Here is a 144,179-nt window from a genome sequence, read left to right as displayed (position 1 = left end):
CTCGAGGAAGCGGGAACCTCTCCAAGGCGCAGCGCGCCATCGGTGGAGGGAAAAGAGCCGCGCAGCAGCAGCAGCAAAGTTGGGAGGAGGAGGAGGAGGAGGAGGTGGAGGCGCCGCCTGCCGCAGGATCCGATCCGAGCCTGCTAATCGCTTGCTGGGAATTAAGCGGCTCAAAGAGGCAAAGGAAGAGGTGGAGCCGCTGGCCCGGCCGGGAGGAAGCTGGAGAGAGCAGCGTGCCTGGGCACAGCGAGGTTGGGTAGGTGCGCCCTGGCTGGCTACCCACCTCCCGGGCTCAGTGCCTCCATGACCCCTCCAGCGGCGATGGGAGAGATGGGGGGGGGGTCTGGAGCAGCCCCGGCTGGCCTGCTCCTGCTTCTCCCCCGCCTCCTTCCCATTGCCGGCGTCTTGATCTCATCCGGATCAGGGACGAAACACGCCCATCCTTTGCTACTCCTTGTCGGGTCACTGCTTCATTTCTCCAGGGAGAGAGAGAGGAGAGGAGAGGTGCCGGGGATTGCCAAGTGCGCGTGACGCAAAGGGCCTGCCCACACGCAGGCTGAGCTCCGCGTGGCGGGGGCGGAGGGAGGCGCTCTGCACATGCTTAGGAGGCGCTCGCCAGGGGCGTAGCGTGGGGGTGCAGGGGGGCCGGCTGCACCGGGTGCAACATCTGGGGGGTTAGGGTTAGGGGGCGCAAATCCACGGGTTAGGGGGCGCAAATTACTTGCCTTGCCCCGGGTGCTGACAACCCACGCTATGCCACTGGGTTTACTTCAATGTCATGTCTCCAGTATAACCAGGCTCTACTTAGCCACTACGCAGCACCAGCTTTCCAGCTATCCATCCCTCTGATCCACACTGGCTCTCAGCTTTCACATCCCCCCCCCCAAGCTGGGCAAGGGGGCTGCTCTACCCGGGTATGAGCACACTTTTAGATTCCACTCTCCCCTCCCTTCTGAACCATATAAACCAGAGGAACATACAGGAAAATGGGGTTTGGACCAGCATGCGACACCTTGAAGTTGCAAGGAATGATGGGAATCAGGGCCCGCATGCTGCCTTCCCATTCTCAAACTTCCTTGTAGGCTTGGTGTGTATTGTCAAAACTTCAGAGGCTGATGGGCAAATAGGTTGTGTGGGTTGTCTCCCTCTCTCACCCATCAAATCTCTCTCCCTAAATCTACAGCAGAAAAAAGAAAGAGTGCCTTAAACATATTTTTAAAAGAAAGGTAAAATGAATTTTAAGCAAGCCTATGTTGAAGAACCAGGATAGTATATTCATTTTATTTTGTATATCTAGACATTGATTTTAATGTTATGTAAATTCAGCTAGCAATTCCTAATCTATCCTGAAATGCAAGTGTCAGCGCTCTTGTGTAGTACAGGTTACTGATGATAAAAACAAGCTGTGTTTTGCCCAGGGAAGGAGCATGATTACCAGCTTTAGAAATTCAGGGCTTTCCCCCCTTCATTACAAATTTTAAATAGGACAAGCTAATGCAATGGAATCTGAGGAAGCACCGGCAGCTGAAAAAGCCAGTATTTTTTAAAAAAGAGTCAAGTTTGACAAGAATTGTTTTTCCTTTTTCCTTGAATCTGGACCAGACATTGTTAGATGGAGCTAAGCACTTATTAATTGTCCAGGCTGAGCATTGGCATTCACTTTCTCTTTTTAAAGGAAAGCTCAAAGGATGTTTCCAAACATATTGGCTTAGTTTCGCATGGGTAACTTGAGGCAATCATGATGAGTAAGTAATTCCTGTCCATTGGCTCAGTGGCAACGGAGCTGAACAAAGCAAAGGCAGCCTGTCCAATCTCCTGTGATTGAACTCATCAAATGCTGCTCAATCCCTGGCGCAGCCATTTAACAGTGGGAATCTGCCAGAGCGTTCGGAGGATCACCACGGAAATTTCGCCTCGAGGAATAAGGAGGCAAACGGGAAAGTGAAGTCCCCCCCCCCTCAGGTGAAACATGTAAAGAAATCTGAGGGGAAACATCTGTAACGAGACTAGCAAAATTTCCCAGGGAGGGTTCCACATCCCCCAAGGTGGTTGCCAGATTTCAAAATTTGGAGCAAATGGGAGACGAAGAATACTGGGGAAACACAAGGCACTTGATAAAATTGGTGAAATTTTTCAGAGGGTGCAGTGGAGAAGATACAAAACTAATTTATACAATCCAAGTCAGACTATTGTTCAGTCTAACCCAGACTGACAGTGTTTTTTTCAGACCGACTGTGACATAGATCTTTCCTAGCCCTGAAACTGGAGATGTTTTAACTCGAGTTGCTTGAGATTTAGCATCAGGTGTTTTGCATGCAAATAATGAAGACTGGTACAATGCCTACCAGGTTGTATTTGTATTAAAAGCTCCAATTCATCTTGCTTGTTTCCCATACTCTGTGTGTCTTCTGTAGAGACAATTGGAACCATGAGTTGTTCCCTCTAGTTGCTTCCTTCTTTTAGTTTCTTGCCCTTTAGCAAGTTTCTGGAGTACCACCTCAATTTCCTGTGCATCAGTGAAGCTATTATCCCCAGTACCGTGTATTCTTCTGTTGTCTGTAATGCTGTCTCCCTCCCCCTCAATATCTAGTTTAAAGCTCGCCTGACCAGGTTCACAAGACTCTTAACAAACACATTCTTGCCAACTGCTTGAGAGTGGTGCAGCCCATCTCTTGCCACAAGTCCTTCCTCAGGGAAGCAGAGACCATGACCCAAGAGACCAAACCCTTCCTGTTGTCACCATCTCTGCAGTCAATGGTTTACCTCCAACATTTTCCTCTCACTTCCTGGGCCACAACCTTCAACAGGAAGGAGTGATGAAAAAACCACCTGTGCCCCAAGGCTCTTCAGCTTCCTGCACAGAGTCTCATAGACAGCACACCTCCTGGGACACCCAGTTTCCTCCGCACACTACTACCTCTGCACACACACACCCCCGGTAGGGAGTCACCTATCAGCACTACACATCACTTCATCCTCTGGGGAGGGGCAGGAATTGTTCTGTACATTGTGCCTTCAAAGCCTCCTTGGAGTATTCTGAGGTCTGCAACGGCTGTTCTTGAGTCTTCCCCTGTTCTCCTCTGGAGCATATTTGGATATTGTTGGGATAGATTACAAAGGCAGGAAACCAATGGCTTGAGTACTTCTTACTCCTTCCTCTCAGCTTGCCTTCATGCTGGTGGGGATCAGGTGGTCTGTCACCACCACATGGCCTGTCATGGTGGTGTCAGCAGTGGATGCACGAGTTGGTTTGGGGTGCTGTGGCGAGTGAGGTGGGTCCAGATGAGGTGGTTACTTCTCACAATGCAGCAGCTGTTGGGAAGCAACTGGTGGGCTTGTGCCATCATCCATGGCGGGCGCAGAGGGGGATGACTGGGACTTGAACTGCATGGAGCCAGGACATGCTGGGGACAATGATGCTGAAGGAGGGCGTGGCGAGAAGGCAGCACCCAGCAGGATTGAATCGTCCTGCTCTCTGCAGGGCCATTGTGGGTGGGGTGCAGGATCTCCCCCCCCCCGCTTGTATAGCATTTAAAAACCTTAATTATACATTGTGGTGGTGGCTATTTCGGGGACAGGTCTGGGTCGGTGGGAGGGTGACTGGTGCTCCCAGCCCTAGAAACTAACAAATTATTTTATCCAGTTATAAATCTCAGTATTTATTTTGTTTCATGCCATTCCTGAGCAATACTGCACACTTTACAGCTAGCAAGCTATGTTCTGCATGCAGAAGATGTAAGTGTTCAGCTGAATTGTGGAGTTTGCACACCCTGGTACAAAATGTTTTAAATAATTCACAGCATCTCAAGCAAGTCTAGTGGTACAGGGATAGCTGTGTGCTGGGACATGACACTTTACAGGAATGAATTAATTTTTGCTTCCAAGGAAGGTCAGAGGTTACTTCAAAACAGCAACATGTTCCACAGCACAGGCACATCTGCCTTGGCTACTGTTGTCAATGAAGTTAAAACAGATGCAAGCATTCATCTAAGTAATTGCAGGAGGGGAAAACATTAAGAATATGGCACATGTTAAAAATGAACCCTAATTAAAACTGTTACTTAATAAACAGGCCCATTTTATTAATCATGAATTAAAAAAACAAGTAAGTGGCTGTAAAGCAAGCAATTATAAGGCTTATAGAACTCTATATTGTGATTAGGAGGGAAAGTCATTTCACAATCGTCCAGTGATCCATTTTTCTACCCCACAGCTGTCAAAGTAAGCAAGCAATTGGCACTCCTTTCATCTAGAGATGCACCGTCGCTATTTTGATTACAGTGGTGCCTCGCAAGGCGAAATTAATTCGTTCCGCGAGTTTTTTCGTCTAGCGAATTTTTCGTCTTGCGAAGCACGGTGTCGGAAAAGTTTTGGAAAAGCTTCAAAAACCTCAAAAAAGGCTACCACACCGCGTTCTATGACTTGCTCCTCGAAGTCAAGTCGCAACTGTATTAACGGTGTTAAGAAAAAGGAAACAAACTTGCAAAAAACGCAAGACGTTTTCGTCTTGCGAAGCAAGCCCATAGGGAAATTCGTCTTGCGAAGCAGCTCAAAAACTGCAAAACCCTTTCATTTAGCAAGTTTTTCGTCTTGTGAGGCATTCGTCTTGCGGGGCACCACTGTACATACTGTTGCTCTTAGAAACAGTAAGAGCAGCACTCTCAGACTGGTCCATGCTGTAACTGATTACAAGCTTGCTGACATAACTGTTTATATTTTCATGTATGTATTTATAAAAGTATTTTTATACCAAGTTATAGTGTACAAGGCGGTGTACATTATAAAACAGAAAGCATCAATTAATTTTCTCCCAATGTCTCCCAAGACAGATGAATACAAACAAGATAAACTAATGAAGAATAATTTATTTTTACAAAATCATTTAGAAGCTATGCATTTATGTATTTATAAACATTTATTTGAAAACTGCTGCAACTTCTTCCATTCTTAACTACAAGAACCAGCCAGAGTCATTTTGCTGTACCACATCATTACTACTAATCACATTTGTATACCCTTCCTCCAAGGAGCTAAAGACAGAGGTTGTCCTGTTTTATTGTCCCAATACCAAGCACCGCTAAGCAGAAAAGTATTGGCCGGCTGAAGGTCACACCGAGTCTCAGGTCTCCCTGATCCATATTCCGCATGCTCCCCATTACGCCAGGCTGGCTTTTCCATCCAGCAAGTCGAGAAGAGTTCCCAAGCACCCTCTGTAGCATTGCTGCAGTTCTTGGGGTGTACCTTATCAGATCATAACATTGCCTAACTGAGTCTTGCCGACACAAAGCCTTGCCAACAGTAATTCACACCAACCCTCATTTGCCCAGGTATTTTATAATCCAAATCAGTTGTAGATCTTCTGTGTGACTGCTGTCCTCCATTCTGGCAGAGGCAGATATAGGGGAGCAACACCAGTTCAGTTGCACTGAGGGCGAAGCCTTGGGGACACAGCACCACTATTATTTAGAATGGAAGGGGGCGGGGAGACGGACAACCAAATTTTGGTGTTGTATAGGGCACCGCTGAAATTCAAGACCCCAAGGTCTGCCTCTGATTCTGATTTAACTGAATGTTTTGTCAGTGGCGTAGCGTGGGTTGTCAGCACCCGGGGCAAGGCAAGTAATTTGCGCCCCCTAACCCGTGGATTTGCGCCCCCTAACCCTAACCCCCAGATGTTGCGGCCGGCCCCCCCTGCACCCCCCACGCTACGCCACTGTGTTTTGTATGCAGCATTTTTTAAATTCTTCTAGAAAAATAGGTGCCGATGCGCACCATGAAGTTGTTACAGTAATTGCCACACTTTTTAACAACAACAAAAGAGGTGCTGGTACTGCATACCTCTGAGTACCCCCTGAAAAAAGCACTGATTGTACGAATGCTGCCCACAAGCTTGTCTTGTGTACAAATCATGGCAGCAATCCATGGCCACCTCTCTCACCATTCTATAGAAAGTGTGCACAACGTTGTGCTTCTCTGCTTCTTGCCTTTTCAAATTCGTGTGATGAAAGAGGAGCCAGTTTTCTGAAAGGTGGGGAGTCTTGAGTGAGACTACATATCCTGTCCTTGCCAGCATTCTAGAGCAGTGTTTCCCAACCTTTTTTGGGCAAAGGCACACTTGTTTGATGAAAAAAATCTCGAGGCACACCACCATTACAGCCCCGTGACGTCAGCGCGCAGCGTCACGCCGGGAGGGACGCACGAAAGTGTAAGTTTCAATTTTTTTCCCTCCCCCTTGCCAGGGAACCTCCAAGCTTTGGGGGTGGGGGGGGGAGGAGGCAGCAAAGCGAGGCAGGAAGGAGAGCGCGGCTTGGCTGGGTGAGCTTTGGCAGGGAATGAGAGCCGTGAGGCGGGCACTGCGGACGGAGGCGCTGCCCGCCGAGCTCGCAGGCAGCCAGGCAGGCAGACGGCGAGAGCCCCGCGCTGGGCGGCCTCTCCTTGCCACCGCCGCCCCGCCTCTCGCCGCCCGACTCGCCCGCCTCCCTCCAGGCAACATCTTGCGGCACACCAGGCAACATCTCGCGGCACACTAGTGTGCCGCGGAACAGTGGTTGGGAAACACTGTTCTAGAGAGACTCAAAGTGCCATTGAGCCTCTCTTGTTTGCGTCTACACGCAATCAGATAGAATAAATAGAAATGGCAGATAGAAAGTTGGATAATTTAATTTCAAATTAAATGTACATTCTAGCTAATACAGTATAGTTGCTGGATATATAAAAAGAAAAAGAAAAAAGTTAATAATGATGATGATGATAATTAGCAATGATACAGTCATTTCTATACTGTGAATTCAGTGTGTGCATATGTACACAACAGTTTAAAGTGGACTGAGTGCCAACTCCATGTACATGTCTCTTCACATGACATTAGTCACCTCCAAGTGGCACTTCCTCCTAATTCAGATTTTCCAAAACTGGGGGGCGGGGGGGCGCGCAAATCCTCTTTTTTGTTTTGTTATTTTCTTATTTCTTGGAAAATAAAAAGAATAGCAGTAGAATCGTGGGGGTTTTTAAGCTTTGGAAGATGAGAAATGTCAGGGATCTATGGAATACAGACCTTGCAAAGGCATGGAAACTCAAGGATAAGAAGAAGAGGGAAAATATCAGAGATAAAAGTGGGTCTGAAACAGAGAAAGAAACATAATGAAGATTAGAGACAACACATCAGAAATGGAAACCCTGAATAGAAACCGTTGTTATTTAATTCAGCACCTTTTAGCTAGTTGTACTGAATACTTTATTTAGTTGAATAAAAATGATAGATTTACACAGGAGTTTGTGCTAGATTTACGGATGAAAAGGAAGAAACAGAAGTCAAATAGTAGATCAAGACAGAAAAGCAAGAAAGGAAAGATGGGTATTCAAATACTGGGTGTTCAAATATTTCATCCACTGATATATTTCCCACATTGGCCAAGCAAATCTGATCTTATAAAAAGTTAATTTCAGTAGAGTAGGAAGATATATCATGTCAGCCCAAGCTCACAAGCAGAGCATCGTTTTGCAGATGCTGTGCTTTAGCAGAGGGGACAGTGGGCGCAGAATTCTGCTTTCTGGAAATCATAGATTCCTAGAATTGTAGAGTTGGAAGGGATCATGAGGGTCCACCCCCTGCTGTGCAAGACTATGTTGCCCAATGTGGGGCTCAAACCCACAAGCCTGAGATGCAGAGCCTCATGGTCTACTGACTGAATCATCCCTGACAATTGGCCTCACTAACTTGGACCAAATCTCAGCTTTCCTTTACAAAAAAAGTAAGTGTCTCCCCCGCACAGATAGGAAGATCTGTGGAGAGAGCGGTGAATTCTCAGAAGCCAAAATAATGGTAGGGATAAGATTTCTGGTAGTTGTGGTGGTTGAGTGGGGAAGGATGGGGGGTGAGGCCCTTGATGAAAAGTGCTCCTGTTTGCAAAGAGGAGAAGAATCAAACAAAGGAAGATGAAAGAAATCCTTGCTCATGATTAGGAAGGCAATAAACATGTTCTGTAAAATGCAAATAACTAACCTTGGCTAACACTCCAGAGGACAGGATCACACTTCAAAACGACCTTGACAGATTAGAGAACTGGGCAAAAACAAACAAGATGAATTTTAACAGGGAGAAATGTAAAGTATTGCGCTTGGGCAAAAAAAATGAGAGGCACAAATACAAGATGGGGGATACCTGGCTTGAGAGCAGTACATGTGAAAAGGATCTAGGAGTCTTGGTTGACCACAAACTTGACATGAGCCAACAGTGTGATGCGGCAGCTAAAAAAGCCAATGCAATTCTGGGCTGCATTAATAGGAGCATAGCATCTAGATCAAGGGAAGTAATAGTGCCACTGTATTCTGCTCTGGTCAGACCTCACCTGGAGTACTGTGTCCAGTTCTGGGCACCACAGTTCAAGAAGGACACAGACAAACTGGAACGTGTCCAGAGGAGGGCAACCAAAATGGTCAAAGGCCTGGAAACGATGCCTTATGAGGAACGGCTAAGGGAGCTGGGCATGTTTAGCCTGGAGAAGAGGAGGTTAAGGGGTGATATGATAGCCATGTTCAAATATATAAAAGGATGACACATAGAGGAGGGAGAAAGGTTGTTTTCTGCTGCTCCAGAGAAGCGGACACGGAGCAATGGATTCAAACTACAAGAAAGAAGATTCCACCTAAACATTAGGAAGAACTTCCTGACAGTAAGAGCTGTTCGGCAGTGGAATTTGCTGCCAAGGAGTGTGGTGGAGTCTCCTACTTTGGAGGTCTTTAAGCAGAGGCTTGACAACCATATGTCAGGAGTGCTCTGATGGTGTTTCCTGCTTGGCAGGGGGTTGGACTCGATGGCCCTTGTGGTTTCTTCCAACTCTATGATTCTATGATTCTATGATTCTATTCTATGAAGCATAGCCCAGCATTTTGCATGCTGTAGCTGGTTCTTGTTTTAATGTAGTAACATTAGTGAAAATTAAGTGCTCCGGTGGGTGCACAAGTACAAATGCAAAGAATGTACAAGTGCAAAGCATTGGGAGAATGTGCATCTTCTGAAGAAAGATGTGCATTCTGGACTTCAGATGTGACAGTATGGTGAGAGAAAGCACATGTATTTCATGCTCTCATGCTGCAAAATGTCTGGAGCCCCTTGTGTTTAGGAGGCCCTTTCAATGGGCGATCGTTCACAAGGCTGGGAGCTGCTGCAACCGATACATGGCTTTTGCAGCGGTTGAAGGGCTGCTAAGTGGGCATGCCTTAAACATTCTTCTTCCAAAGAGCTTTAGAGATGCCGATAACTTTATTTTTCAGAAAAACTATGCTCATCCAACTGCAAACTGATCCCTATCAGAAGAATCAGAAAACTGAAGAGCTGGAGGAGGAAGGAAGATGATAAGTATCTGTGGGCACACTCTCAAGATCACTTGAAGGTGTCTGTTGACCTTTTGCTGCAGCTCTGTGTGTAAAGCTTGGCAAAGGGGTGTGAAGTTGTTTTCTTCCTTCCTTCCTCTATCTGCTTCTTAGCATGGAACATTTGCATTTTTGATTCTGAGAATATTCCTGCTAAATAAAAATTAACGGACTGCTTTCATAAACATGCATTGGGTGGGCACGCTGGCGGAGGAAGGGGGGGTGCGTCCGCCCTGGGTGTCATTCCTGAGGGGGTGACATCGCCCCCCTGGCAGGGTCACTGCCTCCCCCCCCATGGGTGGCTCACCCTGCCCCCTGGCAGGCTCAGCCATGTGTGCCGCTCCGGGTGCCAGAGCAGCTAGCTCCGCCTCTGGGTGGGCAGAAGCCACACCTTCTTTTTAATGTATTTTTGCTAGCATATTTTTGTGGAAAGGATGGTAATTCAAGCATAATAACATAATAACAATCTTGAAAATGCAGTGTAGAAAATGATCAGACCTGCACAATTTGCAACGCACTAAGCTGAGTTACCATGGCACCTCCTGCAAGCTTCTGCCTTTGTTGCCTAGTTGGGACTACCAAATGGAAAAGAAAAATGGGTAGGTTATAAGAACCTGCCAGGCTGCACAACGCTGAGTTGAGTTTGGTGCGTCACAAGCCCCAGTGTAGACTGTCATTTTAATTCAGGTTTATGAAAACAGTGCGGATGGTGAAATTGAATTTGGGGTCTTCCATGCACACTAAATATTAATGAGGCAAGACTTTGCTGCAAAATAAATGCACAATCACTAGAGTGCCTGAAAGTTAGAGTCCGGCAAACCTTGGCTTCAGTTGGATCGAAGAGATTTTAATCTGAATGGTCTGTTTTAAGGTTATGAGTGTCAAACTGTTCGTTCTGCAGAAATCAGCAAGTGAAGTTTTCCATTGCATGAAGACAAGCAGGATTGTGCAGGGGTAGCGGTTTTTTAAGGGTTAGGCAATCCTAACACAAATCCTAAAGCAATGAGATTGTGCTAGTCAGTTTACCAACACACACCCTTCAGAAGCCATTGCAGGATAGACTATTTCAGCGTAAAGGAATGCTGTGTACAACAAGGAATAAATTTTACAAATTCAGATCCATATTTGCACCTGTGAAATGTTGAAGGCATGCCTGCAGAAAGCAGCCCAAACATGCTTTCCCTGTTAATGTTCAATATATATTTTGCCTCTGCAGTTACTCTTTTTTTAAAAAAGGATTTGACTTGCAAACCTTCTCTGAGCTCCCAAATCCCCTGATTTCCCCGCTGAGAATACAACATTATCGACCACCTGAACATTTAGTGCACTGTGCAGCCACACTGAGCATGATATTTATAGTACATCTTCTGTAACCAAAACCATGTCAGTTAAACCACTAGAGACCAATAAAGGTCTTGGTGCCATTTGACAACAGGATATAGTGTCATGTGAGAGGAACACCTACGCTTCTGTCTGTTTCTCTCTTTTGCAGAGAGGAGCAGCCTACAGACCCGTCTTTGAGGCGACCAGTAAACATAGCAAGCAAGCTTACTAGGATTTTCCCAGCCCCCAAATGGTCTCCTGGGCAGGGCTGGTTCCAGGTTTTGAGGGACCCTCAGCAAAATGCCCTCTGGCGCTCTCCTTCCCAGGGGGCCTCCAGTGGTGGGCTTGCTCAGCGATGGTGGCAGCAGGGAGCTTTGCGTGACTACAGTGGGTGCTTGGGTTGCAAACGTGATCCGTGTGGGAGGCACGTTCACAACCCGCAGTGTGGGCAACCCACATCTGCGCATGTGCAGGTTGCAATTTGGCGCTTCTGTGCATGTGCAAAGTGCGATTTAGCACTTCTGCGCATGCGTGACCACCAAAACCCGGAAGTAACCTGTTCCAGTATTTCCGGGTTTCGGTGGTCTGCAACCTGAAGCGTCTGTAACCCGAGGTATGACTGTATTTTAAATTGCAAGCTGAATGGTGGCACGGGGTCCACAGCAAATCCTAGAACAGGCCTCCGTGCTGGGCCCCCAGCAGCTGCCTGAGAGTGATAATGGCCAAAGTGCAAAGCTGTGTCCTGGCTCACAGCAGAGCGCCCAAGTCCGTTGCCATTGTGCTGGGAAAAGGAAACTCAATTAAAGAGTCCACTTGGGTGGAGGCTGCCTGCAGTGTCTCTGCATGCTTTACAACTCAGCCCTTGCCGCCTTTCAGTCTACGTCTCCTGGAAGAGGGAGGATCGCAAGTGGCCGTTCTCTTTGCATCACATGCAATCAACTACTTCAGTCACACCTGATGCAGAGACACACCACGGAGATATATTTCTCTCTGTGTGTGTATTTTAATTCTATTAATGTTTGATTGTTTTTAATGAGTCCCTCATTTGTTTTTAGCTGCCTTCCCTGTCAGGGAAAAAGGTGGGTTATATACAAACAAGCAAGGAAGCAAGGAAGCAAACAAGCAAAGAGTGCAATCCTATGCACATCGACATGGGAGTAAAATCCACGGACTTCAGTGGAAACCCCTTCTGAGTAAACACACCTGGGATGCCCCTCCTGTGCCCTTCTCTCAGTGGGGGCTATTAGACTCCCTATTAGAGCTACAAGGAAGCAGGGAAGCATTGGCCAGTTCCACTTTGGGCATCCGGCTGGCCCCAAGGCTGTTCTCCTGTGCGGAGCAGGGAAGCTTCAATGGCTGAAGAGGAATATAGTTTGTATATATAGCTTTACCCAAATAACAGTTGGCTTTTAAGTGAAAGGAGGACAACAAATTAAAGTAGCATACTTTTTATTTTCTATTTATTAAATTTGTATGCTGCCTTTCATCTGCAGATCTTAGGGAGGTTCACAACATAAAAATACAAGATTAAAACACAAAATGCACAACAAAAACAAGAAGAAAATGAAAATAAAAGCACAAACCATTAACCCTACACCCCCCAACCCCACAAACACATTTTAAAAGGGCATTGGATGTCAATCAGCCAAAGGCCTAGTTAAAGAGGAACCTTTTTGCCTAATGAAGGCACCAGGCACACCTCCCTGAGGAGAGCATTCCACACATGGGGAGCCACTGCAGAAAAGGCCCATTCTTGTGTTGTCACCCTCCAGACCTCTCATGGAGGAGGAACACAAAGGAGGACCTCCGGTGGTGATCTTAGAGTCCGGGTAGGTTCATAGAATCATAGAATCATAGAATCATAGAATCATAGAATCATAGAGTTGGAAGAGACCACAAGGGCCATCGAGTCCAACCCCCTGCCAAGCAGGAAACACCATCAGAGCACTCCTGACATATGGTTGTCAAGCCTCTGCTTAAAGACCTCCAAAGTAGGAGACTCCACCACACTCCTTGGCAGCAAATTCCACTGTCGAACAGCTCTTACTGTCAGGAAGTTCTTCCTAATGTTTAGGTGGAATCTTCTTTCTTGTAGTTTGGATCCATTGCTCCGTGTCCGCTTCTCTGGAGCAGCAGAAAACAACCTTTCTCCCTCCTCTATGTGACATCCTTTTATACATTTGAACATGGCTATCATATCACCCCTTAACCTCCTCTTCTCCAGGCTAAACATGCCCAACTCCCTTAGCCGTTCCTCATAAGGCATCGTTTCCAGGCCTTTGACCATTTTGGTTGCCCTCCTCTGGACACGTTCCAGTTTGTCAGTGTCCTTCTTGAATTGTGGTGCCCAGAACTGGACACAGTACTCCAGGTGTGGTCTGACCAGAGCAGAATACAGTGGCACTATTACTTCCCTTGATCTAGATGCTATACTCCTATTGATGCAGCCCAGAATTGCATTGGCTTTTTTAGCTGCCGCGTCACACTGTTGGCTCATGTCAAGTTTGTGGTCAACCAAGACTCCTAGATCCTTTTCACATGTACTGCTTTCAAGCCAGGTGTCACCCATCTTGTATTTGTGCCTCTCATTTTTTTTGCCCAAGTGCAATACTTTACATTTCTCCCTGTTAAAATTCATCTTGTTTGTTTTTGCCCAGTTCTCTAATCTGTCAAGGTCGTTTTGAAGTGTGATTCTGTCCTCTGGGGTGTTAGCCACCCCTCCCAGTTTGGTGTCATCTGCAAATTTGATCAGGATGCCCTTGAGTCCATCATCCAAGTCGTTGATAAAGATGTTGAATAAGACCGGGCCCAAGACAGAACCCTGTGGCACCCCACTAGTCACTCTTCTCCAGGATGAAGAGGAACCATTGATGAGAACCCTTTGGGTTCGGTCAGTCAGCCAGTTACAAATCCACTGAGTGGTAGCATAGTCAAGACCGCATTTTACCAGCTTCTTTACAAGAATATCATGGGGCACCTTGTCAAATGCCTTGCTGAAATCAAGGTAGGCTACATCCACTGCGTTCCCTTCATCTACCAGGCTTGTAATTCTGTCAAAAAATGAGATCAGGTTAGTCTGACATGACTTATTTTTCAGAAATCCATGCTGACTATTGGTGATCACAGCATTCCTTTCTAGGTGCTCACAGACTGTTTGCTTAATGATCTGCTCCAGAATCTTCCCTGCTATTGATGTCAGACTGACTGGGCGGTAATTATTTGGGTCCTCTCTTTCCCCCTTTTTGAAAATAGGGACAACATTTGCCCTCCTCCAGTCTGCCGGGACTTCGCCTGTTCTCCAGGAATTCTCAAAGATGACTGCCAGTGGTTCTGAGATCACATCTGCCAGTTCTTTTAATACTCTTGGATGCAGTTCATCTGGCCCTGGAGACTTGAATACATCTAAACTAGCCAAATATTCTTGTACTATCTCCTTAGTTATTCTGGGCTGTGTTTCCTTTGCTGAATCATTTGCTCCAAATTCTTCAGGTCGGGCATTGTTTTCTTTATCGGAGAAGACTGAGGCAAAGAAGGAATTGAGGAGTTCAGCCCTTTCTGTGTCCCCTGTTTGCATTTCACCATCTTCTCCTCTGAGTGACCCCACTGTTTCTTTGTTCTTCCTTTTGCTACGAACATACCCATAAAAGCCTTTTTTGTTGCTTTTAACCTCTCTAGCAAGCCTGAGTTCATTCTGTGCTTTAGCTTTTCTGACTTTGTGTCTACACGTGCTGGCTATTTGTTTGAATTCCTCTTTGGTGGTTTCCCCCCTTTTCCATTTTTTGTACACATCCTTTTTTAATCTTAATTCAGTTAAAAGTTCTTTTGATAGCCACCCTGGCTTCTTTAGGCACCTTCCATGTTTCCGTCTCATTGGTATTGCCTGACGTTGTGCTTTTACTATCTCCCTCTTAACAAACTCCCAGCCATCATGAACTCCCTTTCCTTTTAGTATTGCTGTCCATGGGATCTCACCCAGCACTTCCCTAAGTTTTATGAAGTCGGCTTTCTTAAAGTCAAGAAATTGAGTCCTAGTATGCTTGGCTGCTTCTTTCCGCTGTATAGTAAACTTCAGAAGAGCATGATCACTCGCGCCTAATGATCCTTCCACTTCTACCCCATTAACCAGGTCATCAACATTGGTTAGGACCAGATCTAAAATGGCTGTTCCTCTTGTTGCTTCTCCCACTTTCTGGACAATGAAGTTGTCTGCAAGGCCAGTGAGGAATCTGTTTGACCTTATGCTCTTGGCTGAGTTTGATGTCCAACAAATATCTGGGTAATTGAAGTCCCCCATTACTACTATCTCCCTTCCTTTTGCATGCTTGGCCATCTGTTCCAGGAAGGCATCATCTATGTCCTCCGTTTGGCTTGGGGATCTATAGTAAATTCCCACAATGAGGTCTCTGTTATTCTTCTCTCCCTTAATTTTGACCCAAATGCTCTCACTTTGGCTTTGAGGTTCTAAATCTTGGATCTCTTCACAGGTATACACATCCCTGACATATAACGCCACTCCTCCTCCTTTCTTGTCTGGTCTGTTTCTCTGAGGTATAGAGGTCTGGTTCCTTGAGGTATAGAGTTTCTGAGCCATTTAAGGCTTTATAGGCCAAGAGCAGCAGTTTGAATGGAGCCCCAAAATGAATTGGCAGCCAGTGCAATTGAGCCAGGATTGGTGCAATGTGCTCAAACCTTCTTGCCCTGGGGAGCTGCCTGATTCTGCACTAGCTGAAGTTTCCAAACCGTCTTCAGAAGCAGCCCTACTTATAACGCATTGCTGTAATCTAACTTTGAGGTTACCAGAACATAGACAACAGTAGTTAGGCTGTCCCTGTCCAGATAGGGGCGTAGCTGGGCCACCAGCCGAAGCCGAAGGAAGGTACTCTGGGCCACTGAGGCCACCTGGGCCTTGAGCAACAGCAAAGGATCCAGAAGGACCCTGAAGTGATGTACCTGCTCCTATGGTTGGAGTGGAACCTTCAGCATTGTGCCTGTGTAGCTGGAGGGTGGTATCCTTGGTATGAAAATAGGATTGTCATGTGCTCCTATTTTCACCTACGGAATACTGGAGAGTATGCTCATATGAGCTGAGTGCGTGCTCTTGAAAATCCTTGGAACACAATTCTCTGTAACAAGCGGACTCCGTAGGGGGCTTTCAAGGATTCTCCAGCAGAGAAGCTGATGTGGAAAGTGTTCTCTGGAGGGAGAATGTTTCTAAAACATTGCATAATACAAGATTCTCTGGAACTGATGTTGAGCCAATGGTGTTAGGTACTTGAAGCCATCCCTGGCAGATGTTTATCCTACCCCTTCATGAACCAACAAAGATTCTGCAACTTCTTTGGCAACTTGCTGTATTGCCCAACTTCTCTTACTACTAGGAAATTTTTCCTAATATTTGTCTCGAATCTCTGCAGATAGAACCACTTCCTCTTGTCCTAAAACAACAGGCAAAAGGAGAACAAAGCTGTGGGCTACCTTCTCTGTAACAAGCACTTGGGGTTGGTTGGTTTTTTGGTGTTTGGCTTTTATTCTGTCCCCCCTCCCCCCCCCTCCCAAGTTGTTTCTTCTTTTGGTTACTCAGCAGCGAAGGCTGGCGGCAGATCGGCTTGAAGGTGTTCTTGGGTGGAGCCTGGGAAGCGACTCCTTGAGAAATCCCCCCCCCCTTCCCATGCAAATAAACAGTGTGCCCTTAAGCAGTGCAGTTATACAAATGCTTAGTGCTGAAAAGCGTCTGCCTTGGTTCAGAGGGATCCCTGCTGTCCCACTTGCTTCTCTGCAATCACATTTCTGGAACTCCAGTTAGAGGGAAAGCACTTGAGGAAATCTAAGTACCACCTCTCCTCTCACTGGTTCCCTTTGGAACCCCCCCCCCCCTTCACAACTTCACCACTCTAAGTCAGAGATGCAAAATTCTTCCAAATGTGTGGTTCTGGTCTCAAATCTTCAGTCTTACACCACTTTGTAAGCCATATCCGCCATGGAGTCTATATATTGTATATACAGTAAGCAACACTACTTAGCATGACCACTAATGTTTCAGAAAAATACTGATTTGGCCAGAAAGCAAGCAGCACATTGGGCTATGGTACGTGTGCAGGTGGTTTTGAGTGTTTTTTTTGGTTTTTTTTAATCCTTTGTCAAGTTTACTTGGAAGCAGCTTCTACTAAGATCATTGGAGCTTACTCCCAAGTTAGTGGGTGTGGGATTGCTACCTTTCTTGTGAAGGTTGGAGAGATGTGACCTACAATGCTCCATATCAGCTCTATTCAGAAGTAAGTCTTATTGACTTCAATAAGACTTACAACTCCCAGGAAGGAGGGTTAGAACTGGAGTTAGCATGTAACTGTAACCCAGTTACCTGGGAGCAGTGCTTTCATTAGACTTCACCTCTGAGCAGAAGTATGATTGGGGTTATGCAGGTAGTCCTTCTATGCTCTCCCACAAAGCCTGCAACATAATTAAAAGGGAATCCTCCGAGATGACAGGGCATTAACTTGCTTAACCGCCTGGTTCCCAAATTGTGCAAAACACATTTCCTAACAGAGTGGAGAGTGGAGGTTCAGTCCTCTGTCCATTCCCTGGGAGACCAGTCATGTGAAGGTTGCACTTAATGGGCACCTCTGTCCTGGCATAAGTTTATATGGGCTGGAGTTCCCTACAGTAACTGCATATTGTATTCTGTTGCCCCCACAGCCCTCTCAAGCAACATAAGAAAGAACGCACCCCCAGCCAGTTCCCTTTGCCATCCAAGCCTCTGCCCATTATTATTTGCCTTGTCTCACCCTTGGAAAAGGACCAAACGCCCCTCTGCTGTAGAGAAGGCAACATCCCTCTGCCCCACCCCACACAACCTGCTGCATGAGGGGCCCCCATTCTCCCACCTCCACCGGGCGGGGGGGGACAGGGGTTCTGCCTCCTTGTTTCCTCTGCTGGGGATGGGTCTGGAGCTGACCCCTCAGTTTCTCACAAAATCAGTGTTTCAAAAGCAAGACCCAAACACTCCCACACAGGGTGGCAGCATGGTGGGCTGCCAGGGCAAGAGCCCAGGGCACATTTTTTAAGGGGGCTCTGCACATTTGGCTCCTCCGGCCACCCTGCCAGCCCAAGCTGCTTTGCGATGCTGGGATCTGATCTGAATAATAATAATAATAATAATAATAATAATAATAATAATAATATTGGTGGTTTCTTCTGTTTTGTATTTTTTATTTTGTCTGCTTCTCAGAAATCAGCAAAACCTAGCAAAACCAAAAAGACACTAGATTCCTTACACTTCAACAGCTTGTAACGTAAATGTAATATAAAAAAAATCAGTTTGTAATTATTGTCTGAATAAACTATACTTTCAATAAGTAAATGTGGTCATTTTGGGGCAAAGCAAGTTACAATTACAATTTAGGATCCTAAAGGAACATAGTTGCTTTTATTCTGCAAAGGGCACTAAAAAAATTGCAAATTGTTCAACCTCCCTAGCCATTTTATTCTTTCTTTTTCCTTATTAAATTCATATACTACCCTTTATCCAAAGATCACAGGGTGTTTTACAGGTTTAAGGTTTCCATTTGTGGGGGAGGGGATTTTTCCTCCATGGATTCAAAATTTATGGAAATTTTACATCTCTAATTATGTGTAGAACAACATAGCTGTCAATTGTCCCTTATTTGAAGGGACAGTCCCTTATTCCAGCGCTATGTCCCACTGCTGTGCCTTATTGATGGATGTCCCTTAAATGATGTCCCTTAAATTTCAAAGGAAGCAGCTCCTCTCCCTCCCTCCCTGCCAGCCAGGGAGGAGGGAGGCTCCAACTGTGTTGCTTGCCTGTGTTGCTCACCTTATAAGAAGTCTAAGAACGACTGGGGGCGTGGCGCTTGCATGCCTTGTGTGTGGCTAGTTAATGCAAGCTGAGGGGATTTTTGAATGCTGGACGCCATTTTGTTGCACGTGCTGCTGCAAACTTTGCAGTGCAAAGCCAGGCCGGGGAGCCATCTTAAGTTGAGGCTGCATAGGCCTTGTGGTGCATGTGATTCAGATTCTATTCAGTTGAACCTCTGGTTACAAAGTTGGTTGGACAGTGTTCTCAAAGCTACCAGCATGAGTTTGACCAGACTGCAGGAGGACAGGAAGACTGGAGTGCCTGGAACAGGTGAGGCTGCAGGTCCCTTATTTTGGATGCTGGTCCCTTATTTTCAAGGCTGCTGGTCCCTTATTTTCAAATCTGTAAGTTGACAGCTACGGTAGAACAACTTATGTCTGTACTGAATCTCCTGCCAATTAGATTCATTGGAGGAACCCAAGATGGAGCCACTCTGCCCACGTCAGCTAGACTTCTGAGGACAGGCGCAGCTTTGAAGCAGCTCACATCTTAAAACATTTAAGGGTGCTTCTCCCTTCCCCAGCTACTGCACTTGAACTTGGAACAGATAAGTGGTGAAGATCTATTAAAACATGAGTGCAGAAAAGCTTTATCAATCACAAAATACACAATCTCTGCTGAATCCCTGGGTTTTTCTAAGCTGCTGTGCAAAGTCCGTAATGGAAAGGTGGGAAGAAAATACAGCATCTCTATTTTAGACTTCATGGATCTTTAACAATTATTTAATGAAAGCTTTGGGATTCTAGGGCAAAATAACTGAGCCAGTAATGACATCAAACAGTTAAGAAAAAACGAGTTAATGGTGTTCAACACAAGTAATCATGTTAAATAGTAAAATTATATTTCTTAAAAACTTAAATCCTCATATCTTCTGGAATGCATTGTATTGCAAGATGTTGGAGTAAATTAAATTCTCCCTTCACTCTAAAGCATCAATTTCCTTATGGTAATTATCTGCTAGATTGGATCTGTCAGTAGCAGGGAAGCATGCCTGACATTATACCCTCTTCACAAAAATGATTACAAAAAATTAAGACGAATGAGTAAAATTAAGGCTGGGGCTGGTAAGCCTATATAAAGCTCTCATAGATCACTTTACATAAGGTACCATTGTACTGGGGGCTTCAGCTTTTAATGACTAGCCATATAATGAGGTGAAGTCCATTAAAGTGCCGCAAAGGTAACCGATCACAAAGATAAGGGCTCAAAAAAGGATTTTTCAGCCAACTAGAAGCAATTTATTATATACAGCTCTAAGTGAAATGCCTGGATGGATGCAAAAGTTTTTGCAGATTGACAGATTTTCTTCCTGGGAAAGTTTTTGCAAATATGATGGGATTGCATTTTGTCTCATTTGATTCCGTGCGCCCCCTTCCTTTTGGTCATTCATTTCTCTAAAAAACACTTTTTAAAATGACTGAGTGAAAGCACCCAGCTGCATTAAATCACATAAAATAAATTAGAAGTTGGCATGAGGGACAAGACAGCATTTCTTACATACAGAGTCTGCACTGAGAAACAAACTAATTTTCAGCCTACCTCTGTAAAATTGTTCCTGGTACCCACAGTTGCCAGGGGGAGGAGGAATCTAGAGCAGCATAGTGAGAAACTTCTAAAGGGAATTCTGAAGTTGTATGCAGGAAATGAATGATTTCTAAGAAGAGAGGTGCAGCTTGGAAGTCTGATTCCTTGACTGGCAGCTCTGTCCCCAAACTCAGATATTTGGACGGTGGTCTTGTTTGAAAGGAGGAAGCATTATTCGTACACTCAGATTGGCCTCCAGTTGCTGTTATTTCAGCACCACAATGCTAATATTACTAACAGGTTGACCATGCAGGTCCCAGCTCAGTTTAATTTCTGGCCATATGCAGCACAGTCCCATTAAATTCAGTTATGCAATCTGAGCAGCCACTTTCCATATCAGCTGAAACTTCTCTGGTCTCTGTCAGTTTTGTGCCCTTTTTTAAAAAAGGATTTACCAATGTTTTCTTTCTTGTTTTTGCAGCCTGAACTGCTGGAACCTAATTTTTGTTTTAAAATTAATGCAGAGACTAATCTGATTCTCAGTTCAGTTTAGATAGAAAAAGCACAAACTTGTGATCCTTTTCTGACAACTAGTTCTGAGTTTAAATGGGGCACGTGTTAAATTCTGCATATACTTAATATTTAACAGCTTTGTTTTCTTTCGGAGGAAATACCTCTTGAAAGCAATGCTGGTTATTAAAAAGACTTTGTGTTGTTTATATTGTATTGGCCTGAATATAAGCTGCACTTTTTTTCCAAATTCCGATTGTGAAAAGTTAAAGTGCGGCTTAATTTCGCGACCTCACAAAAACTGGCTTTTACGATATCACTGCTAAAACAGAACAGGTGTGAGTGCCTGCGGAATTTTAAGGGAGCGACTTATATTGTTATTGTCTTCTTTTCTTTTTTCCCCTTGAATTTTAAAGGTGTGGGTTATATTTGGGTGTGGCTTATATTTGGGCCAATACTATTGTTTAGTACCTGGCTGCAGAAACAGCAGCAGCATTAGCATCCCAGAATCCCCACAGATGCTTTTGCAGGACAGAAAGCCTTTTTAGTCAGCGCCCAACCTCAAAGAGATTTCCTTTTCGATTCTCTCAGCCCACACAATTTCCCCCTTCAGACGTGTCCCCCTTCCACTCTGCAGCTGGGTGCGAGCGCCCCAAAAACTGCGATGAAATGATCTGCTGCATTACTTGCCCATTTACGGGCATTAATTGTTGGGGGTCAAGCCAGGGCAAAGCTGAAGCAACACTTTGAAGAAAAGAATATTGTGACATCATCAATGCTCACAGAGTAGAGTAAGGTGAAACTAAAACTGTGGCCTATGTACATTATGAGAGTAGGGGGGGGTTGATTTTATTTGCATTTAAAGGTGATTTTTACCAAATTTGCCATTTCTGAAATAAAATGAGAACTGAAACACAGCCATCCTTCAAAATCCACACTTATCCAGATTTTTCAATGCAGTTCTCCAAGTTACAAAAATGTATACATTAGGGGAAAGCGTGCATAAAAATGAATTTCTTATCGAAAATAACATACAAAAATAAAGGGAAATTGCCTGCAGAAATTTGTGCACTAGTCAAAATAGTATATAAAAATGTTTCTTTTAGGATAAATTCATAACAAAATGCTGATGATGAATTTGCACAGCAAAGTGCCACAGAAATGTGGAGAGCTGAATTTAAGATTGAAAACATGAGAGAAAGAGAGAACTGCCACTGGCAGATCCTTCCATCCCTACCTGAGAGTAAATCCAGATGGAACTCAATGGGACTTTCTTCTGGGGAGATTTTTTTTATATTCCGCTGTAAAATTGTTTAGCAGTCATTCCTTCTCTCTCCTGAGGAAGCTGTAGTTACGTGAGGAGCACCAGGGAGGAGTGTCTGGCTGAATTAACTTTTTCGTTGGGGACAGGTCCTGTACTTCCATTTCTTCTAATCGTCTTCAGTTTTGCATTGAAAACCCTTCAAGGCCTCAGCGGTTAGGATGTGCAGCCTGCGCAGAGCATTGGCACTTCAGCCGTGTAAATACCAGCTTATTTACTGTGTTAAGCTGTTTGTAGCTAATATAATTATATGCTTTCTCACTGATATCTGATCTGTTAATTAGCTGGAAAAAAACACTTTGATTGGGGTGACTGCTTAGTTAAATTGTTTAATAGTCCCACAAGCAAGGCTGTCAGCGAAAAATATGAAAATGACCGCAAAGCAGACACAAGCTTTTGTTGCCGTTTTTAAATCACATTAATTGAGCTCCAGGTTATATGCTAGATGAACATGACTAGAAAACGTGGCAAAGAAGCAAATGGGAGACAATTTTTTTTATTTTTGCAACTGAATTTGGTATTTGACACTTGAGATATGTATATTTTAAGGCTATTATTTTAAACTGTTTTTAATACTGTATTTTAAATTGTCGTGACCCTGGCACCTTCTGGCAAAGGCTAGGTAATAAGTTAAAGTAATAAATTTAATAAGAAGGATAAAAACCAAGAGCTCCCAGGCTGTTCTTCTTAAACCCATGAATCTCAGTAAACTTCATTACTTTGTCAGAGTGTGGAGTAAATTTCCTGTTGCTTTTCAAAAGATTCCTGCCTGGTTGCAGCTGGAGTGTGCGCCTCGTTGTTGAGATACTCCATTTAAATGAAGCCTTTCTAGCAAGCAGGTCTTGAACTGCTAATGCTGGAACAGTTCCGAGGTGGACAGTTCTCTGCAAACCCTTTTACCTCTTTCACCATGTTTTTGTTTCAGATCATTTCTTTTTTCAGGAAGAAAAAGTATTCTAGACTCAAAAGAAATAGACTGAAACTTATTGATTAATATATGCTTTCCTATCCTCTTTAAACATATTATTTTCTCCAAATTCATTTTCATGATGTCAGGACCAGCCACCAGCTCCTCCTCATGCCATCTCATTTTCCACCATTCATTTGTTTCTGTGTATTGTTTATCCAAGAGACATTTCTCTTTCACTTGGTATATTCATTATGAAATAATTCTCTGAGAAGATACAGGCCACTGATTTTTTGCAATTTGCATCAGCACATTCTTAAGTTATGTTGAAAGCTAAGCTTTTTGGTCCTCTTGCTTCAGAAGTACATTAATATTTCTGTGACCTTTACCGGGTGGCAGACGAGAAGCATTAGGAATAAAATAACAAACAAACCCAGAGAGGTGTACTTGAAATTACATATTTGTGAGCCTGTGCTAAAAATGAGCATGAGGGGAAAGAACCTGCTCGTTACGAAGATGTCACATAAACTAAAATTTAAAATAACCCTGCTACCCTGGGCTAATTATTTATTACATTTATCTCTCTCCGTTCTTCCGCCATGGAATTCAAGGGTAAGTGGATGAGATCCCCAAGGATATGAGGTTCACAGCTCATCTCCAGCCCAAGTCTGCTAGGCTTCCACAGGGCTGTTGCCTCACGGCCTTCAGACCGTACCCCAGCTTTTAAAAAACCAAACAGAACTAAGGCTGTACTTCTAAGCACATTTAAACGTCACTGACCTCATAGGACTTTCTTCTGATTAAACATATGTAGCCTCACACTGCAAAAGCTCTAAGGAACATCTCCTGCTAACATCTCGTTCAACATGTCCCATGTCACTGTACTGTCTTTCCTCACCTTCCCACTACGCACCATTCCTTATGGATGGGGTGGGGAAAACCACAGGGGAATCACGGTCCGGAGACAGTGGACAGAATCCTAGCATTATAGAGTTGGAAGGGACCCCAAGGGTCATCTAGTCCAGTGTTCCCCAACCAGGGGCCATATGGCCCCCTGGGCCCCCCAGAATATTCCATGGGGGCCACAGATGAAAAATGTGTAAATGGGGGGCCACAGTGGAAAGTGAGAAATGAAGAAGAAAAAAAATATTTTTAAAAAATCCTGATTGGCTGGCTAACTACTTACCAATCACAAGCAGGTAAGGGGGCAGGGGCTCACTGGGTTATTTATGGGTTATAATGCTCCTTTTTGCCACATGCATTTCTTGAAGCAGTCCTGGTTTTTTCCAGTAGCAGAGGGTGATCACTGAGCCTCCCGTTTTGACCAGTAGAGCCCGCAATCCAGAGCCTCCAGGTCAGGTTAAGTGCAGTGGTGGGGTGGCAATGGGTAGGGCTGGGTGAGCCAGAACTGCTTGTTGCTGCCGCCAGTGCTGGGCCCGGTGGCAGCCTGCGCCTGGCTCTGCAAGGTGCAGGATGCAATCCACCCCAGCAGCGCCTAGTGGATCAGGGCCCGTCAGCAGTGCCAGCCCGGCTCTGCAAGGCATGGGGTGAAATCTACCCCAGCACTTAGCCAAACAGGGTCGTCTGGTGTCACCGACTTGCATCTAGTAAATAACTGTCTACTCAGAAGAAAGTTCAGTGGGCCTTACTACCAGGTAAGGGGGGGGGCTATAATGTTTTATCTAGGCAGCCAGGACTCCTTCGGATGACAAGATCTTTTTGCATCAGGTCAGTGAGGACCACTTGCTTTTAAAAATTCTCCCATATATACAGAACACCCTGTGCACCTTTTGGACTGTATCTGTAGCTGTCCCAGTTTGTGTCAAATAACTGGGGTCACATGAGTGCTGTTTACTTTTTATAGATCTTGCTTGCGAGGTTCTGGACTCTCCTTCTTTGGAGGTTTCTAAGCAGAGCTTGGATGGCCATCTGTCAGGGATGCTTTAGCCGAGTTTCCTGCATTGCAGGGGGGTGCACTAGGAAGATGACTCTGGGGGTCCCTTCCAGCTCCAGGATTCTGTGTTTTGATGCTTCAACAATATTGAAGATCCTTTTTCACACAGACTACTCGAAAGCCAGGTCTCCCCCAGGTGTTCCTTGGTTGTTCTCTCCCTGCTTGAGAAACTTGAGGATGAGTCTTGTGCAGTTTGCTCTGCTTGAGGGTCCTGCTTGGAGCGCCCGTTAAATCTAGGTGCGCTGCGAAGAGCTACTCGCTGGGCGACACGGGGTGGGTTTGTGTCTGGCTGTGAACTAGGGAGGGCATTTGGAGCCTGAAATCAGCCCCTGCTTGCTGCTATGCTTCGCTTGTTTGTTCATTTATTTCATAAAATTATCAGTAAAAAAATTACAACCACTAAAGGGGCCAGGAGACAGCTTATAGTGAGGGATGTACAGCATTCCAGTCACACTACCTCTGCTGCTGTTCTTTAGTTAGAGATACGACATCCCTCCTCCCACCCTAGTAATCCTCCAAATGTCTGTTGCAACAAAAGGACCAGGGCTGCTGTTCTGTTGGGCAGCTTATGGTGAGGGGGACACATTTTTCACTGCTTCCAGCCACTGCTTTGCCTCGACCTCGATTGTGCTTGCCTGGCTGGAATGAGTCCTCCTTGGACGTGGATTCCTGCTTGCCTGGATGGGAAGAGAGAGGAGTTGGGACAACATAGGTAGAAACCGTACAAAGATAAAATTCACATTGGTTGCTCTGCCCACCTTTGCTCTCACCCACCTTCAAGCTATTATTTTGTGCTATGCATTTAAGTATTGAAGCTAAGTATTGTGTAAGTATCGCACACAAATTGATACTGAATCATTCCAGGCTCATTCACTTTCAAAGTATTCGAGTTAGTTCATAAAGCTATTGTTGCAAGCAACAAGTTGTATAGCTTTTTCCTTTGTGTGAACAAAATAATCAGCTTCAGATGATGGCTTGAAGAAGTGTAACTTCTCCTTCTGTGGAGTGCTGGTTTGTTCAGTGTTTTAACTTCACACAGGAAGTCAACTCATTTCCTGTTCACTTAAGTAATGTTAATGTTAACTAAGGTCTCTGGCATAGATGCATCATTATCAATCTCTGAACTCTGTTTAGGAGATCAGGGGCAGGCAGCAGGCTTTTTCATTCCTGTCCTCTTCCCCATCTAATGAACACCTTTCTCTTTGAACAGAAGAAGAGCCGGCTGCATCAGAGCAATGGTCCATCTAATCTCGCATTCTGATCCCATAGAGGCTAACCAGATGCCTGTGGGAAACCAGGGGGCAGAACATGAGCAGTTTCCAGCAAGGGGTGGTCAGAAGTATTGCTGCCTCCAGCTGTAGAGCATAACCATTATGGCTAGGAGCCACTGAGAGCTGTCTCCTTCTCCTCTGTCTGATCATCTTTAAAAGCCATCTAAGTTGGTGGCTATCCCTGCCTCCTGGGGAGTCTGCAGGTGGACTATGTGCTGCACAAAGAAATCTTTTCTTTGACCTGTCCTGAAGCTTCCAACATTCAGCTTCAATGGACACCAGGGGGTTCTAGTGTTAGGAGAGAGGGTCCATTTTCAGCTTCAATGGACACCAGGGGGTTCTAGTGTTAGGAGAGAGGTTCTAGTGTCCATTTTCTCCATGCCATAAACCTCTATCATGTCCCCTCTTACTCACCTTTTCCCTAGACAAAAAAGCCCTAACCCCGGCAAGCTTCCTTTACAGGGGACTTGCTCCAGTCCTGTGATCATTTCGGTTGCCTTCTTCTGAACCTTCTCCAAATCTTCAATACCCTTTTTGAGGTCAGGTGACCAGAACTGTACACAGTGCTCCAAATGTAGCCGCACCATAGATTTGTATAGCAGCGTTATGATATTGGCAGTTTTATTTTCAATTCCTTTCCTACTGATCTCTAGAAAGGAATTTGCCTTTTTCACAGCTGCCACACACTTGGCCAACATCTTCCTCCAGTTACCTGCTATAACCCCAAGGTCCTGCTCCTGCTGTGTCACCACCACTGAAATACAGGCACAGGGTTGCACGTCAGTAATCTATAACATACAAAGCCTGCTGGGCCAGAGATAATAATGAGAGAAAGAAAATGAAAGCGCATATGTAGAACAACAATGGCTTAAAATGCTGGAGTGGGGGGAGCTTCTGTGGTGAATGTGCAAATTCAGCTTAATTCTTTTGACGTGTTGGAGGGGGGAAGATTGTAATAACAAGGAACAAGGTGGAGAATGGGTAAGCATTCATAAATTCAACATACATATGGAAAAGATGACAGTAATAGGGGGCTGTAAAACTAGGATTAGGGACCTTCTGAGAAGCATTTCAAAAAACGTGGCTCCTCCAGCAATATTTCCGCTCCTCCTTCTCTCTCCTCTGGTTCTGAAAATATCTCTTCTACGGACTAGAGAGACTGCTGCACAAGTTCTTACCTGTCGGCTCCAATGCTTCCACCTGCATGCACTGTGGCCAGCCTCCTCCATGGAGGCTGAAGAAACAGGCTCTTGCAGGGCTGGCAGGCTAAATTCAGGCACAATTAGCTAAGCAGACATAGTAAAGGCAAAAATGCTCCACATTAGGCTACATTCATAAGAATATCTCTTTATTTAAGTCAATCAAAACATTCCACAGGACCCAAAGTAATGATTGCAGTATAAGATCAGTTTAACATTATTTGAGGGCACGCACAGGAGTCCCACCGGGCAGCAGATGGGTGGCATATCAGGCAGGCCTGTTGATCCCCCAGCAGTTGAAGCAATGCCAGCAGCCTCACAACTGGTGTGGGCTGAACAGCATGAAGCACCTCAGACATGCGTGGCCGCTGCAGCTGGGCATGAGGAAATGTTAATGAATACGAAGAGAGAAAGTACATTAAAAAAGAAATGCATTAATCGGTGTGCGCTTGAAATGGTCATTTGGAATATACAGAAGGCATGCCCTTATGAAGTTTTGTTTCTTGAACATTCTTGAAGAAGACAGTCATTCCACAGCCTTGCTTGTTTCCCATTATCTCTTAAAGCTTGGAGTTGTGCCGTCAGAGACAGATATTCTTTCAAAGTTCAATTCTTTTTTTCTCCTTCTTATTGAAAGGATTTTGAGGTTCAGTGGGTACAAGGGTCTGTGACAAAGGCCCCAGATGCGGAAATTCAGATGGTTGCCCATGCTTAGCCAGGTAACTGCAATCACAAGAGGAGACAAGCATCTTTCTCACCTGAATGTGAATTTCAAGGTCACAATCACTACTGACACCAAGAAACAGTGGGTAGAACTTGCTGGTATTCCAAACAACTGTAGACTGTAAGGGGTTGTTGTTTTTCTTTGTTATTATGTCATATAGTTACAGTGGTACCTCTGGTTGCAAACTTAATTCATTCCGGAACTCCGTTCTTAAGCTGAAACCGTTCTTATCCTGAGGCGCGCTTTCACTAATGGGGCCTCCCGCTGCGCAAGCGCCTCCGGTGCACGATTTGCTTTCATATTGTGGGGCAAAGTTCGCAACCAGGAGCAGCTACTTCTGGGTTAGCGGAGTTTGTAATCCGAAGCGTTCGTAACCAGAGGTACCACTGTATACGGTAAACCTCCCTGTGATCTTTGGACAAAGGGCCGTATAGAAATTTAATGAGCAATAACAGTAATTCCCTCTGACCCCTTCTCCCTCACACTCCTGCAGAGGCATAAGAGCTGCTTCCTCCTGGGGTGATCTTGCACTGCTGTGTCGTGCGTGCAAATAAACAGAGGCACCCCGTGTTTGGGGTCAATGGCGTGACTCTTTCTGCCCCAGTTGTTGCCTAGCTTGAAGGGAAGGCAGTCAGGTGAAAAAGACACACACAACTGACCCAAGCCAGGCGGGTGCACACTAGGCTTGGGTGTTGCACCGATACATTGCCCAGGACTGGTATGAGGGCCAGAGGGGGGTGGCTGCTTCACCAGTGGAATAGCGCAGGTGAAGCCGCCACTGCCACTCCCAAGTCCCTCTGCCACCACTCTGGGGTAAACTTCTGATGCCTAAAAGTTTAAGGATCACGATATGGAGGGAAGAGTTAACACCCATCCCAAGTGCCATGTTCACAAGCCTGATAGCAGCCATCGATAAATTTACACTTTAAAACACACACAAATGGCATTAAACTATATGACACATAGGGTACTTCCAGAGTATAAATTATTATTAATTATTATTATTATTATTATTATTATTATTACTACCCCACCCATCTGGCTGGGTTTCGCCACTCACTCTGGGCAGCTCCAAACATAATATTAAAAACACGATAAAACATGAAACATTAAAAGCTTCCCTGAACTGGGCTGCCTTCAGATGTCTTCTAAAAGTCAGATAGTTGTTTATTTCCTTGACATCTGATGGGAGGGCGTTCCACGGGGCAGGCGCCACTACCGAGAAGGCCCTCTGCCTGGTTCCCTGTAACCTCACTTCTCGCAGTGAGGGACCCACCAGAAGGCCCTCGGAGCTGGACGTCAGTGTCTGGGCTGAACGATGGGGGTGGAGATGCTCTTTCAGGCAGACTGGCAGTATATTGTGGGAGGACTTCATGTACATACCAGAATTTTAGTTTTTGGCAATTAAAGTGAATTAAAGGGCTTTGTTGCTTCAGCCCAACTAATCCATTTTAAAAACACGTAACTTATTGTGGTTAGAAGGTATAGGAAAATGCATTGAAAAGTGTGGTATGAAGGAATAATTCCTAGGAAGACAGATAAACAGCCTGCAAGCAAATGAAGGTGACTGCTCGTTGTTGTATAACCCCCACTGCTCACAAACACATCAGAATGAATGCTCAGCTGAGCTCTGTGAAAACTCTGAGCTAGCAAGGCAGGATGATGGCTCAATAAATAGGTCATCTGGAGAAGCCCAGTTTTGCCCTCCATGCTTTAGAATTCTTTCCCCCTCTCTCTCTGTTTTCAAAGGAAAAGAATACAAATTTCAAAGGAAATACAAAGGAATCTGAAAACTACAGCAGATGTCAAATAATCTTGAAAGCTTTTCTTATGGGTTTTGACTCCAAATTTTTCAAAAGCAAAGAAATGTTGTGCTTAATATTTAATTGTTCTTTAATGAAATAACCATAATTAGAATTCTAATGTATCTGAGCAAATTAAGTAATGTGCCTCACACTTACCAATACATTCGTGAAATTATTGATGGTGATGTTGGTGGAAGATTAGAATTTGCTGGTTGGGTGGCTGACCAATGAACCTTGCCAGTGTATCCAGAGGTGTTTGGAGAGCTAAGGGTAAAAGTTAAAGGGAGAAAAGGAATTGATTAAATGGGCACAGGCTTGAAATAATGACTTCTTGATAGCTCTAATTAAGGCAAAAGCTTTTGTTGTTGCACCTGAGGTGGGTGGGGAGAGAAAAGATGATGCAGCAGGAAAATACCGGGCTGCTTCCTAAATGAAAATTGTTATTCCACTCATCTTTATAAAACTCAATCACTTTAGATGAGGACCTTGTTGACATTTAATATACTTTTATACCACTTTTCAGTCTAACCTCACAAAGTAATTTACATTAAAATATAAAAACAATTAACTATCAGTTAAACAAAAACAGTCAAGGAAAGCTACAAGGGTGGGGAGTGAAGGGTTTTTTGAAAGCCAGATCTCTCCTCTATGCAGGGCAAAATGGTCAAGTAGCCGCTGGTGGCAGATGGAAGAGGGAACAGGCCACCTCAGCTGGGAGCTAGATGGCAGGCCCTATCCTGCACAGATACAGAATGATGCAAAATTCCACATATTTGTATTTTACACCCCAATATCAGATTTCTCACTTTTTTCCATTGGCAACATTTTGCACTAATGGAATACCATCTGATTCTAGAAGAACTGATGTTAGATACTGCCACATACTCTTGGCAGCTGTATTTTCATGGATATGGAATTTTTCCCTAAAACCAAATTTCACACATAGAGCTCTAAAGCATAAAATGACAGCACAAGGCCCATTTGCAAAATAAAGAAGCAAAGAATCTTATGTACCAATGTACAAATTAGATTCAAGCAACAGAACTACATACATGTAGAATGAATTTGTGCATACAAATTGTCTAGTCTGTGGGCAAAAAAAAAATTCCAGGTTCAGTTTATTTGGCCATGAACATAAAATACAGTGGAGAATTATCAAAACAACAACAGGTGGGGAGAAAGATAATATATAAATACATAATGAGAAATAGATAAAAATACAATTAATAATTGTTTCGATGGCATCGAAAGCATTGGAAACTGCCACTAAAATTGAAACATCAAATTCATCTCTGTCTCCCAAACTGACGGGCAAATACCTAGCAAGTTGATAATCACTACTAGATTGTTGTTCAAGTTACAGTGGTGAGCGAGCCCCGTTGCCAGAGCTAATGAATTTTGCAAATTAAGACCCAGAGCTCTGTCTAGTATAAACAGTTGCCAGCAACCAAAGACTACACTGGATCCAGGCTGGGGAGGCGTCACTCACCTGCAACGCTGCCACACCAGGAAGGCTAAGTGGACTTGTGTATCTCTCCCCCCTTTCCATATCTAGGATTTCTCAATGTATGATATAATAAATTCCTGCTTGCTGTTGTGATACATTGCTTGATAATCAGCATCCAGTCACATGAGAGAGAGGCTGGGAAACTTGTTGTGTATCCCCAGCATGGAAATATAAAACAGGGAGCTGTTTTTGGTAGCAATCCTGTATTTCTAAGAACATTTACTTTCAGGTTCAGCTGGTCCTCAAGTGTACTGTGATGCAATGCATGCTCACCCATGAGGCAAGGTGAGGCAACTGCCTCCAGTGGCAGGATCCACTGGGGCAGCAAATCCCAATAGAGATATTTATTTTGTCCTTGTTCCTGATGTACATCTTCACTCACTCCTTCTGCCTTGACAGAGAGGGGGCGCCATTTTGTGGTTTGCCTTGGGTGTCAAAATGTCTTGGGCCAGCCCTGCCACGGTGCAACATAGATAAATTTAATGATATGCATGCATGCACCAGGCCTAGAGAGCACTTGAGATTTGCTAGCACCGAGCATTGTCACACAAAGCAATGATGTGTTAGCAGCACTAGTAATGAAAAGGAATTTGTAGTTGTTGATATGACATTTGGCTAAGAATTGCACGGCCCTCCATCTTCCTTCCCATGAATGTTCCACAGGAAAACCCCACCTTTAGTGGCGTTTCTCCCCCATTGGCTTAGAACAGTGTTTCCCAACCTTTTTTGGGCAAAGGCACACTTGTTTGATGAAAAAATCTTGAGGCACACCACCATTACAGCCCCGTGACGTCAGCGCGCAGCATCACGCCGGGAGGGACGCACGAAAGTGAAAGTTTCAATTTTTTCCCCTCCCCCTTGTCGGGGAACCTCCAAGCTTTGGGGGGGGGGAGGAGGCAGCAAAGCGAGGCAGGAAGGAAAGCTCGGCTTGGCTGGGTGAGCTTTGGCAGGGGCAGGGAATGAGAGCCGCGAGGCGGGCGCTGCGGAAGGAGGCGCTGCCCGCCGAGCTCGCAGGCAGCCAGGCAGGCAGACGGCGTGAGCCCCGCGCTGGGCGGCCTCTCCTCGCCACCGCCGCCCCGCCTCTCGCTGCCCGACTCGCCCGCCTCCCTCCAGGCAACATCTCGCGGCACACCAGGCAACATCTCGCGGCACACTAGTGTGCCGCGGAACAGTGGTTGGGAAACACTGGCTTAGAACACCTGCAGAACAAAGTTTCTTGAGTGCTGTAACCTCAGCACAGCATTGTGGGGAGGGGGAGCAGAAAAAAGGATAAGATGCAGCTAAATGAAGCTGAGAAATGTGCTAAATATCAAGTCTGTGCAATTATGTTTATGTGTGTGAATCATATGTTGTTTGCCAATGAAAGATTAATAGTATGTTTTTTTCTGTTTACTGTATAAGGAACAGAGGGGTTCAGATTACCAGACACAACTTCCTGTACAATAGAGTTTTCTGCTTACTGTGTGGCCTTGCAGATGTTTCTGAACTCCAATGCCCATCAGCCTCAGCCCAGCTTCATCACTGATCATTGATGATTGGAACATAGTCCAGCAACTCCTCTACAAAATCCATTTATTGGGAGAGTATCTAGGGCAGGCATAGGCAAACTTGGCCCTCCATCTGTTTTGGGACTACAACTCCCATCATCCCTGACCACTGGTCCTGTTAGCTAGGGATGATAGAGTTGTTGTCCCAAAACATCTGGAGGGCCATGTTTGTCTATGCCTGATCTAGGGTATCTAGGTAGCAGCACACAGGTGCAGAAGACGACAGGGTTCCCATGCCTTAAATTGTTGTGTAAAAAGAGAATTTTGCAGATGCAGCTTCTCATCACGCTCATGACAAGTTGCACCAATCAAGCTAAAAAAAGAGACCCTGCTAGTTTGAAAACTAGGCATGAGATTGAGAGCAGCAGTTGTTTAAAGTTAGAGGAAAAGTTGGGTATTATGGTAGACCCAGTGAAAAGCACTGGATTTGAATAAATTAAGATCATTGGATTCAGTAGCTTCAGGTATGCTTAGTACTGGAAGAATATAACTATATAACTAAGGAATAAAACTAAGGAAAAATATAAATAGAAAATAAATTGGGGGGAAACAAGAAACTCTACTAGGGTAAATGTAGATAGCAGCACCTATGTTTTGAACTTTTACTACAAGAAACCAATACTATTTTGAGATATACAGCATAAGCAGATATAAGCATTATATCCACATAAAACGTCAAACCGCAGCATAGGTGGGAAGAAGGGTTTCTACCGCTATTTATATTTTGGGGTTTCTCTGACATTTAGGTCATCATGAGGACTAGTCTTAAAGGCAGCATCTCCCAACTGCTGTTACAAGCCATTAAGGGCACATGAAAAGCATTGTATCCCAGCCCCTGCACTTCCATAGCAAGGCCACAGCCTTGACAGGAGCACTGGCCATGTCAACAAGGAAATCTCCCTGAGCATTCAGGAATGCATCAGATTCCATTCATCCATAACAATCCATGCCGGGGGACACTGCCAGTCCGCCAAAATCTCACCGGGGAATGATCTGTCCATAACATTGGCCTCCCCGAGCCCTCCTAACACCGGATCTGTGCCAGCCAACTCTGCAGACCAAACACCTGCCCTGCCACATCTATGTATCAGTCCGGCCTGTGACATAGTGAGATAGCTCCATGGTTGTCATAGAGACCATGAAATCGTGAGCTAGCCCATGACAAGGCCACCACAGCACAAATGTTAGGCATGAAATCGCCTCTAAGCTGTGGAGCTGAGGGCGCTGCGGTGCATTTGGGTGGACTACACACCAACATCATCTTGGACCCAACACCGGGAACAACCCCTTGAAATCAGTCAGAGCAAACTGGCCTCCTGGTGAGAGCAATGGAAATGTTATGGATGACAGTGACTTGCACCCTGCCCCACTGGGCTGGGTTGGTGTTGCACCAAGTACCTGGGGGGACAGTGCTGAGTCAGCACAGCCCCCTCACACCAAGTCAGCCCACTCACCCATGATCAGATCATGAATGACAGATGACTTGTTTTGGACCACCCTGGAGGTTAGTGGCATCACCAGAAGGGGATTGGTTGGCACGCTCTACCAAATCATGACAAGTGCAGAAGGAATGATTGATTAAAAGCTCTCTCACTCCTTTATCTGTACCCCACTGTCATACCAACCCCATGCTTGTCACTACAAAAATGGAATCCCTCTGCCCCGGACCCCCGGACCTAGCCCAGGCACACAGCGCCATCTCCTCTCAATCAAGCAACAGTCAACAAATGCAGTAATGAACAACCCTGTGTAAAACTGCCTAAATGCCAAGCAGCAATGGAGTGCAGATATAGCAGAAATAAAAGTATCTAATAACAGAAAAGAAGGACCATGCTCCAAGTGCAAGAGACCTCACCTTTAGGGATAGGCAATATCTGTTTTTCAACATTGTGATATATCACCAGCTAACCATGGTGATATAGTGATATATCACGATGCCTGAAATAATGCTGAAAAAGCAGCTGGGCTGGGGAGGGAGGGAGAAGCGACCAGGAGGAAGAGAAGGAGGCTGTTGCTGACTCAGGTGAAGGAGCTCCTGCCTGATCCCTCCCTCCGCAGCCCAGCCTCAGCCAAGGGAGCCTAAGAAGGTGCTCTCCCATCTGCTTGCCTGCCTGCCTGCCTGCACGCTTGCCTCTTTCCTCTCCGTTGGTCGCAGGAGTGACAGACCAAGACTGCCTTTGTCCAGTGACACACACACCCCTCTCTAACTTCAAACTAAAGGAACAGTCAGAGTTCAAGGCACATCCAAGCTATGCAGAAACAACTGGTGCCAAGCAGGGCTAATGAGCTAATGGGCTAACCCTGGGGAGAATTTTGAGGGTCCGACAGAGAGGCCTGCAGGGCTGTATTTGGCTCCTGGGCCAGAGGTTCCCCACCCAACTTAAACTGTGATGCTGCAAAACAAAACCACCCTGCAGCACCATCAGCTTTAATGGTCATTAAGGGGCAACGATTTTCTGCAATCGTTGGAAGGCCAGTGCTCGGTATAGCAGTCCCCTCCTCCAGTGGCCTCCCATCTCTCACCCAGGAAATATACCACCACACCAAAGCTAATCCTGTCCAGGCTCTCACCTCAGGAGTCACAGACATCTGGTGCCCAGAGACCCAGCCAACTCCAATCGCTGTGCCAAACCAACGTGTGTGCGTGTGTATGCCTCCCCTTATTGCAGGGGGTTGGACTAGGTTACTCTTGGTGTCCCTTCCAACTCTACAATTCTGTGATCTCCCCTTTGGTGTTGCTTTGACTGACAGTGTTCTGTTATCTATGGCAAGACTTGCTCCTTTCAACAGCTGGGCCCTGGGACTGGCCCCGTGGTGTCCCTGGCACCTCCCACTGCTCTTGCAACCAGCAGTGGGTGTAGTTGGCCTCCCCCTGCAACCCCTGTCCTTGCCACCTTCCACTCTGCTGCAGATGGCAAGCTGTCATAGAGGGAAGCTTGCAAGCCATAACTGATCTCCTCATTCAGGAATCCCTAAGAGGCTTCCAAGGAACAGCAGAATTCCCCACACGGTTTAAAAATGATTATTTGGCAGGAGCACAATATTCCTCTTCTGGTTTCTTGTTCCTTTTGGCATGCTCCACTACTAAGATTCTCTAGTTCATATAAGACTATCTTTCAGAAATGGCATGCGGCAGAAGCACGATTAGCAGCTGTGTGAAAAGTTAAAGGAACCAACATTTTTACAGCAGTAAACCGTTAGCATCTTCAGGTGACCTCTAGTGGCCAAATGTCCTCTCCACACCTAAAGTACATGGAGGTACTTTGCTTGGGCAGAGAGTATATTTCAAATAACCCCATGTTTTCTTCTTGTGTTCTTAATGGTGAAGAATCATAGAACTGTTGGAAGGGACCCAAAGGGTATTCTGTCTAGCCCAGCCCCCGGAAATACAGGGTTGTGTTTCTCTGGAAAATTCTTAGTTTTGAAAGTGTACCTGACAATTTTATAATTGAAATGAATATATATTTAGTTACATTTCAGTACACACATATAACTTGCCTTTCAAATGAGACAGTAAATTGGGATTTCCCGTTGTGCACCATGCATAGTAAACAATTAAAGTCTCCTGTGAGCCCAAAGTCATTGGGAGTGGAATTCCTCACACCAGCTTTGGGGTGGCTGTAAATTTCCACAGTCTGCCTGGCAGTGGCTGGGAAATGAAGGGGTGTAGGCTTGGCAAATGTGTGTATTCTGCCAGCATTCTTCCATGGGTACATATGTCATGCTGGTGGCATCTTCCAAGACCCACAGATGTGGCTGAGCTCCCCACTCTGTCACCTTCCTAAAGCTATCAGATATCCGAGCATTACACCTTAAAAGTTTTTTTTTAAAAAAAGACTTTAAGCATGAAGGCTGTGTACACACTCTGGTTTACTCTGTATCCAGGGGATTCCCATGGATAGTTTGTGAAGCTGTGTGCTCATGATATTAGACTCAACGCTTATCCATCCTGTAGTTTGAGAAATACTGCATTTTCAAACCAGTTTTAAACTGATTTGAAAACAGAACCCTTTGGAAGACCTCCATGCCCCCTCTCCACCCACTGGTGTGGACAGGCAGTGTGCAACTGAAAACGCATCCATCCATACTGATGTGTACAATGACATGCAACAGGCAGTGTGCAACTGAAAACGCATCCATCCATACTGATGTGTACAATGACATGCAACATGCAATTAGAGGGTAAAGGACCTCTGGATGGTTAAGTCCAGTCAAAATCGACTATGGGGTGTGGCACTCATCTCCGCTTTCAGGCCAAGGGAGCTGGCATTTGTCTGCAGACAATTTTTCCGGGTCATGTGGCCAGCATAACTAAACCACTTCTGGTGCAACGGGACACTGTGACAGAAGCCAAAGCACAAGGAAATGCTGTTTACCTTCCCGCTACAGTGGTACCTATTTATCTACTCATGCTAGGTTGGCAGAAGCTGGGACAGAGCAACGGGAGTTCACCCCGTCACACAGATTCGAACTGCCAACCTTGCAATCAGCAAGCCCAAGAGGCTCGGTGGTTTAGACCATAGCGCCACCTGTATCCCATATATTCAATTAGAAGTGCGAGGTGGGGGGTGGGGAAACAATGACCTTGCTGAGTTTTAAGTAGGTAGTGAGTACACTGCTGAAGAGTGCCTCTGTTTTCAATCTTTAAAAAAGCAGGCCTCAGGGAGCTTGGGAAAGATCCATTGAAACACTGAAATAAAGAGAAATTCCTCCATACTTATTATTAAATTTATACCCTGCCTTTTTCCCCCCTGGCAGGGACTCAAGGCAGCTTACAGACAGAAATAACTGCTAAAAACATGGGGGGAATAATTAAACAATTAAACATAGATTGAATTAAAACCACTGCAATTTTTCAAGAAAAAGAGGTGCCTGAACTCAGCATGAACACCTCCCTTGTTTTAATATAATGGCAACGGCCTGAGAGGTGTCAGAACTGAGTTTCGGCTTAAAAAACACCCTGATTATATGTGTGTATCTATCAATCTATTATCAATTAAAACAAACAAATAATTACAACAGAAACAGCATAGCACCAGCTGTCCTTAAAAGCAGTCAGTCTCCCAAAGTCTTCACCTGCTGGCAGTAAGACAAGGAGGGAGCCTGTCTAGCTTCTCCATGGAGGGAGTTCCAAAGGTGTCTGGGAGCAGCCACTGAGACAACCAAGATGGAATTGCTCCCTATTAGTGTGTCAGACTATATGAACTATTCATATACTGCGTTTAGTATCCAAAAGGCATTTGGATGTCCCTATTCTCTTTACCCTGAGGTCCAGCGGCGAGGGCCTTCTGGCGGTTCCCTCATTGCGAGAAGCAAAGTTACAGGGAACCAGGCAGAGGGCCTTCTTGGTAATGGCACCTGCCCTGTGGAACACCCTCCCTTCAGATGTGAAGGAAATAAGCAGCTATCTTATCTTTAAAAGGTATCTGAAGGCAACCCTGTTTAGGGAAGTTTTTAATATTTAATGCTGTATTGGTTTTAACACTTGATTGGAAGCCACCCAGAGTGGCTGGGGAAACTCATCCAGATGGGCGGGGTATAAATAATATATTATTATTATTATTATTATTATTATTATTATTATTATTATTATTATTATCATCATCATCATCATCATCATCATCATCATCATTATTTACCCATGCAGTAATTCTGAGATATGTCACTATCTCTCCTTTTAAGAGCTGATGCTTAATGAGTAAGTTAAAATAGCTGCACCCAAAGGCTAGCTGCAGCTAAAAACTGAGCTATACAACCATATTGAGCACACAAATAATATCTTACATATTCTTGACAGACAGTATCATTACAGATTGCAGATGTGTGTCAAAGCCTTCCCTGTCTGACTGCTCTTACCTATGAAAATGCTTCCTGTACATAGAAAACTAGCATATGATTGCAGGTGATTTTATCCCAGGCCTCCTGCTATGAGGCTTGTCTATATGCTTATGAGAGAGCATGCCAGCCAGTGATCCCTGACAACAGTGTGAAGAGGTACTTCAGCAGTAACTGGACAAAGTTGACTCTGTTTGTGTAGCTTGGCTCTTAGTCCCACTGAAATCCATGGAATTAAAAAGCACAATACAACGCCATCTTGGCTGTGAGTCCTGGAAGTCCTGCTCCCTGTCTTGCAGGTCTTTTCCACCTGCCTTATATCATATGATTGATGTGGAAATAGTTCAATTTGGTTGTGTAGCTTTTGATGTCATATTTATTGTTTATGAGTCATAAGCATAATTACTTTTAGTTATGTTTGTAATATATATTTTTTCATGTTGTAAGCCACGTTGAGCATGGTTTAACAATGGAAAGGTAGCATACAAATAAAATGATGTGTGGGTGTATGTAATACATAAATTCCATTGCAATCACACAGTGCATGAACTGATTTGCCATAATATCCCAGAAGGGATGCGGGCGGCGCTGTGGCCTAAACCACTGAGCCTAGGGCTTGCCAATCAGAAGGTCGGCAGTTCAAATCCCCGCGACGGGGTGAGCTCCCATTGTTCGGTCCCTGCTCCTGCCAACCTAGCAGTTCAAAAGCACGTCAAAGTGCAAGTAGATAAACAGGTACCGCTGCAGTGGGAAGGCCATTTCTGCCTTAAGGAGGGGGTGGTATTGCAAGCTCTCATGACCCCTCCACGTGCGCAGGGGGTGGGTGGCCAGGGGGTGGGGGGGTTTCCCGGCTGTGTCACTGGCCGGGCCGGCCAATCCAGTCGGTCTGGGGGTGTGGCCTGCCCGTTAAGGGCAGGATGCAGCCGGGAGATCTCTCTCTTTTGGCTTCCAGTGCTCCAGTTTACCCACCCTCCCGCCCTTTAAGGTTTTTGTCCCTTTTGACCTTGCTATGGACTTTGGTTGGTTGCCATTGAGGGGCCTGGTAGGAATTTTTCCACTTGGCAAATTGGCAACAGCCACTTGATTTTTGCCTACCTCGTAGCAAATTGTCACAACTTTTATGGTATGGGGGTTAGGCATTGGAATAACTCTGGAGAAGAGATGAGGGGAGGTAGCGCCATCACCTGCCCCACATATTGAAGGGTATTCCATTAAAGGATTCTGGAGTGTGTGGCCCTGTCCGAAGCCTAGGGAGGTGAGGGCCCAAGGCACGACCCCTATTGATGACCCCCCGGGGACCTCCTAGTTGATGTGCATCAGCAGGACTCCCCCTACTGGAGGTTAACCCTTTCTGGGCTCCCAGCAGATGGGCTGGAATCAGATATAGTTGGTTAGATCCAATGCCTAAGCTGATACCGCTCATCATCTGTAACCAATAAAGTTGTGGCCTTTTTTAGCCCATTAACCTTAATTATTTGAGTCTTGTGTCTTTATCCAACAAAAGGGGGGTGGGGTTGAGACCTAGCCACGCAAGGTAAACAGCGTTTCTGTGCGCTGCTCTGGTTCGCCAGAAGCGGCTAAGTCATGCTGGCCACATGACCCGGAAGCTGTCTGTGGACAAATGCCGGCTCCCTTGGCCTATAGAGCGAGATGAGCATGCAACCCCAGAGTCGTTCACGGCTGGACCTAATGGTCAGGGGTACCTTTACTATCCCAGAAGTCTGTAGTTGAGTCACCCGCATCCAGTCCCATATGCTCTGGTTCCAAATAAACTTAAATCCTGCTTGGCAGCATGATATGGAGTCTCTCAGGTTCTCAATCAGTAATTACTATACAAGAAAGGAAACTTGAGGTTTACATACTAGGAAGATTTCACATATTGTGGTTCTGCATTTCGAACTCTGCTGTGAACAATTACATCTACATAGGGATTGTCCAGGTCCTCAGGATTCTCTGCACCAACACAGCCTCTGTTTGGATGAAAAGGGGGAATGAATCAAAAGGCAAATATGTATTATTTATAACACAGCTGGCTGAGGCCACTGAAGCTCCAAGTTTTTCGTTATTTATTTAAAAGGTGCACAAAAACATACACAGAGATTTGTGCAGTCACGTACCAAAATACACATAAAACTAGGCAGTGTGCTTGTAGGAAAAAATGGATGACAACGTTTTACCACGTAGGTGGAATAAGCTAATTTGGGGAAACTGTAAATAATGTGAGAAAGAAATGGAGTCATCACTGCTTCCACTGCCTTTTGTATTCAGCCCCAAGAAACTGGTATAGCTCATATTTTTGTAACAGTTTCATTAGTTTCTTCCATATTTCTATATCCAGTACACAAAAAACCAACCATAATAATAGTACCAGGAAATAGCAGAGCAATGTCTCAGAAGCCATGATTTCTGACTCACAATGCTGAATGTAGCCCATTACTCTCATGTTGTGATATGCTACATGCTTGATAATCCCCCCTCATGCTTTTGCCATTCCAAGCAAGTGGCAAAAAAGAGGTTTCTCAAGCCACTGGGCAAGGCAGTGGGTGTGGCTGGTGGGCTGTGCTTGGCTTGCTGGATCACAGGTTGTGCAGGCCTGGGGCAAATAAATATGCAGGGGCCACAAATTTCAGTTGGCCTCAGTAACCAGACATGGATGGTGTTTCTTGTTGGAGCCCTAATACACGCTTGCATCCTAACATGGACAGCAGGTGTAGAGGAGGAGCACAGTATCATCTCTGACCTTCTGCTGCATTTTGGAGACAAAATGCCTTGGTATATCCAGAATGGTCCACAAAAGGTGCTTATCACCATTTCTGTAGTGCCTTGTTCCTGTCCCTTTTGACAAGCACCTCTTCTCTCATGTCTGACTCGACACTATGCTTTGGAGACACGATTTCTTAAACACAAGGACCCTGCCCAGGGATGTAGGAGCTAATAAGACCCTCTTAAATCCTCCAGTGGGGCTTCCTTATTGCACATTTCAAACCTATTCAGTGCTGGTATTTAGAACTGCCTGGCCTCACCTCCAAGTGAAACACCCCCCCCCCAAAAAAAAACACCTCCTGTTTTTTGCCTCTTGCTTAGAATGGCAAAACTCATGTGGCAAGTGCCAACAGGACTGGAGCCAAAAAGGGACACTGAGAAACGGGAGTGGATATACTAAAAACCACTGGTAGATGTGGGGACCTCTCCTGCATAGCCCAATGAGAACTGAGTACGCTCAGTAGCCATAGCCAGTTGAGTGTTACTTGGAAAAGAACGATGAAAAGCAGAAAGGAGAGAAGGGTGGGGTGGTCTGCTGGAGCCCCTTATGCCTTCTACCTTATAATATGGTGCTTCGGGGTGAGGATTCACTGCAATATTTTGTCATAGGTCTGACTTGTCCCAGCTGGCTGTTCAACTGTCCACAAGGACCACAATTGCTAGAGCAACTTCTCAAGTCAGTTTCCAAGCTCTTCATAGATGATTTATGAAATCACACAGCCATAGGATAGGTTTTGCAGCAGGTAATAGCCTGAATTGCATGCCTATTCTATTTATCAGCCCTCTTAATATGAAGTCAAGCATGAGAATGAGTTCATTTCAACTGACAATCTTCTAAAATCAATTCTATACATTGGGATAATCACAATGTGGGGAAAATATGTATATTAAAATGGTGGAGGGGTGGTACAAAGTTGCTTTTTCTGCCGTGAACTGCCATAAACTGAAGCATATAAGAGTATAAGAAACTATAAATTTTGACCAAACCCTATTAATTTTGACCAAACATCCAGTGAGACTAGAAGTGACCAGTTAGATAGGAAGCTCATATGAAGTCAACATTGTTTATCTCCAGCATACATAAGCACACTGCCTTTGAAAGGGAAAGTTCTGTTTAGCTGTCATGGCTGATATTTAGTAAAAAAAAATTCTCTATAATCTGTCCAGTCCTTTAAATATCAGGCCACACCATACTGTATATTTTGTGGCAATGAATTTAATATGCTAATTATGTACTGTGTTTCCTCATGGACTCTACTGGAAGATCAGCAACATTTGGCTTATCTCTTCCTTTAAATCTTTCCATTTCAGCTGGTCATTACATTCTGTAACTTAAGAAATGGTGCTAAAGGGCTCATCCAGACTTCCTTTTGTGCCGCATTCTAGGCACAGGTCCAGGCTTTAACTCTGTGTCTGAGTGGTTTCCTTTTCTCCCTGGCACTTTCCCCAGGAAAACCCGCATTTTACTACTGAATCAGAGCAAATGCCAAGGGGGTTTTCTGCAGATTGCTGGTTGCTCTGATTCAATTGTAAAATGCAGGTTTTCCCAGGGAAAGTGCCACGACAAAAACAAAACACAGTAACTGCTCGGACATGGAGTTTTAAAGCATGGACCTGTGCCCCGGAAGCGCAGCGCAAAAGAAAGTTTTGATGAGTCTTGGTTTTGCTTTTTCCTCCTCCTTCCCAATCCCTTTTCTTTCTGTCATATATTTTGAGACAGGAAGCCTAAAGACAAGGATTTTCTTATCAATGACATTTGTAAGCTATTCTGAAAATATTTTTATGGCTAGGGTGACTAGATGCAAAAGATGCACGCTTGTGTAGAAGAAATTTCAGTAGCTATACATGTAATAACAAGCTATGCCTGCTGAAATTTTCTCCCCTAAACCGCCATTAAAAGTGCAAGAGTCCTGCATTCTTTTGTGTCTGACCACCTTATTTCTGGGTGTAGAGTGGGTTAAAAATGCTTTAAATAAATACACGTATTTTTCTTCTGTCCTCCTGCCAATTAATTTATCTGGTGATTCTGAATTCTAATATTATGAACTCACACAACATCCATTTTCTCATTATAGAAGACTGCAGTCCTACACTTACCTGGGAGTAGACCCATCAAGCTCAACTGGGCTTACTTCTGGTGCAGAGTCCTGCTAGCTCCTCAGCTCTGATTCATGACATTACTCCTCCTGTTGAATCTCCACCTCACTTTGGGAATCTCTTTCTGTGATCCGTTGCCTACTGCTCTTGGCTCAGTGGCTCAGGCTTAAGTGCTCCTTGGTCCTCTGGATGCCATTGTAAATCAGAAGACAGGAGTCAAGGGCATCCAGAGGACCAAGGAGCACTTATGCAAACAGACTGCGTCTCTTTTTGTCTCTTTTTGAATGAACAAATCCCCTGCTTAAGAGAAAAGATATATATTCACATAACAACTTTTACTTACGTGTATAAAGGGAGATGTTGAGTTCGAGAGCAAGGACTAACACTGTTAAAGATGAAAGGCACATTAAATTGGTTAACTTACTTCCTACTAATGTACAATCAATATTTGGTATGTTATCAGATGTGACAACTTTCAGACAATTTACAATGGCATGTGTATTTTTAAGAGCACATAGTGGGCACAGGGTCCTAGTTCAGCCTTGGTAGGTAGTAAAAACTTTAATTCTGGGTTTCCAACACTTAGGATGTTACCATTGCCTGACCGGCTAGGCCTTGCAGATTCTAGCCTTGCCACCTGGTGCCTTTTGCACCACCAGCTTGCCCTGGATCACCAGACTTCATTTAAAGTGTGCATGCGCGCGCGCACACACACACACACACACACACACACACAGCAAGTCTTTTTACTCCTTGAAGAGCTTCCATTGTGATGCTTGCTCCTTAGAATGCAGCTCTGCAAAGGGTCAGGCAATGAGGTAATGAGGAAAGAGGGAGAGTCAGTTAAGGAAGGGCAGTTGGTAAAGGAGAGAAGCAGACTGAAGAAACTGGAGACAGAGATCTGAGGAAGAAAGGAGAGAACAAGGAGGAAAGCAAACTCTGGTGGCCTGAAAGACCTGGGACAGAAGGACCAGGGCCACAGACTGTCACATGACTATAGCAGCAGCCAACTGCCACTATTCATCTGCTCAACAAACTTGCTGTTGCCAAGTTCCATGTGGGCAGGGCCAGCTCACCCATGAGGCAGACTGAGGCAGCTCCTCACGCGGCAGAATTGCACACTTTGGGAGAAGCAGTGGCAGTGGCTGGGAGTGAAATCTTGCAATGAATTACAGAACTCTTGTGAGATCTTGCCAGAAGCCTGGTAGGTGAAGCTTCGGGGGCAGTGAAGGAGGCAGCAATTTGCCATTTCGCCTCAGATGGTGAAACAGGACAGGCTGCCCCTGCCTGCAGGGTTTGGGATTGGTTAGGGTGGGCATTGCGATTGCTAATCGCTCTTACGTTTATGTGCTAAAGAAACATGGTTACACCTATTTGACTCCCATGTGTTTGTTTATTTGTTTGTTTGTTTGTTTGTTTTTTTGTCAGTCTGTCCCTCCTCCTCATCACAGAACTCTGAGAAGAAATACCATTCTTCTTAGTCAATGAGAAGAGCCATAGCTTTGGCTGACATTTAAGGAACTCATGCTGCCCGGGGAGAACTTAAGCTGCCTAGAGTAGGGACAGAGGATTTAATTCAGCTTGCGCATCAAGGGAATCAACCTGATTTGCACCTTCAGTGCAAACAGTGGGGTCACTCAGAGGAGAAGATGGTGAAATGCAAACAGGGGACACAGAAAGGGCTGAACTCCTCAATGCCTTCTTTGCCTCAGTCTTCTCCGATAAAGAAAACAATGCCCGACCTGAAGAATTTGGAGCAAATGATTCAGCAGAGGAAACACAGCCCAGAATAACTAAGGAGATAGTACAAGAATACTTTGCTAGTTTAGATGTATTCAAGTCTCCAGGGCCAGATGAACTGCATCCAAGAGTATTAAAAGAACTGGCAGATGTGATCTCAGAACCACTGGCAGTCATCTTTGAGAATTCCTGGAGAACAGGCGAAGTCCCGGCAGACTGGAGGAGGGCAAATGTTGTCCCTATTTTCAAAAAGGGGAAAAGAGAGGACCCAAATAATTACCGCCCAGTCAGTCTGACATCAATACCAGGGAAGATTCTGGAGCAGATCATTAAGCAAACAGTCTGTGAGCACCTAGAAAGGAGTGCTGTGATCACCAATAGTCAGCATGGATTTCTGAAAAATAAGTCATGTCAGACTAACCTGATCTCGTTTTTTGACAGAATTACAAGCCTGGTAAATGAAGGGAGCGCAGTGGATGTAGCCTACCTTGATTTCAGCAAGGCATTTGACAAGGTGCCCCATGATATTCTTGTAAAGAAGCTGGTCAAATGCGGTCTTGACTATGCTACCACTCAGTGGATTTGTAACTGGCTGACTGACCGAACCCAAAGGGTGCTCATCAATGGTTCCTCTTCATCCTGGAGAAGAGTGACTAGTGGGGTGCCACAGGGTTCTGTCTTATTCAACATCTTTATCAACGACTTGGATGATGGACTCAAGGGCATCCTGATCAAATTTGCAGATGACACCAAACTGGGAGGGGTGGCTAACACCCCAGAGGACAGGATCACACTTCAAAACGACCTTGACAGATTAGAGAACTGGGCCAAAACAAACAAGATGAACTTTAACAGGGAGAAATGTAAAGTATTGCACTTGGGCAAAAAAAATGAGAGGCACAAATACAAGATGGGTGACACCTGGCTTGAGAGCAGTACATGTGAAAAGGATCTAGGAGTCTTGGTTGACCACAAACTTGACATGAGCCAACAGTGTGACGCGGCAGCTAAAAAAGCCAATGCAATTCTGGGCTGCATCAATAGGAGTAGAGCATCTAGATCAAGGGAAGTAATAGTGCCACTGTATTCTGCTCTGGTCAGACCTCACCTGGAGTACTGTGTCCAGTTCTGGGCACCACAATTCAAGAAGGACACTGACAAACTGGAACGTGTCCAGAGGAGGGCAACCAAAATGGTCAAAGGCCTGGAAACGATGCCTTATGAGGAACGGTTAAGGGAGCTGGGCATGTTTAGCCTGGAGAAGAGGAGGATAAGGGGTGATATGATAGCTATGTTCAAATATATAAAAGGATGTCACATAGAGGAGGGAGAAAGGTTGTTTTCTGCTGCTCCAGAGAAGCGGACACAGAGCAATGGATCCAAACTACAAGAAAGAAGATTCCACCTAAACATTAGGAAGAACTTCCTGACAGTAAGAGCTGTTTGACAGTGGAATTTGCTGCCAAGGAGTGTGGTGGAGTCTCCTCCTTTGGAGGTCTTTAAGCAGAGGCTTGACAACCATATGTCAGGAGTACTCTGATGGTGTTTCCTGCTTGGCAGGGGGTTGGACTCGATGGCCCTTGTGGTCTCTTCCAACTCTATGATTCTATGATTCCGAAACTAAAAACCAACTGTTACAGACATGTAGAGAACTGAATTTAAGATTAGGAAAAAAGAGAAACAGAGAGAGGCAGAAATGGGCAAGATTCACCAACCTCCTGTACTAGGCAAGTTGACAGCTGGGGTGGAGTTAGTCCACACAATCCTGTGTGTGCGTGCATTCTTCAAATGTGCAAGTATTATCTGAACTGTCCTTTTGCAGAAGTAGTACTGGGAGAGAATTTTCTCCTTTCCCAGGTGGTGCTGGGGAGCAGATGGATTCTTGCGAGGAAGGGTAACGGTGATAGCAAAATCAGGCAGAGTGGAAAGTACCTCTGCTGCAACCAGCATATCAGGCCCTTGTACCCTGCATTCCCCTTTAAAAAAAACCCCAAACACAAACCCTAAAATAGTTTGGCCTTCAAGGTCGCTGGCAGCAAATGTTGCAGTATAAGTTATTCCCACCTCAGCTGGCCACTCTCTGTCAGGGGCTAACAGAGAGTGACCCAGCCCCTGACAGCTCCCTGCCACCACCCTGCTCCGCCTTACAAACACAGAAATGCACTTCTGGTCATAGCAAAGATCCGTCTAGCTCAATTGCACTCTCTCTCTCTCTCCCAGCCCAAATTCAGTGCCACCAAAACAACTGTACATATGCGTACAGCAAAAATCTTGCTTCGTGTCACTTTAAAATTCCCATGATGTGAAACCATGAAAGAAAGTACAGATGATTTTTAAAAATCTACAAACATTTTCAAACTATAGAAATCAATGAAGCTCACAAATTAATTGGCTTGTCCGGTGATATGAAGGCTCTTCTTTGAAATCTGTCCCAGAGGCTTCCAACAACCTGGAACAGTAAGAATGTTTTTGGGATCACCACCTGTGCGAATAACACCGTTACTGCTAATAATCACAGTAACAATAAGACTAATCACATTCTCCACAGGAATTTTCAGTACTGTACTGAAAAGTGCCTGGCACATTGTAGCTGCTTATACAAGAAGAACTGGAAGTTTATGTACATGGGATGCGGATGTTGGGACATGCCTGGGTCACAATTTCAGCACACATTTCTGCACAGGAAGAGTAGAAAGTATCACAAGAAACTCGCTCAGTGTCACAGAAAGACAACAGAGGCACGAGTTCTCATGATTATTATTTGTTCATTTAGATATTTGCTTATATACCAAGATGGCTTCTGGAGAGTGGTGAGGTTATGACACCTACCTTCACTTCAACCATGCCGTAGCAGGTCTTTGCTGTAGCCAGTGAGCATGGTGGGAATAAGATGGATGAGAGGAATGGAACAAAACTTGTTTTGGCACTGAGATAGTTTTATCTGCCATGGGACAGGATGCCTTTAATTGTGACATAAAGGCTTCTTAAATGACTATAGCTCCTCTCATCCAAGTCCTACATGAAGGCTTCCCCCACGGAGCAGCTATTAAGAGCAGACGAACGTCAACTTCATGTGGATACCTGTCTGGGCAGCACACATGGATTCATGTTTTTAAATTAATGTGGATGGATGGGATGGTTATTGTATTTATGATGTGAACTTATGGGTTTTCTCTCACACACTTCCCCTTCTCTCTCTCTCTCTCTCTCTCTCTCTCTCTCTCTCTCTCACACACACACACACACACACACACACACACTTTCCCTTTTCCCTTCCTTTCTTAGTTCTCTGTTAAATTTGTTAAAAATAAAAGAGTAAACTAAAAATTCCACATGGAAAAATCCTGTCCCAGTCCCCAATTTCTTGCCTGGTTAACTCATTCCTCACTTTTCAGCACTGAAAACGAGCCCCAAGGCAACTTAGCTAGATACTTACAAAAAACATAATGAAAAGAGACAGCATTTAAACAGTGCCATCAACCCACAATCAAGCAGGAGGGAAACCCAGAGCAGGATCAGCAACTACGGTTGGAACTATGGCTCTCCTACATTACACGTGAACTTACCTGATACTTAGTCAGAGCGTCCATCTAGCCTCATACTGTTCACTCCTGGCTAGCAGCAGCTCTGGGGGGTCTCCAGTAGAGTGCTTGCCCAGCTCTGCTACTTGAGATCGTTTTAACTGGAGAGCCAGGGGATTAAACATGGGGGGCACCTGTATGAAAAGTGTGTGTTCTACCACTGATCTATGACTATGATTTAAACAACAACAACAACAACCCATAAACAAGCTAAAATGAAGTTCACTGACTTGGCTTGTTTCTGCTTCTGGTTCATACTGCTTCATTGAAAAACGCTGCGAGACTCTATCAGCCCTTGGCTCTAATGTCGAATCTGGAGGCTTGACTTTGGGGGGCAACATTCTATCCCAGGGAATGTCTTCATTTGCTCTTCATTAAAAAGAAGGGAAAGAGGTTTTACAGCAGTGGTTGTGGCTATCTGTATCCAGTTCTATCTTTTATCATCATCATCATCATCATAATAATAATAATAATAATAATAATAATAATAATAATTATTATTATTATTATTATTATTATTATTATTATTATTATTATTATTTATTTATTTATTTATACCCCGCCCTCCCCAGCCAAGGCCAGGCTCAGGGCAGCTAACAAGCAATAATAAAAACAAGTTGAATGAATACAACTTAAAAACAAGATTAAAATACAACATTAAAATATTGAAACATTAAAATATTAAAATGCAGCCTCATCACAGGAGGAGAAAGGAAAAAGAAAAAAGAAAGAGGGGGAGGGAATCAAATTGACTCCAAGCCAAAGACCAGGCAGAACAACTCTGTCTTACAGGCCCTGCGGAAAGAAATCGGATCCTGCAGGGCCCTGGTCTCATGAGACAGAGCGTTCCACCAGGCTGGAGCCAGTGTTGAAAAGGCCCTGGCTCTGGTTGAAGCTAATCTAACTTCCTTAGAGCCCGGGACCACTAGGGTGTTGCTATTTATGGACCTTAAGGTCCTCTATGGGGCATACCAGGAGAGGCAGTCCCATAGGTACGAGGGTCCTAGACCCTGTACTCCACCAGGAGCCAGTGCAGCTTGAAAAGCACTGGGTGAATATGCTCCCATGGCAGAGACCCCGTGAGGAGCCTCGCTGCAGCATTATGCACCCGCTGGAGTTTCTGGGACAGCTTCAAGGGCAGCCCCGCGTAGAGCGAATTACAGTAGTCAAGCCTGGAGGTGACCATCGCATGAATCACTGTGGCCAGGAAATGTTTCTTAAAACCCTGCTAATGTATCAATTTGTATACAATGCTTTGATATATATGCAATAAAGATTTCCCATTCATTTCAAAATGTTATTGTCTTGATTTCTAAGTTTCTCTGTTAATTTAGCCATTTCTGCATATTCCATTAACTTAATTTGCCAGTCCTTTTTTGTGGTGATCTTTTCCTCCTTCCACGATTGGGCTATCAATATTCATGCCGCTGTAGTCACATACATAAAAAGATTTATATATTTTTTTGGTATCTGCTTTCCTGTAATTCCTAATAAAAAGGCTTCAGGCTTTTTAAGAAAGGTTATTTTAAACATTTTTTCCCAGTTCATTATATATCATTTCCCTTTTTTTTATAACTTTACATTGCCACCACATATGATAAAACATACCTTCTAGCTCTTTACATTTCCAACATTTGTATTCTCTTGATTTATACATTTTTGCTAATTTAACTGGTGTTAGATACCACCTGTGACGCGGGTGGCACTGTGGGTTAAACCTCAGCGCCTAGGACTTGCCGATCGCATGGTCAGCGGTTCGAATCCCCGCGCCGGGGTGCGCTCCCATTGCTCGGTCCCAGCGTCTGCCAACCTAGCAGTTCGAAAGCACCTCCGGGTGCAAGTAGATAAATAGGGACTGCTTACTAGCGGGAAGGTAAACAGCGTTTCCATGTGCTGCGCTGGCTCGCCAGATGCAGCTTGTCACGCTGGCCACGTGACCTGGAAGTGTCTGCGGACAGCGCTGGCTCCTGGCCTCTAGAGTGAGATGAGCGCACAACCCTAGAGTCTGGCAAGACTGGCCCGTACGGGCAGGGGTACCTTTACCTTTACCTAGATACCACCTGTACATCATTTTCATATAATTTTATTTAATTAGTGTACAAGCTGTAAATTTCAAATCATTTTTCCAAAGTTTTTCTCATTCTGACATTTGAATGTTATGTCTAACCAATTTAATAAATAATAACCATCATCTTATACCTTCAGATCAATGACATGGCCATGTGTACCTGAATGGCTCTAAAATATCCCAACAGATCGTTGTTTTAGGCCTAATATTGTCTGGGTTGCATCACTCCAGACTGCAGGTCTCGGCACTCAAAAGCAAAACCCAAATCCTTCCACATAGGAAACTAGCATGTCATGAAGAAATTTTGGCAAAAATTATTGTCCCTGACCTCCAACTTCTTATGTGCAGGCCGGGTCAGCCCAGCCATGAGGTGGAATGAGACAATTGCCTCAAGCAGTGGGCAAAGGGGAAGGGTGAACTGGCATGCCCCCTGGCCCCCCCATCTCTCCCTGCTGCGGGCACTGTCACCTGTTCACCCCCCTACCTGTGGAAGGAATGGTTTCTGCTGCCCCTTTCTCTTCTTCTTCCTACGTTGCTCTGAGAAAGGGTGCGGGTGCTGGCAGAGTTTACCACAGCAGAAAAGGCTATTTTATTCCACCCCTCTAACCCCTCTAAGTCTAAACAGCCTTCCTTTGCCCACCCCATCCAGAATGGTTGGCTCTGAGGAAAGATCCCGTCCAGCGTTACTGTGGCACTAGAGAAACTACGAGTGCTATTGTTGGCAATGTGGCAGTGGTGGCATGAAAAGTAATAGGGGGGAGGAAAGTGGGGCACAACACTGGGGAGAAAGGAAGGGAAACAGGATGCCTTCTTCAGTTCAGTTGAGATATATTGATATATTGAGATATATCAGGTAGGGGAGAGCTTGGAAGTGGGAGCTGAAGAAGCATTTCCCTAAATTTCTCAGCTGTAGCATTTCAGATTACAAGTGGGGATACATATGACTGAATGTTCTTCCATGTATTTTTTTAAATAAAAAACCCTTCACAAGCTCTCCCCTCCCTGATGGCTAATCTTTGGAAAATAAGCATGTCAGCTTGTATTATTATTTACCCTCACTTGACTGTAATGTTCCAGGGCAGGCTATATCATTGAAATGTAATATTAAAAACAGTTTAAAACAACTTACAATCACAGAAACAAAGTGAGACCTAAAGGAGGGGTTCAACCGAAAGCTCCTACGTACCATCCTGTCATCCAGGGCCCTTTTTTGCAGGTAACAATGTGCACTGATATTTGTAAGCATTTGTAACAAGAGAAAAACCACATCTTGCACGAAGCAGACAGTCATATGCCACTGAGGTGAACACCAACTGTTTAAAGAGTCCTTCCTTACCAGAAACAGAAGCTCACCTTTGAGCCACTGAGGTATACATATACTTCCGCGCTTTCTCATCTCTGAAGGCTTCAGAGGAAGGATCACTTGACTTCGTAAGAAACCGTTATGAAGAGAAATCATAAAAGATATTGCAGGGATTAGTCCTTTAATTGAATAGTTTTCCAAGCTGCGTAATGTCTCAAGCACACAACCATAAGATTGCTACCCCTTTTCCTACTCCTGCACCTTTAGAGCTGCCTAAAATGTTCAGAGTGGCTTATTCAGTAGAGCATGAGACTCTTAATGTCAGGAGCAGGGATTCGAGCCCCACGCTGGGCTAAAGATTCCTGCATGGCAGAGGTGCCAGCTTGCCCCTACGATTGAGGGGGCCCATCGCGTGCCACATGTGGATGACGCCCCACACAGACAACCGCACATCGCCTGGAGGAGGCTGGGCACTCTGGAGGAGCCAGCTGCTGAAACTGCAACACACCCTCTCCACACTGAGGAGGCCCAGCCCCTTTCTAACAAATAGGGAGGGGGCTGAAGACACCTCGGCCCCCTAGATTTAAGATGCCTGTTGGACTAGTATTAATTTGAAAATAGGCTCCAGGTTTATACCAACAGCAAAATCAATAGCAGGAAACAAAAATACCTTAATGTCTGGGTCCACATGAAACGCAAATGCATGAGGTGAAAAATTTCCTTTGACTTTAGGTGGAGCAGGTATAACTTTTACTGGACTTGTCCATCCTGAAAAAAAATGTTGAATTTCTTGTGCTATGCAGCCTACTACAGTATTAAAGATTACAACTAAGTTAAATAACTCTTATATTGCTATGTTAACTAACTTAAATGATTTTATGATGACCGTGGTGGTTATCTATGGCAGTAATTTGCCAAACTAATGTTATACCATGAAATGCTTGCAAACATACTTCCTAATGAGGGACGATATCAACAACTGAATGGTTGCCGCAGTCCACTTCAATGAGTCGAAGTGAATTTTGAGTTTGGCTGAGAAAATACCACAGAAAACCCTGAAAGAGCACTATAGGTCAAAAAGAGAGAGTGAAATCAATGGCTAGCAGACACAGTGAGAAAGTGGTCCCAAGATGCCAGGGAACCTAAGAGACAGGTAACAAGGAGGCAGAGTAATTGAAGGAAGGGGCAGAGCAGGTACTGAAGGAAGGGCAGATGGAGGAGAAACAAAGGGCTTGACAAAATGAGCACTTAATAATGTGCGTGAGCTGCGGAGACGCACAAAGGAAGACATGGTGGGCAGAGTTCGGGAAGAGCCATCAAGGAATAAAGATCCAAGGAAATGGGGCAGTGGGTGCATGGTTGAAGAAAAAAGGGGTTAAGAAGGAAGTTTGTTTGGGATCTAGAGAGCTAAAAAAGGTAAAGGTACCCCTGCCCGTACGGACCAGGTGTGGCCGACTCTAGGGTTGTGCGCTCATCTCACTTAAGAGGCCGGGAGCCGGCGCCATCCGAAGACACTTCCGGGTCACGTGGCCAGCGTGACGAAGCTGCACTGGTGAGCCAGCACCAGTGCCGCACACGGAAACACCGTTTACCTTCCCACTATAAAGCGGTACCTATTTATCTACTTGCACTTAGGGGTGCTTTCGAACTGCTAGGTGGGCAGGAGCTGGGACCGAACGACGGGAGCGCACCCCGCCGCGGGGATTCAAACCGCCGACCTTACGATCAGCAAGTCCTAGGCACTGAGGTTTTACCCACAGCGCCACCCGTGTCCCTGTCTAGAGAGCTAGACAGTGCCTTAACTGGGGGGGGGGGGGTAAGCTGAGTTTTTTTGCCCTGGGTGAAGCCTCCAGAGCAGCCCCATTGAGGCTCCCAGCCTGGGTGGGTGGGTGTGTACACAAATGCGAGTGGGTGGGTGAGCCAAACTGGGTCTTTGGCCCGGTTAAAATAAAGCCTAGTTTCGTCCCTGGATCTAGAGACAAAAGAGACAGTGAGCTGCTGTCAGGAAGTAGACAGGAAGCTGGAGGTTGTGACCCAGAGAGCCAATTGCTTATATGTTTACCAGGCCCAATAGGGTGCCATTTTCTTTACTGCTGCTCCCCCTTTTAATATAATTTATATAACATTTTAAATTTGATATTTTGCAGTTTTTACTGTGTTTGTTCTTCAAACGCTCCCATGAAGTACATATTGTTCCTTTTTATTTCCCTCCCACAGATACAGGTTACATCCACACCACACATTTAAAGAACTCTTATACCCTCTCTTCAGCTTCCCCCAAAGAATCCTGGGAACTGTAGTTTGTAACTGGTGCTAAGCCTTGTTAGAACCTTAAACTAGTTCCCATGATCCTTTGGGGGAAGCAATGACAGAGTCCTTTCAATGTGTGGTGTGGATGTGACTTGAGGCCGGGGTGCGGTGATTTACCCAAGGCCACATAGTGAATCCATGGCAGAGGTGGGACTTGAAATTAAATTTAGCCTCTTAGATTAAAAATGAACCACTCTTCTGCTTTAAAAATGAACCACTCTTCTGCTTTAGATTAGTGAGCCTTTGGAACAACACAACGTATAGTTTAGCAAACAATTACATGATCTGAGTTGTTTGGACAGGCAAGCTAAATCTCATCTTATATATTCTTATGTTATAGCTAACAAACCACCTATCAATATTTAAATTTATTTGTTTTAAAAACTTAGATTTCTACCTACTTTCTTTATAAAATAAGTCAAGGTAGATTACAACCACAAAATATCAAACAATATAAAAACAAAACAGGAAATAAAAATTGCAGCAACAGAAGCAGTCTATCACAAGGGAGGGGGAGGGGGAAATGTGCCTGTATGCGGTTGGCGCTGTGGGTAAAACCTCAGCGCCTAGGACTTGCCGATCGCGTGGTCAGCGGTTCGAATCCCCGTGGCGGGGTGCGCTCCCGTAGTTCGGTCCCAGCGCCTGCCAACCTAGCAGTTCGAAAGCACCCCCGGGTGCAAGTAGATAAATAGGGACCGCTTACCAGTGGGAAGGTAAACGGCGTTCCGTGTGTGCTGCGCTGGCTCGCCAGATGCAGCTAGTCATGCTGGCCACGTGACCCGGAAGTGTCTGCGGACAGCGCTGGCTCCCAGCCTCTAGAGTGAGATGAGCACACAACCCTAGAGTCTGTCAAGCCTGGCCCGTACGGGCAGGGGTACCTTTATTGCAGCGACAACTTGTTGTCTCTGTCAGTGGAGGATAGATTATTCAGGATCAGGAGAGGGATGTGTGCATTTGCTCTCCATAGAACAGTGTCCTCAAATGCAGTACTTCACTTTTCCCCTTTGAAGTGCATGACAGCATTTACTCATACTGCATGGAAGAAACCAAAAGGGTGCACCCAGAACCGTGTCTGAGTGAGGGTCAAGTCCGCCCTCTACATTTGATAAGCCCAGTACTGCAGGGAGGAAACAGATTTTGCCCCTGCAAACACCCTGCCAACTGAACTTAAACAGAACCATGGTCAGCAGGAAAGGGTTAAACAACCCATTCCCGTCACCTGTTCTCCTTCAGCACTGCAACTTTTTCATTCACTAGGGGAAAAGTTAAATAAAACTCTGCATAGCATGCATTTTGGCACTTTAAGGGACATCATTTATGTACCAAAGCTGCACCTTGCGTCCTTTCATCAGACAATATAGTGAATACAATGAGAACAGTAAAAGATAGCACCGTGTACCTCCAAGTTTGGACCTGAGAGAAATATCTGGCACTGCTCTTGAGTTCCACTGCTGGTCCTGCTTTATCTCTTCCAATATCGAGAGTCTTCTGTTTGCAGGCTGGTGTGTCGTATGTGGGATGGGGGCCGACGGTGGAGGCTGCACATCTTTACCATTCCCCAGGGGTTCCTTGTTTTTGCTGTACATGATTTGGTTAGCTTCAACTGCACCTCCTGGGCTCACAAATCCTGAACTAGGGTTAATTATTGGCAGATCATCCCGATGTGGAGCTAAAAGGTAGGATTTATCTTCAGGTCGAATGAATGGATTGGATTTGAGAAAAGCATTACTGCATTTGTTGTGGAAACTGGTAAAAAAGTGTCTGTCTTCAGGTCCTCTCACAAAAGGCATATACATTCTCTTTAAGAGACCTTCATGCTGCTTCTGATGCATCTTGTGAGAATTGAAGTGGCTGAACTGCCTTGCAGTGACTCCAGAAGTCATAATTATTTTTGTATTGTTTCCAAGTAGAGATATTAGAGTCTTGATTGTTTTCTAATCCTGTCCAGGAACTCACACGGAAACTAACAGCACACAGACACAACCTAAAACCTTTCCAACTTATGGAAGAAAACACTACTTTAAAACCAAAGTAAAAGGAGATAGAAAACCGGAAGGGAACAGAGCTGTCAAATGAGAAGAGTCTCTTTGTTGCTTAGTGACAGTAGAACATGAGCACACAATGAAGTTGTAGTGATGCATTTCATAGGGATTTGGATCCAGGAGAAAAGGCAGCGATCTTTCTGATCTATGAATGAAGCAATCGTTTTCTCTGCTTCACAAACAAATTATATGCTTTTTTCTTCCCTACTGCAATGTTTTAAAATGTATTAAAGATTTAGATTGTCAAACATCAAAATAATCACCTTATATAGCATTATAGATTTAGGGTAAGCCATAGAAATTAATAAATGCTAGGGTTTGGGTTGTTTGTGATATGATGGGAGAATGCAAGCTGCAAAGGAATTCCTGAGCTACAGTGATCAAGGAATAATTGAGGAACAAGAACAATACAAGGGAACTCCTTCCGCCAGGTGTGAAAAGAGACTGGGGATTTGGGAGGTTGCCAGGGTAACTGCTCTGATGGAGGACAAGGGGTTTCTGGGAAGAAGAAGGGGGAAGAGGAGCAGATTCATCTTTGGAGGAGGCTGGCTGCAGGCAGCCTGCGCTGCTACCTCTTGAAATGACTATGCCAGAAGATCTGGACTCCCTCCATGCAGACTGAATAAACCATATTTCTTAAAGCAGACACTCTCCACCGTGTCTTCTGTTCTCCAAAGGGACACAGACCCCATGGGCTCTTGCCACCACTTGGCAGAGAGAGGGGCAGGCTGGTAACAAGAGGGACTTTTGTAACAATATTATAGTTTGGCCTTCCTCATCTTCCTGAGTGGTAATGTTTGGGGGTCACCTTTTATAAGGTCAGCGAAGAAAGTGTACTAGAGCCCTCTGGTGCTTTGGGAATGTTTGTTTATCTCTTTTCAAAAGATTACTGTGAAGATACAGTGGTGCCTTGCAAGACGAAAAGAATCCGTTCCGCGATTCTCTTCGTCTTGCGGTTTTTTCGTCTTGCGAAGCAAGCCCATTAGCGGCTTAGCGCTATTAGCGGCTTAGCGGGCTTAGCGGATCATCTGATAAGCGGCTTAGTGGTTTAGCGGATCATCTGATAAGCGGCTTAGCTGTTAAGCGGCTTAGCGGATCAGCTGATAAGCGGCTTAGGGGATCAGCTGTTAAGCGGCTTAGCGGATCAGCTGATAAACGGCTTAGCGGCTTAGGATCAGCTGATAAGCGGCTTAGCGGCTTGGGAAAAAGGGGGGAAGGGGGAAAAACCCGCAGGAACTCGCAAGACATTTTCGTCTTGCGAAGCAAGCCCATAGGAAATTCGTTTTGCGAAGCACCTCCAAAACGGAAAACCCTTTCGTCTAGCGGGTTTTCCGTCTTGCGAGGCATTCGTCTTGCGGGGCACCACTGTAAATGAAAAATGAATTGCAAAGCTTTCCCTCTTTCTAACCCAGCACCACATTTAGTATGCTAATACTAGACTCATAGACTCATTTTTTCAAGTGCCTATCCTTACGTAGTAAAAAAAAATGGTCACACACACACACACACACACACACACGCACGGGTGCTGGGGAAGCCCAAGATTTGCAGAAGTACAAAATAAAAACTTTAGAAAAAAATCCTAACAGAACCCCTTCAAAATAGCCCAATGAGACTTTGGTTCAGTGTGCATGGACTGCTGAATGTGTGTGGGGTAGACAGAAAACTAGGGAGAAGAGCGTATCCGAGAACAGAAGCACTCTACACAACAACATTTTATTGCAGGTCCATCTTGTAGATGTGAGTGCCAATGCTTACATTGCCAAAGCAACAATATCCTCATACAAAAGGAAGGTACCAGCGGATGTGGAGGGAATGCCAAGGTTTGCAGAAGTCCAAAGAAGCTTTAGAGGACAATATTCTAAAGGAAGAACCCCCTTCCATCCCCCCAAAAGAGCCCAGGCATAACTGAGCGCACTCCACAGGATGTTGTGACTGACTCTTGGGGTATGAAATGGAAAAAGGTGGGTAAAGGATTACAGTACAGTAGAGGACAGGGCAGACCTGATTAGAAGAGTAAACAAGAACATTCCACAGTACTACAGTGTACTGTTGCTGGATCCACCTGTTCCTCTCCAATTCCACTTTCCTACACAATCTTATAAAATGATTTTTTTTAATTAAAAAAAAAAAAGCTGACCAAATTCCTTTATACTGCTCCCAAATCTACTGTGAAACACATCTTTTACCTGATACGTTTGATAACAGATTTAATAAAAAAGCTAAAAGATTAATATTACTTGCACTGCCCCTCAAAAAAAACCAAGTGTGCTTTAAAAAATATATTGTACAGTGGTACCTCGGGTTACATATGCTTCAGGTTACAGATGCTTCAGGTTACAGACTCCACTAACCCAGAAATAATACCTCGGGTTAAGAACTTTGCTTCAGCATGAGAACAGAAGTCGTGCTCCAGCAGCGCGGCAGCAGTGGGAGGCCCCATTAGCTAAAGTGGTGCTTCAGGTTAAGAACAGTTTCAGGTTAAGAAGAGACCTCCGGAATGAATTAAGTATGTAACCCGAGGTACCACTGTATACTCTTTTTAATAATATAAGAAGAGATCTAATGGATCAGGCCAAAGGCATCCTAGTTCAGCATCCTATTTTCAGTGGCCAACCAGATGTCTATGGAAGCCTGCAAGCAGGACCTTCTCTTTTAAAAAAGATAATAAATTTTATTTAATTAACATATAGACAAGGCAATTTAAAAAGAATATAATATGACAGCAGATGACTGGTACATCTGTTTATAACATCCTGGCGATTAACATTTGACTGATAAGTTGTTTTTATGGCATTGTTCAGTATCTAAACCAATATTCCATTTCCGATTCTGGATCGCAGAACTGTTAGGTGGGGAGTGAATGCGGCGACTATTAGAGGAGTATCTGGGCAGGGGGAACTTTTGCTGTCCCCGACCCACCCCCCACGCTGGGACTGCAACTCATCCCTGGTCATTGGCCACACAGGCAACCTGGCTTATATTTTAACACTTGATGGATCCAGGGGTCGTGTCCCCCCCCCCCCAATATCCTCCTCCTCCGTTCAGTTTACATGCTGCCCTTCATGGAAGACCGCAGGGCCTTTGCTTCGGGCGCAGCCGCCTGAGGCCAGAGCGGAACTTTCCGGGGCGCCCCCCCCCCGGGCCGCGTTAAAAGGCCAAGCCAACCAATCCAAGGCGAGCGCGTGCGCGCGCTTAAAGTCTTGGCGCGTGAAAAACAAGGGCGCTAAGCAGGGCGAGAAAGAGGGCGGGGCGCGAGGCGAAAAGCCCGCCAATGCTCTGCGGCTGCGCAGAACCCCGAGGCGCGAGTTCTTCTCCTTCGGCGGCGCCTCCCGCGGCCATTGTGACGAGGGGAGTCGAAGGCGGGCGGTTAACGACCTCGCTGCGCTCCCGCCCCGGCTGGGGAAAGAGCGCGAGCAGCAGCAGGAGGCGCCTTTTCCGGCGGGGGAAATGCGGCGCCTGCGGCGGAGGAGGCTCGCGCCGCCGCCTCGCACCTTCCTCTGCGCGCCGCTGCTGGTTGTGGCGCTCTCGGTGCTGCAGGGCCTCGCCTCAGGTGAGGGGCTCGGGGGGCGCTTCCGTCTGGCCCAGAGGGGCTTCGGGCGAAGCTCCTTGCGTATCAGGTTCTCCTCAAAATGTGCAGAAAGTGCGCATCGTGCGCCCCGATCCTGAGATTGCCAACCTTTTTTCTTTTTGAATTAAGGTTTCGAGCGCGCATGAATTTATTCGCGTTTGTTTAGCGCAAAACGTAACTGCTCCCATATGTATTTCCCCAACTTCCTCCCAGAAATACTCCCGCAGTTCTTCATGATGGTAAGGAGGATGCCATGAGAGAGAAAACGGGGACTAGGGGGTTCTGAACAGTGAAATGGTGGAAGTGTGGGTGCAAACTATTTCAAAAGAGAGGAGGATCTCTCAAGAAGTCAAGGCTTAAAAAAGAGCAATACATTATTGATTTATTAAATTAATATACCACCCTTCATCTGAAAATCTCAGAGCAGTATATAATTGAAAGTGGTGGGCCAGATAACAAAGAATGGGTACAATAAGCCTACCAAGACCTGATTCTTGTTAGAAATGCTAAGAAAGCACTATACTGTATTTGGAGCAATAACAAGAAAGGAAGGTGATTTATTAAATTTTTATACCACCCTATACCCACAAGTCTCAGAAACCCAAGAACAAACCTTGGCTTTACATTGTGGTTTGGAGAGAAACAAACCACAAACACTGATTTGGATATCTGGCTAAGCCAAGTTCATGGTTGTGTTGCTCTTGGGTGGACAAATAGAGGAATGCTAGTGCTTGTGTTTAAACATATCACACCTTGATTTAGCATTATGTAAATGAAGACAGTGTGTGTCTTAGCTAATCATAAGCTAAAGCATGACTTGAAAAACTTGGTATCTGAAGAAGTGTGCATGCACACGGAAGCTCATACCAACAATAAACTTAGTTGGTCTCTAAGGTGCTACTGGAAACAATTTTTTTATTTTGTTTCGACTATGGCAGACCAACACAGCTACCTACCTGTAACTTGAAAAACTTATATTGCATTAATGGGCAGATTGTGGCCAAATCATAATAGTTGCACTCCATTTATGCTAGTCGGGTTGCTTCTGGAGTACTGTGTCTAGTTTTGGATGCCACATTTTAAGGACATTTACCCAACTGGAGCTGGTCCAGAGAAGGGTGATCAGGATGGGGGTGGGGGGCTGGAAACCAAGACCTATGAGAAACAGCTGACATGTTTAGCATGGACAAGAGAAATTTAAGGAGGAACATGATAGCAGTCCTCAAATCTCTCAAGGGCTGTTACAACAGAAGATTGAAAATATTTGTTTTCTGCTGCTTCAAAGGACAGGAATATAATGTTGTTATTGTTTAGTCGTGTCCGACTCTTCGTGACCCCATGGACCAGAGCACGCCAGGTACTCCTGTCTTCCACTGCCTCCTGCAGTTTGGTCAAACTCATGCTGGCAGCTTCAAGAACACTGTCCAACCATCTCATCCTCTGTCATCCCCTTCTCCTTGTGTGCCCTCCATCTTTCCCAACATCAGGGTCTTTCCCAGGGAGTCTCCTCTTCTTATGAGGTAGCCAAAGTATTGGAGCCTCAGCTTCTGGATCTGTCCTTCCAGTGAGCACTCAGGGCTGATTTCCTTCAGAATGGATAGGTTTTATCTTCTTGCAGTCCATGGTACTCTGAAGAGTCTCCTCCAGCACCATAATTCAAAAGCATCAATTCTTCGGCGATCAGCCTTCTTTATGGTCCAGCTCTCACTTCCATACATCACTACTGGGAAAACCATAGCTTTAACTATATGGACCTTTGTTGGCAAGGTGATGTCTCTGCTTTTTAAGATGCTTTCTAGGTTTGTCATTGCTTTTCTCCCAAGAAGCAGGCATCTTTTAATTTCATGACTGCTGTCACCCTCTGCAGTGATCATGGAGGCCTAGAAAGTAAAATCTCTCACTGCCTCCATTTCTTCCTCTTCTATTTGCCAGGTGGTGATGGGCCAAGTGGCCATGATCTTCGTTTTTTTGATGTTGAGCTTCAGGCCATATTTTGCGCTCTCCTCTTTCACCCTCATTAAAAGGTTCTTTGATTCCTCCTCACTTTCTGTCAACAAGGTTGTGTCATCTGAGGTTGTTGATATTTCTTCCGGGAAACTTAATTCCGGCTTGGGATCCATCTAGCTCAGCCTTTTGCATGATGAATTCTGCATATAAGTTAAAAAAGCAGGGGGGCAATATACAGCCTTGTACTCCTTTCCCAATTTTGAACCAATCCGTTGTTCCACATCCAGTTCTAACTGTAGCTTCTTGTCCCACATAGAGATTTCTCAGGAGGTGATCAGGCACTCCCATTTCTTTAAGAACTTGACATAGTTTGCTGTGGTCGACACAGTCAAAGGCTTTTGCATAGGAATAGAATAGAATAGGTGGAAATTGCAGGGAAGTAGATTTTGGCTAAAGATTAGAAGGAACTTAAAGGTAAGAGCTGCTTGACAGTGAAACTGCTGCATGAGGTGGTTACCTCTCCTGAAAGTTTTAAAATATTTGAACAGAGATTCAACAGGCATCTGTCAGGCTTCGGCAACCCAGACATATGGACAAGTAAAATAATAATAATGCAATTTTGGATTGCATATCCTGCACTGATAGCGGGTTGGACTAGTAGGTGACTCCCAACTCATTAATTCTGTGATTTCCTTGCCTGGTTTATGGTTATCAGGACAAGTAGACTGCTGCCTTTTTGCAAATAGTTGCCTAAGAGCTCATCCCCCCACATACCGTATTTTTCTGTGTATAAGATGACCCTTACTTTTTTTAACCCGAAATTAAGTTGTTTAGCTTTGGGGGTGGTGGGGGAGGTCACTTCTGCCAATCGTTCACCTGCCTGCCTGCCACTGCTGATCGCTTGCCACTCCCAATTGCACACCTCGCCGCAGCAACCAATTGCCCGCTTGCCGCCACCAACAGCCCACTTGCCGCAGCTGCCAATCGCCTGCCCAATTGCCACAACCAATTGCCAGCAGGCCTGGCCGCAGCCGCCAATTGCTGCTGCCAATCTCCTGCTTGATGCTGCCATTAATTGCACATCCCTCCCTCTGCATTCACTATTTGTGTATAAGACGACACCCCATGGTTGCCTAATTTTTTTAAGCAAAAAGCATCGTCTTACACACGGAAAAATCGGTATTTCTGTCAGTGGCTGATTAACCTGTGGCCTTCCAGGTGCTGTTGGGCTATAGTATAGCTCCCTTTGCCCTGCTCATTGGTCATGCTGGCTGAGGCTAGTGGGTATTGGGAGCCCAACAACATCTGGAGGACTGCCAGCTAATTCCTCTTGCCCTACATGTAGGGCAAATTTTCCTGCCTACAAACGCTAGTCATGCCTCTGCTGCTGCACTCCTAGAGCTCACAACCCAGAAAGTCCTACATGTTACGTGGGGTAAAACTTTATTCTAGTAAATAAAACTGTACCAGGTCCTGAGTCAAACATCCTTATGTGCCGGCAATGGGTTTCAGCTATCCACAAGGTTCTTCCTGCTGAATAGACAGACAAGGGACATAGTGGGTGTATTTTTTATTTTATTTTACATTTATATCATCCAAAGACTTCAAAGAGACTCTCAATTGGCCTAAACTGGAAGTCCCAAACCAGTGCCTACGGGTGCCATGGCGGAAGCCTTTCAGGGCAACTGGGGGACATCTACCATCACTCAGCTGTTGTTGCCCACCAGCCATGTGGAGCTTCTGGCAGGCACTTCCTCTTCCCCACAAAGGGCCTATTTTCCACTGGGGGGCAATATAGGGATAGCCTTACTTGCTCAGCATTGTTGCCCACTAGCCATGTGGAGCTTTTGGCCGGTAGTTCCTTTACTCTTTTGATGGACTTTTCTGAAGGGGATGTTGTTCTCTCGGGCAGAGCAAAAAAGAGAAGTATGTGTGTGTATTGTCTATGTATGTACTGTTCACATATGTACAAGAAAGCATGGTGTGGCCACTAGGTATATTTTCCCTTCCTGTTATTAGATAACAGCATCATTGTGTGTGGAAAACATCAATAAGGAGTGATCTCGACAATCAGAACCAGCAGGACATAGCTGACTTCTGTGGGCTGTTGCACTCTTTCTAATGTTGGGACTAGTGTCATGACACTTACTTAAAATGTAAAATGTGCCCGTTTGTCCCCATAGTTTGGAAATCCCTGCATAATCAAATAATGTAATTGTAAATGGGAGGCTTGACTGGTAGGCCTTCATTACATACAAGTATATCTAGAAGCCATGTGAAAATGTTTCTCTATTACCAGGCCTTTGGCTGAATAACATCCTACAACCATGGGAAGTGGGTTATTGATTTGCTTTTGTTTTATTGTGTATTTCTCATTTTGTTTTTTAATTTATGAACCATCTGTGATCTTCAATTGAAGAGTTGTACACAAATTTAAGTAAATTTATAAATATCCTGACTGACATCTTTATGAACAACATATACATTCACTATATCTTTATGTCAGGTACAACAATTCCCTGCCACATTAACTCTACTTTTCTTCTAAGTAATTGAGCTTACAGAAACTTTTTGCAGATGTTACAAAGTAACTGGGAAACATTGAGCTATAGCTGCTTCCCTTCCCAAACTACCCAAATCAAATCAGTCAGTCCTTGTTTTCTTCTACCTTATATTGCTTTATACACTCAATAAACAAAAACTTATAAGAAATACTTTCTTACGCACGGTCACCTGGATTGTTTTAAGTTTAGTTTAAAATCATGCATCAGGTTTGAAACCCCTCTGACAATTACTGCCTTATATCATGTGCTATACTGTATTGTGGCTCAGTTCACACATAAACTAAGCCAAACCATGACTTCCCACAGACGTACAGGTTCCCAGAGAACAGATTGCAGCCAATGTGTTCCACTAGTCATGGTGTATTGCTGTCAGGTAAGTCATGGTTTGCCTTACCTGTCATCTGAACCCAGGCTCATCATTTATCTCCTCCAGAGAAGCCGCTAGTTGTAAACCATGGTTTATCTTAGCATTACATGTGAGCCAGTTCAGCAAGTAGTACAGTGGTGCCTCGCAAGACGAAATTAATCCGTTCCGCGAGTCTCTTCGTCTTGCGATCTTTTTCGTCTTGCGAAGCACGGCTATTAGCGGCTTAGCGGCTACAGGTATAAACTCGTTCCCGCAACTGCAAGCCTCAACCCCTAGGGAGCATCTGACCATTGCATAAGCCTCGTCCGGCCTCTTAAGCAGTCCCTCCTGACGCGCTTACATAACACAAGCCCAGCAAGCACCCCGCACCTCCGATCCCGGGGCGCGCTCAGCCAAAGCGTCCCCAGACACCTGTCCTGCCGCCCCTTTGCGTAGCGCTCTGCAGAGCGGAGCGAGCCATCCCAGCGACCCCGGAAGATAAGATCTGCAGCAAGCACCCCGCACCTCCGATTCCGGGGCGCGCTCAGCCAAAGCGTCCCCGGACACCTGTCCCGCCGCGCCTTTGTGCAGCGCTCTGCAGAGCGGAGCGATGAGCCCGGCCGATCGCAGGCAGGGCAAGCAGCGGAGAGAGCGAGGCCCAGAGGGAGGAGTCTCCGGCAACGCCATCGACGGCCCCGCCGCAGCTCCGTGTTCTGGAGCCCTCCGGCTGCCGGCTGCCTTTATTTTGCTGCAGGAGCCTCCTCTGCACCGGGATCCTCGCGCGCTCCCTCCGTCTCTCCAAGCCTTTTAGGTGAGTGGCGTGCTCGGGCTGACTTTGGAGGACCCACAGCGGGGCTTCCCTCTGCCGCGCGACCGGAGCTCGCCTTTGCGGTCACTTTGACAGTTGATGGCGCCAGCCTCGGTTCAGGGGCACCGGCTGCTGGCAAATGGGTGCCCCCTTCTTCCCTTGACAGGGATCATCTCCCCCCGCTTCCTCGGAGATGGGCAGGCAAAACTTTTCATGCCCCCCCCCAGTCTGCTGTCTTCGGGATCTAGTGGTCGCCGCGCGCGCGCTAAGAGCGCAGACAGGGAAATCCCACCCCGATCCGGGTGTCGCCGCCAGGTCCCCTCCCAGTTCTAAGGCTGAAGCCTAGGAACTTTTCGAAGCGGCGTGGGGCAGCATCACCACTGGCTGTGTTTCCGGACGCTAATAATGTATCGATTGCTATTACTACAGTATTAGATTCCCCACTGTCGCATAGATAGATTGGCGGTGAAAGCGGTTTGCGTGCGGATCAAGCCCTTCGTCTTGCAAAGCAAGCCCATAGGGAAAATCGTCTTATGAAGTGACGCAAAAACGGAAAACCCTTTCGTCTAGCAGGTTTTTCGTTTTGCGAGGCATTCGTCTTGCGGGGCACCACTGTATACTGTGGACCGTGAATAAATATAAAAAGCATATTGGTATTTCTAGAGAGAAAGTGTAAGATCTATTCAAAATCTCTATATTCAAAGTGGTTTCAAAAACACATTGCAACACTTTTCTAGTATATTTTTCCTTCAGTATTGTCATAAGAACTTTCTAATTATATTTCTTTTCTCAAGGAAAATGTTCTAAATTTTAAAGAACTGGTTTTGTTTTGGTTTTCAGTCTTTTATACTGTTTCTGAACTTTGATTTGACGATTTTTTAAAAAAGCTTTTTGTAGAATTTAAAAAATAACATAACGTTTAAAAAGAAACATAAATGCATAATGTTGGTGCATTACCGAGCTTTTTTAACAGTACATTTATAAATAAATAGACGGTGTGTACTGAAAACATGCTCAAAGAAGTTTGACGTATACTCTATAAATCAGTTTTTTTTATTTATACTACTAGTATTTTGTATTAGCAGTTAAAGTGCTCCATCTTGTGGCTCTAGCTACTGCATGTTTTTTCTGTTCAGAAAATCTGAAACTAAAAACTTAGAAATATTGAACAGATGAGATGAAAGTAGCTTGAATAATAGATCAAGCTCAGGATGCTGCAAAAGCACAGGTATGTTGCTCAAAATAAAAACCCCAAAACCACTTTTCATATTTGGACTGATGTTATTTGTTGTTTATATAATATGATTATAATATAATATAATGTAATATTATATACATTATAATATTTTATATATATATATATATATATATATATATATATATATATATATATATATATATATATTTGCTTTCGTAGATTTTCACGGGTACAGGAATGCAGGTTTTGGTGTCTTCGGGTGTCTTCCCGTGTAAGAGTTGGGGTGTCTAGGCGACGTTTCGACGAGGTCTCACTCGTCATCTTCAGGCTGGTGCTTTCGGCTTCTTGTTACTGGAACAGAGCAGGATCTCAGTGTTTGAGTTCCTATAAATACTGTTGAGGGGGTGTGGTGTATAGCCTCCAACGTTCTGGGCAGAGAGGAAGTTCCCAGGTTAGTGTGTCTTTTCTTCTTTTGTTCATTAATTACTTGAGGGATATCTTGAGTGATTTCTTGAGTGATATTCTGAGTACCACTTAGGAGGGTCATTAGGTGTGGATTAGTTGCTAAAGCTTTCGTGTCTTGACCTCTTGACCTTGTGAAGAGTTTTTTCTGAGAAGATGGCTGTACTGCACTTAGTTGTGCTCTGGCTTGGCTTCGTGTATAGGGGCGAGCTGTGGTTTTGTGCCCTGTGCCAGCCAGATCTGTGTAGGGATTGCAGGGGGGTGCAGCATCCGGAGGTGCCACTATGGTTTGGCTACTGGATGGTGTCTGTAATTTATCTGTGGAGAGGGTCTGGGTTTGGGTCTGGTGTGGTTGATTGGAGAAGGCGTTCTGTGTGCCTCTGGTTCTGGTGTCGGTTTTTGTGGGGAGGGCTATTTTCCAGATGTCTGGCAGGCGGGACGTATCGTCACGCTTGTTCATGTTGTGAGGGTGTTTCTCTATCTCGATGGCTTCCATGATTATTCTCTTGTGGTGGTGTTCCATGTTAAAGAGCAATTTGGAATCTGAAAAATTAATTTCGTGTCCTGTTTCTTTCATGTGTTGGTAAAGAGAGGAAGTTTTTTCTTCTTTTTTGACAATGGCATGGCCCTCCTTCCTTATATCAAGGGCACTACAGATAAAATTAGCAAAATCCTCCATAAACACAATATCAAAACAGCCTTTTGCACCAACCAAAAAATAGCCAATATCCTCAGAAACCCCAAAGATAAAATCCAGTTAGAAAACCAAGGGGTCTATGAAATACCCTGCAAAGTCTGCCCAGCCACGTACATTGGACAAACAAACAGACGAATAAATGCACGTATCGCAGAACACAAGAATGCCGTCAAAAAAGAAGAAAAAAGTTCCTCTCTTTACCAACACATGAAAGAAACAGGACACGAAATTAATTTTTCAGATTCCAAATTGCTCTTTAACATGGAACACCACCACAAGAGAATAATCATGGAAGCCATCGAGATAGAGAAACACCCTCACAACATGAACAAGCGTGACGATACGTCCCGCCTGCCAGACATCTGGAAAATAGCCCTCCCCACAAAAACCGACACCAGAACCAGAGGCACACAGAACGCCTTCTCCAATCAACCACACCAGACCCAAACCCAGACCCTCTCCACAGATAAATTACAGACACCATCCAGTAGCCAAACCATAGTGGCACCTCCGGATGCTGCACCCCCCTGCAATCCCTACACAGATCTGGCTGGCACAGGGCACAAAACCACAGCTCGCCCCTATACACGAAGCCAAGCCAGAGCACAACTAAGTGCAGTACAGCCATCTTCTCAGAAAAAACTCTTCACAAGGTCAAGAGGTCAAGACACGAAAGCTTTAGCAACTAATCCACACCTAATGACCCTCCTAAGTGGTACTCAGAATATCACTCAAGAAATCACTCAAGATATCCCTCAAGTAATTAATGAACAAAAGAAGAAAAGACACACTAACCTGGGAACTTCCTCTCTGCCCAGAACGTTGGAGGCTATACACCACACCCCCTCAACAGTATTTATAGGAACTCAAACACTGAGATCCTGCTCTGTTCCAGTAACAAGAAGCCGAAAGCACCAGCCTGAAGATGACGAGTGAGACCTCGTCGAAACGTCGCCTAGACACCCCAACTCTTACACGGGAAGACACCCGAAGACACCAAAACCTGCATATATATATATATATATATATATATATATATATATATATATATATATATATATATAATATGATGTTATTTGTTGTTTATATTTGTTATTATAAGTGCAAGTAGATAAATAGGTACCGCTCCGGCGGGAAGATAAACGGCGTTTCCGTGCTCTAGTTCTCCAGAAGCGGCTTAGTCATGCTGGCCACATGACCCGGAAGCTGTACGCCGGCTCCCCCGGCCAATAAAGCGAGATGAGCGCCGCAACCCCAGAGTCGGCCACGACTGGACCTAATGGTCAGGGGTCCCTTTACCTTTACCTATTTGTTGTTTAACAAACACTCAGTTTTATATGCAATGGATCCAGAGGTTTTAAGGACAAATTAAGTTAATTTTATGGACGCGGGTGGCGCTGTGGGTTAAACCACTGAGCCTAGGACTTGCTGATCAGAAGGTCGGTGGTTCGAATCCCCGCGACAGAGTGAGCTCCCGTTGCTCGGTCCCTGCTCCTGCCAGCCTAGCAGTTCGAAAGCACGTCAAAGTGCAAGTAGATAAATAGGTACCGCTCCGGCAGGAAGGTAAACGGCGTTTCCGTGCTCTAGTTCTCCAGAAGCGGCTTAGTCATGCTGGCCACATGACCCGGAAGCTGTACGCCGGCTCCCTCGGCCAATAAAGCGAGATGAGTGCCGCAACCCCAGAGTCGGCCATGATTGGACCTAATGGTCAGGGGTCCCTTTACCTTAAGTTAATTTTATCAGATGGGATCACATTGCCTCTGGTAGCAATTAGATTAAGACTTCCAAGATGTAAGAACTTGTTGAAGTTTTGTGGTCCTAGGCTTAGAAGAAATCACTACTCAAATGATAGAGTTCTAAAAGTGTTTAGATGTTTTGCTTGTTTAGCCCCCTGCCCTTTATGGTGCAGTCCCTATAAACACATCTACTCATAAATCCTATTAAGCTCAGTTGGCTTATTCCCATGTAACTAGTTGCTTGTTTAATTTATCACCACTATAATTCTCTCCTGTAAATAACACCCAAGGAAATATACAAATAATTATATTAATTAGATTTAAAATTTCAATTCCAGAAACATTAATACAAGGGTCTTATTTATTAATCCATTTATTAAAGTTTGCTGTCTCAATAATACGGAATTGTGATTCAGTAAGTGCTGTGAAATCTTAAATGTGTTGAATATTCAGTATCAAAGATCTATTTTAATATAAACATAGCAGAGTTTTAGAAAAAAGAAATAAAGCAGTATCTTTCACATTAATATATTAACTAGCAGATAAACCATGACAAACCAATGATTAGTTTGGGGTTAACACATAGTTAAGCACACAAGCCTATTGTGCCAAAGGCCATATGAGATTTCCTGTTATTTTCAGAGTTTATCCATAATTGCAAACCTTTTCTTTAGCTAGATCAGATCTCTTCATGTTTGACGCTTGTAAAATCAGGAGCTTTGGTAGTTTTGCTGAGAGCATCTTGCACTTTGCAACAGGAAATTTATTTACTGAGGAGGGGCCACTAGGGGCGCATCGGAAGATGGCTGACAATAACATCTCTCCGACCCACACGAGGTAATTAAGAGGCTGTGATGGGAGTAAACAGCCTCCCGGCCCCCCCAAGTGGGTGGGGGGGGGACTGCCCTTGCCTGCTGTGCCCTATACCACCCCCGAATTTGGGGGCGTGGGGCACTAGGCAGAAAGCCCTTGTGCGGACTTCGGCGCTCCTGAACGCTGTCTCTAATCCACGCCTCTAGCTGCAGCAACTTCAAAAGAAACAATTAGGAGGAAGCTAATGCACATATTTCAAGGAAGAAGGGGGAGTAAAGACTGCTTACCGAAGAGATCTCTGAGAAACAAGACGGGTCGGAGGAACAGGAATAAATCATGAGAAGACACACCAAGGCTCAGTATGTTCGGCAACGGGACTGGATGGGGGGGGGACTTGACTTTCTTTTCTCTATGTGATTAACCAAGAATCCCCCCCCCACAAGTCACAAGTCAGAAATGCCGTTTAAATGACTTAAGCTGAGGATTTAAGACTCTGTGGAGATAATTTTCTAACCAAAGCATGTTTTAAGGAGACTGGAAAGTATAAGAGCTTTGGAATGACGCAGCAAAAAATAGTGTCGCCATTTTGGCAAGCTCTGTTGAAAGACTTATGTCTGGGAGGAGGGATAGATCTGTTTTCATATTGTGGGTGAGCCTCCTCAGAGGGACTAAAGAAGGCGACAGATGCGAGACCGATGATGGAAAGAGTGCTTTTATTTATGAAAGTGAAGATATGTGGAAACCATCTCGATATGATGATTGGACAAACAGAAAATTCACACAGAATTAAAACTGGTGTTTACCTGCTTAAGGAGATTATCAGAAGAGATCATAAAGAAAAAAAGAAAAATATACGAACAAGATTAGATGTGAGAACAGCAAGATAGGACTGGATAGAATTATGGACATTATTTGGACAGATTTTTGGATATTAACGCAGCAGCAAGAAGATGATTGGAATCCCCTTCGGAACTTGAAATATGGGTCCCCTCAACAAAAATTTAAATTTCGGCTTTGTAATTCGGAATTTATGTGATGTGATGTGATTTGATTTGATTGATCGGTTAATAAAAATTATTTTTTTAAAAAAAAGGAAATTTATTTACTGAATATAAAAAAGGTAAAGGTACCCCTGCTTGTACGGGCCAGTCGTGTCCGACTCTGGGGTTGCGCACCCATCTCGCTTAAGAGGCCGGGGGCCAGCGCTGTCCGGAGACACTTCCGGGTCACGTGGCCAGCCTGACAAAGCTGCATCTGGCGAGCCAGCGCAGCACACGGAAACGCCGTTTACCTTCCCGCTAGTAAGCGGTCACTATTTATCTACTTGCACCCGGGGGTGCTTTCGAACTGCTAGGTTGGCAGGTGCTGGGACCGAGCAGCGGGAGCGCACCCCGCCGCGGGGATTTGAACTGCCGACCATACGATCGGCAAGTCCTAGGCGCTGAGGTTTTACCCACAGCGCCACCCGCGCCCCTTTACTAAATATAGAATATGTTTAAAGTACAGTTGCACCTTGCTTTTCAAATGGAGTCTGTTTGGGAAATCCGTTCAACTTCTGAAAATGTTCAAAAACCAAGGTGCAGCTTCTGATTGGCTGCAGGAGCTTCCTGCACTCAAGTGGAAGCTGTGTTCGATGTTCGGGTTCCAAAGAACATTCACAAACTGGAACACTCACTTCCGGGTTTGTGGCGTTCGGGAGCCAAAACATTTGAGTCGCAAGGCGTTCAACAACCAAGGTACAACTGTACTTTTTTAAAGAAGATCCATCCTCTTTCCAAATGCAGATAAAGAAAGGAATAAAAGGGAGGTTACCATAGAATGATATTTTATCTTTATCATTGTTATGTGTTTGCCATCTACAGCAGCTCCTCTAATAAATCTCTCAGACTTTTAAAAATTGTTCTTGTATGCTGCCCTTCCAAGGAGCTCAAACGGCTTTTCATGGGAATCATTACATTGCATTCTGTAAGGTTACTTAGTCTGAAAGTGAATGAGTGACCCCAAAAGTGTGTGAATTTGATCCCAGCAGTAGCATCCACATCTAAAATTCTATCCACAGCACTGCACTGAGGCTGTGTTGGAGTTTTGATGTGATGGGTAGCTCTGGCATAATTCAAGGTCGGTTCTTCTCCAAAGCCAGCAAGTGACAGGTGGGATGGGAGGGGGATGCGCCACCGTGGTCCTTGACCACTGCTTCATAACCTATGATTTATTATCATGTCTCTTGTTACAGTCACTGCCTAATTATACCGTATTTTTCGCCCCATAGGACACACTTTTCCCCCTCCAAAAATGAAGGGGAAATGTGTGTGCGTCCTACGGGGCGAATGCAGGCATTCGCTGAAGCCTGGAGAGCGAGAGGGGTCGGTGCGCCCGCGCTGGGCTCCCGCGGTTTGCGGAGAGTTGCCTGAAGGCTGGGCGCGCTGCGCTCAGCGCACCCAGTCTTCGTGTGGCTCTCCGCAAGGCACGGGAGCCCAGCACTGGGCTCCCGGGGCTTGCGGAGAGTTGCCTGTTCTGGGGGCTGGGGTAGCTCGGGCTTCCCCCGCCCCAGCCCCGCACCTGGGGGGGGGAAATAATTTTTTTCCCCTTTATTCCCCCCCCCAAAAAAACCCTAGGTGCGCCTTATGGGACGGTGCGTCCTATAGGGCGAAAAATACGGTACTTGTTCAAGTTCATTGATTTTGTTATGATCAATCGTCATTTTTTTTTATTCCTAAGAAGCTTGAATTTTTATGCTAACTTTTAAAAATTCTGTTTTGACAGTTCATACTTCGGCCAGTACAGATTCTAGTACATTGAAAGTTGTAGGATCAACCAATTTACCAGGTATAAAGTAAATATTTTAAATTCATTCATGTTAATCTTTTGAAGTCTTTTGAACAATGAAAATGGCTGGATTTTAAAATACTGTTTTCTTTAAGGTCAGTTATACTATTTATATGATTATTCTGTGACACTAAGACTGCAATCCTAAACATCTAACTTGGGAGGAAGCCCATTGAACTCAGTGGGACTCATGTCTGAGTAGACATGCATAAGATTGCCATGTTAGAGTGGTATTGACTATTGCAGAATAATATACTTGCCAAAAATAATTCTAAATTTTTAAAAATAGTATTTAACTACATTAAAACAGAATGAGGGAGTGTCAAAAACATATTCTTGAACAGTGCTGCTTTCATTTGATAGGTGGCCAAAGCAATATGGAATGATATAAAAAGGTGTTTGAAGTTGTACACGTGACTTCGTATTTTGACAGAACCATTACCAGATTTTCCCTGTTTCCCCTTTAACGTGTACAGATTTTTTTCCTGCTACTTGTGTCTAGTATGGTTTAGAAAGTCTTGGTTTTATCTTTGTTGAGGGTATGTAAGACTGGATCCAGTTGGCTTTTTAGTATGTGCCATTAAGCATGTTCAAACAGTTCTGAGTTTGTAGGAGAGCTGCCTATGTGTTTGTATCTTAATTGCCAGGAAGATACAGGAGCCATGAGTGGAAGGGAACAGATGCTAGAAGAGGGGAAAGGACAAGACCAGGAAGGTAGAAATAAAATAGACAGGCTGCAATTAGAACCAGAAAGGAAAGAGACTGATTCTGGGAGTAAGGGAATATTGCAGAATAGCATGGGCTGGTGAATGGAACTACTATGCTATGGACATTTAGATGTGGGTGCAGGGAGAAAAGCCACACACCTAGGAAATAAAAACAAAAAGGGGTTCTTGTGAGAAAAAGTCATCTCCTAGCCCTTGGAGTAAGGGTTTCACAAGGCAGTCTCTGAGGTCAAGAGACTATTTGAGATTCTAAGGATCCTGGGGACCTGGCAAAAAAAAAAAAAAAAAGGGACACCAGGGTTGGCACCTTCTAAATATGGAGCAGAATGCACAAGAAAAGGTGAAGATGCAACGTATGGCTTGAGAATTAATCTTGCAATCAAAATACTTTTCTGTTTAAAGCACGGGTGTTAAACACAAGGCCCGCGGGCCGAATCCGGCCTGCCAGACCTCGTCATATGGCCCGTGTAGCTGCCGCCGGCTGCCAGTCTAGGGATTTGTTGTCTCGGCAGTTTCCCGTGAAGCCGCCGCTTTTATCTCGCGATATTTGGAAAGCGCACGGTTTTCCTCCCCCCGCCCACTCCGCCGGAAGCGCTGCGAGGCGTTCGAAACCCGGCGCAAGTCGGAAGCGGCGGCGCGATGCCCGTGGAGGAGAACGGCGGAGCCTCGTCCGGGGGCGGCGCAGGTGGGGAGCCGCCAAGAGAGGCCGGGCTGCCTCCTCAGGGTCCGGGGGGAGGGTGTTTATTGTGGGCTAAGGGGTCTCCTGAGCATGTGCAGAGCACTCTCTGCCTCGCCCGCCCCCCCAGCAGAAAGCCCGTGAAGAAAAGCCGAGCAGCAGCAGCGCCCTTCTTTTTATCGCTTATTGTGCAGGCGAGGCTGCCTCCCCCGATATAGATATAGATATGAGAGAGGGGGAAGTCAGGGGGGGGGAATATGGGGCTGGTGTCGGTGGGATTATAACCTCCCTCATGAGGATAAGTCGGAATTTAGCAAAGTAGGGTGCAGCTTTCCTCCCCCCTCCAAAAAACAAAACAAACAGAAAAGTTTGTAGCACTGATCCTGAAGCCAAAGTACAATTTTAGCATGCTGCTATTATTTTCCACCTCATTTTGCTTTGTAGCTGGTGACCGGTATCCATTACTTGTTGTTTGTATTCTTGATGAATGCTATATTATAAAAAGACAACAACAGGGGGACAACGGAAGAATTCGGGAAATAGATGGTGGCAAAGGGGTTGGAGGTCTTTTAAGATAGAGCTTTCAGGAGCTAGAACCAACAAGTACTGTGTTGTGTGTGTGTGTGTGTGTGTGTGTGTGTGTGTGTGTAACACATAACAAGAAGCAACAAGTACTGTGTTTTATATATGGGTTATTTTGTGCTAGTTCTTAAGGCAGGCATCTCCAAAGTCTGCTTTGGGGCCCAATTCGGCCCTCTGGCCGGTTTTATCAGGCCCCTGTGGCAGTTCATTCATTTATTGCTGTCAAATCCTTTAAAAAGGTCAATAAACCTTGGGGGGACATCCCCCAAAAAGCTCTTCAATCCTAAAAAAAAAAGCTCAACTTTGGTCGGCCCTCATGCATGTTCACTTCCATCAAATCTGGCCTTCTTTGAAAAATGTTTGGGCACCCCTGGTTTAAAGCATAGCCTTGTTTTTATTAGTAGAATTCCATTGAACTTTTGATGTACTTTGCTTTGCCTACAATTGATGATTAAATTATACTGTATTTTCAGTCAAAGTATACGTAAGGTTGAATCATAACAGTCCACGTATTCTATGTGTAACAAAGCGTCTGAGAAATTCAGAATTGATCGATCCAATATTTCAGTGGCATGGACCTGGAGGTGACCTGGTTACAGGTAAGGTTACTTACCCTTTTAAGTCCAGCTGGCTGCATTTTGATGTTGTACTAAACTGCTTAGTGAGATGTGACTGAGCCATGCTACTCTGTATCCAAACCTCTCTAATTGCTTAGAATTGAGGTAAAATGACACCACCCAAACCCACCCACACCCCCTGCCCCCGCTTGGAAAAAGAACTCAGTGTTTCAGTGACACCCCCCCCCCCTGAAAAGAGATAAATTCTGGTTAAAATGTTTTCTTACATATATGAGCCAGTTTTGCCCTGCCCTTAAAGACTTTGTTGGTAAATCCATGGCATAGCTTTTGTCTGGGGTCTAATGGTGAATTTTAGGGGTAGATTCTAAACTTGAGGTGGTTCTGTCAATTTTGTTGTTTTTGCTTGAAAGGTTTGCTGCTCCCAAGCACACACCTTTAGCTGCTTGTTCTAGGCAAGGCTTGACATCTGGCTAGCAGCTTTTACATAATTGATGGGGGGGCTAGTTGGTTTTTTTTTCATCTTGTGTACATTCTTACCAATGAAAAGTGAATTATTCTTTGGATTTTTCCATTGTATGGAATCAAATACAGTGTTTTGGAATTTGAAGGTCTGCAGACTATTAATAAACTTGAACTGACCTACTTCAGAGTGAAGACTGAATTGGATTCTTCCGCCCTTAGCAATGGAGTTGCATAAGTGAATTGTATTGGCTGAGCTGGATTGGCAAGGCAGCTATAGCAGTGGCTCGCTTCTCCGAAAGGGTATGGGAAAATGTGGTGCTAATGTTCAATACTAAGATGAAGGTCTACCGGGCTTTATCAAGGTGATGAGCCCATTGCTTTATGGAAGTGAGTTGTGGACAACTTAAAACTTTCAGGAGTGATGCCTCAATGCCTTCCACATGCGCTGCGTCTGGAGGATTTTGGGTGTCACAAGGCAGGACAGAATTCCCAACAAAGATGTGCTTTCCCAAACCCAAATTCTGAGCATGTTTACACTCCTGTCTCAGTGACATCTACGCTGGCTTGGTCATGCCCACAGGATGCAAGAGGGCAGGATCCCCCAAGGACGTGCTTTTGGTGAGCTGGCCCCAGGCCCATTGGCAAACCAGCTCTGAGTTGCAAAGATGTCTGCAAACTTGGCATGAAGCCTGGCAACATCCATCCTGCCATGTGGAAATCCCTTGCAGAGGACTGCAGTACCCGTAGACAGTCAAGTTGTTATCCATAGCAGTGACCAGGGGAGAAATGAGCACTGGTGGAGCATAGAGAGAAGAAATGCCATGGTGCTTCTGCAACACCACCACTGGATGCCTTCCTCTACCCCAGCTGCAGCAAAACATCTCTCTCCTGCATCAGTCTCTACAGCCACAGCAGGTGCTGCAATCTCCCAACAGCTTGACCTCACCTGCAAAGGTGCACTCCTCCTCAGACAGATGGATGCCAACAACATGACAGTTTTATTTGCTTGAGATTTATTTGAAAATAAAAAACCCAGTAGCCAATAATGGCAGTGAATTGGTGTACAAAAAGTTTCATTTAGTAATTTGGACTCTCAAAAGCCTTTCTTGTACAGAATATGTGCAATCCTAATGATTTCTAATGGTGGAATTGCAAAAGCAATTTTTAAATATGCTTTAGTTGCATCTGGAATTTCAAGGTGGAGGCTTTGCTTATTCTTGGATTTTCCTTCTCCCAAGAGACTAAGAGGCCTAAGGCAACCTTAATGTGTCTGAGATCATGACTATTCACATGGATTAAAAAAATAATTATTGTACAATAGTTTTGACTGATCTTTCTTTAAGCTTTCTCTTGAACTTATTTTCTGCTCTCCCTTTAGGCCAAACAGAACCTTCTTGATATTCCAATAATTACTACTAAAAGTTTTCAACTAAAATAGCTTGTTTGTTTGTTTGTTTGTTTGTTTGTTTGTTTGTTGTCCTTTGTCCCATACTTCCTCCTGAAAGACCTGTGCTCAAATGTTCATTGCAATCTGCAGCTGCATAGTACTGACTTAGATTCCTCATAGGAATTAAATGGTCATGTCAGAATGTCTTGATTTCCATGCTAAGTTGTGCCGACCCCAGTCCCATGTAATGGGATTAAAGTGGCTGTTCAACAATTAATTTGTTGATAATTAATAAACTCTAAAAAGTAATCACTGACTGTTTAGTTTCAAATGAATTATCCATTTGCACCAAAAATTCAGGTGTCTCAGATGCTGTGAAGGCTGCTGGACCAAACAAAGTTACTAAAAGATGTTGTAGCTGCAAGTATTGCCATTGGGCCACCTCTGGCTGATGGTGTTTTTCTCTCAGAGCATCGTACGTACAAAATTCATCTTCCTCATCTATCAGTTGGTCCAGGGTCAATACACCTGCTATCATCCAGTTTTTCCACATTACCATCTTTTTTCCAACTATTAAAATAGGATTTTCTCACAGAGTAGGTTTAGCATGTGCAAATGAATCAAATTTATTTTTATTAGCGAATATATTCCATATCTTTCTAACTGGCTTAATTGTTTCAAGATTTGTTGGAACTGTCAAATATTTTGATTGTAATATTGTCCACCCAACTAAAGGTGTTATATAGTTATACTCCAACCTTGCCCAATTTAGGAGATTACAACCGTCAGCAGGTCTCCAGTGTTTGATACTTGTCAATAAATAAGCATGATGGTATAATTCCAAATTTGGAATTCCAAATCCACCTTCCTTAATTTGTAATTGCATTTTCTTCAACAATATTCTTGGTGCGTTTTCTGGGTATTCCTAGAAAAATGGTGTATGTGTGTTAAGCTGTTGTGGAAATACCTTTTTGGGTGGGTATGAGGCCTCACTGAGTTAGGAATGTGTGTGGCCAGTTTAATCTTCATTCTTGAAAACTAATGAGTCCCATAGAAAAAGCAATATTCACAGAAATCTATACATATTTGTGAGATATTGGGACCTTAAAGTGTAATCACTTGTTCATGCATAATTTTACTATCCATGAGGTACTGAGATGTAGTTAGCCTTGGAATAAATCTGGAAAGGTTGCAGTATGAAGCAACAGTTGGGTGGTGGTAATTTCTTTTTCAGTAAAACTAACTTTGTTACATTTTTTGAAATAGAAAATCAGACTGTGAAAATAACACCAACAGGAACTTTGCTATTCCGACACTTCAAAAATGAGTTCAGTGGAGTCTACACATGTTCTCTTGTTTTTAAGCCAACCATTGAACAAGATGAAAAAAGCTATTTAATCAAATATATCATTTATGGTAAGAAATTCACCTTCATTTCTGAACCATTTTTCCTTTTAAAAATATTAGTGGATTTGTTGGAATTATGAGGGGAAATCAGTGCATAGTTAAAAATCCCAGTTGAGTTTGGTGATGGGCTTCATTGTCCTCATTTCACCCTTAATGAGCAAAATCTAAACCATTTACATTTGATTCTCATTGATAGACAACACGTGGTATATCCCAAACAGATTTTCTTTAGTCTTCTCAATCAGAAGTTCTAGACTGGGGGTTACCAACCTGGTGCCCATGGACATCATGGTGTCTGCAAAGGCCTTTGTTGGTGTCCCCAGGAAGCACTCTCTGACTTTTGAGTTGACAGGGAGCAAATTCCTAGTTTTCCTAACTTTTAAGCAACTGAAATAAAGTTCATGTTTTATTGACTAGGAATAATCAATATTGATGGGGGGGGGCTTTTTCCTTTGCTGTGGACTCCCAGCTCCCATTTGCGCAAGCCAACTTAGCCATTGATCAGGGACGACGGGAGTTCTGTAGGGGTCCCCATCCCTGCTGTAGTCAGCACTTCCTAGAGAGCTGGTTATTTTCTTGAATTAAAGTTTTGCTGCTGCTTCCTTCTTAACTTATTATTTCATACTTTTCTAGGAATTGGAGTGAAAGGAATTGAATTGGGCAGATCTTATATTATTGTGGCTCTCTATAGCAGCTGAGCAGCCCTGTGGTGCAATTGACATCTGACCCAGAGCTTGCATAGGTGTAGATGCCACCTGTCAGCAGAAATCTGAGCATGGTGGAACATTTCTGATCTGCTGTGCTCATGAGAAACACAGCTTAGAACCAACCACTGTAATCATGGGCATGCTGACTCAGGCATTATATCCATTGCACTGTGTCTGTTGGACTGCTCAGTACAGAGGTATTTTCAAAAGGCTGTTAAAATTACAATTAGAGTTCCAATAAAACATTCTAAACAGATGCATCTGACTGCTTCTGTTTTACTCTTTTTTGTTTTGTGAAACAAATCATTCTTTTGTATTCTCTTCGTTTTTAAAACAAGTTGTCTCTGAGATATTCTTATGTACCATTTCCCTGCAATTATCATTACATTTAGATCTTCCCCGTCCACCAAGGGAATCGAAGTGACATACATGGTCTTTCCTGGTCCTTCCCTCAACAACCCTGTGAGGGAGGATAGGTTGCCATGTCATAACTGACTCTAGGTCATCCAGTGTACTTTGTGATTAAACAGGGATTTCGGCTTTCCACTTCTAGTCCCAAACTCTCTTGACTTATCAAAACAGATTGGGAGATTGAGTTGTAATGTAGGCCTGGATAGGAAGAACTGCATGAACCCTGGATGATGAAGAAATCTTTGGATTTGTGTTTCTTGAAGAGCGGCCTTTATGCTGCTGCTAAACTTCTTTTGAAACTAGGGGAAGTTTCAAAAGCAATTTGATGTAAGATATACTGTTCATAAGAAAAATAAACCACACGGCCTAACCTCTTGGTTGTGCCTGTTGTAGTTTGGATCTTTGGTGTAATCTTTTGCTTGGATGGCATTTTCCAAGCGTCCGTGAAAACCAAAAGGTGTATAATAAAAGCATGTGCTTGTTAATCAACAGTTCAAAATGTAACTCAAATAATTTTATAATACCATCAATAGAAGGGGAAAGCTGAAATGTTAATCTTGTGTTTTTCTTCTGCAGCTTACTCTGACCCTAACTTTTACTATGAGTTTACAGCACGATATCATGCAGCTCCCTGCAACAGTATCTATAACACTTCATTTGAGAAGAAGTTGCTTCAGATACTGACCAAGCTTGTCGTTGAGCTATCCTGTGAGGTTGCATTACGCAAATCAGAATGCCATCATGTAAAAATGCAGAGAGCTGGAATGCAAAATGAAATCTTCTTCACTTTTACAGGTAAAATTTGTTGCCTTTTGAAGAATTGCTTGAATAAAAAATGTTGTGATACATGTATTAAAAATGTTTTACTGCCATCAGCCAGATACATGGAAAGGCATTATTTGTACAAATGCTGTCTGAAAAGTGTATATAATAAGTAACTTATTTGAATGCACAGTTGATACTGCCTTTTTCTTAACTTTCCCGTTTTGTTAATTGATTGGATTATTTTAAAATATTTTGTGAATCAGAACATACTGTTTGAGATTTCAGTTGTTTCTTTGGAACAAATTTTTTAATCAGCTTTTAAAAAACCACTTTCTCATTTATTGACCCATAATGGCCTGCTTCTCAAGCCAAACTCTTCCAAACAGCAGCTTAGTGTGTCCACATACCCAGAAAGGAGCTTGCAGCCCTATTGCTCCTCAGTCCTAATTGTTGTTACACCACATGGAGCTGTTTTCTGATTTGGGGCTCATGGGTCAGTTCTCTTCTCGCTAACCATGAGCTATAATCAAGGTTTGTTCCTGGTTACAGCTCGTGTTAGAGCGCAAGGAAAGAGCCAGGGATGAGCAGAAGAGCTGGAAATTCCTCTTCCAGGAGCCTACACACGTTTTGCTCCACCAGGGCTTAGCTAAGGTTGCTTAGGGTGAACCAAACCAAATCTTTGGCTACTCAAATAATAGTGATCTAGTTGCCCTTCAAAATGTAGACTTTTTAGTAGCAAAATATTGTAGCTTGTATCACAGACCATAATGGATGCCAATCCTGAAACTATTCCAAGACTCAAACGTTAAAAAAATGTCTCTGTGTTGTCACTGAAAATAGTTGGGTGCTCTTTCAATTTTCTGAATATACCGGAAATCTTTCACTCAAATAAGGTACAAATAGAGTTGCAAATTGAGTTGTTGCTGAAGGTCAGAGAAACAGAGAATGATGTTACTGACATGATACTGAAGAGTAATGTTAGTATGTCGTTTTTATTGTACGGCAGCATTTTAGTTCTTAGTAGCAATAACACAGGGTGGTGATATCAGTGCACTAAATGCATTGATTTCAGTGGGTCTATTCTGAGTATGACTATTGGATATCACCCACAGTTTTTCCACATTTTTAAGCCATTGCAGGATTGGTGTATGGCTTTCAATTGATTTATTTTTTACAATAGCACTGTCTTAATTTCATAGCAAGATCCATCTCCACAGTTTTGCATTATCACTGCTTTTAACATTCTAAGCTCTATGTTTGGGCTAGAGCAGAGTTAACCTATTTAACATCAGAATGGGCTTAGTCCTAATCAAAAGTATGTGGAAGGAAATGTATGAATATGTATATGTATTTCTTAAAAACAATGAAGATAAGAGTTAAGTGACTTAGAAATGTGCAAAAACACATTGAAGTTGTAAGTTAAGGTGTTAACTTTTGTGCAAAATGTTTTCCAGCAGGCATGGGAAACCACCCTGTGGGTCATACAAGGCCCTCCAGGCTGCTTTCTCAAAACCATGCTCACCTGCCGCATACCTGGTGGCTGCAGAAAATAGGCTTGCACATCAGTCCAGTTCGAGCAGTATCCTCCCCCACCTCCAACTTTGATAGGTGGGCAAGAATACCCACCTCTCAATTACCTGGTGGTGATATGATGCCAGATGATTGACAGGTGGGTGATCTCACTCACCTGTCATAGTTGGCCCACTAGGGTGGGAGAGAGAAAGGACTCGCCTGTCGGGCCCAAACATTTCTCCACTCCTGAAAAAGCAACATCCTTTTTCAGTTGTATGGGTATAAGAATATAATTGTAAAATTCCTAACAGTTGGTGACCCTTGAATAAGAAATAGGGCTTTTTTAAAAACAATCAAGTGGTATATAAATAAATAAACAACAAAGATTTTTTAACTTCATAAAATTCCTGAGATTTATTAAGAAATGTGGCTTAAAGGTTTGCATTTAAATGGATGCAGTTAATGACCTTGGAAAACATGAATGCTTTATGTTGTGCAATGTGTGTTGCTTCCCTTGTAAAGCAGAACATTATTTTACAGTTGCTTCTTTAGATACAGAGAAAGGCAAAAGTGTGTGTCAGAAAAGTTCATGCGACGTCACAAGAAGATTACGAAAGGTAGTGTATATCCACCTTAAAGGAAATAAAAGTCAGCAGAAGTTTACCATTGTTTCTAACTCTTCATCATTTAAAAAGGGATTTGAATGTTTAAAAAGGTAATAATGATGACCCCTGGCTTTGATGACTTCAAAGGGGGATGGGATGCATTCATGGAGGATAGCTTTGTCAACAACTGTTAGCTGTGTGGAGCCTCTGGGTTAAAAGGCAGTAGACCTCTGAATACAAGTTTCTGGGAACTGTGGTGTTTAGTCTTTGTGTTCTGTTTATAAGATTTCCCAAGGTACCTAGTCAGGCACTGTAAAAAAAACAGGGTGCTGGACTAGATAGCTGTTGGTCTGATCTAGCTGTGCTGTTGCATTGTAAGGTTGAGAAGATGGTTTCAAATTTCCTAGTAATCCTTGCACCCTCAAAAAATAGTTTTAGAAGCCAGTTGTTGACACACATTATACAGTAGCATCACACAATGGATTTGAATGCATAATGGAAGCATGTTCATGGAAGGAGGAAGAAATTGCTTGCAGCGTGTTGAGTTCTCCATGGCTTTTATTGTGCAATAGTGGGTAAACTGAATGAACTACAAAGCTGAGAGAGGGCAGAATTTGCTTCAAGCTGAAAAGACTACAGGATGTCAGATTTTGCTCCAATGAAATGGTGGTTCTGACTGAAATCCTTTGCTTTTTCCCATAAAGGTGAATGACCACCATTCATCCATATGGAGAAATACAAAGCACTGAATAAGAAACAGCATAGCAAAAGCTATCCATCACTACAATTTTATCTGGCAGAGGTTCCCCAGCATACAGTCTTTCCACAAATATCCTGCCGGTCATAATGATGGACTTCTCACTATTTAGAATTTGTAGTAATATTACTGGCTATTGCTACTAATGAGGTATTTTTTCATGATATTTTCTAATATTAACTTGAGAGTATTAGAAAAACATTGGAAACCCAGAAGCTGTATCCACATACACAGATTAATTAAGCAAAGAATAAGATAAATTGAACTTATTCTTTGGTCTCTGTGCAGTCACACACAATGGCTATGATCAAGAAGACTCTGACCAGTGGTTTTCCTTCTTACTTAGGGAAAGGCAAAAGTCATCTCTCACATAGTACTTTGCATTTCAAAAAGAGAAATTTGTGAACTTGCGGGTTTTCTGTACTCCAAACAGCAATTCTTATCTTGAAAAGGGCTTCCATCTGCAGATCAGTCTTCCCAATGTGAGCCTACCCATAAGGAACTCTGTATTGAGTGGATGGAAACATATCACTCCTACAGTTATAGCTACATTTTCACACAGGTGATTAGCGCTGTCTCCCACTGCTGGTTGCCTGTTGTGGGGCTGTGGGTGGAGGGAAGAGAAGAGTTGCAGGCGTTGCAAATGGCACCCAGCCCCCACCCTTCATGCGGAATGCAAGAGTGGCACCTACAGCTGTGCATTAGGATCGCTAAACAGGGCCCATGTATAAATAAGCTTCAATTAGGTGCTGGGCTATGAACTAAACTCTTCCTGTAAGCTATGGTTTTCTCAAAAGGTTGCTCTGTGTGTGATCGCACAGAAACGTAGACAAGAATTGTTCAATCCCAGCTATTCAAGACCATCCCCACTTCCTTTGTGTGGAGAAGGTAAATTTGCTGGACTGAGTCCAACTTTACATGATTAACCAAACTGAACACCAGTGCTACATTAAATTATTTTGTTGCCTTGAGTTTTACACGTGTCTGTCTGTGTGTGTGTGTGTGTACGTGTACGCACGCTACTCATTATCCATGTCAGTCATGGCTAAAAATTTTACTAAGGTTCTAGGCTATTTAAGAAATAAAGTACTTTGTTTAAATGCCCAATTTAAATAACCATATTTAGATATAGATAGTTTTGGTGTAATATATGCAGAGGACAGACTAAAGCTGTGCCTCCATGACCATTTTTATGCTCAAGTTAAATGCAAAAAAGATTCCCCCCCATCACTTACTATCTTCAAAATATCAGTGATACCTCTCAAATGATATCAATATATTCTGGATCTCTTCTGATCAATTGGCGCCCTTGGAATCTGCTGGGTGACCTTGGGCCAGTCACACTTCTTTGAAGTCTCTCAGCCCCACTCACCTCACAGAGTGTTTGTTGTGGGGGAGGAAGGGAAAGGAGAATGTTAGCCGCTTTGAGACTCCTTCGGGTAGTGATAAAGCGGGATATCAAATCCAAACTCCTCTTCTTCTTCTTTATGGACAAAATGTGTGAAATGTGTATTATGTATTTTAGGCTATTTTTTATGCAAGTAAGATGTTGGGTATTTTTCAGTGGAAACTCAATAAAAATGGCTAAACATTTTGTCAGTGTACTTGTAGGCTATTGAGCAAACTGTCTCATTTAGCATTCAGAATGGTACCAACAACCTCTTGTGGCCTATAGACTAGTTCTAATAATGCCTGAATGGGACTTATGGTTCACCATGGAAGAGGGAACAAAAGGAAATTCTTACCGTGAATTTCTATTCCCAGAGACTCCTGGAGGACAGCCTTTATGCTGGGATGGCTCCTCTCCTCTGACTGGACAGGCAGGGTCACATAAAGATCCTTGCTGGGGGAGGAGTCATTCCATGGTCCCCAGACCAGCTGATCAAGCAGGAAAGAACCCCTCCCCATACATTGCCACATTGCAGGTACTTTGCTGTACCCCGCTTTGGTTGGCATCTTTCGTGACGTTCATGTCCACCTCAAGTTCAAGAGTTTGGTTGTAACCCCAGCCATGTGTGACTCTCCCAGAGTGGTGGGTGCTGTCCTCCAGGAGTCTCTGGGAATAGAAATTAATGGTAAGAATTTCCTTTCATTCCCCAGAGGCTCCTGGAGGACAGCCTTTATGCTGGGACTACCTGAGCTTTGCTAACTAGAGGCATTATGGCTGTACCACCCTTTGCAGCACCTTCCTACTGAAGGCTGCGTCAGTGGATGCTCATTTGTCCAGTTTGTAGTGTCTAGTGCTCTGCATATGTCCAAGGCCTACATACCATATTTTTCCGTGTATAAGACAATGCTTTTTGCTAATGAATGAATGAATGTGTCTTCTTAAACACGGATGGTGAATGCAGAGGGAGGACATGTGATTAATGGCAGCGGCAAGCAGGAGATTGGCAGTGGCAATTGGGCGGGTAATTGGTGGCTGCAGCAAGGCCTGCTGGCGAGTGGCTGTGGCAAGGCGGGCAGGCGATTGATGGCTGTGGCAAGTGAGCAGGTGGGCTGTTTGGCAGCGAGTGGGCAGACAATTGGTGGCTGCGGCGAGGTGTGCAATCAGCAGTGGCGGACAGGTGGGTGAGCGATTGATGGAAATGACCTCCCTGACCCCAAAAAGCTAAACAACTTAATGTCTTAATTTTGGGTTAAAAATAATAGGGGTCGTCTTATACATAGAGGGTCTTATACATGGAAAAATACTGTGTGTGTGTGTGTGTGTGTGTGTGTGTGTGTGTGTGTGTAGCAGCTGATTGATTGCAGCCCATTATTATATGCCGTTTCAGGAGCGCCTCATAATTAACACCAATATTCCAAATTAGTGAGGAACTGATCACAGATCATTCCGGAGACAGAGGTTGGTCCATGGCAGGGACACACTTCCCAAGTCGCACCCATTCTGCCTTTCAAGGTGACAGATATGGGCTTAAGTGACACTGCAGGATGCAGTAAACTCCCCAGAACCTCCTGAGGAGCCTTGCCAGGAATTTACCTCATAAATCCTGTCTTTCCCCTGCCCAAATAGCTCCACTGCCCCGGAGGGCAGCAGAGCACGATCATCATAAATTGTGATGTCAGCCGGAAACATCCATGGCCCCATTGAATGCTGTTGATGTCCCGTCCCCCGTCTCCCGCCGCCGCCTTGGAATGTGCTGTCAGCCCTCCCAGGGGTGTTTTTCCCACTGTCCGGTGGACACTGAGATGGCTTCCTGGAGCTATCTGGAGATTGAGGAGGTGAAAACTTTACACCCCTGATTATCTCCACACTTGAATGAGACCAATAGGGATTCAGATTTCTAAAGACTGCCTCTTGTGGTACTTGTTGGGATATTGCCAGGGAGACGGAGGCATCAGGCAGGCCCCCAGTTGTCTCCGGACGATCACTGGTCTCCCGTGGAACAGCATCAGTCAATTAGCGACACAAGCCTCAGAGACATTCCAAGACGCATGCACACCCTTTCAACAGTGTCTCCACAATAAAAGATTCAGACAGGAGAGCATATTTACAGCTTTATTTAACGTAGTTCAGAACAAAGGAAAAACATGACTGCTTGCCTCCGTGTCCAGGAAAACAGCCAGAGCAAAAGAGAAAGTTCCCAGCAGACAGTGCTGGACGTAAATAGGCATGTGATACACAACCATCATTCTTGACTCTTATAAGGTGGAACGGAACTATCCTAACAATACTACCTCTTGTGCCATGTGGAATAGGGAATTAACCTTAGGAATGAAGGGTCTAGCTGTAAGAACACCTTGTCCTGGTGGAAGATGCATAACTGGGTGTCCAAGGATTGGGCTCCTATCTGAAACTCCTCACTGATGTGATCACAACCAGAAACACCGTCTTTAGGGTTAGTAGACAGGTATCTGTTGTTGCCAGGGGCTCGAAGGGTGAGCCTGTTAAGGCTGTTAGCACCCAGTTCAAATTCTAATAGGGGAGTCTATGCACTACTGGTGGGTTTTTCTGGTTCACCCCCTTTAGAAACCTACGGAGCAGAGGGTGGGTGTGAAGACAGAAAACTCCCCTTTGCATCCCAGGATGCTGCTCAGGGCTGCTGCTTGCCTCTTCACAGTATTGGTGCTGAACCCTTTATCCAGTCTCACCTGGAGTAACTCTAGGATGTCAAAGACCCCCTTAGCTGTAGGGTCCTTTTTACTCTGACCATGCCACTCTAGGTAGACCTTCCACATAGAGCTATATGTTCTATAAGTCGAGGCCATGTGTGAAGCCAGAAGTGTTTCTAGGACCCTCCCGGGCTCTTAGTCTTCAAGCAGTTAGGTGGAAAGGCTCTGGGTCGGAATGGAGCAGTCCTTGCCTGAGTACATGTCTCCTGTTTGGTAGTCACCACAGAGCGGGTCTGGAAAGATGCAAGAGTTCTGGGAACCATGGCCTCCTCGACCAGTGTTGGGTGATGAGGATCATCTCTGCTGCTTGATCTTCTGGATCATTCTTGGCAGGAGACTGAATGGTAGGAATGCATATAGGAGACCCATTGGCTGTTCTGTCACCAGTGTCCATGCCCTGTGTTCCCTGAACATTGTAATGTGACATAAACATTGCTGTCTGAGCGTTTTGTCCATGACTGGTTATCCAAAGAGCTGTGCTAGCTGCTGGAATACCTGAGGGTGTGTCAGTCTGTTTCTGATGGTTTGGTGGTTGAGCCAACCTTTGTTTTCCACCCCAGTGACATGTTTTGCCTTCAGAGAAAGGATGTTCCCTTCTGCCTATTTGACCAGTCTTTTGGCCTCTTCCATCAGATCCCCCCAATAGTTCAAATATACCTTGGCGGAAATATTGTCTGAATGTATCAGCAAGTGTATCAGCATCCCCTGATCATAGTTCCGAACTGCAGTATTGCCAAGTGTACTTCTCTCAGGGCCAGCCAATTTACGCTCATGTTCACTTCTGCTCTGGATCAAGTTCCCTGAGCTCTGTGGCATTGCATGTGAGCTCCCCAGCCTGATTTGCTGGCGTTGGTGGTTATGACTTTCCATTGGGCATTCTGTTTTTTGATTTTTTTAAATAATATTTATTAATAGTTTCAGGGTAATAGAAAAAAAGAAAAAATACAAAAAACAACAACAACACTACAATACTTAAAAAAGAAGAAAAAGTGCAAAACATAAAAACCAATACAGCAATACAACAAAGAAAATAAAAAAAGAAAAAAGAAAGACACAAATCCCAAATTTCATATCTTTAACTTCCATTTGCTTGTTTCATTGACCTCCTCACACCTCCCTTTTTGTATTCTAGTTTAATTAGTTATTTCAGCAAATTCTTTCCATCTTTCTCGATTTTTGTTAAATAATTTATCTTAACAATTTAACCTAATAATTAGCTCAACAAATCCTTTCCATCTTTCCCCATATTCTGTTGTTCAAATTACCTTAATTTATTTAACCTTATCTTACCATAAAGTACCTTAAAGCTTGAATCTTAATACTCAAATATACATAACCCCTAATATCATTTCTGCTAGAGTCATATAGTTTCATTCCAACATTTTCCTTAATATTCATTGATTTTAGGCTAATTCCCCAAATAAAAAAATTTCTTTATAAATTTTCTTCCAATCTTCATCCAACGTCTCTTCTTCCTGGTCTCGGGTCGTGTCAGTCCTTACTGTCCATTCCATCTAGTCCATCAACCTGGAAGTCTTATGTCCGAGGCCCTTAAGTCTCTTCCATGTCCCTTCTGCAGATCTTCTTCTTGTTTATACTTGCCCTTTTCCTTGTCATTTGTTGGTCTCTTTCTTAATTTCTTTCCTTTCTCATTGAGGAGTAGGTCTCTGGGGGGTTCCAACCCAAAATTGTCTCCATCTCCCTTCATCAAACCCGCCCATTCCCCACAGCCCCACTCCCCACAGTCATCAATGTAATCCAAAAAATATTTATAAACATATTTCAAGGTCTCTCCAAAGTTAGGACCCTCCTCAGCTCCAGACTCCCCCTGGCCCACTCCAACTTCAATCTTCAATGACAGCGGCTTATACTCCTGTAGGGTTTCGGGTTTCTCCATTTGTATTATTTGAGGTGCAGCCGCATCCTCCTCCATTATCTTCTGCACTTGCCCAGTCAGTACAGGTTCATGAGTTGGTCCCTGAATGGTTTCTGTATCAATATTCCCTATTTGTCCACAGTTGTTAACCACAACAGTCATCAAGTCCATTTTCTCATTCATCAAATCCATCTTCTCGTGCATCTGTTCCAGCAAGGCACTTGTCTTGCATAAAGCAAGCACCCAATCTTCCTCCCAGCTCATCTTTAGTCAAGGTCAGAAAAGACTGGTCCCACGATCTTAATCTCACAGCTGTTGAGTCCTCAAGTAAACTGCAGCAACAATTTAACAAGCTCCCTCTAGGGGAGACAATTTCTATTTGTATCCATTTTTTTAAGGCAAATCCAACAAAGGAAAATTACTTTCATTTTTCAGATATTTTTCAGATATTTTGTTTCTTTAGAATGCAAAAGGCAACATTGGAATCAGTCTATTTCTCTTCTTTAGCTATCTGTCAAAGTATTCCATTCACAGTCAATGAACCTCTCCAACTATTTCTGTCTCTGACACCCCGTTCCCAGGTTAGAGACGGTGGAAGTTTATCCTTCTTCACTCCCTCTCCTGCAGGGGTTAAACAAAGTTCTCCCCCCTTTTCTCCTACTTCCAAGGGGGTTTCAGTAATTACAAATGAAGGAAAGTAGACTTTTTTCACGGCTTTCCAGGCTTTAGCTTACAAAGTTTTTGCTTTAGTCTATATACAAAAAGCGGAAAGCGGACATCCTGTTTTGAACCTTCCCGCTTCGATGCCAAATTAAGATATTTCTTGATCCAATTTTCCGTTTCTACTCACGGGTACTTGTTTTGAATCCAATTGTCCACAGGAAAAAGTCAGCGCTCTCCAGCAATGGCTGTGCAGCTTCACTCCGTAAAAATAGCAATCAGTTCGCAGCACCGCGCCACTCACCCCACTTCGCTCCGGCGCCCCAAAAAGGGGTTCCCGGTGAGTAGGGGCGCTCCTGGTGCCCTGCCGAACCCCACGTTCCCAGGCTTCCTCCGCCTGGGATTTCTAGCGGGTCCCCACCTTCGCCGCGGCGGGAAGACCCAGTTTCTACGGAGCCCGTTCCTCCAATCGGAGGAACTCCGCCATTCACCAATGGCGCTGACCCAGAAGTCCCTCCATTGGGCATTCTGTAGGCTGACTCCCTTCATTAGTTTGGGGCCAGCTACCATTTCAGTTCTTCACACATAGACTTTGGAATTGCTATCTGCAAATGGTGTGCTGATGTGATGTGGTCCTGAAATGGTAGAAGGATCTGAAGAAGGGGGTGTTTGTGGAAGCATGCCCAATCCACCCATCCTTTGCATGAGACCATCATGCCTTGAAGTTGGGCCAGGAGCATGATGTCTGCCTCTTCTGCCTCTCGTCTCTGTTGGCTTAAAAGATCTGAGCTTCTAGATTTGCTCCTCTGTGAGGTGAAGACGGTAATTTTTTTTTGGAGGCTATCTGTACTCCCAGGTGAATTATGTTTTGTGGGGGATTCGACGAGCTCTTCTCCATGTTTAGCATGAAGCTGTGTCTTTCGAGTGTGTCCAGCGTATTCTCAATATCCCTCTGACATTTGTCTCTTGTCAGGGCCCAGATCAGAATGTTGTATAGGTATGGAGGTAAGCCCCTAGTGCCGCCAAGACCTTGCTGAATACTCTTGGCATGGACATGAGGCCAAAAGATAATGCCCAGTATTGCAGAGGTAGATTTCTGTAGCAGAATCTGAGGTGTTTCCTTTAGCTCTTGTGTATGCAGTGTGTGGGTCTGTCTCTGATAGAGCTGTGGAGGCCGTCCAGTCCTCCCACTCTATCGCCTCTGAAATGGAGTTCAGTGTCTCCATCTTGAAGTGTTCATACTGGATGTGCTTGTTGAGCCATTTGAGATCTAGGATCTTCGGCACCAGAAAAAAATTGAAGACACCCCCACCCCTCTCCCTACATAGGACGTGCTTGATTGCTTGTACATTCATTAGGTGTTCTTTTGCTTTCATGTATGCCTTGTGCTTCTCTGCTTTCTGGGAGCAAGAGTTGCCCACAAACTTTTCTCTTCTTGAAAACTGCAAAGGGTATCCTGAGGAAATCATACAGTTGATGCATCAGTCCAATGTTGTCCTTGCTCACTTGTGGGCAAAGTGTAGGAGTCTGCATCCTATAGGGGGCTCCATTATTTGTTGCATGGTGTCACTGAGCATTGCCCCCTTTCTTGGCTTGCTGAGGCACTGTTTCCCCTGCCTGATTGTGTCTTGGAGTGCCTGATCTGTCCCAATGTGAGCGGAAGGAGTTAGAACTCCACTTCCCTTTCCCTTGGCAGTGCTTTCTGTTTTGCCCCTGGTCTCCACCAAGACCTTCCCCAGGGCGCCCCCCAATAACTTGCCAACTCCAAAGGGTGAATTGCCAAGCCTTTCTTGGGAACCGGGATTGGCATCACAAATGCGTAGATACAGATTCTGCCTCATGATTGTCCTGGCTGCCGTAACTCTGGCTGACATCTGCATGGCATCCCTGGAGGTGTTGGCTTGGATTGTAGATGCTATCAAAATCTAGCCTTTAATCTGCTTTATTATGTCCTCCTCAGAAGTTGATCTGTCCAAAGCATGGTCACTCTGGTCATCTCTGAACTCTGCTAGGAGTGTCCCATTCTGAGTCACATTTGTAGAAAATAATTTGGGAGAGGTAGCACCAAGATGTGTGGCTGGCCGTCTGGGAAGGCATTCTTAGCTCCGCCTCCTCAGGTGCTGGTCCCCCCTGTCTCCTTCAGCTTCTCTTTGCGTAGTTCCAAAATCCTCTCTGCCTTGGCTACCATGGATCAAAAGTATTCTGAGGTGAAAAGCCTACCCTTGGGTAGGGAGTGACTTCGATCTCCTCCTCTGAAAGCTCTCCCTCCTCTGAGGTATGATCCAGATCATCTGATGAGACCAAGCCTGATGCATTAGCCATCCACCTGCTATTCAAGCTGCTTTTTACTATGGCTTTGTCACTGCATGACCTGCAGTTTATCTGCCTAGGCTGCTTGTTCCTGTGTGGCCTTCTTCCGGTACTGGGACTGAGGATGAGAGGGACTGAGGATGAGTATGGGCTGAAAGGAGATGCCCTCTGTTGCCTCCTTCTTGAGCTATGGGTTTTCCTTCTGCCTTTCTTCCTCGTCCCCTTCTCTCCTGCTGGTTTGGGGTGGGAATTAGTTGGGGAGGGGTGGTGAGTTTGCCTGTGCTGGAGTGGAGGTTTGGGTAGCTGATGCCAGTTGAGCCACTACTATCCCCTGAGCCCCCTGCGTCATTATTCCTCTTACCCAGGATATGAATCTAGGAAGCTTCTCCCCTGGCCATGTGGATGCTGCCCCATTGGGTCCTAGGGAACATTCCCCTTCTGATGGCTGTGTCAGTGGTGCCTGGTCCCTGTTTGAGTGGCCTTGGTAGCAGCTGGATCCTGTCTGCTGCTCTCCACTGATATATCCACCAGCCGCCTCTGAGAGGGCACCCTCTGATGGTGGAGATTGGGTGCTGGGCAATGCCTCTTACCCTGTTCTCTGGCCTGTGGTGAGGAGGGAAGTGCATGGAGTTGGGTCCTTGTGGGCAAGGTAGGCCCAAGATGGTGCCTGCAGCTGTGTTAGCCAATAAGGCGATGGACATGGGCCACACTGCTCTCCTGCCCCTTGCTAGCCTCCAGGTCTGCAGTTGGCTTGCAGGCGGAAGAAGACTCTCAGGTTAAAAAGCAGTCCTTTGGTTTTGTCAATGATAGAGACTATGGCGCAGGCTAAACATGCACACGGGAGCTCCCTGTGCAAAAACAGCTGAGAGGTGGGAAACACATTTTCAGTGGAGCTGGTGTGCGTCTCTCCTGGTCGCTCTGTCCTACTTTGCTCAGTCCCTCTTGACCCAGAACGCTTCTGCTACTCAGAGAGAGGTAGAGCTCTCCCTTGCTCTTGCAGGCAGTCTGAGGCATGGAAATTCCCCTGAGTCTGCTCTAGTGCCATCTCTGCGGCATTGAATTGAGGCAGGTGGAAAAGGGAAGCTAAAGGAACAAAGCCTTGGAGGAGCAGGAGGACTGTAAAAGTAAATTAAATTCAGGTAGAATCCAAAGAAAACCCTCCAAAAGGAAAAATAAGTAACTCCATAGAAAGGCAAAATTAAATCCAAGCAAAGAAGAAAGGAAGTTTTTAGGGTCACTGAATTTGTTCAGCACTGGAGAAAAAACACCCACCTGCCCATCTCGAAAGACAGGGACCGTCTGGGGAGCGTGGGATGACTCCTCCCCCAGCAAGGATCTTCATGAGACCCTGCCTGCCTGTCCAGACAGAGGAGAGGAGTCGTCCCAGCGTAAAGGCTGTCCTCCAGGAGCCTCTGGGGAATCATGAGTGCACAAGGGTGGAAAGGAATGGATGAGCCTTGGACTTGCTTATGCAATGTCAAACTGTAGAGCTACTCATAACTAAAATCAATATTGCTTCAGTTAGTCATATAACACATTTATTTTTCCATGTGTGAAATTAATACATAAAAACAGGAAGGATAAATTTCAGATAAAATTTAGTTACAGTTAGAAGGTTATTTATTGCTGCCCCTTATGTGATTCAGAGGAAGACTGAAACCACTGTAACTTTACCTTTAACAAATTATGTATTATCTCAGACTATAGGAATCCATTGCACTGAATATGATAAGTTGCCAGAATATCCGTACTGTACAGAATATCAATGTATTCTGTATTCTTATCTAGTTAGATAAGAAAAGTATTGCTTTTTATTTTCTCCCTCCCCAAGAAAACCATTTCTGTTTACTTCAGGCAAAAGACCTAATAGAGAAATTTTTTAGCCAGCAAGTTGAAGTTCTTGGGAAACGGACAGCCCCGCTGCCTGAGATCTACTATATTGAAGGCACTCTGCAAATGGTGTGGGTTAATCGTTGTACTCCAGGTTATGGAATAAATCCTCTACTACATCCAGATTGTCCTAACTGTTGTGGTAGGTAGAAAGTATAACAATCTCACAGGCTATAAATCTTAATTTTTAAGAAATACTTTTTATTTCAATGGAATTAGCAATTGTCCTTTCATCATTTCAGGTAATTTAGTTCATGGGCATATGCTGGAGGTATTGAAAAATACTAATTAATTGAAAATATATGTTAATTACTAATTGGTTAATATGGTGCATTAGAATGTTAATAGCCACTTAAGATGTGTCTGCAATTGCTGGCCTGTCTACAAAGTACATACAAATACATGGAATTAATACAAGAATGAGTGTGCAAACTTCAACCTCAAGTGAGATGTATAGATGTAGCCATTTAACTTGCTACATTCATACCCTTTTGAGTAGTGTTAGAATGATGCTTGATGCTGAAGAGATTGCCTGTCTATGCCAAGGGATCTTGCATTATGCAAAATTCATTGTAACTGAATGCAAGTTTGGCTAGGAGACCTAAACTAAACCATTGTGCTGATAGATGGTATTTGAAGTGCAAATTTTAAAATACAGCAGTGATTGTGTTGTGCTTATTTTATTTTATTGTATTTTTTTTAAAGCCTTGATATAAGGCTATGAATTATGTCATCAGTATTGTGGTGAATTCCATCTGAATCTGCCCTTGAGTGTCTCATGTTCTGTTGGGGGTCTGCGGTATGGGTGCATTTCTGTCACATTTTAGCCAGTATAGACAGACTTTTAGGCTGAAGGTGCAGTCATCCAGATCTAAGTCTGTGGACTGAAGCATGATCTTTTATTATGAAAGAGCCTTTGAAATATGCTTCCAGAGTAGTATAATTTCACAGGGAAAAGGGAGATATTTCAAATATGTTTAACTACCAAGTTCAGCTATTTGTCTATCTAGCTCAGTGTTGTTTGCACCCCAAGAGCTCTGCAGGGTTTCATGCAAGAGTCTTTTCTAGCCCTACCTGGATATACCAAGGATTGAATCTGGGACCTTTGCATGCAAAGCATATGTCTTGCCACTGAGCTAGGACTCTGTATAATATAGTGTATAATGTAATCTGCATTGTATTTGCTATAAATCAAATAGAAAATGTCACTTAGAACAATTTAACATGTTCAGTGCACTAAAATATTTGTAAGGTGTGAAACGGCACAATAGGCCATAAAATATATCAAGTAGAATATACTTGTCGGGTTGAAACAGCACCATGGAAGCTGATGTCCCCTAAAGATAACTTAGGTGTAGTTTATTTATTGTGTAGATAAATGCTATTTACATTATCAGCAGTGATCTAAATAAGTGCCAGATCACCCATTCAAGTTCCCCTTGCTTGCCTTCTAAGAGACAGAAATTATGCTGTGTTCAAAAATGCAAGTCCTTGCAGATCTAGATCTTTCTCCCATTGATTTTGCTTAAGAATCTTATGAAATCTTATGTGAACTCTTGGGGCCAGTTAGGAAATAACAATCTTGGCTTAATAAATGAAGTTCATGAAGCAGAGAGTGATCATTGTACCTTTGTGCTCCTTCTTGCATTGCAGTTAAACCCCTTTCCCGTATTAATGTAAGTAGAAATTAACAAACCCTAGAAGTCTTCAATTCTAGCCTGTGAAGAAACCAAAATACTAGTTCTTGGCTTTATTTAAGCTGAGTCTTATGTCTGAAACAACCCTTGCTATTAAGGAGTAGAGAGTAGAAGTTAATCTTACTGGTTGATGTAATGCTAAGTTTGCTCTGACATATTAAAAGATTATTTCCTCCATTAAAAAACAACTTGAAATTATTTAAGACTATGAGTTATGTCATCAGTATTCTATTACTTCCATTTGGATCTGTCCTTGAGTGTATTACAGTGGTACCTCTGTTTAAGAACAGTCCGGTTTAAGAATGATTTCCGCAAAACCGGAAATAGTGTCTTGGTTTGAGAACTTTACCTCGGTCTAAGAACAGAATCCGAACAGTGGAAGGGCACCGGCGGGAGGCCTCATCAGGGAAAGAATGGTTAAGAATGGTTGTGGTTTAAGAACAGACTTCCTGAATAGATTAAGTTCGTAAACCGAGGTACCACTGTACTAGATTCCTAGTGTATGCTTTGGTGTGTTATTCTAAAGTATTGCAACTTTAGTTGTACCAAAATACAGTGGTGCCTCGCAAGACGAAAATAATCCGTTCCGCGAGTCTCTTTGTCTAGCGTTTTTTTCATCTTGCGAAGCAACCCTATTAGCGGATTAGCGCTATTAGCGGTTTAGCGGATTAGCGGCTATTAAAGGCTTAGCAGCTAAAAGGCTATTAGCAGCTTAGCGGCTTAGAAAAAGGAGGGGAAAAGCGGGGGAAAATCGGAACACTCACAAGACGTTTTCGTCTTGCAAAGCAAGCCCATAGGGAAATTCGTCTTGCGAAGCAGCTCAAAAATGGAAAACCCTTTCGTCTAGCGGGTTTCCCGGCTTGCGAGGCATTCGTCTTGCGGGGCACCACTGTAGCATTTATGTTTTGCTTTTGAGTTTTGTTGTTGCTGTTGAAAAGCACTTAAAGCATGTTGTTATATGTAAAAGGGACACTGTTGAAGTTTTTGTTCAATTGATTGAGGTTGTACATGGGCTGTACAACTGTACACTGAAGCCTTGAAACAAACACTGAAGGTCTTTTCACAGCTCTGGGCTGGGCTCCAAGATTCAGGGCTTAGCCACACTTACCTTTGCCCTAGACATTCTAGGCACTGATCTATGCTTTAAAGTTCCATGCCCAAGATCTTCTTTTTTTCCTTTTCCTTTGTCCCACCATTTCCCCCAGGAATTGGAACCTGCTTCTTTACTGCTGAATTGGAACAAACAGCAATTCAGGTTTTCCACAGGGAACATGGAGCTTTAAAGCGTAGGCCTGTGTCTAGAAACGCAGCACGGAAGGAAGTCTGAATGAGACTAGACAAAAGGAAGAGAAACCTCTCCAGTTCTCATGTCATCTTAAACATTTGAAAGGTTCTCCTCTTCCATACCATCCTTGGCACTGTATGGAGCAGAAATACTCAGGCAACTACTGTATTTTTCTCTCTATAGGACTCACCTTTTCCCCTCCAAAAATGAAGGGGAAATGTGTGTGCGTCCCATGGAGCGAATGCAGGCTCCTTGGCTTCGGCGATAGCAACGTGAAGCCTCCAAAGCACAGAGGGAGAGCTCCCCCCGCGCTCCGGAGGCTTCGCATTGCTTTCATTGAAGCCACCGGAGCGCAGGGAAATCCTGCTGTGCTCCAGGGGCTTCAGGCAGCTATCCGCAAGCCTTCGGAGCGCAGCAGGAGTTCCCGCCACGCACTGAAGGCTTGTGGATAGCCGCCTGAAGCCTGGAGAGCGAGAGGGGTCGGTGCACACCGATCCCTCTTGCTCTCCAGGCTTTGCTTTGCTGAAGGGGCGTTGCGCAGAGAGGGAGAGCTGCGCAGCGCTCCTTCAGCGAAGCAGGAGGAGAAATGGAAGGGGCTCCGTTTCTCCTACCGCTTTGCTGAAGGGGCGCTGAGCAGAGAGGGGGAGAATTTTTTCCCCCTGTTCTCCCCCTCCTATGGTCCAGTGCGTCCTATAGAGCGAAAAATACGGTAAATCATAGAATCGGAGAATTCTTTGTTCGTGTTTAGTGTGTTAGCTCGTATGACTCACTAAAGCCACACAACAGATTCCACAAGCACACTAGTTTGCCTTGGGTGCTGATGGGGGTGTTGTGTCAGTTCGGGAGCTGAACCTGCTTCCTGCTTTCCTGTCCATTCTTTTTAATCTTAAACCCTGCCCTTCTGAATATACTGTATAGCTTCATAGAGCTATAACTGTTAAATCAATTTAAAGGATTGTTAGTTTAGACAGCAACCTAGGGGGTCTGTTGCCACATCTAGTTTGACTGTTAAACTGCTTGAACAGTCTCCTGGTGGAAGGGCCTTGGCAATTAAAAGTGGTATTAAACATTGTGTAACTAGGGTTTAAACAAGAGCTACAAGGGTCAAGACAGGGTGAAACTAAGCCCCCCTCCTATTATGGCTGGGGGAGCCCTGCTGTGGATACTCTAAATACATCATTATGCAAATGCTGTTTGAAGAAATTCATATAGTGGATGCTGAGCAAATCCATCCCCTGGTGACCAATTTATTTAGAGCAACTGTTGATTATATTATGCTTAAAGGAGGACATGGACCCCACAAATGTTATACTTCTTAAAACTGAAGTAGCCCGTGATGAATGCCTATTTATTTGACCCTATGCCAAATAAGCTAACATAGGCAAATGTTTTTGCAAAAAAATAGTAGTCGTGATATTTATTTACTTAATTTCTAATCTCCCCACCCTTTCACTGACAGGTGATTCCAGGGTAGTTATTACTTAATGAAAGCAAATGCTTATACCATAGTTCAATTTAATTGATTGATATAATATTAAATTTTCATTAAAATACCATTCAAATACTGTTTGGCAATGCTTAGTTCTAACTGGCCTGCAATATTTTGATCACTAGGTGGAGCTAATGCTATTTAATAAAAATCTACAATATGAAAAACAGGAGGATAAGGCAGTGTATTCCTCTGAATACTTCAAATAACAGCCTGGGAATCTCGTGGAGAGAGTGTTTTTTCCCTCAGCTCCAGCTTGCAGGCTTCCCATTAATATCTGGCTGGTCCCTGTGAGGACAGGGCACTGCATTTAGATGGGCCTTTGTTGTGATCCAGCCAGGCTCTTACGCTCTTTTCTTAAATCTCAGTCAGTCCAGTGGAACCTACAAGTAAATATGGATAGTGTATGTAATGTAACATTGTCCATTTCCTAGGAGTTATTTCCATACCAGCATCCAGCATTATGTCTGCACAGGTGTTAGTTTGCAAACTCTGGTTGTGTTCTCATGTCCTAAAAATCACATACACTGAATATGGAACACATACAGGTAATGTGTAATGTGTTGGCATGAATGAAACTAGTAAATCTTGGTGACCTGCTGATCAATAGGAGGAAATGCCACAATATTGGGACAACTGATCAATAGGAGGAAATGCCACAATATTGAATACATAACACAAAGGTTCTTGCTTGTCTTTTATAGACGTTGCTGTTTCAGCATATTGAGAAATCCATGAGAATAATAGAAACCAGAATGAAGAGAACTCATAACATCCATTGGGGCTATATGGTTCCAAGAGTAATTCATGGAATTTGGCCTTCATTATCTCTCTATAGCATGTGCTCATGCCTTCAGAAAATCTGTATATGGAAACTGGTTTACACAAATCAATTCAGTTTTCCAATCATGAAGCTATCACTGCAGCTTCTTAAAAATTAAATTGTTTGCCTAAAAGTAATTCCGAATATAAGGCAGGGATGGGGAGCTTGACATGGCACCCTCATACGCCACATTTGGCGGGTGGGTGAGGCCATCCAGTTGTCAATTGCTTGATGTCACAATGGCATCAGGTGATGATTGTAAGGACTTAAATCACCACGCAGGCCTTGCAAAGATCCCTGCACAGTGCTTTGGAGCACTGCTGATCAGCAGGTTTGAAGTCATGGCCCATCAGCTGTTGGACTATGACTTGCTTTCTGTAAGGATTGGGTGCTCAGTTGATTTCCTCATGAAGAGCTCAGTCACACAGTTGGTCCAGATATGTCTGTCTGCCACCCACTGATTGTCCCATATGATGTCAAGTGGGCCTGCTTTGGGGAAAACACACTTGAAGGCTTAGTTGGGACCCCTGCCAAGCCACAATTGACCCACAAGCTGGAGCCTCCTCACTCACCCCCGATACAAGGAGTTAACTTGGTGGCCATTTTGACCAGGATAATTTACTCCGACTGGCAGCATCTCTTTCCCAGCCTTGTTACTGGAGATCCTTTCTACACTGGCAGAATTTGAAATTTATATGAAGAATTAAAGCAGAATGAATTTCAGAGTTTAAAAATCCTAACAAATACTCTATAAATGATTTTTTTTAAATGGTTGTTCAATGTGTTTGTTTACAGTGGTTTGCAGTCCAGGATCCTATAACCCTCGTGAAGGAACTCACTGCCTTCCATGCAACAAAAGTTTGGAATATGGAGCAACACATTGTTAACAGAATACCAGCATAGACCTTGTGCTATATTTAGTAGCACTGATGTACTTGATTTATAATATCTTTGTAATGCAAATAAAATGATTTTTTTAACTCCAATTTAATTGGTATTAAATTTGCGTTTGGTTGAATGAAAAATAGTATGAGATTGCTGCCAGAAAAACTACACCCTGTTTTGATGCCTCTGGTAGTTTCACATATTTCACATATTCTTAAGGGCAAAGGGATATGTTATTTTTACCAAGTTCTCTTATCTTAAGGCCTTTATCAGACCTGTGTCTGATGTAGTAGATGATCCAACTGAGTGCATCCATATGGACTGAACAGAACTGGATCTGCTCATCCCTTATGCTTACCTTGGGCCATTCACTAGCACTCACCCTGATGAGCTTGAGAGTTACAAAAAGGCAGGATCTGAATCAGGCATAGGCAAACTTGGCCCTCCAGATATTTTGGGACTACAATTCCCATCATCCCTGTTAGCTAGGGATCATGGGAGTTGTAGGCCAAAAACACTGGGAGGGCCGAGTTTGCCTGTGCCTGATCTAAATGCTGTCCATAAAGAAATAAATATGAGGGGAAAATATGCTAGCAATGCATGTTCCCTAAGTTCTTTTGGAGGGATATAAATAGGATGCAGATGTGGCAAGTAAGTGATATTTTCAGATATGGAGCCAAGGCTATTTTTCGTGTTGTGAAACTCTTGCTATGTACTAAAATTATGAAAGAAAAAGTTAGCAACCCTTCTGAAATTAGCTTAATGTAATTGTTGAACAATCTATTCGCCGCAATCGATGTAATTGTTGAACAATCTGTTCGCCGCAATCGATGTATTCTGGGCTATAGGGCTCTGAAGTGTGCTGGTTCATCCTGCTATTTAAGTCATAATATGAAATGGCTTTTGCAAACTCTGTAAAAGGTCACTAAATAAATTCATGTGGAAATTATAGGCTCCTTCCATTGAAATAGAGATCCTTGTACATGCAAAAAAACCAGTGAGTATATATGAACACAGAAATCTCTATCGGAAGCAGTTTTATGAAAGCTAGTTAGACCCAAAGATTGTTACTGACCTGTGTTGCTGGCATAGAAGACAGTGGAGGAGTGTGCCTTTGGGGGTGAGGTCAAACTGTTGGGTGGTTAACGCAGACCTGGTCAACAGCCTAGTGCATGAGGCCAGCTCTCCATAGAGCACGTCCTTTGGGTTCCTGCCACCCTCCATTCTGCGGACATGACCAAGCCAGCGTAGACATTGCCGAGACGGGTGCGAACATGCTGGGATTGTGGGCTTGGGAGAGCACATCTTCATTTGTAATGCTGTCCTGTCATGTGATACCCTGATGCAGCACATGTGGAAGGCATTGAGCCATCGCTTCTGATGGTTGTAAGTAGCCCATGACCTCCATAAAGCAGCGTGCTCAACACCCAAGCCTGGTAGACCTACATTTTGGTACTGGACGTTAGCATCACATTTTCCCATGCCTTTTGAAGAGGTGAGTGATTGCCATAGGTGCTTTGCCAATACACTTGTGCAGTTCAGCCTTGAGGGAGAGGTTTGCTGGTTATGGTGGAGGCCAGGTAGACAAAATCATCTATTGCCTCAAGTGTGTGGTCACCAATGCTGGTGTATTATTATTTTTTTGAATTTTTTTTATTAATTTACAACAAAACAAAACATAAAATTTTCACATCCAATTTTCACATATTGCTTCTTTTCTGGACTTCCTTCAGCTTCTCCGTAAATCATCCATAGTCACTATTTTAGATACGCATTTCCTAATTTATATTGTCATTCTTTATACCCTTGATTTCCTTTCTCTTTAGACAATACTTCTCAGTTTTTTCACAGTGCTTTTTATTTTTTATTTTTTTTAGAAAATTTTTATTAACTGGCCAATCACATCAAATTAAATCACATCACATAAATTCCAAATTACAAAGCCAAATTTTTAAATTTTGTTGGGGGAACCCATACTTCAAGATCCAAAGGGGGATTCAAATCATCTTATTATTAAGAAGAAGAAGAAGCAGAAGAAGAAGAGTTTGGATTTGATATCCCGCCTTTCACTCCCCTTCAGGAGTCTCAAAGCGGCACACATTCTCCTTTCCCTTCCTCCCCCACAACAAACACTCTGTGAGGTGATGTCCAAATCAGTCTCAATCAGTCCAAACAGAGTTCATAGTTCTATCCAATCTTATCTTGGTGTTCCACAATATCTTGTTCATATAATTTCTCTTTTTCCTTTACGATCTCTTCTGTTAGTCTCCTTAAACCGATAAGCAAATGTAATAATCCTGTGTGAATTTCCCGTTCTTCCAATCTAAGTCCAGATGTTTTCCATATATCATCTCCTTCGTAGATAACATCACTCCATCATAAATTAGGCAGTTGTCACTCTTAAGTCCCACTGAGGAGTTAATCCACGATATGTAAACAACTCTGTTTCTCTCTTTCTCCTCCCAGACTCAAAAGCTCCAACAGTGCCTCCCAAAATGGCGACGGCATTTTTAACTGCGTCATTCCAAAACTCTTAACTTTCCAGCTTCGTCTTGAAACATTGCTTTGGTTCGAAAATTTATCTCCACACAGCCTTAAATCCACAGCTTAAGTTCTTAAAACGACATTTCTGACTCATTAGGGGAGGGGATTCTTGTTTAATCACATAGAAAAGTAAAGGAGGGTTTTTCCCCCTCTCCCCCCTCAGTCATTTGCCGTACCGTATCTTGACGTATCTTCTCATATTTTATTCTTTTCTTGTTTTATCAGAGATCTCTTCTGTCAGCAGTCTTTACTCCCCCTCTTTCCTTGAAGTATGTGCAATTTATCCCGTCCAAATTGTTTCTTTTGAAGATTCTTGCAGCTAGTGGCACGGATCACAGACGGCTTCGAGGAGTGCCGGAATCCCAAAGAGGGCTTTGTGCCTAGTGCCCCCAACCCCACAAATTCGGGGGTGGTATAGGGCACAGCAGGCAAGGCCGTCCCCCCCACAATCTTGGGGGGGTTAAGGAGGCTAATTACCCCCATCATTGCCTCCAAATTATCTCATGTGGGTCGGAGAGATGTTATTGTCAGCCATCTTCCGATGCGCCCCCTAGTGGCCCCCCTTCACAGTGCTTTTTTAAACCCCTCTAGCGTTATCTATCCCTCACTTATACTTTCCAGATATTCCACAAATTTCCCCCAGTCCTCGATGAACTTTTGGTCTCTTAAGTATCTAATTTTCCCAGTCATTTTGTCCAACTCAGCATAGTCTAACAGCTTCATTCTCCATTCTTCCACCGTCAGTATTTCCTGTTGTTTCCATTTCTGAGCCAATAACACTCTTGCTGTTGTCACTGCATATTGGAAAAATTTACAATCCTTTCTCATTATCTCATTTCCTAGTATTCCTAACAGAAAGGCCTCAGGTTTCTTTGTAAATGTATATTTTAAAATCTTCTTCAATTCATTGTATATCCTTTCCCAGAAGCCTTTCACTTTCTTACATTCCCACCACATATGATAAAAAGAACCTTCTTTATCTTTACATTTCCAACACTTATTGCATGTCTTACACATTTTTGCTAATTTCACCGGTGTTATATACCATCTATAAAACATTTTCATAACATTCTCTTTTAACGTCATACATGCTGTAAATTTTAGATTTTCTTTCCATAGTTTTTCCCAATCCTCAAATTGTATATTATAGCCAACATCTCTGGCCCAGTGTATCATTACCGACTTAACTTCCTCATCTTTCAGATTCCATTCTAACAACAACTTGTACATTTTGGATAGAATTTTGTAATCATTATTTATTATTTCAATCTGAAATTTTGAATCTTTATCAGCATAACCGCCATCTTTAAGATCTTTCCTAAACATTTCATTTATTTGAAAATAATGCAACCAATCATATACATATTCTTTAACCTGTTCGTATGGTTTCATTTTCCATTTTCCCCCTTTAGATAACAATTGACCATATGTGATCCAATTGCCTCTCATATTAATTTTCTTTGCACTCATGACTTCTAACGGAGATAACCAGTGTGGTATTTTAGGTTCTAATAGGTTTTTATACCTATCCCATACTTCAATCAAAGGACCTCTGAAGATGTGGTTCTTGAAACCTTTATGGATTTTCTTTTTCTCATACCATAAATACGCGTGCCACCCAAATCTGTTATCGAACCCCTCTAAATCTAACAGTTCCTTATTTTCTAATTTTATCCAGTCTCTCAACCAGCAAAGGCAAGATGCCTCATAATATAATTTCAAGTCCGGCAGGGCAAAGCCTCTTTCTTTCACATCTGTCAATAACTTAAATTGAATTCTCGGCTTTTTGCCCTGCCAGATATATCTTGAAATTGCTCTTTGCCATTCTTTGAAAATCTTGTTTCCCTTAATTATAGGGATAGTCTGGAATAGAAATAACATCTTTGGAAGCACGTTCATCTTAATTGTAGATATCCTACCCCAAAATGACAACTTCATTCTTCCCCACACCTCTAGGTCCTTTCTTATTCCATTCCAAACTGGTTCGTAGTTATTCTTGTATAAATCTGTATTTTGGGGGGTTACCCATATTCCTAAATATTTCACCTTTTTGACCACCTCTATCTCTGTTTGTTGTTGCATTACTTCAATTACACTTTGATCCATATTCTTCACTTTTCGTTTTCTTCTTATTTAGTCTAAAACCTGCCAATCTTCCAAATTGTTCAATTTCTTCCAATACTTCTTTTGCTGTACTCATTGGTTCTTCTATCGTTATTACCAAATCATCTGCAAACGCTTTAACTTTGTATTTATTTGGCCAATTGTTACTCCTTTTATTTTCCTATTTTGTCTTATCAAATTCAAAAGAACTTCTAACACCATTATGAATAATAATGGGGAAAGTGGACATTCTTGTCTTGTTCCTTTTGCTATCTTTATTCTGTGACTACATTATTTATAATCAATTTTGCTTTTTGTTCTGTATAAATTGCCTTTATTCCATTAAAGAATTCTTTACCAACCTCCATATATTCCAAATTTCTCAACATAAAGTCCCAAGCTATATTGTCAAAGGCCTTTTCTGCATCCACAAACATCATTATGGCTTGTTTCTCATTCCTGGCAGACAGATATTCCACTATATTTATTATATTTATTATATTGTCTTTCATCTGCCTGCCTGGTAAGAAACCTGCCTGGTCCCTGTGAATGATTTCTAGCAATATATTTTTCATTCTTTTCGCAAGAATTCCTGCAAAAATTTTATAGTCTGTGTTTAATAATGAAATCGGCCTGCAGTTTTTTACTTGGGTTAGATCTGAATCCTGTTTTGGAATAAATGTAATATATGCTTCTTTCCATGTTTCTGGGATGTCTCTTTCTCTTAAAATATTGTTTATTACTTCTTTCATTGGTATCATCAACGTAGATTTCATTTCTTTGTAGTAACTTGCGGTGAATCCGTCTGGACCTGGAGCCTTTCCCCTTTTTAAATCTTTTATTACTTCTTTTATCTCTTCTGCTTCTATTGGGGTATTCAACTTCTTTTTTATCTGTCGGAATCTTCTGCACCTTTTTTTCCTTCAGAAATCTTTCTATTTTCCTCAAATTGTTTTTTTCTCTGTTTTTATATAATCCTCTATAATCAAGAATCCCTTTCTAATTTCCTTCGGATTGGTTATCTCTTCTCCCTCCACTGTAATTTTGTTTATTGTATTTTGTTCCTTTCTTTTTTTGATTTGCCATGCAAGCCATTTTCCTGATTTATTTGCGAACTCGAAGCTTCTTTGTCTCAGTTTTTTGATGTTCCATTCCACTTCTCTGTTTATTATCATTGCAAACTGGGATTGTAAAGCTTTGATATTTTATTTTCTTGTTGTTGGGCTTTTTAACTAATTTTTGTTCATTGTCCATTATCTGCTTCAAAATTTCTTTTTTACCTTTTTCTCTACTTTTATTCTTGATTGAGTTCTGCTGAATGAAGAATCCTCTCATCACTGCCTTGCTTGCATCCCAAACCACTTTTGTCTTTGTACCCTTGTTCAAGTTGTCCACAAAATATTCTGTTAACCTCTTTTGTGCTTTTTCAATAATTTCCTGATCATCTAAGAGATAATCTTTCATTCTCCATCTGAAAGTTCTCTCTTCAAAGCCTTTTAATTCCAATTTTACTGGATTATGATCAGAGATCACTTTCGGTTGAATTTCTGTCCGTTGGGTTCTTGGAGTGCTGGTGTATGGAGTGCTGATGATGTCCTGACCCAGGATGTTGGTCTTCATCAGGCTGATGGGCCTCTGATCTTGCTGAGCAATGTGAAGAGTCCTTTACGGCCAGCGAGGTCAAAGATCTGTGCTACTTGTGAATCGGTGATGATTCTAAGGTGGGATGGTGGAGCTGTGACCTATGGGCCAAATCCAGCCCTCATCTAGCCACTTCATGTCATCCACCAGCCCCAGGCAAAATCGAATGTCTCTTCACATTCAAAAGCTACTTCCTGTGACAAGATGACCTTGCTAGGAGTTGCTAGCAGCTAGGAAGGGCTACCAAGATCTACTAACAATGGCACCATGCAAGAGGGACAAGAGGTGCCTTTTCAAGGTAAGCACTGGGTTCTCTTTATCACAGTGCTAAGACTGAGAAGAGGCTTAAATCTGTGCTGTGAGCGGGCAGTTTGAATCTCCATCCCCCTCTATGCATGTGTGCAAGTAGGTCCATTGGCTGTGCTGATTACTAGCATGTGGCTCTTGGAAAGCTGGTCAGCTTTGAATATGAACCTCAGGCCAATAAAAGGTTAGCCACTCCTGCTCTGAGAACTGAAGCTCTCAAAATGGATGAATAATTTTATGTATAAATATATAAATAAAAACCAATGTGGCTTTGTAGCAGGAAGACAGATGTCTAGTTTAATAAGAACAGTGTTGAATAAAGTAGATATAAGAAGAAACAAACTGAAAGCTGGTATGGTAGCATTGGATATTTTTAAGGCTTTTGACTGTGTAGAATGGCCAGCATTAAAAATGATTATAGAAAGTTTAGGATTTGGAGAACGATTTAAGGGATTAATAAATCAATTGTATTTGAGGAGCAAGGCATTTGTTGTAGTGAATGATGGGATAACAGAACAAATAACACTAGCCTGAGGTACAAAACAAGGATGCCCCCTTTCCCCAATTTTATTTGTATTGGTCATTGAAACTCTGGCCAATGTAATTAGAGAAGATGGAGATATAAAAGGCATAAGCAGTAATGGAAAATAGAAAATAAGTTTATTTGCAGATGGCACCTTGCTAACCTATCAAAAAGCCATGGGAAAATATGCAAGTAATAAGAGACACATTTGAATTTTTTTGGAGAAATAACAGGGTTGCGAATTAATTGGTTGAAATCAGAGAAGATATTTAACTGATGAAGATGAAAAAGGAACACTTTTGAAGGAAATAAAAATAGATACAATTAAGAAATGTAATAAATTAATTGGGAATAAATGTATCAAGAAATTCAGAAAATTTAGACCAAGGGAATCTTAAAAAGGGAAATTAAGGAAAAGCTGGAGGAATACAAGAAAATTAAGCTTTTATGGTTTGGAAGAATAGCTATAATTAAAATGAAATAAAATTGTCTAGAACAATTTTTTTATTTAGATTGTTACCAATTAAGCTATTGGAGACAGAGATAAAGGGTTGGCAAAGTATGATTAATAAATTTTGTAATGGGAATAAGAAACCTAGAATTAGAAGATGGTATAAACTCCAGAAAAGGAGTGGACTGGTAGCTCAACAACATCAAGTTATATAGCAAATATATAGTGATATATATATATATAGAGAGAGAGTTATATAGTTAAAATAAATCATAGATGGGATAACAGAACAAGGTGAGTTAGAATGGTTAGAGAGTGGTACACAAGAAATGAAGAAGTTAAGTTGAGTATATTTTTCTATCAAACCAAATAGGCAATGGTGACAGAATATTGAAAATACCTTATTAAGAAACATCATTGAGATATGGGCAAAATATAAAGGAAAATTGATACCAGCAAATTCCCTACGAACTCTGGTGGTGATGATGGAAGACTTCCCAGTAAATTTTAAAAAGGAAATTGAAAAAGTGAAAGAAGAAAATACTTAAAGGCATGGGTGGAGAAAATGAGAAGCCCCACCCAGCATGGCCAATGATCAGGGCTGGTGGGAGCTGAAGTCTCAGCAACATCTAAACGGGCATCCCACTGGGTACCCTTGTACTAAACCATCTGAAACATGAGCTCTTGAGATGAATGAGGGCATATTGAACTTGCCATCGCATGGCAGATATAGCAACTTGAAAAGGGAAACTATCTGAAAGCCATCTTAAATCTTCCATATTTTGCTGCTGTTTGTACCTTTCTCTTCTGGGTGGACTCCCATCTCTCTGCTTAAGTAAATACTTCCTGTGCGGTCTGGGAAACATGCTCCCCTTATCTTCTTCCTTGGTTCCTTCAGCAGCAACTGCAAGCTGTTAGAGATTCAGTTTCTAGATAAAAAGAGCCCCCCTGGGTCAGGTCACTGGTCCATCATAATCCAGCAGGACCTGAGTGCAACAGCGCTGTCTTGTCTTACAATTCCCAGAGGCAGACTGTCCCAGTGGAGATAGTACATAACTACCACGACTGGCAGCCATTGAAAGGCTTACCCTCTATACATTTGTCTAGCCATCCAAGTTGGCTGCCATGATTTTCTTTGGGGAGGAAATTTCATTGTTCAATTGCACTGTGTGAAGTACTTCATTTTGTCTTTCTGAATCTGCCAACATTTTGCTTTATTGAACAGTCCTGGGCTCTAGAATCAGAGAGAAAAAATGTACCTGCACCATGCGTAACTGAATGCATAGTTTTATTGCTCTCTATCATGTTGTGCTGTACTTTCTTTTTTTCTAAACTAAACCCCAAATGCCTCAATCTCTCTTCACAGAGGCATGGCTGCCCCTTTTGGAACCTCTCTGATTATGAAACCTGTGCGATTTCTTCTGTTTTTTACCTCCAAGTAATTCAAATGTTTTATACAATGAACATTTCTGAGTGATAAGGTCTTCAACCCCCACGTAATGATGAGCTGATGGTTATGTTTTGGTGTTATTAAAAAAAAATCTATGCTAAATCTGAAATATATTTCATGAGCTTATGGCTGTAACTTCTCTGTGCCATTTGAAAAAAATATTCTGCTTCCTTGTGGTCTTATACATTGTCTGATTTTCTGATTCACACAAAGGAACAGCACACCAACCTGTCTTCAAACAGCAAATGCCCTATTAAACTATTCCTAGCTCAGAAGCTTTCCCTTATGTTGAAAAGGCCACTGGGAAATGGCTGATCATGGAGAGCGGATAAAAATGTTTTTTGTTGCACTCACTTTTTTCACTCTGACCCCCCAAAAATCACCTTTGGGCATTTTCAGTTTCTATGTTCCTTCTAGGCTTTTGCCTTGCTGTTGGCATTGCCAGTCCAGTTGCTCCCTGGAGCTGTTTGTTTTGCTGAAGTCTGCTTACTACGGATATTCTTTAGTCTGTCAGCTAATTTCACACTGAACAGCCATCAAATGCTACGTTCTCTTGCTAGCTACAATGGAGGCTAGAATTGTGTCCAGTGACCTAGATGTGAAAGACTTCAATGCCCATTATGAATCCCCTGAGACATCTTGTCATTGCTGCTACTGTGATGTAACCACATCAAAAAGCAGAAGGGCATCCTTGCTCCACACTGCAGCGATGGTCATGCAAAGATCTAGGTGTGGGTAAGAGGAAATTCTATATAAAAAGCTAGAGTTCAATAAAAACATTTTATCTTCAGCACCGTGAAATGAAAAGCTTTTCAATTTATAATTTTAAAAAGAACATCCTACTGAGGTCATTGCCACAACAGTGTTAGGAAAAGGGGGTACGTACACATGTTAACATGTTTTAGCAGATATTCTGCAACACGTGCATGTAAGTCTAGCTGACTGCTCAATCCAGTGAACTCTCACACTTCCACATGAAGTTCTATTGAATGTACATTTTTTCCATGGAACACCATGACTTGCCCTACAGTGCTCTCGTGTGCCCCAAATTGTGTGCTCAACATAGCAAGCTTATCTTGTGCCATTCTGATGCTTCTGCTACACTCTGCACTCAATGATTTGAAGAATAAAATTTTTATTTACCTATTAAATGCTTGTTTTGGCTTACTACACATTTTAAAATTGATGTCTAAAAATGCAAACCTCTGTTGCATTTCAAAGGCTTTATTAACGTCAGTGGGACAGCAGTGTCACCCTAGGCATTCCTACTCAAAACTAATTTTTGAGTTTAATGGAACTTAGACCCAGGTAACTGCATCGGACTGCAACATAAGATACAGATAAGCCGGTACAAGATGGCAGCTTAAATGGCTGACAACAAATATCTTACAATATATTACAGCTCTGCACCCCAATTCTTTTTCAAAAACATAATTGCAAGAGAGTTTTTTAAAAAAAAAAAAACATGCTATAGTCTAAAGTTAGGGATAATGTATGATACTTCCAAATAGCAAACTTACCCCCATTAGCTTTGGTGATATGGTTTTATGTGTGGCAAATAAATACTTCATTATTTGCTCTCAAGAGTGCTGGTTCCTACATGATGATCTAGCGTGTTTTCCAAAAGTATTGTAAAACGATGTTGGCATAGACTGCTATTGCTACACATTTCAACAAATTTATTCACATTTCTGTTACTTGGATTTGGGGGGGCATGAAGAGATTTGAGGTGTAACACATTCCCTGGGGACAAGTGGGCTGTGATAGCTACAAAAATATAATATGCTTCCTATGCTCACTATCAGAGCATGGTTTTTTCAAAAAGGAATTTTGTGTATTAGAATTCCTTCTGGAGGTCTAGAAATATATAAAGACAATCCTCTAATTAGTTTTTTACACTGATGTAATTATTTGTATATTACCATGAACATTTTTGGTAAAGGCTAACAGTACAATTCTGTACATGTCTAGTAAGTCCTATTTTCATGTGGGTTTACTCTCAAGAAAGTGTGTAAAGACTAATATAGGTAGAATTTGTCAAGATATCAAGCCAGGTCACAGAGTAACCCAATTTTGGCCAGCCAGAATATATTACTGCTAGTGTAATCAATATTGTCCCACATCCAAGAAAAGAAAACCTGGCTCACATATTTTGCACACACATACACTCATAAACTCACTGAAGTCAGCAACAAAAACCCCAGAGGCTAGGACTGAACCTGTTGTAAACTTTTCAGAGTAGACCTCCGTCAAGTTCTTATCATTTTCAGATCTATCATTTCCCTGCCTTTTTGTCCTCCCCCCACAAAAACAAAAACAGCTTCTATCGCAAAGTAATGCTTTCTTTTAGTCAAGACCAGGTATGCAAGAAGACAATCATTTATCTCTCCCAACATTTATTTAATCTCTCAACTATATAAAACATTTATTTTAAACTCTATAATAGGATTATAGAAATAATATAATCTTTCAATGTAATTTACAGTACTCACCTTGGAAATATAACACATTTAATAAGATGTGAACAATCAAGTCCAAACCTTCTTTTGCTCAAATACTGTTCTACTGTGGAAAAAGAAAATGCCAGCAGGGTCCTTTGTCCTCAAGCAAAACAATAGTTCTTTTGAAGATGTTTCTCGGTTCACTCAAATATCGTTTGGAGCATGGAAGTATTTTTATAAAAACATCTGGAGGCATTGGGCTTGTGGATCTAGATCTGCTTGCAGTCATGTCTGGTACACATCGCCTGCCGTTCAATTCGCCAAGTCACTTCTTCATAGGTACAGTGGCATATAGTGCAGTCGTCCGTCTTTACCTCTCGACCTGCAGGGATGACTGTGGTCTCTGCAAAGCAGTTGGGCCCTGGAACAGAAGGAGGGGGCACTGAGTGAAGCTGCTTCACAACTGCCAGGTGGACAGAACACGGGTTGGATGTGGAGACGGCCTGAAATCCTCTCTCTGACTCACAGTGTGGACTTAAGCAAATCACAGCCTGAGAGCCCGCAAACGTGTCACATGTCAGTATGGTAAGAATGGCTTTTAGTGTATTCCAAAGTGTTATTGCAGTTATTTTTGGTAATGACTCTTAGGGAATCTCCAAATGCATTCTGAAGCAGAGTTTATTTTACTTATTAATTTCCTAAAATTAATAAATTCCTAAAACAACCTCAAAGTGATTTACAAAAGAAAAAATATCAAGAAAAAAATCACAATCATACTTTAAAACACAGAAAAGTTAAAATACTAAAACAGATTAAAATTACCTCATCTTTCTAAGCATCTGGGTAGGCTTGTCTAAACAAGAATGTGTTTAGCAGGTGCTGAAAAGAGGACAGTGAAGGTTCCTGCCTGATGTCAATAGACAGGGACTTCCAAAGTGCATGTGCTGCCACACTAAACAATCGTGTTCTTACAAATGTGAAATAGGTATTGTGTGGCACCTGCAGTAGTGCCAATTCTGCCAATCAAAGTGCTCCCAAGCTTTTGTGGCGCAATCAAATGCTTCACCAAGAATGCATGAAGACTGTGGAGATTTAAGTATTCTTACTAAAACAACATTAAAGTTTTAAGGGCCTATGAAGTGGGGGAGGTGCTGGTCTTGAGCAGCAACCAATGGGCAGGGCCTTCCCTCCCTTTACCAACAGGTAAGGATGTGCGCTCATATCCCGCTATCTAAACACCCATTGTTTGAGAATTCACTTATCCAAACATGAGGAATCTGTGCCCAAACCTCACTATACACACTGCAGATTCAGATACCCAAACAGCTGGACCTGTGTGTGGTACTTTAAACAAATAAGCAGCCTTAAACAAGCCTTCCTTTTTGTGTTTTGCTGGTTCACAGCAGCCATTTCACCAGAAACCATGGGGGGAGGCGGGGAGAAAATGGGAGATATCAGACAAATGAGCATTTTGCCCTTGTTTGCTTTTTGCAAAGTTTCAGTAGATTTTCCTGGGTTTTCCCCATCACTTTGGGGGTCAAAATTCCATGGTAGGGAACACATTAGAAATTTCCCCATGGGAATTAATAGAAATCATTGACTAGTTATGTGAGCACCCAGCTAACCAATGATTTCTTGAGGACACATTGCGTTCAGAGAATGAGACCTAGAATCATAGAATCATAGAGTTGGAAGAGACCACAAGGGCCATCGAGTCCAACCCCCTGCCAAGCAGGAAACACCATCAGAGCACTCCTGACATATGGTTGTCAAGCCTCTGCTTAAAGACCTCCAAAGTAGGAGACTCCACCACACTCCTTGGCAGCAAATTCCACTGTCCAACAGCTCTTACTGTCAGGAAGTTCTTCCTAATGTTTAGGTGGAATCTTCTTTCTTGTAGTTTGGATCCATTGCATCCTTATCTCTGAGCCACTGCACCTGCTGCTGGTGGGGCTGCTCCACGTGCCGCTCTTGCTCCACCATCCTCTTCTCCATCATGTTGAACTGCTCAAGGAGTCCTGCTATCCCTCCCTCCATTTTCAGTTTCAGGAGAACGCTGCTCCTAGGCCTTCTCTCCAGGAAACACAGATCCCACTGAGAACACCAGGGTTACAATAGCTGGGTGCCACACCCCACTCCATCAAGCGATAGCAAGATCCCAGGGGGTTCCAGGCACTTACCCCAGGTTCTGTGTTCCTTTGGAGAATTGAGACACGGCAGAGACTGTCTTAGCTTTAAGAAATATAGTCCAGACCTTACGGCATGATCATTTCAAGAGGGGCTTGTCCCCACAGCAGCACAACCCTGGAGTCCAAGGCATTCCTCCCAGTCATCTCTGCAGCCAGCCTGCCCAAGATGGATGACAGTCTCCCTTCTCCCCAGAACACCCAGTATTATAGATTTGGATGGGGGACCCCCTAAACCCTAGAAATTAATAAATGGTAAAAATTTCATTATTTGGTCATGTGAAGGGAGAAATACAAGCTGCAAGGAATTCCTGGGTTAGCCTACGCAAAACAACCTGGCCAAGCTAGGGCCATCAAGAAACAAGAGAGGGCCATTGAGAGCCCTTGGCAATGCAAGAGAGCTGTCCTCCCCCCTTGCCCTGAGGTGTGAACAGAGACTGGGGGGTTGGAAGTAGGGTAACTGGGTGGAAGGTGACAGGAAAAGTAGGAAAAGGTGACTAGAAGATTCTATGGAATCAGGAAGAACTTTCTGACAGCAGGAGCTGCTCATCTTTGGAATGTTCTCCTTCTGGAGGTGGTGGACTCGTCTTCCTTAGAGGTTTTCAAGCAGGGGATGGATGGGCATCTGTCAGGGAGAATCTAGTTGAGATTCCTGCATTGCAGGGGGTTGGACTAGATGACCCTTGGGGTCCCTTCCAACTCTTCAATTCTATGATTCTATGAAAATCTGAAAGCTCTAATCAGCTAAATAATCATATTGATAAATATAGATTTCAGGTTTTAAACATTCATGGTGTAGTGAGGCATTTTCCCTGAGGCATCAAGCCTCAGCAAATAAAACAACCCTATACCTGTAATTACAAGACTCATTTTTGACTAATTATGACCTATTTATTCGTACTAAATAAAACTGTGTTGGCAGATTGTGACTAAATGCAGACACCAACTGTCAGGAAAGAGGCAAAACCTTAAAATAGAACAGAATGTTTGCTCTGGCTGACAGGGACAGCAGAATCCCACCTTTTCTAGTGTGACATCTGCCACTCAGGAGCCCCTCACAGGCAAGTACTATTTTGCGTTTGGCTGACTTAGCTCCAAGTGGGGCTGGAAAGAGGAGAAGGGAGGGGCAAAATGTGTAAGATATTGGAAAGGATTGAAGGCTGGCTCAATGAGAGAAAAGGGGGCTGGTCAAGTCCCTCCACTGATCTCCGACAGCCATTCTGATGCTAAGCTTAAGGCATTAATTTAATGAATAATAACAATAAACTGATATTAGAAGATGCTAGAAGAAATCAGGCAGTAGTGGCTCAACACTGTTTCTGGCTACTATTCAAGGCTTTAAGGGTGAAACCTCAAAGGTTCAGAAAGTATACCCGTAAAATTTAAAACTGATCACAGGAGGGTAAGTGCACAGCACCCGGCCCACCATCTCACACTGATACCACCTGGAGCAAAGGACTATGGCAGACAATCACTCAGCACAGTAGGAACATTCTCTGCTAAAAGAACAGGTGCCAACATTTGGGCTCCTGAACTAATAAAAATCCTAATGACAGTGGAATTGGCCCATGGGCCTCTCGCAGTGGAAGAGGTTAAGGAAGGAGGCATCTGACCCAGCCCAAGTGATGTGGAACCCATAAAACAGCTTAAAGCACAAAAACCCCTGAAAGAACAAGAAGCTGTGCTTGGGATGGTGTCACGCATATCAAAGTTCATTCCAAGATTCAGGGAAATCACAGCTTGCTAAAGAGGCCTGAAGAAAAAAGGCACTGAATGGTAGTGAAACAACAAGACACTTCAAAACACAAAAGAAGTTATCACCCAACTGAAGTATTGTGTTGAAACAAAGGAATTAACAACTACGCGCCTCACAGGCAACAGTTGTGGCTGCTGCGTTGTTGAAGGAAGGGCACCTTGTGGCAGATGCTTCAAGAGCATCAGCATCTACTCAGCAGAATTATGCTCAAGTTGAAAATGAACTACTTGCTATTGTCTCTGCGTGTACACTTGAGGGCACTTTGCAACAGTGGAAACTGATCACAACCTCTTGCAAACACACTAGCAGTGTTTCCCAAACGTTTTTGGGCAACGGCACACCTGTTTACTGAAAAAAAATCTCGCGGCACACCACCATTAAAGCCCCGCCCCGTGACGTCAGCGTGCAGCGTCACGCCGGGAGGGACGCACAAAAGTGAAAGTTTTTCCCCTCCCCCTTGCCGGGGAACCTCCAAGCTTTGGGCAGGCAGGCAGGCAGAGCTGGGAAGGGGGTTTCCAGGGGACACGGCAGCTCCTCGAAAGGCTTCTCTCAGCTGCGCTCAATCCTCCTCGGAGAGGATTTCCCCTCCGGTCCCATGCCTTCGTTTGGGGCATCGCTCCGGCTGCTCCCTCTCCCGCCGCGCAGGAGCGATGCCTCTCTCTGGCTCTCCCTCCGCGCAGGCTGAGGGAGGGAGGGAGGTGCGCGTGTGACCCGTCTCTGCTGGGAGACCAAACCCAGCGAGGCAGAGTCGCGCGGAGGCGCCCAGGCAGCGCTGCCGGCTGCGAGGAGGAGCGCCAGGCAGCAGCAGGAGGCGCGGCCTCTCCTCGCCGCCGCCGCCCCGCCTCTCGCCGCCCGACTCGCCCGCCTCCCTCCAGGCATCTCGCGGCACACCAGCCGATGTCTCACGGCACACTTGTGTGCCGCGGAACACCGGTTGGGAAACACTGCACTAGAGAAACCTCTAACCTCTGCTCCACCGAGACTTCGGCTCTGATCCTAAAACAAATTCAATAGTAACATACAAGCCTGGAAAGACATCCCTGCAGCTGATCTGCTCTCACACAACTGGGCAGAAGGAGAAAAGGCCACAGAGAAGGACTGGGAAGAGCAGGGGCCTGTGATATTGCAACACCTCCCTGCAACCACAAACTGGAAGAAATCAGGCAGAACAGAGAGAGGCGAGGGAAAGGAAAACAAAAACCTAAGTGCAGAATGTCTTACCTGCAAGCATCAAGTTACATTGGCCAGAAGAGAATTCTGGAATGATTAAGGCAAAACTCACAGGAGAAAACTGTCTGATTTTTGAAGGGGAGTAGGTAGTAATCCCAAAGGCAGGAGTATCTTAGTATTTTAACTTGTATATTTTAATGCATTGTAAGTTTTTCCTGATTTTATAGTTTTATCTTCTTATAAACCACTTTGAGGTGCTTTTCTTTTCTTTTACAGTCAAGTGGTATATAAATTTTATGAAATCAAATGATCAATAAGAGATACCCTCTCCTGGCCTAGCATGGCAATGCCTCTCTCATTCTTCCACTATTGTTGCCAGCTCATGGAGGTGAAATATACACACAATATAAAAAAAGTTCTGCAAATGCTTTTTTAAAAACGTTTCTAAAAATACACTGAATTTTCCTTAAGGCTCACTATCACCGTCTAGTGTCACATTGTATACTGTACTTAAAGCACACTTGAAACATTTTATTTGTAGCTGTATAGTTGAGTCCGGAGTCTTCAGAAAACTGCTTGCTTGCCTACCTACCCCTCTGCAGGAAAAAACTCTGTGATGCATGCTCATGGCATATGAGTTGCCTATGTGATAAAAACTGCAGCAATAATTTAAGCTCAATGACACTTCCAAAGAAGAGATTTAACCAGCAGTTACATTATAGGTTCCTAGCATAGGAAGGAACAATAGCTAGCTGCATATTATTGCCCAGTCTGCACTCCCTTCCAGATTGCATTGGGTATTTTCTTCAGAGGCAAGAGTCATCTCCACAATCACCGGGATTATTCCTCTCTGATACTTCCATTTCTAGAGATCTCCCATAAAGTCGAATCCTAGAGCATTTGTAGTTCTAATAAATCCACAATATGAATGGGAGACCTTGCATGCTATCTGTTTCAGCAGGGAACACTAGAAAAAGCTCCTAACAGTTGAAATATGCAGGGCTGGCCCACCCATGAGGCAAGGTGAGGCAACCACCTCAGGCGGCGGCAGCTATAGGGGCAGCACATCCCAATGGAGATCTTTATTCTCCCCTTGCTCCTGATGCAGAACTTCACCCACCCCTTCTTCCCTGGTGGGGAGGGGGGCACCATACTGTGGTTCGCCTCAGATGCCCAGATGTCTTGGGCCAGTCATGGTCAATGCACTTAGAAGTTAATAGAAATAGCACCCCACTATTCAACAGAACCTTCCAGTTGAGCCAAAATAGCATTTTCTTCAGTGCAAAAGTAAAATGTCTAGTTGAATCTGAAATCAATGGGACTTCAAACTATTTTACTTTAGAACCACACTCAATGTTTGTTTGTTTTTTAACCAAACTTTTAGACTTCTTAAAAGACTGAAATTAAAGTATTAGTAATTTAGAACACTTCAAAGCTTTGTCCTCAAGGTGGTAGCTGAATACAGTAATATGACACATTAAAATGCAAAGAAGGGGAGGGGGAATACCTCACAGATATCCAAACGTCTAATTTATAAATATTAATCAGGCTGAAATTTTATTAAAGGACTCTTTGTCAATATAACTTACAGAGCGAGGCCTTGTTAATTTCCATGAGTGTTTGAAACTACTGTTTGAAAGCTGGAATCATTAATTCAAAACCCATAACAAATTCTACAGGATACGCCTGTTACTAAGTCCTAAAAATAATTGGATCATCATCATTAAAACATGCTTGTTAGAAAGTGCTTGAGTGGTTGATAGATGATATACAGTGGTACCTTGGTACTTGAATGGCTTGGCTCCCGAACAAATCGGCTCCCAAACGCCACAAACCCGGAAGTAAGTGTTCCAGTTTGCAAACGTTTTTTGGAAGCAAATGTCCAACGCAGCTTCCGCTTGAGTGCAGGAAGCTCCTGCAGCCAATCGGAAGCTGCGCCTTGATTTTCAAATTGTTTCAGGAGTCAGACAGACTCCCAGAATGAATTAAGTTTGAGAACCAAGGTACCACTGTATAAAATGAAGTTTTTAAGATCATTTTAAATTCTGTGTGATGTAAAGTTCCAAGTTATCAAATGCTGAACTATTATTAAAATTGACTTTCCATTTTGACGGTCATTCAATTTCCTATTTCATTCCACTCCCTATTTCCCATTCTGCCCTATATTTATCTCTGTTTGTTTTGAAATTATATTTTACAAGTGAGGCAAAGATGGATTTGACATTCTGAACCTAGTTTTGCTGGAGGCCAGAATTTCAGCAAATAAAAATTTCAGCTCAAATGAAAGGTAATATCGTGAATGCTAATAAAAAGAATTTATTTCATAAAGCTAGGTTAACATAAACCTATATATCAACTTCTATTTGTGTCAATAACCTAAAGATTAGCTAAATTTGCACAGAAGATGGAAGATGATCCTGGAGTGGCTTTCTGCCGCTAAGCATTTATTACACTTTAATCTCTCTGTTTGTTGATGGAATTCCAGACCTCTTCAGCCTCGCACTTCAGTATATAGTGCAATATATTTTAATGTCTATGTCTGAGGTAATCTTTCACTCTAAAAAAAAAAATAGCACTACTATACTCAGTATATAAAAAGAGGGAAGTAGATTTCACATGAAACAGTCCTGTTTTGAGGTTTCTAAGAGGTGATCTATATCTCATGGATGCCAAGAAAAAGGATGTGTTCTTTATGCTTTTGTCAATGAGGTTAACACATCTGTGCTTGGCAAGAACTATTGAAATGTATAGTTTGAGGTGGCCCTCCCATGAGTTCTTGCCTTAATGGTCTTTGACAACAGAAAGCATTGACATTGGTTCAAAAAGAAAGAAACAAGGAATTAATGGTCTTATGTTTTTATGTGTTATGTCTGTTTTTAGCCTGAAACAGATTTTCTTTTAGATACTTGATTAGAACAGTGGGGGCGCTATGGGAACATGAGACGGCCATTTGCAGCACTGTCAGAGACCAGGCTGAGGAGAGCTATTCTGACGAGGAATGGTGGGGGCCTCCCCTGACCCCTGCTCCTGAACAGGATCCTGAAGCTGCCCAGGAGCAGTGGAGCAGTATAGATTTGGAGCAGTGGTTTACAGAGGGATATAGTCTGGAAGACAACAGCTGGGCAGAACTGAGTGGGGAACAGCTAGGAGAAGAAGAACAGGGAGAGAGAGAATTAACAGATTCCCTTTCACTGGAAAGTGTCCAAGCGCTCAGTCCAAGGTCAAGGAGAGCAGAAAAGGTAGCTACACAGAAGGCCAAATGGTTGCGAGATCAGGTTTCCAGACAAGTAAGGGACAAGGGTGGCTGGGGGGGGGGGAATGGGTGGAAACCTTAATTGGGAGCACCTTTCCTCTGAGATGGAGTCTTTGTTCTTTTGCTGTGAACAGTAAATTTTCTTTAACTGGTAAGAGACTGTTTTCGCTTTGTTCTGCTTATCCACAGCCAAAGGGAGGGAGGGAGCCGCTTCCCCAAAGCCTGACAAGCACCAAGACAAGTCACCAGACACATTGGCATTAAACAGTTTCATCCTGTTCAGATCTGTCTGGTGCCAGCTTCTGATGGAGCTCATGGTTCCCTACAGCACATTGCCATCAGACCTCACTCTCAGCAGGATGGTGGTGTCCTTCCTATGTCAGGCAGCCAGAGAAAGTGTGTTGGTGCAGCTACAGAGGGCAGTAGCACAGGCTGCACCTTTAATTTTTAATATTTGGAGAAGCCAGGGTGGGGAGCCATTCCTACCAGTGGGCACTGGTGGAAGCTGTGGGGATAGGAGCAGCCAGCACTTGTGGGACTAGTCAGAAGACGGGGTATCCATGGGGTCCTATTTCAGGGAGAGGTGACAGACCAGTGCCACAGGGAAACTGTAGTGTTCATAAGACGCATGCTGGCCAGAGCAAGCTAGTGAAGGGAGTCTGCTTCATGAGCTCCAGGGAGCCCCAGCTCACAAAGCATCAAAGCGAGCTCAGCAGAGAGGCATGTTCAGCAGCAGGGCAAAGAGGCCAAGGAACACCATTGCACCCCTCCTTTCCTTGTCCTAAAGGAAGCCCAAGCTCTCCGTGCAGAAACTCAGTAAGCTACATGGACAATTATGCACATCGTGTGCCAGCCAGGGAGTGGGGACTTCCCAGTGTCTGTCACATGTACAACTATCTGCCTGTTGTGAAGGGGACCCTAGTGTGATTAACAGGGCCCATTCAAAACTTAATGCAGAAGCTGAGGTTGGCAGTGCATGAACAGGGAGGGTCACTAATTTGCTCCCCAGATATCATGCTCAGTAACACTGAACTGCATAGGCCAGATGGAATTTGCCTCACAGATGTTGGCAACAACAAATTTTTGACAAACCTTCAGAAGGACCTGCATGAGAGAGACTGTTCTCAATTGGAGAAAAGGGTGACTAAAAAGATTTCTGTCTCTTTTCTGGTGGTTAGGTACGAGAAGGAAAAGAGTTAAGTTTTAGCCAAGTGGCCCCCTGAGGCACCTTTCCTGGTAATGGCCTGGCCTCCAGGCTTGTTCTCTAGGTTATGGGGCCTTGGAGTGGGATATGAGCCACCTTTGAGCCCACCTGCCTCATCTGCCCCGGGGGTGGGGGATGCAGCAAGGCCTATCTACTCTCCCTTCATGGTGTGGCCTGGGGAAAGGCAGTCCTACTTCCATTTACCAAAGGCATGAGCTCCATCACACAGGCGGCTGCAGTTTCGCCTTACGTTACAGTTAGCTCCTGCGCCGATAGTTGTTTCCCTCTGCATCTGGTTTTTACTGATTTAAACTTAAGTAAAGTAGTCCTAGTTCATACAACTCTGGGTGCTAGACTCTTTATTTGGCCATCAGGTAACAAATAGCATTCCCTGCAAGAAAAGCACATACTTGTCGAAACTGCACTTTTGTTAATGTTATAGGGATAGTTTTTTTAAATAGCTGAAGCTTGAAGCCAACTGTAGCTTGAATTTGTTGCTTACCATTTTTGCAGATAGGACAGCACTGCTCTGGCTCATATACGGGATCCACGCAGTCCGTCTGAGGACATGCAGACACTGTACACACTACTTCGCCATTGGCTTCACAGCGGCATTTTTCACAAGGCGAAACCTGAAAACAAAACAAACTATGTTTTAGCTTGGGGGCTGTCAGATTTCAAGTTTGAGGTCTACTTTGTTTTTACTAGAATCCAAATTGCCACCAAGCAGAGTCAGGTACAAAGTAGTTCCTTGGGGAAGGAGGGATGCTATTGAGCTACATGCAAAATGGTAGCTCAGGGGACAGAGCCAATTGCCTATTGCACCCCACAAATGTGCTTCTATAAATGTGCCCATGTTATAGATGGGTGTTATATATGGATTGGAGGGCGGTACATTCACAAAATACAAAACAAGAATTACAAAGAGGAAAAAAAGACACCTGAATTACTATTGATCAGGGTTCAAACAGCCAAATTTCATGTAGGGGAAACTTTTTGGTGTTGCTGTTAACCAGTATTGAACTGTAAACTCCTGGCCAATCTACTTCAGACCATCCGACATATACCAATAGATCCTCATCTATCTTCTGCATACCCTTGTTTTAGTCAGTATATTTCAGCAGGTTAGGCTCTAAGCATTTGATTTCATGTTGTAACTTCCTCTTCATAGTAATCTGAACAAGGAAATAGCATGAGCTCATGTGAACATGCTGGTGCCAGGTGCCCCCCTGAAAAATCCCTAGATCGGCCAGAAAATCCTTAGATCTGCCAAATCCAAACTCTCTCATCTCAGTTCAGATTGTGCTGTAAATGAATTTGAACAACCACAAACAGAGTTAAGGATAAACATGTGCAAAAAAGGAGGGGGGAAGCATGACAGTACAATAAAATTACTCATTCAGACTCCTTACCAGCATTACAAATGTTAAATAGGAAAAGTGAGTTTACAGCTCTGCAATTCCAGTCTCTGCACTCTGCTACAGCTGAAGGACGCCACTGGTGGATTCTGCAGGAGGCGAGTGCATCCAGGAGGGGCGATGTGCCTGACGACTGATCCCACTGCTTGTTTGCCCCATTTATAAGGCCTTAAGAGCAGCCTTGTTCAAAGACTTAAATAGCTCAGCTGACAGATCAATTGAGTGCTTGGTTAACTTTCTATTAGGAGACCCGTTCTCTGACATTTCTGGAAAGGCAGGTTGTTTTGCCTTCAGAGCAGCAATTTTAAGGAGAAACGTTTGTGAGGGTGGTAAGTTAAATTCTTCAGTGGTGCAAATTTCTATTTGGCAGAATGCCTATTATAAATTGTTATTTTAACTGCACAACATATTTTGTTTGTGTGTTTATTGTTTTGGCTTCAGCTACACAAATGAATAAACAATGACAATAAAATACCCGCAAGAGGCCAAATCATAACCATATATGACAACGTAAGACAAACGCATTTCAACAGAGAAGTCCTTATAAGTAGCCCAATATAGTAACAGAAACTTGAGCAGAACAATTATGTAAGAAATAAAAACAGTGATTGGAACAGCACACTTCCAGATTTAAAAATAATCACATATTTAAGAAACTCACAAGTTGCAAACTAAGACTCACCAACTGGCTTTGGCTCTCGTATGTGAGACTTCAAAGAAGGAGGGCAAGACCTGGAAATAGACTGGGAACCAGTGCAGATTAAAAAGTGCAGACTTAATATGGTCAAGCTGTTCATTGCAATTAATCATCTTGTGGCAGTTTCCAGACTGTTTTTTAAAGAAAACACCACACATAACACATTGCAATATGTTACGGTCTCATTCTCCCATGCCAACCTGCCCATGCATTAAGATCAGCAGATTAGGGCTCCCTGGTGTGATACAAGATGTGAGGTCCCATGGAAGGGCCTTTTCAGTAGTGGCTCCATGTCTGTGGAATGACCACTCCACTGAAGGGTGTCTGTCTAGTACCAGCTTTGGTATTTTTTATAGAAACTTTTAAACTTTTTTGCTATGTTTATGAAGCTTCTAGCTATCTAATAAGTGTATTTAATAAGCATTGTTTTTGATGCTTTTGCATATTACATTTTGGATCACCTTATATTTCTGTAAACTGCCCTGTGAGCATGTTTGGCTAATAATAAATACATTTCTATGTCAAGCTGTCTCCATTCAAGGAAGGGCAAAGCTGGTGAACCAGCTGAAGCTCTTCAAAGGGGCTTTGACCACAGAGTCAGCTGAGCCTCAGTAAACAGTGCTGGATCAATAAGCATGCCCAGTCTGGGGACCTGGCTTGGGGGGAAGTGCAGTCCAGAATATTCCCCTGAATGGATGAATCAATAATCAGCAGTACCTCCATCTTGTCCGGGCCAAGACTCCATTTATGCATAGAATCATAGAATGACAGTGTTGGAAGGGACCCCAAGGGTCATCTAGTCCAACCCCCTGCAATGGAAGAACAGAAGCATCTCAACTAAAGCACACCTGACAGGTGGTCATCAATCTGTCCCTTCTGAGGGAGTCCATTCCACTGTCAAACAGTTCTTATTGTCAGAAAGTTCTCCCTGGTCTTTAGTCAGAATCTCCTTTCTTGTAACTTGCATCCATTGGTCCTCCCCTCTGGAGCAGGAGAAAAGAAGCTTGTTCCATCCTCCATGTGACAGGCCTTAGATACTTGAAAATGACTATCGTGTCTTCTGTCAGTCTCCTCTTTACCAGGCTAAATGTACCCAACTCCCTCCACTGTTCCTCATAAGGCTTGGTTTCCATCTTATTCAGGCCATCACTGGTCAAGGACAAGCACAGTCCAATGAAAAAATAGAGATAAAGCCTGGTGTCATATACTACAGTAAATACTAGCTAAACCCTGGGCCAAATTTCTGGATGAATGTTCAACAACACAAGAAAAAGACTAGATATCTGTGGAGCTCCCCCAAAATTACTGCCAATGGTGAAGCAGTAATTCTGGAAACATCCATCCTAAGAAAGAGGGGAATTTCAGCCACTTAGCCTGGACAACATATCCAGAAGGATACTGTGATTCATAGTATCAAAGTACTGATACTTTTTTCTCAAAGGGACTTTGGGAGACGAGCACCTTATATAGTTCTGCTGTGTGTTCTCCAACATGGTACTTTAATTCCACCTTGCTCACTTAAAATACCACTCTGTAACCATTAGCGATTCTCTCTTACAATATTTTCAATTAAATGTGGACATTGGTCTGGCATACCCAGTAGTTTAGGATGCTATGACAGTGGTCCTTTGTGGAGCCCCTGCAGGCAAATCTGTTAAATAAATAAAAAAACTCATCCTGTATCAAAACCCAATTAACCACCGATATCCTGGGATTGGAATGGAAACACAAGGACACCAGTTCTCCAAGGGACCTCAAATATTGTTAATCTAAATGGTGCATACTTGAAGCTTTAGAATTCAATGATTGCTAAGTCGTTTATTTATGTTAATAAAAAATACTACAAATTTTAGAAACAAGAATTCCAAATTATTGGCTAATGTGTTTAAAAGGTAGAACTACACGCAAGATCTTATCAGTGAATGATCTTTCTGGATCTCAGGTTTAGGAAAGTATTTGTGAATTGTTGTTGTTGTTGTTTTATTGTTTGTACCCGCCCATCTGACTGGGTTGTCCCAGCCACTCTGGGGGGCGGCTTCCAACATGTATAAAAACATAATAAAGCACCACACATGAAAAAGCTTCCCTATACAAGGCTGCCTTCAGATGTCTTCTGTAAGTTATATAGGTTCTCATCTCCTTAACATAGGAGGGCGTTCTACAGGGTGGGCATCACCACCAAGAAAGCCCTCTGCCTGGTTCCCTGAAGCCTCACTTCTCGCACTGAGGGAACTGCTACAAGGCCCTCAGAGCAAAACCTCAGTGTCTGGGCTGGACGATTGGGGTGGAGATACTCCATCGGGTATACAGGGCCAAGGCCATTTAGTGCTTTAAAGGTCAGCACCAACAAATCTGAAGTATTATGTACATATATACATCTCCACCAATCCAGATGTTGTACAAATTACAACATCTTTTTGGACTCACTCTGTCCCTATTTTGTACCTTTCAATCTCTTCAGGGAAGTTCTTTCTCAAATAATTTCTAAGAAGGAAACAGGCCATAATTAGAAGCTTAAAATCAACAGGCCCAGATGGGACTTCTGGGTGATCCAAACAAGCGTTTGAAGGATGTCTTTTGTCTTGCAGTTGTCTGTTCTTGTTAATAACATTATGCAAGGAGATGCCATTCCCGAGTCCTAGTTGGGGAGATGATTCTGATACTTAAACCTGGGAGAGCCCTCCCTTGCTGGAGTCTTATGGCCCCATCTCTCTCCTTCAGCAGGACCGAAAAATATTCACAGCTGTACTTGTGGCATGCATTTCATCTGAACCAAGTATGGTTTATTTCAAGTAGAAAGATGGTTTCCTCCATCCACAGGGTAGAAGTGGATTTTGACCCATTCTTTGTCCATACTCTGCCTGCCCTTCATCAACAGATTGAAGTTTAAGGGGCTGGCAGGATGGGGGTGAGGATTAACTATGATAAACTGGAGTCCATGTTCTGGAAAATTGGTTCTAAAGATTATCTCTGTATTTGTTGAAAAATGAATATTAAGGGTTGCCCTGTTGTCTTGTGGTGTCTAGTTGTGTATCTCCTAGGGAGTTAACGGAATTATTTGCTCTCAGTAATCTTCCAGCTCTTTCTCACATTAAACCTGATTTTAAATCCTTTGTGGCTCTGTATTAGAACTGCAGGAAAAGTGAGCTAGCAGTAGCTCCAATTGTGTGAATAAACACCCTGATATGGAGGTGCAATGGCTGGGTGTTTCTCCTGCACAGTTCACTCTTGACAACTGCAGAGCAAATGCACTGCGATGCACAAAGGACACATGTGAAGGAGCATGGCTTAGAAGGATAACAGAATGCTGGCACTGATTAATAAAGACATGGTTATAGCTTTACGTGAACAAAAAGGCCTTCTTGCATAAATGTTCATAAATACGCCGCACTGTCTAGTCATACGTGGCCTAGATTTTCATCACTTTTCAAACAGTTCTTGACAGTAACACTTTTGGGGAATAAATTGTAACTGAAGGTAAAGCGATGCTAAAGCAACATTAACTCTGCCCCTTGAGGACTACCCAAGGCAATCTTACATGAGTGTTCCTTGACCAAATGCCAGTGAATTTCTTCTTTCCCCTAAAAGCTACAGGGAAAAAGAATCGTTCGTTTTCTCATGCTAAATAATAGAAGATGTTTTTATGTCGTTTGATTTTATTGATGACACAAATGATGAAGCACATGGAAGAGAGATGCCTACAGTTCTTCTCTGCTTTCTTGTTTTTCCCATATGTTCTTTATTTTATATTGGAAAACAGATGTAAGGGGTCTGTAACTAATGGATATAACTAAAGGTGCAAAAATGTAATTGTTATTGGTAACAACCAAGTATTACTTCTCTGTTTAACTGGTATAACCTACCTTTCTGTATTGCCAAAATTGTCAATATTACCATGTCCTCTCGGAATCCAGTTTAAATTTTCTGTTCTGTTTTGTTTATATGAAACAAAATGTTTTGTGCTTGACTCTGTGTATCTTGGCTTTATGGAAAACCAATAAAAATTGAAATTAAAAAAGGGAAAGGAACCAAACTCTTTTATGCACATGTGTATTGCCTGCAGGGAACAGAATGGCAGGTTTCAAAAAGTGAAGGCACTGCTGTCCCACTGCTTTATCAACACTGCAAAAAGCTCAGCACTTCTGGTCATCATAACCATTTTCTAATGGCCTTCTGAACAAGTCTTGCTTGTAGGAAGGCTGAAAATAGGTGTCTAGGAGATGTCTAGGAGATAATCTCTCAAGAGTTCATATCCAAAGTGTAGTGTTCCAACTAAGAATAGAACAATTTAGTGAGGAAAAGAAGCTGAGAACTACAGTTCTATACCTCAGTCACGGACACTTTAGCTTGAAAATAAGTATTGTTGACTAGAACTGAATAGAACATAATATCTAAACTATGCTTAGGAATGAAATAGCAACATTGCACAGGGTCAAGCAGCATTTGAAATTAGTCAGGCACCAGGTGCATTTTGCAACGGGACTGTCAGAATGCAAGCATTTCGAGAAATCTTGTCACCATGTATGGCAACTGAGACTCAAGAATAAATTTGCTGCTGCTGGCACTGATGGCACGGGAGGAGAAATGCCCCCATGCCCACCTCCACAGTAGGAGAGATCACTGCGGCTTCTGTGGGAAATGCCACTTCCCCCAATGCAACAGGAGTAACTCTTGTGAAAAGGACAAAATGGCAACTAGACTTTCTGTTTTTGCGCCCATAATGTAGATTCCAGAGCCGTTCGACAGAAAGCTCTCCTATCCTAGTTTCTAGCACTGGAGTCAAGCATTACTGCTCTGTCCCCAGAGCCAGCCCCACCTTTAACAATGGCTTTTAGTAGTAACGTGAGGGGGAAACACACATGCAGCAGCATCCGAAGGACAGTCAAAGTACTTCTGTCCAGCAGCCCAATGTAATGCTGGCAAAAAAAAGTATAACAAGGGTTTAGAGAGGTTTTATAACTTTGCTCCACTTTCTTGCATAGGATGCCAATTTAGCTGTTGCAAATGACAGAGTTCTCTGCTTGGTCCACGTCAGCTAAAAGAAGGAGGGAAATGGCAGTAGGCTACTTGCGATTTGTCTTGCCTTGGCTACATAATACCGTATTGGCCCAAATATAAGCCACACTTGAATATAAGCCGCACCTTTAAAATTCAAAGGGAAAATATAAAAAAGACAGTACACGAATATAAGCTGCTGCCTTAAAATTCCGCAGGCATTCACACCCGTTCTGTTTTACTGTTTCAGCAGTGATGTCGTAAAAACCAATTTTTGTAAGGTCGCAAATTTAAGCCACACTTTAACTTTTCACGGTTGGAATTTGGAAAAAAGGTGAGACTTATATTCAGGCCAATACAGTATATAGAAATTATCTATTGTATAAAGCAATTTAATGTTAGCATGAAGAGGATACTTTTTAAAAAGTAATACTGCAAATACTAATGACACCCCACTATGATCCTTGCTATTTCAGACCGAGAAATCCTGACTATAGGAAACTGGTGCAACTTACCTGACGGTAAGCTGCCCTATCCTAAACTCTGTTGAGAAGCCCCTGGGAGGGGGCCAGTGCTGGCTGAGTGGGCAGGTGAGTGTCGGCCTGAGTTTAGAGGATTGGGTTCTAGGTCCCATGACCAAGCTGAACAGGATTCAGAATAGGTGCAAGACTCTCCTTGCCCCCATCCTCCTCCTGCCACTCCCCCAGAGCCCCCCTTGGAGGGACTTAAGTGGGCACAGGTTCCACCGGCTGAACTGGGGTGAAGGATTTATGCCAGCATCACCACAACTCAGCTGGGAAATCCTGGTGGATTTTGCATTTGGGTTGCACTAATTGCTTCTCAACCTATTTGTTTCACCAGTAATCTACATAATTAACTCATGTTCCTGAAATTATGTGTCGTTAAGATGCTCTGGGCAACTTTCCAAATTCAAATTTGTTACTAGTTCACCATGAGTATTATCCAAATAAGAGAGTGGGTATGCACCAAAGACTAGGGATGGGGGAGAAATCTGTTCCAGTCCAAAGCTCAAACAGAAGTTCTGCTGCACTTCACACATTTGCCACGTGAGCACAAAGCGCCTTTACGACATCATTAACAGGAAAAGATCACTTTCAACATTGGTTTTATTTTATTCCATTTATGCTAACTTCTATGGCTGTTTGTCACACTGGTACTGTGGCAAATTCAGTCAATGGAATGACAAGAATAATGTTGGTTAGAAGTCTGATGCCTGAAGCAAAAACTCTGAACACACTGAATGTGCGCAGGGCTCCAACCATAATTGTAATGAGCGAAGCTGGAACATAAAGGTGAATGAAAGTTTCACAGTATAGATTTATTGAGTTTTTAGGAATCATTATTATTGTTTATATACTGTTCAGTGCCAAAATAGGCTTCTAATGGTTCAATATGAAAACCAACTATACAAATACTAAAATACAAATATTCATAATTAAAATACACAATAAAACAGGAGGTAAGTGCATAGGACCTACTAACCAGAATTATAAGAGCATGCAATCATGTACATGTTTACTCAGAAGTAATTGTGTTCAGCTGGATTTACTCCCAGGTGAGCCTACACAGGGTTGCAGTCCAATTCCACCCACCCCCCCTTTCTACTGGTCCTCACCATAATACTGTTCACAACACATACAAAAACCTGTGGGGGGGGTCAGCTCTAGGTATAATTACTTCATTTAACAAACTCCCAAACAAGATATGCTTTGGAACCATAACCAGTCTTTAGTAAAGACTATGTCCTTTGACATCAGCATAAAAAACATGCGATCATGAAGCTTGCTGTGTGACCTTGTGATGGTTTAAAAACTGAAGCCTGCCACACAACCTCTCAGGGTTGTTTGTGAACCAGGTGTTGATGGCTGCAATTCAAACATTGAACAATATATTTAGGAAAATCACAAAAACAGAACAAAACCATTCACCAGGGTGCTGCTGTGAATAATAATAAATCTGGAGTAAATTTTCCACATGCCCTTTTTGGCATCACCTCAAACTTATGAGGATCAACCGTTGCAATATACTTAAAAATAATACCGTTCAGCTGAGCAAGCCTCATCACATCTCCATCATCACGGGGCGGGGGAGTGGGGTGAGGAGCGCAGCCATGCTGCTTGTATTCTTTCATCATTCACGTCCTATACCAGAGGCTTTCAACCTTTTTAAGTCCATGGCTCCCTTGACCAACTACATTCTTTCTGCGGCTCCCCTACAGGGAAATGCGCTGAGCCTCAGAAGCACAGCCCTTGAATGCAGAGCCAGCAGCCCCCCACCCCTTTTCGAACACCCTCCCTTGTGGAGTGTTCCCCTCTCCTTGGGAGTCCTCCAGGCAACCACCACAGCTGCCCCTGCTCTCTGAGCTGCGCCTGCCCACCCCAAACAGAGGAACCTCCTCACACTGCCCCCCAGGGGCCTGGGAAGAGGGTGCCCCCAGCCTTCACGGCCTGACAGAGACTGGCCAAAGGTGAACGTCAGGCCAGCACCTTACTCACCTTGGGAGGCACCAGTGGCAGCAGTGGGCACCCACTGGATCTGCATGGCAGAAAGGCTCCCCTTCGGGACTGGGCACTCAGCTCCCAGGCAGGCATTGCACAAAGCAAGCAAAAAAAAAAGGCCAGTGCAGCACCTGCCTGCCTGCCTGCCCAGCCTCCCACTTGTCTGTCCATTCCCAACAGCAAGGGCTGGTGGACTGACCATCTGGGCTCCCTCACCTGCTTACCTGCTTACTCTGAGGCCGCCTCAGTTCCTGCCAACTGGCACCTCCTGGCCAGACCCAGAGGCACCATTCGAATGTGGAGCTTGTAGCTAGGGCTGCTGCAACAAACAGCCATGCATGTCTTGGGGAGGCAGAGACGCGAGGGGGCATCAGAGGAGGGGTGGAAGGAAAGAGGGATTCAGGCTAGTGTTGCCCATGGCTCCCCTGACCTCATGGGCATAGCCAGGATTTTTGTTGGGGGCAGGCTTTCGTTGGGGCAGCAGAACCTCCTATTTGTATTGGATTTTATTGATGGGGGCAGCTGGCCTCTGCTCCCCTGGCTACGCCCATGCCTGACCATCATTCACGGCACCCCGGGTGCCACGGCACACTGGATGAAAACCCCTGTCCTAGACAGCCAATAACCCTGAAGGCAGGTGGCTACCTAACAGGCAATTAGATGGGTCATTGATTTGTGAATAGAAACATATGGAGAAAACAGCAGCTGTACTGGAAGTTGTGTAAGATAACTATGTAAGGGACAGCAGTAACATTAGATTTGGCCACTATAACTTGGTAGGACAGGAAAGATCTATTTTGGGAGGCTGCAAACACCCACAGAAACTGTCTGTTGGATAACACCTGAAATGAAAACATATGGCATACAACTTCCTTCCAAAGAACACGACGTACTGCTTACTCTTTTGGCTTTTGTAATGAGGGGTGCTTGTCTGCTTTTGGCACTGTTTATTTCTATGAATCATGCCATCAGTGCAGTTAGAATGAGTTTAATACAAAAATACATTTCATCAATTATCTGTGACCCAGGTACAAGCTCCTATCTAAGACCTAGCTTGGAAGGTACAAGCAACCATCTTGACCCTTAATGCCTACAGAAAGGATCAGCATAATAATCTGGTGTTGACCGGGAAACTTAATTAACACCCTTATGTAAGAAGGAAACAGACTTTGTACAGACAATGAAGTTCCTTTCAAGATGCCATTCTTATTCAGGAACTGTATGGTCATATGGTATTCCCAAATTAAAGACCACGTCCCCTCAGCTTCAAAATACATTAGTAAACAGAATAGTAAACTAGCACATATAACCAGTGGTTGAAACAACTCACTAAAGAAACCCTCTTTCTTCTCCATAGAGTACGGTTGGCCCCAAACTGTACTTAAACCCCAGATTTTCAAAGCTTGGGTTGCTCACAATCTCCACTGGTATCCTCTTTTTGTTATACATTCTCAAGGACCAATGTTATGCTTTGATGGATCATAAGCAAAGGAACAGGTGAGAAACCTGTTGCTTTCCTGGCACAGGATTCTGAAGGGGGAGCCTAACTCTCACAGGAGGTACAGATCTCTGATCCTTGGCTTTCCGCTGGGCCTGCTTCTAGATCTGGATCCCTCCCCATCTTCTCTTTTAATGTGAGTCTGTGGCACATTGTTGCACTCACTCTTCAGGCTTAGGTACTTAGAGACTCTCTTTGCACTCTATAATTAAGGTGTACAAATGCTTAGTGACTGTATTTATTGCCCGCAAATTTTGCTCCCTGAAGCAACATTTATATACTCTGTCTCTTTTAGTTTCTTGTAATAAACCAATCTTTCTTCATTCCTTTGGCGTATTCCTTTATTGAGCATAAGGTGAAGGGTAATCACGTTTTCGTAGTGGATGCATATACTGACTCTCTGCAAAAGAGTACACCTGAGTGGGTGGGGGGTTCAGAGTGTATGCAAGCTATTCGCAAAATGTGGAGACAGGCAGTATAAAACTTCTAGTTTATAGCTTTCTGTGAGTTTTCCCTTAACTGCCAATTGAGAAAGAGTGTGTGTGTGTGTGTCATGTGTCTAAAGTTTTAGGGCTTTCAAGCCAAACCACATTGATTTAAAGGTTGAGGGCTTTGAAGCTGAAACCAACACAATTTAATGTCAGAGTTGTTGACCTGTGGACACCTAAATTTATGTAACACTTGCACCCATCCCCACTTTCCATGCAAATACTTTGAATATTCTTTCTTTTGAGGTTAATCATCTCATGGGAGGGTTTGTACTTAAAAGGCAGGTGCTGGTTTTGCAAATGTCTAGGGTCTTTGTGGAAGACTCAGTGGAATCCCTAATTGTTCATGTTCCATTAAAATTTAGGTAATTTTCTTTCTGCAGTTGCCTTGGAAACACTTATCGACCATCGGCCAGACTTAATACCATAGACAGAAGAACACAAAGGAGTGTCTCAATTTTTTTCTTCAATACATATTGTATTTTGGAACATTTTATGTAGTTCTAAAATATATTAGGTGAGATTAACATGGGTCTCAATATAGTTTATTTCTGCTTTTGAAGGCTTGGGTGGCCTCACTTTCATAGAGTGCCCTGGAACACAACTCCTGACCACAACTGCATCTGGGACAAAAGCCAGTTTTAGAAGGAGAAAGCATATTCTGAGTGTGACATAAGCAACAGGTAAAACTTTTTCACGATTGCAGAAAAATCTTTAAACCTTGCCAGAACAATCGACTGCCACACCAACATGTGCTGTCAAGAGGCTGCTTAGCAAGGAAGGAGCCGTGACATTTCTAGAAAGCCTCACAGTGAAGTGTTTGTGCATTTGGGAAGATGAATGTTTTAAATCTGACAGGCCACTAAAACAATCAAGTAAGGTGTATGACTTTTTGTAAGGACTGCTAACGTTTAAAATTCAGTTATTTGGGTATTGCTTAATGCTTGCCAATTATATGAGACATATTTCAAATAAGTTAAGAAGTAACCAGGAGAGAGGTTCTGAGGAGTTAGGAAATGAGAGCAAGTTCATGGGGAATCAGAACAGCAAGTAGTAGCAGTGGAGGAAGAAGCGGAGCAGGAGAGGCTCAAGGACAACGAGACATTCAGATCTTCTACTTTTTTAAAAGGAAGCTCGGAATCTGTGCCCCTTGCAGCCCTGCCCTCTGGTGCAATTGTACCACTGGTAATCCAGCCTTGCTTGAACCAAGAACTATGGTTAATGACTTCTAAGCAAGTCAAAATTCAGAAGTCAACTTTAAGCATAGTTAACTGGTTTGTTCTGCTGACCAAAAAGGTTACTTCAACTCTTTCCACCTTCAGAGGTTTTCTGCTGAAAAAAAGAAGAGCTAAGCAGTTCCTCCCCCACTGGTCCTCCGCTGAAGACTGAACTCTCCCATGGCAGCTTGTGGTTTGTTTGTTTTTAAAAGAAGAAATTGGGAGAAACGCCACCTCCCTGCATGTCACATATAATTTCAGCCCTAGAAACATGCTTTCCAAGTGGCATGTCAATAAAGTGCAGTTCTCTACATAAAGAACTCTTGCAAACAATAAGCCGGCAGCACATCGCCCAGTATTTTTTAAAAAAGTTCCCCTGAAATCAACCATGTCACTGAGCCTAAAGTACAAATCATTTCAGTGTTCTGTCAAAGATTAATTACATTTCCCAAGTTAATGAAAATATTGCCTCATTAAAGTGTTTTACCAGATAGAAATGCCAACCCTGATTAAACTAGCCATATCATGCTCCCTGAAATATGCTCTTTTTAGTGTTAGACTACAGACTAACAGACCTGACAGAAAGATTATATAACTCTGACATCTCATTTGAAGAGGCAAAAGCAGGAGAAAATGTACAAAGCCAAATCAGAAATACTGTGTTCTTAACCACAAATAATATTCCTCCACCTTCCCCCACAAAAACCCCTTAAATGCTAATGAAATACAGGAACAATAAAATTATTATTCTTAAAATACAATGGACATCCACAGGACATCCCAGCTATTATTAAATTACTTAACTGTGATTATGAGCTTTACAGATGTTTTTAGAAAATTATATAACAACAGAATTGAAGAATGACCCGAACCTCCTTGTTAAAATATTGTGCTTTTGTCTAATGTAAAAGCTTGTATTTTTGGAGGACTATAAAGTGCAAGAAAGGAGTGAAAGAAATGTCAAAGAAACCATTCTGTGAACCCGAAAGCCAACAGGAGGGCAACATCACAAGAACAAGCCCCTTTCTGCTTACCCCCAGCACCCCTTTCTCCTTACCGTGAATTCTTCCAGTGTTTGGTAGGTTTTGCCCCGGAACTCGCAGTAGTTTTTCCTCTCTTTGCACTGCGGGCAACACTGGCTGGTGTCCACATGAATACAGCGAGGGTGGAGTCCGGGGCACTCGGGCTGAATGCAGAGAGGGCCCTCTTCAGTGCAAAGGCACGGGCATGCAGAGGGACCTGGAGTAAACTTCTCCCCAATCGCATAAACAAAGCCACTCTCGTCCACACAGCCTTTCCCACGGTAATCTGGATAAGCATATTCCTCTGGCGGCTCCGGGGTACCACCAGCAACATCCAAAAAGGAAGACTCTTCAGCAGCTGGAAACTCCTCCTGAACAACTTCCATTTGCCCTTGGGCTTGGAGACTCCCAAACTTGCCACTTGTTGCTTGGCTACTCAAAGCTTGTTTTTGCTTAGTCCAAGATTCCTTGTTGGAATAATTTCTGCTGCCCTTGCTTTTCCAGTCTCTGGTGCCCTCCTCCCTCCCACTCCTGCCTATTTCGTTCATTTTCCCAGGTCTTGTCTGATTCTGGCTCTCCCGGGCTGATGTGTGATCCCGCTTTTCTTGGCTTGGTCTTATCTCCTGCTTGTCTTGAACTTTTGCCAGTTTTGGGAAAGATGCAGCGGAACTGCAGAGAGCAACCATCAAGCAGCAAGTCACAAGGAGAGAGCCAGAGAGAGCCCCAATTGCCATCGCAGAAGAGCGTGGCATCACCTAAGGCATCCCAGAAGGGCAGGGCACGCTTCATTCACATCCAAGGGAACCACTCTATCAGGCCACAGTCCCTGGAAAGAGAGCAGTTCAGATACCTCAGTTTTCAGCATGCATTTTTTGTTCATTGCAAACAGAATATATACACCTTTATCTGTCATGTATAGAAAGTCAAGGATTTTGAATTGCAACACAGCCATGGGTTTGTCTGGCATTCTTGAAAAAGACCTGCACAGTTAGCATATTTATTTATTTTTAAAAGATAGGTCAGAGATTTGGTATCTTTTCATAGGATCAGGGAAGGAACACTGAGGGTCATCTAGTCCAACCCCCTGCAACGCAGGGATCCTGCCCATAGCTAACCCTGGGTGGGCTCGAACCACTAACCTTCTGAATAACGCACTGACCCATTGCGCCATGGGCTCACTGTAAATCATTAGAAAGGACAAATCAATATAATGCGTATGAGAATCCAAAACATCTGGATAAATATATAGTCATACAAAAATAAATGCTATTTATGAAAAGATTACATTAACAGGGGCAGATGCTGAAGACTGGAGAGGGAAGTATTACTGTATTTTAGTACAACGAAGAGCTCCAGATAAGATAAGCTCTGCATAGCCTTAAACCATCTTTCCTCCTTTTTTACACTCTGAAGAGGGAACAAACTTCACAGATGGCTTTGTTTAAACTGGATGTCCATGGAAGGAAATGAACCTCCTCAAATCACAACAGACTACATAACAAGCATCTGTCAAAATATTTCCATATTCTGACTTCATGTGCCAGCATTTTCACTAATTTTTCATTCAGTCTGAGTAGAAGAGTTGCATACCAGGGAATAAAATTATAACCTAGGTTTATGGAAAAAATCCTACACACACACACACACACACACACACACACACGAAAAAAGCCTACACAGAGAAAAATCTCACAGTCCAACAAGCTAAGTTCAACAAACTAAAACCAAACTTCCATGTGAATTCTGTCCAACAAAATTTCCTAACTTTTCTTTCTCATATACAGAATGCTTCTCATTAGAGAACTGTGGTGTATAATTTAAAATAAGTTAGAAACAGCAGTCTCGAATAATAAATTCCCTGGATTAAAGAAAGGTGAAACTAGATGTGTCATCAATTACCCTCCACATTAATCAGCATGTAAAACATGCAACCTCTTCTGTTGCTTGCCAATGAAAAGAAAATACTTCTTCACACAACTGATAGTAAAACAACTGAACTTGCTCCCACAAAATATAGTGGGGACCACCAACTTGTATGGCTTTAAAAGAGGATCAGGCAAATTCATGGAGGAGGAAAAGGCAACTGGTGGCTCCTTGTCACATGGCTTTGTTCTCTTATGTCTCTGAGTACCAGCAGATGGGAATCACCAGAGGGAAGAGCACTCTTGCATTCAGGTCCCCCGTGTATTGTTATTATTATTTGTTAAATCTGTATACCACCCTTCATCTGTAGATCTAAGGGCGGTTTGTAAGGTAAAATTACAATATAGGCTTTCCACAGGCCCAGGATTGATCACTAGGAGAACAGGACGTTGGGCTAGATGGGTCTTTAGCTTAACTCATACAGTGGTACCTCTAGTTGCAGACACAATCCGTTCCGGGGTGCCGTTTGCACCCCAAAAAGTCTGCAACTAAGGTGGTGCTTCTACACAAGCGCGGAGCGCGATAGAGTGCGCAAAACGCTTCTGCGATTGTGGCAAAACCCGGTTGTATACACTTCTGGGTTTGCTGCGTTTGCAAGCTGAAAAGACGCAACATGAACCTAACGCAACACGAAGTATGACTGTATGTTCCTAGCTATAAATCAATCAATCAATTGGTTAAAGATTGGTTATAAATTAATACTCCCACCATTTCCACTCAGGTCCTCTATTTTTAAATGTAAATACACCTGATCTCACCTTCCAAGCTCACAGCAGAAAGGTTTCGTGTCAGCAGCTGAGTCCCCATGGGCATGCAAGGGCCCACCAGGGCTGATGCCACTTGCTACAGCATCGCTTCATTCTCATATATGCAGACACGAACAGTGTATACCTGGCTACAGAAGCTCATTTTATTATTTTTAAACATATTATCCTTTTCTACAAGAAAATGCTTATAATTCAAGTAAATTCACATCAGGGCAGCAGAGACAAGTTCCATTTTATTCCTGTAATCATTATAGTGCTACGATTTAAGAGAGTATAAAATGTGAAAATGACCGTGCTCAGAACTTTGTTTTATTTTTGTCTGGGTTTGCATACTGCTTTTTGTTCATCAACCCCCGCCCAACATCAGGAATGCAGAAGCAATTGTAAAGGATGGAGTGGGGAGGAATGTTTACTAGGTGCCTCATAGATGACTGTGGGGAGGGCCTGCAAGATCATTAAGTCCAAGGGCTAAAATGATCTTGGGGAGAATGCAAACTCATATATCCCTATCCACAGATGTTGACAAGAAGGAAAGGAATGAAAAATAAAATGAAGAACCACCGTGGTGTAATGGATAGTGCTGGATTTGAGACTCCTTAGTTCAAGTTCAAGGGATGCCAGCGGTGCTGTGGGTTAAACCACAGAGCCTAGAACTTGCCGATCAGAAGGTCAGCGGTTCGAATCCCCGCGGCAGGGTGAGCCCCATTGTTCAGTCCCTGCTCCTGCCAACCTAGCAGTTCGAAAGCACGTCAAAGTGCAAGAAGATAAATAGGTACCACTCTGGCGGGAAGGTAAACGGTGTTTCCATGCGCTGCTCTGGTTTGCCAGAAGTGGCTTAGTCATGCTGGCCACAGGACCCGGAAGCTGTCTGCAGACAAATGCCGGCTCCCTCGGCCTATAGAGTGAGATGAGCACACAACCCCAGAGTCGTTCACAGCTGGACTTAACAGTCAGGGGTCCCTTTACCTTTACATTCAAGTTCACTTGAACAAGTCAGTTACATTTGCATACCTTAAAGACTAGTGTTCTGAGCTCTCCTACGTCATCTGTTCAGATGCTTGGAAACAGACACCATTATGAAGGGTCTGCTCCATCTTTTCACATTCACTTCTGGTGATCAAAACGTGCAAAAGGCCCCTTAAAGAATGGCAAAAAACCAATATGTGCAACTGTAGACCATGGAGATCGCTCTCCCAACCAGGGCATTTTTGTAAGAGAACGAGGGAGACGCTCCTGCCTCTCTTCCTGGAAAAACAGCACAGCTCCCAACCCACTTCTAATTCTAGCACTGCTGTTGTCTCCTGCCTTTAATTTGGTGAGCATCTTACACCTCAACTCACCTTCAGCCTCAGTTTCCCTATCTGAGAAATAATACCTCAGGTTGGTAAGGAGTATGAAGACTGTAGCGCACTTTTCATGTTTCGAAAGTTCAGGGTTCAGACACTTGGGAACTGCTAAAACCTCTGAGTTGAAAAACAAGGCAAAACATTCCAATACATTAAAAAAACCCTGAAATAAAGACTGCATATACGCCTTAACTGTAGTTTGTGAAGAGTGCTGGGAATTGTAGCTCTGTGAGGGGTACACTACAATTCCCAGGATTTGGGGCAGGCAGGTGTAACATGTATGATGCAAATGCAGCCCCAGAGTAATGGGCTCTCTGAGAATGAGAAATAATCCCCCGGGGATTGTCAGGAGAATGAAGACTGTAAGGAACATTTCATGTTTCAAGAAGTCCCAAAGAAAATGACAAAAGAGTGACAATAATAAAATGAAGAGAACACCTCCGGGTTCAGGGAGGCTGCCCATTGGGGGGGAAAGAGCCCTCTCGGGGGCCGCACAGAGGCCGGTTGGGGGCCAGCTCTTTGAAGGGTAAACTACGGTGCCCAAGATTCGTTGGGGGGAAATGTGTGCTCTAAAGGCGGTGGTTTGCAAGAGAAACACACGGACAGAGAGACACTCTGAGGCTGTCATGGCCTTCTTGGAAGACAACCCCGCTCCTCCCGGGGAAACCAAAGGCAGGTCGCAGCTCCATCTTCGAGCCCATTCCAGGTGGGCATGTCGGGAGCGAGCCCAGCAAGCCGCGGCTTCCCGGGAGGGAGGGAGGGAGGCTGGGCGGGGAGAGCGGCCGAAGGGCGCCGGGGGGACGGGGGGGACGGGGACCCGGCGGGGCTGCAGCTGCAGGGACCCAGCCCGGGCGGGAGGCGGCTGCCGCAAGAGGCTGGCGGCTCCGTGGCGCTGCCGGGAAAGGCGCCGCGGGGCTCTGGGCTGCAGAGGCTGGTCGGGGCTGCCGACGCCGCGACCCACGACCCGCAACTTCCCTGCTCCCCAAACAGGCAAAAGTTCCCCTTCGCGAGGCGGAGGCGGAGAAGGACCCCCTCGCCCCCCGCCCGCCGGCGGTTACCTTTGCGCGCATAGCCCGAGCCCAGCAGCTGCCCTCGGCTTCCCGTCAGCGGCGGCTCTCCTGGGGGCTGCCCGCCATCCTGGGCTGCTCCGCCGCCGCCGCCGCCGCCCTGGCCTCTCCTCCGCCCGGCCGCGGGCTCCTCGCTTGCCCGGCTCCGGCCGCTCCCTCCGCCGCCGTCCTTCGCGCTGCCGCCTCCGCCTCAGACGCGCAGCGAGCGAGCGGCTGACGCGGGCGGGGCGGGGGCGCCGGTGTGGCGCAAGGCGAGCCGCGGCCGAGGGCGCCGAAGTGAGCCGCTGAGGGAGACGGCGGAGCGGCGAGCGGGTCGGGAGGGCGCCTGAGGCGAAGCCCCCGCTCGGCTCCCCGCCGAGGGAAGGGCCCCGTCGGGATCCCCGGGGGCGGCTCTTCCGGCGGGGCGCGCCGAGCCGGCTGGGCGGGCAGCAGCTCCGGCTCCCTGGCGCCCCGCAGGACGACCACCCTTCGAAGACGCGCAGGATGCCTCTGGCTCTCCCTTCATTTGGCCCCTGCTGGTTTCTGCGGCCGGGGCTCCAGGAAGGGGGCAGAGCAGCTCAAAAGGCACAAGGGAAAGGAGGGGAACCAAGAATTTGAAAACCATTCAACGTTAATAGGAAAAAAGACTCCTTGTATATTAAAAGATCTATTACAAGCCTACAGTGTTATTAATATCGGTTGCTTGATGGCATCCGTCCGTCTCAAGAGACAATGGAGTGTGCCTCCAGGGGTGATGTAAAGCCAATCTTTGCAGCACCCAAGTGCCCTTCCTGGGGCACCAGGTCCTGGGCTGCCAGGTGACAACCTCGCTGAGTTGGCACCAGCTTGGCCGCAGGAGCTGACAGAAGCCCCCCAGCTGCCTTAGGGACTCCGCTCCAGATTTGTGGAGGGTTTACTCCTGAGCCTTTTCTTCTCCTGAAGAGATCCTGGAAGCCAGCAGAGAGTTGGGATCAGAGTTTCCCTTCTTCCCAGGTGGACGAGCCCCATCTTGACCCCACATGCAGAAACGGCCTTCTTGACCACTGGACCCACTCTGGGTCTCCTTCGCCTGTCTCTGCATGCAGGGGAGGTCCTTAACTCACCAAGGGGTTATTAAGACCCATCAGCCAACCTCACCTGGTCTAGCCATGCAATCAAAGCCGATCCCATAAAAACCCAAAGAGGTCAACTGGTCAGCACTTCTGAATAAAAAACCCCACATGAGAAACCAAAAAGCTTTATGCTCCTCAAGGAGCATATAAAGCTTGAGAGGAACTTGACGAAAAGGAAAATCATTTCCAGTCTCCGGTGGAAAGTGAATAGTAAGAGAACCCATACAAGTAATGCTGACACAACCCCTCACACACACGCAGAATAGCAGAAGCATAACCCCCCAACCCAACCCCACTCACCCCTTCCCTCTTCCTTTTCTTTTCTTCTTCCTAATTGTTTAAACCAATTCATAAGCCAAGACCATATACATTGACCACTAATAATGAAGCATGTTGTAGCTATTTTCCCAAATTTATTATGCTATTTTGGTGATATACAAATGACATGAGAAAACTTGGTATACTTGTGAGTATAACATTCTTATTTATAAAACCCAATTTTTTAAAAAAAATCTCCAGTATAATAAAGAAACCCTGAAACATTTTCAGAATGTATAAGTTGAATTCATTGGTATGTGAAACTTTGTATTGATAGCCTTATTGACTGATAATAATTTGGTAAATCTTGAGAAGCTTAGTTTTGAAGTTTGGGATTTGTGAAGGCAGATGTTCATGTGATTTTAACTTGTGATTGTTAAAATGTTGATGCATTTAGAGATGTCAAGAGCACTGAAATTTCAAGGATGTTGATACGGGTGCTGCAGGGGGCCTCTCATAGAATCATAGAGTTGGAAGAGACCACAAGGGCCATCGAGTCCAACCCCCTGCCAAGCAGGAAACACCATCAGAGCACTCCTGACATATGGTTGTCAAGCCTCTGCTTAAAGACCTCCAAAGAAGGAGACTCCACCACACTCCTTGGCAGCAAATTCCACTGTCAAACAGCTCTTACTGTCAGCTCTTACTCTTACTCTCCCATTAAATAACTAGCTGGGGGTCATGGAAGAAGTAAACAGAGCGGTAAATGCACCCTTGTTGAAGAAGTCGCCTTGGAGTGCTCCCATCTTGGGCACTTGCAAATCAGTTTCATATTTATTTACTTAGCAAGATGTTTTAGCAGATGGTGGCTGAATAACTCCAGTCTCTTGCATGAAGCTGTTTATCTGGTAATATTTCAGCCTGATCTCAGGCCTAGTTTTCTCACTGATATCCCATTGATCACAACCTACACTAGGAAAGAGAGATAAGAGCGGAACCTTGTCAATTCCCTTGAAATCCCTTTAACCACCTCTTTCTCTTTCCTGGATTGGGGGTGGAGCAAGGCAGTGCTATACACTGGTTTGACCTCATATGGGGCTTGGCTCTTTTTGAATGGTAAGTTGGGTTTTTCTCCCTGTGCTGTCTAACATCTACACAAAACCACTGGGGAGGCAGTTGTCTGTGGTATTGTGTCATAATATACTGATGACACCCAACTCTGTTTCTCATTTTCATAGATTCTGGGAGAGGCAGTGGCGGAGAAACCCTCTCCAGCACCCGGGGCAGGACGCCGAGAGGTGGGGCGAACCGCCTGGTGGCGCACGCGCAATGTCCGTACGGACTGTGCATGTGTGGCATCCCGTACAGAGTGCGCACACACGGCAACCATACGGGCTGCCACACATGCAGCATCCCCATACAGAGTGCGCACGTGTGGCATCCCGTATGGACTGTGCATGGGTGGCATCCCATATGGAGTGTGCACATGCGACGACCATATGGGCTGCCATGCATGCACCCTCCGTATGGGCTGCCACTTGCACAGCGACCATATAGGCTGCCGCGCAAGCAGCATCCCATTCAGAGTGCGCAAGGGCGGCAGCCCGTACGGTCACCGTGCACGAGGTGGTCCGTATGGACGGCGCGTGCAGCAGCCTGTACAGATGCCGTGTGCTGATAGCGCATGCCCTCAGCC

General features: G+C 44.0%; 3 protein-coding genes across 6 annotated transcripts; 1 reads left to right on the top strand and 2 right to left on the bottom strand.

Annotated features, from left to right (window-relative positions):
• Window positions 1–26,755: 26,755 nt before the first annotated feature.
• On the bottom strand, window positions 26,756–57,470 carry SPMIP7 (sperm microtubule inner protein 7). 2 transcript variants are annotated; one of them, XM_081168594.1, is made up of 9 exons: window positions 55,934–57,470; window positions 52,895–52,992; window positions 52,275–52,348; window positions 49,084–49,222; window positions 47,654–47,721; window positions 43,876–43,917; window positions 40,535–40,642; window positions 29,940–30,047; window positions 26,756–26,859 (listed from the first exon to the last, which is right to left on the bottom strand). In XM_081168594.1, exons 1-9 carry the CDS (start codon window positions 56,415–56,417, stop codon window positions 26,844–26,846), a joined length of 1,137 nt encoding a protein of 378 aa, XP_081024720.1. In that variant the 5' UTR covers window positions 56,418–57,470; the 3' UTR covers window positions 26,756–26,843. The 2 variants fall into 2 exon arrangements, with proteins under 2 accessions (XP_081024720.1, XP_081024719.1); XM_081168593.1 differs by lacking the exon at window positions 26,756–26,859 and adding an exon at window positions 27,387–27,977.
• A 2,410-nt stretch (window positions 57,471–59,880) lies between these two features.
• On the top strand, window positions 59,881–101,250 carry ZPBP (zona pellucida binding protein). Of its 3 annotated transcripts, XM_081168601.1 has the most exons (8): window positions 59,881–60,129; window positions 73,482–73,544; window positions 76,001–76,126; window positions 79,221–79,370; window positions 81,056–81,274; window positions 83,297–83,373; window positions 94,935–95,112; window positions 101,060–101,250. In XM_081168601.1, the coding sequence occupies exons 1-8, from the start codon at window positions 60,027–60,029 to the stop codon at window positions 101,149–101,151; spliced, it is 1,008 nt and encodes a 335-aa protein (XP_081024727.1). In that variant the 5' UTR covers window positions 59,881–60,026; the 3' UTR covers window positions 101,152–101,250. The 3 variants fall into 3 exon arrangements, with proteins under 3 accessions (XP_081024727.1, XP_081024728.1, XP_081024729.1); XM_081168602.1 differs by lacking the exon at window positions 94,935–95,112; XM_081168603.1 differs by lacking the exons at window positions 83,297–83,373; window positions 94,935–95,112.
• Window positions 101,251–110,251: 9,001 nt separating this feature from the next.
• Window positions 110,252–141,270, bottom strand: VWC2 (von Willebrand factor C domain containing 2). The gene is made up of 4 exons (XM_081167034.1): window positions 141,126–141,270; window positions 136,067–136,857; window positions 122,680–122,809; window positions 110,252–113,029 (listed from the first exon to the last, which is right to left on the bottom strand). The coding sequence occupies exons 2-4, from the start codon at window positions 136,781–136,783 to the stop codon at window positions 112,878–112,880; spliced, it is 999 nt and encodes a 332-aa protein (XP_081023160.1). The 5' UTR covers window positions 136,784–136,857; window positions 141,126–141,270; the 3' UTR covers window positions 110,252–112,877.
• Between the last annotated feature and the right edge of the window lie 2,909 nt (window positions 141,271–144,179).

This window comes from Podarcis bocagei (genome assembly GCF_964188305.1).
Source record: "Podarcis bocagei genome assembly, chromosome: 13".
NCBI lineage: Eukaryota > Metazoa > Chordata > Lepidosauria > Squamata > Lacertidae > Podarcis > Podarcis bocagei.
Note: the sequence above shows the minus strand (reverse complement) of the source record. Positions and strands in the feature narration are given on the sequence as shown.

Bases quoted from the DNA above. Each gene is read 5' to 3' on its own strand.
- SPMIP7 (XM_081168593.1), bottom strand. From the start codon at position 56,417: ATGACTTCTGGAGTCACTGCAAGGCAGTTCAGCCACTTCAATTCTCAC. The intron at 43,918-47,653 runs GTGAGCTTCATT...CATCTTTAACAG, and splicing joins CCGGACAAGCCAATTAATTT to TGTTAGTCCTTGCTCTCGAA. The intron at 40,643-43,875 runs GTAAGTAAAAGT...TCATCCAAACAG, and splicing joins CAACATCTCCCTTTATACAC to AGGCTGTGTTGGTGCAGAGA.
- ZPBP (XM_081168601.1), top strand. From the start codon at position 60,027: ATGCGGCGCCTGCGGCGGAGGAGGCTCGCGCCGCCGCCTCGCACCTTC. The intron at 76,127-79,220 runs GTAAGGTTACTT...TTTTTGAAATAG, and splicing joins TGGAGGTGACCTGGTTACAG to AAAATCAGACTGTGAAAATA. The intron at 81,275-83,296 runs GTAAAATTTGTT...ATTATTTTACAG, and splicing joins AATCTTCTTCACTTTTACAG to TTGCTTCTTTAGATACAGAG.
- VWC2 (XM_081167034.1), bottom strand. From the start codon at position 136,783: ATGCCACGCTCTTCTGCGATGGCAATTGGGGCTCTCTCTGGCTCTCTC. The intron at 122,810-136,066 runs GTAAGGAGAAAG...TTTTGTTTTCAG, and splicing joins AAACACTGGAAGAATTCACG to GTTTCGCCTTGTGAAAAATG. The intron at 113,030-122,679 runs GTAAGCAACAAA...CTTCTGTTCCAG, and splicing joins CTGTCCTATCTGCAAAAATG to GGCCCAACTGCTTTGCAGAG.